The sequence below is a fragment of the Trichosurus vulpecula genome, chromosome 9 (assembly GCF_011100635.1).
Source record: "Trichosurus vulpecula isolate mTriVul1 chromosome 9, mTriVul1.pri, whole genome shotgun sequence".
Lineage (NCBI taxonomy): Eukaryota > Metazoa > Chordata > Mammalia > Diprotodontia > Phalangeridae > Trichosurus > Trichosurus vulpecula.
Genome location: NC_050581.1, coordinates 191,160,548 through 191,287,126, shown reverse-complemented (window position 1 = coordinate 191,287,126; position 126,579 = coordinate 191,160,548). Strand labels below are relative to the sequence as shown.

The 126,579-nt window shown below is 42.2% G+C and overlaps 1 protein-coding gene across 5 annotated transcripts; it reads left to right on the top strand.

The window, feature by feature from the left end:
* The first annotated feature begins 22,840 nt into the window (after nt 1-22,840).
* On the top strand, nt 22,841-125,829 carry GOLGA4 (golgin A4). 5 transcript variants are annotated; one of them, XM_036739022.1, is made up of 26 exons: nt 22,841-23,080; nt 29,270-29,359; nt 39,649-39,747; nt 43,867-43,932; nt 48,505-48,816; nt 52,024-52,071; nt 54,080-54,136; nt 62,214-62,312; nt 62,574-62,691; nt 65,707-65,903; nt 75,118-75,201; nt 77,400-77,547; nt 87,347-87,525; nt 91,617-91,748; nt 95,572-95,727; nt 96,661-100,526; nt 101,155-101,276; nt 101,896-102,026; nt 102,512-102,628; nt 105,332-105,352; nt 105,533-105,601; nt 106,999-107,074; nt 111,364-111,464; nt 115,312-115,398; nt 122,804-122,867; nt 125,071-125,829. In XM_036739022.1, the coding sequence occupies exons 1-25, from the start codon at nt 23,024-23,026 to the stop codon at nt 122,831-122,833; spliced, it is 6,462 nt and encodes a 2,153-aa protein (XP_036594917.1). In that variant the 5' UTR covers nt 22,841-23,023; the 3' UTR covers nt 122,834-122,867; nt 125,071-125,829. The 5 variants fall into 5 exon arrangements, with proteins under 5 accessions (XP_036594917.1, XP_036594916.1, XP_036594919.1 ...); XM_036739021.1 differs by having other exon boundaries at nt 111,361-111,464; XM_036739024.1 differs by lacking the exon at nt 39,649-39,747 and having other exon boundaries at nt 22,842-23,080; nt 111,361-111,464.
* The last annotated feature ends 750 nt before the right edge of the window (nt 125,830-126,579 follow it).

The following is a 126,579-nucleotide window of genomic DNA, read 5'->3' as shown; positions in this document are numbered from 1 at the left end:
AGGCTTGGCTCCTGCAACTGTAAAGAATTTGCTTATTAAAGAACTGGAATGAACTGGAATGAAGACAGGGTCCTTCTCCATAAGAAGATGCATGAATCAAAAGAGGGGTGGGAATTATAGGTTTGGAATGAGATGAGCATCCATCCTATTCTGAACTATTAGGAGGGATTTGGAGAAGTTGATGGAACTTTTTAGTTAGGACCTTAGGCTCCTAGGGCTAGCATGGGATGGGGCCTCAAGTCCCACCCAATCCAACCCTCTCATTTTAGATGAGGAACCCAAGGCTCAGAGAAAAGTGAAGTGACTTATCCCAGGTCACACAGGTAGTAGAGAGCAAAGCTAGGATTCCAATCCTGGTGTTCCGTCTCCCCACCCAGTGCTTTTCTACAGCAATATGGTGAAGGAGGGCAGAAGGGGGTTCCTCTCTCTCTCTTTCTTTTTCTTTGTCTCTGTCTCTATCTTTCTCTCCGTTCCTCTCCCTTTCTCTTTCTTCCTCTCTCTCTCTCTCTGTCTCTCCCCCCTCTTCCTCCTCTTCTTTCTCTCTCTATTCCTCTCTTTCTCACTCTCTTTATTTTTTTCTCTCCCTCTTTCTCTCTCTTCTCTCTTTCTTTTTCTCTGTCTCTGTATCTATCTTTCTCTCCCTCCCTCTCCCTTTCTATTTTTTCTCTTTCTTCCTCTCTCTTTCTTTCTCTCTGTCTCTCTCCCCCCTCTTGCTCCTCTTGTCTTTCTCTCTCTATTCCTATTTCTTCCTTTCTTTCTCTTTCTCTTTATTTTTTCTCTCCCCTTTTCTCTCCTTTCTCTCTCTCTCTTTTTCAAAAATACATATAATCTACAGATGTGTGTATGTGTACGTTTACACACACACACACACACACACACATACACACACCCTCGGGCTGTCGCTTTTAGTACTGCAACAACTGCATTTAATACCTTTTCTCCCAACAACTCTGTTAGCAGGCTGAGCACCCCAATCCCAGGACCCCCAATCACCCAGGGCTCAAGCTAATATAGAATTTTCTTTGTTGTTTGTTTGTTTTTCTGCTATAACTCAGACAAAAAGCTGACATGTCTCTTCACGTCCTTCACCCAGGAAGCAAGGCAGTGGGGCAGTCTGGTTCTCTGGAATCAGGATATTCTCTGAGGAGGAATGAAGGAAGCAGGGCAAGGACGCAGCAAGCTTAATTCTGGGCCACAGCACACAGGCAGCTGGGGAAGGGGCAGTGCTGGGCCTTCAGGTCAGTTAAGCCTTAGCACATAGGAATCCTGGGGGCTGGGGCTGTGCCCATCCAACCTGTTCTCACCTGCTCCCAGGTTGTAAATTCCTTGGCAGGGATGGAGTCACCATTATAGCACCTGACATTGTAAATGAGTATTAGCCAGAATGAAATGGACTGGGTGAGTAGACAGTATTTTTTCTGACTTCTTTGTAGGTCCACTGAGAGCTGACAAGCAGCTTGAAGCCTTGCGGGTTTGGGCAGGAGCACGGGCTCTAAGCTGGGGCTCTCTGGGATAAACATCATGACAATAGGTCACATAAAAGAAGAACTTTAGAGAGGATCAAGGAGGCCCTTTACTCACAACAACCCTGTCAGATAGGCGATGCCAGTTGTTTGCTGATGAGTAAACTGAGTCAGGGAGGTGAAGAGATTTGCTCCAAGGACATGTAGGGAGTACATAGTAAAAGCCAAGCCAAGCCCAGATTGGCTCTGCTCCACTATGAAGAGGGTTCATTCCTGTGGGCCACTCACGGTGCAGGTGGCCTGATGGTCCAACTGCCACTCCTCAGTGAGTGGGAAAGCATGGCAATGCCCCACTTGACTATTTCAGGGATGGCTTGTTTGCTCATGGGATTTACCTGCCTCTCTATGAGCTGTAGTGGGCAATTTCTCTTATTTTGGTGTTCCTGAAGGCAGGGAGAGCTAAGAGTCTGTTTAAACCACAGGGTCCTGAGTATAACAATAATTAAGAGCCCCCTTCCCTAACACCTACCCCATATGGATACACACACACACACACACACACACACACACACATACACATTCTAGCACCCTGGTTCTATGTTCCTTCATCCCCTCCACATTAGGGTTCTCTTTCCCTGCTCCACATTATTCCCCTCCACACACTCAACAGGGCCACCATACTGGTATGGCTGCTCTTTGCACACAATACTCCATCACTGCCTCTGTGCTGTGCACTGGCTGTGTCCCTCATTTCTGGAATATTCTTCCTCTTATTCCCCCCGACCCCCACCCCACGTAGAACCCTTGCCTTCTTTGAAGATCTGGCTAAAATGCTCCATCCTTCAGAAGATACTTCTCATTCCCTTCCCCCACCAGAAACAGCTCCCTCTCAGGTTCCCTTCGTCTGTTCTAGTTGCATCTTATAGGATCCTATGTATCTACCTGTTGTCTCCCTCATTAGAATGTAAATTCTTTGAAGGCAGGAGCTATTTTTGATTTTTGCTTTGCGTCCCCAGCACTTAGTACAGTGCCTGGCACATAGTAGGTGCTTAATGAATGCTTGATGTTGCTTGATTGACTGCAAGGTAGGAAAGCACCAGCTCCACCAGGCCCATGCTGCAGCTGCTCTTCAGGTGCACAGGGGCTACAGATGGCCTTCGTAGGGAGACTGGAATAGTACAGGGCTGGGAGGAGGGAGGGAGAGACAAGGGTGCCATCGGCCACAGACCAGAATCAGTTACAGAATGTCTGTGTGGTTCTGTCATCGGCCAAGCACTCTGTGTGTGCTGAGAAGAGGGCCCCTCCACCTCTCACCCTCACTGGAGCATCTGCAGAGGAGAGTGGGTGAGACTAATTCTGTGTGATGTTTTGGGCTGGTGTCTGTGGTCCATGGTCCTAGTCTGGGTCCCCTGAGCCCTGGGGGCGCGGGTGGAAGAGGAGGTGGGGGTTACATTGGGCAGGAAGACGGAGCATGAGGAAGGACAGTGCATGGTGGTCCTTGGCTTGGTGCTGCTCTATGACAGTGCGTGCTAGTGCTGAGTCATGCTTGATTTGGATAAGCCTTAGGCCTCAGCTGCTAGAACTTGTACATACTAACAAAGCAAGAAACAACTTTAGTTAGAAAAGCAGATTCTGTTGAGGACATGGCAGCTGAGTCATAGGCAGAGCTCAGCTAGCCTAGGCTTTCTCTTCCCATTTGGGGGGGTGGGGCGGTCTGGTCACTGGACAAGCAGACAGTTACACCATTGCTACTTAGGGGCAATTTCCCACCCCCTCAATTTGGCTGGTGGCAGGATGTTGGGGAGGGCCCTACTCTAATGCCTCCCTGAGGTGTGGAGGTGGCCCTGGGTTCCTGCAGGCTGGGCCAGTGAATCTTGAGCTCTGACAAGTGTTCCCCAACAATGGGCATTAGTTGATGGCTCACCCTGTGGGTACTGTGTTAAGCACTGGAGATAGGAAGACAAAACAAAAACCCGAAACTAGTCCCTTCTTCCAAGGAGTTCCCATTTTTTCAGAGGAGACAATATTTATGTAAATAATATATATCAAAAATAATGAAAAAAGGGAATTTTGGGGAAGAGAGCTCTAGCAGTTGGGGGAGGGGTAGGAATCAGGGAAGGCTTCATGGAGAAGGAGGTGCCTGAGCTGAGTTTTGAAGGAGACCAGAGAATCCAAGAGGTAGAGGGAAGGTGGGAGTGTGCTCCAGGCATGGGGAACATGGGGGAGAGTGGGGAGTGAGCAGTCATTTGGGAGGGGTAGCAAGCAAGCCAGTTTGGCACATAGAAATGGGAGGAACAGATGTACTAAGACTGAAAAGGCCAGCTAAGGCCAGGCCCAAAGAGTTCCGGACATGGGGCAAAGGTTCTAAAGTTTGTCCTGGAACAGACGACATTTTGTTCTCTTAGCTGAGTTTGGAGAGGCCCTGCGTCAATGATGAACAATGCTGGCGAACACAGCCGCTGATGAACTCCTTTGCCATGGCAACCGACGAAGTAAAGAACATGAAATGGCCCTTGGACCAATGTGCGCTCCTGTTTCCATGGTGATCCTGGCAGGGAGACAGAACAGAGGGGCAGAGGATGCTGAGAATCAGAGCTCTAATGCGTCAATAGGTATTAACGTGAAAGCATCGATTTGATTATAAATAGCTTCTGACGTTCGTTCCTATCTCATATGGCGTGATTTTGAGGGGCGATCTGTTAGAGGAGGGGGTATTTGGAGTCAGGAAGAACTAACTTCAGACCCCCCCTACCTGAATAACTTCTACTCAGATACCCCTACCCAGATACCTCCTACTCAGATCCCCCACCCAGATATCTCCTACCCAGATACCTCCTACCCAGATACCCCTACCCAGACATCTCCTACCCAGATACCTCCTACTCAGATACTTCCTACTCAGATCACCCTACCCAGATACCTCCTACTCAGATCCCCCTACCCAGATACCTCCTATCCAGATACCCCTACTCAGATACCTCTTACTCAGATCCCCCTACCCAGATCCTCCTACTCAGATCACCCTACCCAGATACCTCCTACTCAGATCCCCCTACCCAGATACCTCCTATCCAGATACCCCTACTCAGATACCTCTTACTCAGATCCCCCTACCCAGATCCCCCTACCCAGATACCTCCTATCCAGATACCCCTACTCAGATACCTCTTACTCAGATCCCCCTACCCAGATCCTCCTACCCAGATACCTCCAACTCAGATCCCCCTATCCAGATCCTCCTACTCAGATACCTCTTACTCAGATCCCCTGCCCAGATACCTCTTACTCAGATCCCCTTACCCGGATCCTCCTACTCAGATACCTCCAACTCAGATCCCCCTACCCAGACATCTCCTACTCAGATACTTCCTACTCAGATCACCCTACCCAGATACCTCTACCCAGATACCTCCTACCCAGATACCTCTTACTCAGATCCCCTACCCAGATATCTCCTACCTAGATACCTCCTACTCAGATCCCTCCTACTCAGATACCCCTACCCAGATACCTCCTACTCAGATACCTCTTACTCAGATCCCCTGCCCAGATACCTCTTACTCAGATCCCCCTACCCAGATCCTCCTACTCAGATACCTCCTACTCAGATACCTCCCACTCAGATACCTCCCACTCAGATAGATATCTCCTACTCAGATACCCTTACCCAGATACCTCCTAATCAGATCTCCCTATCCAGATACTGACTACTCAGATGCCCCTACTCAGATACCTCCTACCCAAGTGACTCTGGACCAGCCACTTAACTTTTCTTGTCTCAGTTTCCTCCTCTGCAAAATGAAGGGGTCATATTGATGGCCTCCAAAACCCCTTTGGATTCTGAGCCTGTGACCTTCTACATGGGCCCTTCTCATGAGATCCTTGTCCAGTGACCTATGAACAGACACACTACTGCAGAGAGTGAACCATGTTGACTATGAAAATCTTGCTGTAATGGAACCAGGAGACAGAAGGAAGTTTCAGCTAAATGAAGTGACCCATTGGTCCTCCTTGGGAAGGTAAACAAAGGAGTTGGTAGAGTAGGTTTTATTGGACTTCAAATTAGATGAGTCATACATGAGCAGGACCACACAGCAAACAAAAATTAGTCTGTTATTTGTCTGCCTTCAGAAAGGTATTAAGTTCGAAACAGAGGAGGCTCTAATTCTTTGTTCTACTCAAATCACACCTGGAAATACAGCATTCCCTTCTGAGCATCTCATTTAAAAATATTAAATACATCTTGCATTTAACTACTTTTTATATATGTGTTTATTCTGTATATGTTTATGTATATGTGCAGACATATAGCAAGTACTATGACCTCACTTTCCCAGAGCGAGGCCCTAGGGATGCCTGTCAGGGGTTGAGGGTATCCTTCTCTAATGCTATGGGTTCAAGCCTCTATTCTGACGTGATTCCCCTGCTGTTTACCTCCAGTGTCTAGGGCCTTAGTTCCATGTAACCAACTAATATGAATTAGTTTTTAAAAGGCATATTTATGTCTGAGATATAGCAAGAAGAGGGGTCCCAGCATTTCCCCCAAGTGCTGTGGGGGAATACTCTCCCTGATACTGCCTTGGTCTCTGGGAGGCCTGGGTCCAGACACTGTAGGTTCTCCATAGCATTGGTCCCACCAAGTTCACACCAAATGTCACATCACTGCTAGATCAGCCTTTGTTTCAGTTTCTGCTGGATGAGGCCCTCAAGGTCACTCCTTACTCTGAGGGGCTTCAGGCTGGCTACAAACTCTGGACCTCTGGGTGGCTTGCTCTCCTTACCTTCTGAAACTCATTTGGTCATGGTCTTCAATCTTCTCCACCTAAAGGAAAGAATTAATGCTGAGGCAAAGAAAGGAGGCTCCCATTCATGTTGGATTCAGGTGGGGAGGGCCCAAGGCCTCTCCCTTTACAGCGTTGTCTCTTCTTTCTCCAGAACACCTCTAGCTAGGCAGCAGCCCCCTAAAAGAGAAGGGGTGAGATCTAGATGATTCAGGTTCCCTAACTCCAGTTATACAATCACAGGAGTCCTCTCCACCTTCACTGTATTGTTAGCAGATCAGAACCCCTTATAGAAGGTCTACACGTAAGCCAAGGACTCTGCCTAGTCTTATAAGAACTGGGGTCACTGGCCAGTCCCCTGTTACAGTACAGTTTTCACTTCTACATCACAGGGGTTAGGGGTGTGGCACTTCAGTGATCTGGAAAAAAAAAATTTGGCCCTCCCATTGTACCAGAGAAGAAGTCTGAATTTATTCTTTTTCTTTTATGGGGCGTTTACAGTACCTTATTATAAAATTTGGGTAGATTTATGGTATTAAAAGATAAAATATGTTGAGGTTGTACATATACATGTATCACATATGAATTATACATTTGTTTTATGCATTTCTGGGTTTCTAAACATTTTCTGTGTGGTCAGCCGGCCTTCCTGTGCCGTCTGCAGCTTCCACAAAACTCCCCCCAAATTCCCATTTAATTCTTATGCCAACCTGTGAGATATTGAAGCTGTGATGGGGAAAGTCACAATGTCGAAGGGATGGCTATCCTTGTGGTCTCCTCATTACAACACAAGCTGTGGAAGAGGAGGCTGTCTTTCATTTCTTCTATCTGTATCCCCAGCATCTAGCACAATGCTTGGCCCTTTGGGTGCTTAATAAACACTTTTGGATTAATTGACAAGTGTCCACAGAAGAGAGCACACAGGGGGCCTTGAGTTCAGGGCAGGGGAGAGTTGGTGGAAGGAAAAAGTTTAGCCTGCAGAAGACGAAAGGAAACAGGTTAGTTTTCTTCAATGTTGGAAGTTCTCTCATGTGGAGCAAGGAATGAGCCTTTTTGTGCCTGGACCCCAGGTAGAAAACTAGAAGCTTTGACTGGAAATTAGGGAGAGGCAGGTTTCTTCTAGTTGTAAGGGAGATCTTCCTAATTAGAGCTTGTCAAAATTAGAGCAGGTCACTTTGGGAGATAGTGGCACCCGCCTCCCTAGTGAAAGCTAGATAACTACTTACTGGAAAGTGTAGATGGGATTCTTGTTTGGGTACAAGTTGGGGCTGACAGCCTCTGAGGTCCTTTCCATCTCTGAGACTACGATTGTGTGATTGGGTGAGGAAGGGGATGGGCCCCTAGTCACACACCAGAGTTCTGATCTGGTACACACGGGGGTTGGGTTTCCTGGAATATGCAGTATGGGGGCATACCACAGCCTGGGCTTTCTTGCTGGACCCATTTTAGTGGTCTGGGTGCAGAAAGGAAACTAAGAACCTGGGGGTGCAGAGGCCAAAGAAATTTCCAGGGGTCAGCTAGCAGCTTCACTTTCCGAGGGCATCCTTGGAAAGGGCATCCACCTGGGCCCGTGTTTTTCTGTGGGGAAGCAGGTTACCTGGACTGAGGGTACAGACAGCATTTCCCTGGCCTGATTGGGAAATCGGGGCACCGCTTACCTGTCAGACAAGGCTCAAAAGGATGAGTTAGAGATTTTCCCCATGATTTCACATAACCTTAGGTACATTATTGCAGAATTACCAGAGGGGCAACCACTTCTGAGGTATCTTAGAATAGGGTGTATGGCTGTTCAGAGAAGACTAGCACCTCTGATTTGAGGGCTGCCAAGCCCTTTTCAGGTCTGCTCTTTCACCTGTCACCTAAGTCACACCTGTGGCTCCCAGAAGCTGTGGCATGTGCAGCAGCCACACCCCTTGGCAGACAGGCTAAACCAGGCTGAGAGCAATTGACAGGCCTCAAACTCACAGGTGAGTTAGAAGGGTGTCTACCCCAAGTATGCAAAGACGTTCCCCAGCACAGTGGGTGGATGACTTGTTCCGATGGCCATGAAGGCCGCTGAGCAGGCTCTGCAGAGCGCTCAGAGCTTGGTGAGACATCAGAGATGCTAGGGCTATCTACTGCATCCAGGGCCGTGGCCAGTCGTCTTGACTTTGTCCTGCACTAGACTTGGGTGACTCAGGAAGAGAGAGTGTGGCTCTGCCTCACTTAAACGACAGTCAACTCGTTTTACCAATTATTTTCTCCTCTTTTTGGATAATTCTTTTATACAACTATTTAACACATCTTAGATTAAGCTTTGGATTAGGCAAAGTATATCCTTTAAGCATCTGTCAGAGAACTTCGAAAGGTAAATATTTATCTAGTGGAAGGAAATCTGTAGTTTGGAAGCTACGTGACAAAAAGGAAGGAAGTCTCTCAAGGAAAGAGAGACTTTTTGAATCTTAGAGCTCTACCTCAGGTAAATCGACTTCAGGAGATGAAAAAAGAGAGATCACAGGTGTGGCCCTTCAGCACCACTCAATCCTCTAAGAAAAGCTGAGTGAGGCAACAAGCATTTATTAAGCACTTATTGTATACCAGGCACTGTGAGGAGGGCCTCTGTAGAGAAGGCCGGGAGATGGCTGCAGGGGCCCTCCTCATTGGAGCTAAGCCATCAGAGCCTTGTTCTGTGCTGACTCTTCAGTCCAACATAAGACAGCAGAGATATTGCTGTCTGCTTGCCTAGGCAGGGAGGGATCCCGGAAAGTGCAAAAGCAGGTCTCTCTCTGGGGCATATGGAAAGGCAAATATGTTGCTCAGTCTCCCCAAGGAGAAGGGTCAGACAAACATTGGAAATGGGTTCCTGTTAGGATACTGGGATGTTGTGGAGCTGAGGGGCAGAGAAGACATAGGTGCTGCCATCTTGCCAGGTAGATTGTCTCCCTATCTCATCCCCATTGGAGGGGAACAGAAATCTAGGCGCTTGAATGGGGTACTGAGGGATGTTGGGAAGGAGTCAGAGCCCCGGTGAATGTGAAAGGCAGGAGGGGATTTGCAGCAGCTTGGGTGCAGAGAAGAAATGGTTGTGGAACATGTGCCTTTGGGCTGGAGGACAAGGAGTGAGTGAGCAGAGTCCCTCAAGGCTGTCCTGTGCCCTGGGTCAGTTCTCCACTCCTGCAGTGGCGAGTTCCAGGCCTGCTGTATTTCTTTCCTCTCCTGGCCCAGCTGGCTTTTGACTCTTTGGCCTTTACCATCACACTTTCCCCACTTTGGTATGGTGTCTTACCTCCTTAGACTGTAAGCTCTGTGAAGGCACGGCTAGCTTTCCTTTTGCTCATATTCATGTCACCAGTACTTAGCAGCCCAGTATCTGGCACACAGTAGGCTCATGATAAACGCTCTTCCCTTAGCCTGGTGTGCTGTTATGCTCTTTCAGAAAAGGCAGACAGCTCTAGCCTAGGGCTGGTAGGAGCCTTTCCATGTCTTCTGGTGCAGGACCCCCACTTCCCAGGTGAGAGAGGCCAAACCTCTCTGGCTTCAGAGCTGGAACTCTTCTGAGGGACCTCTCTCTAATTCACGGAACAATTCCCCTATTCCCATTGGGTCCTGTGCAAATGGTAGGCAGGAAACCCTGATTCAGAAAGTCTCTGTCCAGTTCATTGTCTCTCCACTGGTCTTTTCATGCCCAACTGAATTACAGAAAGCCTCAGAAGCCACAGGAGGTCGTAGAAAGCTCCATTTCCATATCCAAGGGCATCTCCCTTACGTTTACTGTCTCAGTCTTTGCCCCTAATAACCTTCACCTTTGCTGAGATCTAAATGGGGCCCACCTTTCCAGCTAGAGGAGGGGGCTGAGCCTCGGGGAGGTTAAGTGATTGGCCCCAGATCACATATAAGTGAGTGTCTGAGGAAGGATTGGAACCCAGGTCTTCTGATTTTGAGCTCTGAGCTTCTGGTCATCAGTCTGAGCCGAGGTGCCTATGGGGTGACTGGCTTGGTTGCTAGAACCCTGTACACAGTCAATACAGCTCAGAAGCTGTTTCCTGAAAGATGCCTTTCCTGGTCTCCATCTCCAAAAAACTACTTTGCTTTTATTCTGCATGTATTTCCTATGTGCTTATCTGTCTCAGTGATTTTGCCTTCAATGTTGTGGAAGCTCTGTAGGGCACAGGCTGCTTTATTTTTGTCTTTGTTTTCCCTGTGGCTAGGATAGTGCCTGGCAATCGGTCCAGTAAGCATTCATTAAGCACTATCTACCTGGACCAAAGTCCTCAGGATACAAAACAAATTACAAATAGGCCCTGGCTTCAAGGAACTTACATTTTAATGGGGGAGACAGCTTGGTCCATAAAAGATACAAGCAGAGTAAAGTGGAGAAGGCCCATCCCTCACCCTACAGTTGAGGAAACGGAGGACCAGAAAGAATGGATTGCCCCAAATCACCGTTTATAATTAGAAGAGCTGAGATTTGAACTCAAGTTCTGGGACTCCAAATCCAGTGTTCTTTCTAATGTGCCTGGATCCGCTTCAGTAAGTAGGAGGAGGTGAGGGTCAGTGACTTATCCAGAATCACACGGCTAATTACTGTCAGGAGTAGGATTTGAACCCAGGATGTCTTCACTCCTTCAAGTCCTGCACTCATTCTGTCCACTCTTGAGGATACTAGCGATCACTCACATTTATATAGCTTTTAATAGAGTAATTTCACATGCATTATTCAAGGAGGGAGCTTATGAGGACCCAATAAAACCCAGCCCCAGGACAACTCTGGTTTCAAATTCCTGACTCAGAAAAGACACTAATCCACAGTTTTGAAATTTATTATCTGGCCTTACTAAGAAGGTACCGAGTGGCTGGCGCCAGGAAACAGAGGTTGCATGAGGGTGAGCCGACTGTAGAAGGCCCACGCTGAGGCTCCATCTTGTTGTCTTTGGTGGCCTAACTTGCTTGAACCTGCCCCTCCTCCCTCCTGGACAGGGGTTCTTCACCAGGACTATTTTGGCAATCTGGTGAAGCCAAGGCCCCTTCTCAGAATGTTAGGAGGGTGGGGCAGGGTTTGGTGAGAAATTTGGTTCTGATTTATTGATATCATGAGAATATTTCACAAGCTGAAGCCTAAACAGCCTTAGCCACAGACTTTGTACTCAGCACAGCTTAAAGCTTTTATTCAGTAGCTTACAGCAAGATTGCATCTCCCGTATGTATCTTCCCCTTCTAATTTACGGCTGTGATTTTGTGTTAGTTCATTTTTTTTTTTGGCCAACATACTGGTCAAGGATTAAACAAAAAATAAATTTCATCTAATACAAATCAGAAGAAAATGCTTAATTCAAATATCCACTGAGACAATCGATATTTATTGAATTAGACAAGAACCACCAGACAATAATTTTTAATTCAGGTACTGGCTCATTGTATTATTTTTCTTCTTATTTGGTATGGGTTTAGGAATGAGGGAAAAAATGGGGTCTCAGGAAATACAAAATGTAATTAATGTAATGAGCTGAGCAAAAGGAAATACGTGGTAGGTCTATGTAAACATGATGACTCTGGGATGAGAATTGCCCTCTTCCCCCCCGCCCCACCAAAAAAAGAAACCCCAACTATTTTCCAAGATATGAATGCCTGGAAAAGGAAGCATAATGTGAATAAGAATCAATATATAGACAAAATGTATTGTCAAGGTACTGAAGAGCTTGGGAGCAAAGGTTCTAGTAAGTCCGCATTTATGTTAAGAGATGTATGCAAAAGCTTGAAGGGGCTGGGTTCCACCTTTGCGGGCAGAATGTTTTTAAATACATATAATAGAGCGTACACGTTTAGAAGGGAAACTGATTATATAAAAACACAGTTCTCATGCGGCATGGTGGGCACGGCTGTAATCCCTGTTACCAAGGAGGCAGAGGCTGAGGCTGGTGCATCGCTTGAGCTCAGGACTTTGGCGTAGACATGACTACCTCCTGCTGGTAGGTTCCTTTGTTCTGTGACATGGGTGGTCAAAGCAAACAGGCAGGAATCCGCAATGCGGCATGAAGATGCGGCAAAACATGCTCTTTTCTAGTAAGTTTTTGTGAAACGGAGCAAAATTTCACACAAGGTTGGAAAAGAATGTGGTTTATGTAACACAAGATGTTAGCGTGGCTAGGTTTTCCTAGGTAATGATGATACCCATCTTGATTGTAGGGATGTGTATTTGAAATGTATGGTTCCCTGAGAAGGGATATGAGGATCCTTGATGAGTAGGAAGAAATTTGGCCAGGATGTTCCCAATGGTGCGGCCATCCCAGGGGTGGAATTGTGAGGAGTTATGGAGGTCAGGTCTTTGTGCACACTTGTGGTCCTTGCCTTTGGGGAAGCTGAGGCTAGCGTTCTGAGCAGCTGAGCACTAAGTCAGTCAGGTGTTCTCACTAAGTCAGGCACCAACAGAGAGAACCTGCATGAATATGAGGCCACCATGTTAGAAACAAAGCTTCAGCCGAACAGTAAGAGTAATCTCTAGCCAAGAATGGCCTGGATAAGATAGGGAGCCCTAATCACAAATAAATAAAAATAAAATAACAAAACAAAAAATACAGTTATTCAATTTTATTTAAAAAAAAAAACCCAAATTCACAGCCCCCAGGCCAATAACCCCTGCTCTCGGAGTTCAGAGCCCTTCCATGTACAATGAATACAAAACAGAGAAACTTGGGAGAAATGCATTTGTTCTGAAAATCTGATGGATATAAATCTCTAAGCAGTGAGCCATGTCTGCCTTGGCCATGTTTTTGAGCCCTGGACTGAGGTTTTTGTGGTAAACAACTAGAATTACATAAGTGGCTTCTCTGCCACTGCCATCTGGCGGCCTTTAGCAGTAATTACGCCAACAGCTCCTGAAGTTTGGAGAATCTTCTAGAAAGTCTCCCTCTCAAAGCCGTTTCTTGGTCGTGTCTGACTCTTCATGACCCCATTTAGGGTTTCCATGGCAGAGACACCAGAGCAGTTTGCCCTTTCCTTCTCCAGTTCGCTAAAAATGGCTGGACAGCAATAAAATTTCGTTTTTAGTTCTCCAGATGAGCACCTTTAGAAAGGGAGGGTCAGGAGGCCCCCACCCAGTACCTAAGTGTGCCCCCTCCCCGCTTCCTCCACCTTCATCATTGTAATGAATGATTCCTTAGGGACACCAATCCTTGATCAGTCATCCTTAATAACCTAAAGCAGCTCCTTTGCCCTAACCCTGACTCATTTACTCTTTAAACAGGATTGTACTGTGTGGTCACCTCTCCGGTGCAATACAGTCCAGCCAAGTTTAAATTCTATGACCAGCTGCCCAGACGAGGTGTTCATTGTAATCCCAGTGACAGTCATGACTTGGGACTGGATGGCCATTGGGAAGTGATAGAGGCGCTTAAGGAAGAAAGGCCATTCTCAGCCAGCTGTAGAGGCTATGGGCAGATGGGAGGAGAGAACCCAGCACGTTCCCGGGGACAAAGTCTGTCTTTCCTGCAAACCAACGCCTCTCTTTAGTTGTTTGTCAGAGATGCCGCAGAGAAAGCAAACCTGCCAGGCAGGACACCTGGGGTGTTGTGGAGAGATTCCACAATGGAAACAGAGATAAATACAGTCAGGTCTGCCTGGAGAACAACAGCTTCTTTCAGTCCCAGCCCATTCGTAACCAGGCTGGGTTGAGCGGTCTGTCAAACCCCATTGCATTAATAATAATAGCTGATATTTAAATAGAGCTTACTATGTGCCAGGAACTGTGCTAAGCACTTTACAATTATCATCTCATTCGACCCTCACAACAACCCTGGGAAGCAGGCGCTGTCAGATGTGGAAACTGAGGCCAACAGGGTCACACAGCTGCTCTTTCTTCGTGCAGACTTCCAGCAGCAGGAAAAGCAGTCCTGAAGATTGGGAATAGGTTTCTTCCATGGAATCAGTCGATCAATCGACAGGCACTTAAGGACTGAGTTTGTTCCAGGCAATGCTAAAAATAGCATTCAGGAACTAGGGGGTTCTGGGACAGCTGAAGATGGGCAGTTTGCCTGGGTACACACTGCAAAGCTCTCTCTTGCCTACCTTCAGTTGGCATGGTTTATATCCTATACCTATCTAGTTATTGGGGCAGCAGGTGGATGGACTGCTGGGTCTGGAGTCAGGAAGACCTGAGTTCAAATCCAGCTTCAGACACTTCCTAGCTGTGTAACTCTGAGCAAGTCACTTAAGCCTTTGCCTCAGTTTCCTCATCTGTAAAATGAGCTGGAGAAGGAAATGGCAAACCACTCCAGCCAAGAGAATTGGACAGGACTGAAATTACTGAACAACAACAAAAAACCCTAGGTATTTACATATTATCTCCACGGTGCTTAATAAATGTTTATTGAAAAAAATGGACTGTTTATTGACTGATTGAGTGGACATTACTTTTGTGGACGGGACTCAGATTGGCTCAGAAGCTGCTTCCACCGAGTCAGTAAACAGAGGAGGGCTGGGGCTCAGGCCATGCAGGCTGGTCTAAAATAGTGCCTCTGAACACATCTCTTGGCCCTCCCTGAGGCTTCCTCGTTGTAGATGAGCAAAAGACTGTAAAGTTAAATTTAGAGTCTTAGTCCTGATGAATAGAATGTACCAGCCTTCTCCATGAAGCCTTTGGGAATCTCCTCCCCACTGAAAGGGTTCTCTTCTCCTGGAGTACTTTGTCAGGATTTCTCCAGAAAGATATTTTCCAAACATGTTTCCCTCCCTTCTCTCTGTATCCATAACTAATTAATGGAGGCAGGTTGTGCCTCGGAGCCACTACCCAAAAGTCAGCGTATGGATGGTGGGAACTTGTACTTCCTGTGGGATTTAGTTACTGCCCTGGGATATTATTGTATTGTGGGTTTTGAGGGAGCCTGAACTCTGATTTCACCAGCAAGGAAATTCCTGATGAGGAACCCCTTTCCTTCCCAATGTAAATCAGCAGTAATTCTGCAATTTATAGTCAAAGAGTTCCCCGGGGCACTGAGAGGTTGATAGACTTTCCCAGCCTTAAGTGTCAAAGGCAGGTCTTCCTGCCTTCCAGCCCTCTATCTGATGATCCAACACCTTCGTGGCCATTATTGTATTGTCAAGTTTAACTCTGTCCAGGAGCAGTGATGAGGACCTGGAAGAACCTGGAGGGAGGGTCTCGAAGGGACATTGATCCCTTTCCTCCTCCTATGTGCTGCTAAGATTGTCTTGTGCAGGTGAGGGATGGCCAGGTCATGCTCCTAGGGCTGATTGTCCAACGTAACTAATAGCTCTTCAGTGTGTGCCCTGGACCCCGTACCCTATTCTTCATGCCCCTGGGGGTCTCGGGTTAGGACTCCCATCTTCTCTTGAAATGAAAAATACCTCAAAGCAAAGCCTACTGCATTTAACAGTATAGCCAGCTTGTTTCTTCTGTGGAAATTTCCACTTCCCCAAAGAAGCTGTACCAGCCTAGAACAGTGATTTACATTCAATCTTCCTAGCCAGACCAGAATCTCTGATGATTGCAGTCAAAATGAAGAGTAATAAAGGCTTGAGAGGCAGTGGGGTGTGGTGACAGGGTGCCTAGCCTGGGTTCAAGCCTTGCCTCTGACACCTAGAGTCAGGGATTCATTTTTATGACTAGGAGTATTTAATCCATGCTCCAGAGGGAGTGTGATAAAGCCAATCATAGAGCCGAGCTTTGGGTTCAATGCCTCCCTCTTACACCTAATGGCTGGGTGACTGGGAAAGTCATAACCTCTGAGGGCTCCGGGCAATTGTCTAAAACTGGGGAGCAGACAGAGTGCTGAAGTGCATTGGTAGAAGGACTTTTCTCTCCTGGGAGTTCTCTAGATCAATGCTCCCTATCCCTACAGATACGGACATATTTTCTACCTCCCTCCTCCAACAGTGTTTTTGTATCCTCCTTGCTAGCACAGCGCGTGGCACACAGTAGGCACTTCATGCCTTTAGGGACTGACTGACTAAGGGAGGAGGGTGGCTGCCGGAGAAACAGGGGTAAGTCAAGGCCTGAGTGCAGAGCTGGAAGCTTGGAACACAAAAGTTCTAAATGTGAATGCATTATTGCTTTGGTACACTAAATGGCTCTTTAATGGATAAAGAGAGTGGTTTTTCTCTCCCCAAGAGCCCAATTAGGGAGTGATCAGGACCAAGCAAGGCCAATGACCTGAGGCCAAACTGGGGAGAAGCCAAGCTGCTCTTTGGCACCCTTTTCCCTCCCTCTTTAGTGGTTCTCCCCAGTGCCTGGTGGCATCAGAGCCTAATGGAGATTTCTTCAAAAAGCCCCGTTAAAGGTTAAATCTGTGTTTCAGTCTCCACTTCAGACTGTTGCCATGGCATCAGGAAGGCGATGTCAGGACTTGCAAGTAAATTGGATTTAAATGAGACAGGCTTGTGCAGAGTCACTAACATGGCTCTCTCCTCCTGAGCCATCTGGGTCCAAGGGTGAGATATAGATCAGGACCACTGGAGCTGGACCTGGATGCAGCGGGGAGATGGTGGCCTTTGTAAGCTAAGGTCCCTGGTCTCAGTTTGTCTGAGGCAACACCCACTCAGTGACTAAGGCTAGGCAAGAAATGAGGCAAACAAAATGGCCTCTTCTACGCAGTTAAAAAAAAAATCAATCTGGGAGATTTACACTCCAACTTCCTAGCCAGGCCAGAATCTCTGATAAACTGCATAGTCGAAATGAAGAGTAACAAAGGCTTGAGAGGCAGTGGGGTGTGGTGACAGGGAGCCCAGCCTGGGTTTGAGCCTTGCCTCGCACACCTAGAGTTAGGGATTCATTTTATGACTAGGAGTATTTAACACATGCTCCAGAGGTAAAGTCATCATTTACATTCACTCTGAGCCAAACAATGAGCAAGGCAGGCTTGGGCTGGGACCTATGGTGAGAGTTAGTGATTTAGGTTTAAGGTATGATCCTTGAGAAAGAAATCCAGCCTATAAAACCCAACATACCTACTAAGGTTTCAATCAAAATTTATATTCCTTTGGGCAGAGTATCTGCAGGTAAGGGTACGATTTCTTATGTGGACAGAGGGAGAGGAGGGAGGGAGGGAAGGAAGGGAGGAAGGAAGAAAGGAAGGAAGGAAAGAAGGAAGGGAGGGAGGAAGGAAAGAAGGAAGGGAGGAAGAAAGGAGGAAGGAAGGGAGGAAGAAAGGAGGAAGGAAGGAAGGAAGGGAGGAAGAAAGGAGGAAGGAAGGAAGGGAGGGAGGGAGGAAGAAAGGAGGAAGGGAGGAAGGAAGGAAGGAAGAAGAAGGAAGGAAGGGAAGGAGGGAGGGAGTAAGAAAGGAGGAAGGGAGGAAGGAAGGAAGGAACAAAGGAAGGAAGAAGGGAGGAAGGAAGGGAGGAAGGAAGGAGGAAGGAAGGAAGGGAGGGAGGGAGGAAGAAAGGAAGAAGGAAGGAAGGAAGGAAAGAAGGAAGGGAGGGAGGGAGGAAGAAAGGAGGAAGGGAGGAAGGAAGGAAAGAAGGAAGGGAGGGAGGGAGGAAGAAAGGAGGAAGGGAGGAAGGAAGGAAGAAGAAGGAAGGAAGGGAAGGAGGGAGGGAGTAAGAAAGGAGGAAGGGAGGAAGGAAGGAAGGAACAAAAGAAGGAAGAAGGGAGGAAGGAAGGGAGGAAGGAAGGAGGAAGGAAGGAAGGGAGGGAGGAAGAAAGGAAGAAGGAAGGAAGGAAGGAAAGAAGGAAGGGAGGGAGGGAGGAAGAAAGGAGGAAGGAAGGGAGGAAGGAAGGAAAGGAGGGAGGGAGTAAGAAAGGAGGAAGGGAGGAAGGAAGGAAGGAACAAGAAGGAAGGAAGAAGAGAGGAAGGAAGGAAGGAAGAAAGGAAGGAAGGAAAGAAGGAAGGGAGGGAGGGAGAAAGAAAGGAAGGAAGGGAGGAAGGAAGGAAGAAAGGAAGGAAAGGAGGGAGGGAGTAAGAAAGGAGGAAGGAAGGAAAGAACAAGAAGGAAGGAAAGGAAGGAGGGAGGGAGTAAGAAAGGAGGAAGGGAGGAAGGGAGGAAGGAAGGGAGGAAGGAAGGAAGGAAAGAAGAAGGAAGGAAGGAAGGAAAGAAGGAAGGGAGGAAGGAAGGAAGGAACAGAGAAAGGAAGGAAGGAAGGAAGGAAGGAAGGAAGGAGGAAGGAAGGAAGGAAGGAAGGAAGGAAGGAAGGAAGGAAGGAAGGAAGGAAGGAAGGAAGGAAGGAAGGAGGGGGCCCAAGGAGGTTAGGTTGCCAGTTGGGTCCCCAGTGGGGCAGCTACTCTTACTTAGGGGTCTTTGTTTGTCTCTGCATTCTCTTTTTTCCACTCCAGATCACACTTTTCATGGAGTAGCACTGAGTGAGTCACTGACTCTGGAAACATGTAAACAAGCCATGCAGCAGTGGATGCCGCAGAGTGTCGCAGTGCGTCGGTGCCTGTCAGGGAGGAAGGGAGGGAGGGAAGTGTTAACTATATTGTAGACAGACAAGGACTAGAGAGGAAAGAGGCCTGGGGTGAGTTCTCAACTCTGTTGCTGACCTTATAGGACACAGGCAAGCCACTGGTTGCTCTCCATGGATCTGATTTACGAGCAAGGGAAGATAAAGATGTTTTGGTTAGTCTGGGAAGATGACAAGGGACCCTCCAGTCCCTGTCCCCCCCCCCCCGCCCCCATACGTCAACTGGCCTGGTATGGGAACAGAATAACAAAGACAGATGTAAAGCAAAAGCCCCCAGTGCCAGGGAGTGTAAAGTCAGCTCAGCTAGAGGATGAGTCACACCCCAAGAAAAGTGTGATTCCTAGACCTTGAGGTCAGAGACTCTTAAGGCCTTTGAAGCTTGAACTCCTCATGCCCAAGGGGTGGGGTGAGTAGTGATGAGAAATGTGACTGGTGTATCAGTGCTCTGAAGTTCTTGGCTGGAAGCAGCATATTCCTAACACTATTACAGAGGGTCCATGTGGGACAACCCCTCATCTTACAGATGAGGGACCAGAAGCTGAAGTTAAGTTAAGCTAAAGTTGCATAAGGTCACGTAGCTAGTAAATGACAGAAGTTGGATTTGAACTCAGATCCTTTAATTCCCAAGAACTATCCCAAATAGGGGGCATTAAGATGGCATCATAGTACATAGAGCACCAGGGTCTGGAGTCATCTTCCTGAGTTCAAATCTGCCCTCAGACACTTCCCAGCTGTGTGACCCTGGGCAGGTCACTTCACCCTGCTTGCCTCAGTTCCCTCATCTGTAAAATGAGCTGGAGAAGGAAATGGCAAACCCCTCCAGTGTCTCTGCCAAGAAAACCCCAAATGGGGTCACAGAGAGTTGAGCAAGACTGAACAACGTCTCAAATAAGGCCTAAAACTCCCCAGATTTTATTCCCTTCCCCCCACCCACTAACCAAGACTAGGGTTCATAGCTTCCTACTGTGTATAGTATAAAATGGAATGGACTTGTTCCCAGCCAATAAACAGCTTAGCCGGTTTGTGGTTATTGGGGAGCTGGTAAAATTGGGGCACTCCAGCTCCCCACCAGCCCACCTCGGTCCCTTCTAAGGGCTGTGGTTTGTGGTTATCAAACACACTTTTGTTACTCATTGAGTTAGTCACTCTCACCATCTGGTACCAACCTACCTTTTCCAGGTGATTATTTCTCTTGCCTCCTCCCCTGGACACTCTAGGAAAGCCTCCCTCATGTTTGTTCTGCCTTGGTCCGGTCCATTTCCTATTTCTTTGGCTGGGGTTCTGTCTCCCCTTCAAAACTCAGCCCAGGTAGCCCTTCTGAAGCGACAGAGGCCTTCCTGATCTCTCCACTTGGTGTTCCTCCAGCCCCACTGAGTATGGGTTGGTATTCCTAAGTATAAGGCGAGCTCCCTGAGGCCAGGTTCACTCCTATCCTATCCTTAGCACCTGGTACAGGCTCGTTGATTGAATGATTATTCTCCGGTAGAAGGTATAGCTGTAAGGGTCCATAGGAATCACGAGTCCAAACTGGCTTTTTACAGAGAAGGAAACAGATCTAGAGGTAGTAAACAGTAGAGTCAGATCCTTAGACTCTAAATAAATCAGAGATTCGATCTTCTGAAGTGAGGAATAAAAGGAAGCAAGAGAGGGGTAAAGGGAAGAGAAAGAAGAGCATGGTGGCCCAGAAGACTGTAGCAAAGGCTTCCCCTTCCCAAAGCCTCCCTCTGCCATTAGGGGGATGGATGGAAGGTGCCTGGAGGCAAGGACAGTGGCAGTGGGTGGTGCTAATGTTGAAGGGCTGGTGTTATGACCACTTCCATCTGTAGTCCATAGGTTCCTTCCAGGGGGCCAGACAGAACCTGTGGGAAAAATATGACTTGTATTCCAAAGATTAATATGTAACATAAAATTACATAACAAAATGAAAGCATCAGCCTGAGCACTGAACCCCTTTTTCCTGCTAGACTGGGAGGAGGAAAAGTCCAATACTGAGTCATTCTTAGACCATAGTGGTGGGGAGGCCCTGGCAGCTGCCCACTGGGTCATGGTCTGTCAGGAACCCCTGAGTTTGCTTATCTTTGGGGTGCCCCCAAAATAGGAGGCATAGAGAACCACCCACAGTAATACTAGGTCAAAAGAAGATTTATGGTTCTCCTAGAGTGTTTACAAACCCAAGCTTCACCTACAGGAAGACTCCAGGGAGCCTTTCTACCAAATGAGGAATTCTGCTAGAGAGGAATATCTCTTCCCCTACCAGACCTTAGACTTCCTGGGTGGAGGGAACTTTGAAGGGGACCAGCCTCTTACTGAGGCAAATCAGAGAAGGTTTGGCAATCAATGGTTTTAGAAAATTGCCTGGGGGCACCACCCACCTCGCCATTCTGCCTCTCCTAATTTTGACTCCTTTATTTACATCAAGTTCTATGAACTGGGCTATGTCTATGATGGAGCCAAGCAGGCTTTTGGAGAGGTGGAAGAGCCGTGATTGGTGCCTGTGCCTGGCGTGTCCCTGGAACCACTGGCCCCCAGTCTAAGCCTTGGAAAGGAACTGGAGGCCATCTGGTCCAGCTGGTATCTGATAGTTGTGGCCCTTTCTCTGGGCTGGACTGAAAATCCATCTCATTGGGTGACCCCTTAGCTTATATCTCTTCATCTAGTCAATGAAAAATTGTTCAACACAGTCAATAAACATTTATTAAGCCCCTACTATGTGCCAGGCAGCAGGCTAAGTGCTGGGGATACAAAAAGAGGACAAAGATAACCCTTGACCTCAAGGAGCTCACAATCTAAGCCAACAATTATGTACAAACAGGATCAAAAGGGAATAATTAACTGAAGGAAGGCACTGGAGAATTCTCCTGCTAAAACAGGAATCAGGCTTAGTTGGTAAGTAGAAACTCCAGATTTCCTCTTATGGTTTTGGGGACTCTCCCCAACTCCTATGGCCCACTCTTAGGTAGAAGCCGCAGGTGCGGTCTTCAGTCACAACTGGGTGGCTGAGGATTTCTTAAGGACTTTGGGTGTCAAAGGGCAGGAGACTCCCCAAGAGCCCAGTCCAGCTGGTCCAGTTCTGCTTTGTGTGAACACAATGAGCGTATTAGTTCAATTTCAGGGGAAGTTATAAAACAAAAATCCCTAAATTTGATCAGTTTTATCAATCAATACACCAGAAGAGGTGAGCTGAGACAGGTACAGCACAGCACAAGGTGGGCCAATCAATTCAGGGATTCTGATGGGGGTCTGGAAGGGAGCTGGTTGGAGCTGAGGAGCGGGAGCATTCCAAGCCGCCGGTACTGCCTGGGCCAAAGGCACGGAGGTTGGAGTTGGGGCCTTGGCATGCCCAGAGTAAGGAACATCCAGTCTGTTTGGACCACCCGGGCAGTACCTGAAGGAGAGTAGCCTGCAATAGGGATGTCTTCCCCAATCCCTCTTAATTCCAGCGTATTCTCCTTTTAATTGTTTCCTATTATTTATCCCCCACATAGCTTGCTCTGTACATATTTGTTTGCACTTTGTCTCCCTGTTAGATTGTAAGCTCTTCGAGGTCAGGGACTGTCTTTTGTCTTCTGCACACAGTAGGCGCCTAATAAATGTTATCGGTTCATTGATCAAAGATTGGTTGGAGCCCGGTCATGCTGCAGGGGCAATAAGCACTACCGTGGGGCCCTTTGGGGCCGGGGAGCTACACTCAGAACTACGGACTGAGGGTCATTTTGGGGAGGATTCCTGGGATTTCCTCGGTGTGGGGCCACCCCCATCGCTGACCAATGCCCCTCGGAGAACGCTCTGGCTGCAGGGGGCAGGTGTCACTGTCCTCGTGTTAGAGGGAGGGGGCTCAGCCGGACACGGGACTCGAACCGACGACCCCAGACGGCCTTCTCTAACGCTCAGAAAAGGAGGGGGCCCAGGGCCTCCGTAACCATGGTAACCGTGTGAGTGCAGAGACGTGGCCTCAGCCTCTCCCTCCGCCTTCTCGGTCTCTTCCCAGGGCTCCGCGCGGCTGCCGACTGCGCACGTGCGGACCCGGCGGACCCGCTCCTCTTCCCCCGCCCCCTGGACGCTGTTGTTTGGGCCCCGCCAGTCTCCGTAGAGGCCGGTCCGCGAGCTCCACGTTGGCTGCGCAGGCGCACTGGAAGCGTCGCGCTCCTGCCGGGCCTCCGCCGCTGTCGCCGCCGCCGCCGCCGCGGCTGGATGGATGGGGGCGCGGGGGGCGGGCCGAGGCCAGGCGGGGAGGGTGGGGAGCGGAGCCCGAGCCGGTGCCGGAGTCGGGAGCAGCAGCAGCGGCCGCGGCTACGGGGGACGCGGCCCGAGACTGAGGGGAGCGAAGCCGCCGCCGCGTCCGTGAGGCCTCCGTGGGGCCCGGCCTGAGGCCAGAGGCCCGAGGACACCGCACCATGTTCAAGAAGCTGAAGCAGAAGATCAGCGAGGAGCAGCAGCAGGCGGCGGCCCAGGTATCTGGGGGGAAACTGAGGCACGGGGGAGGGGCAGGCGAGCCAGGCTGTCCGAGGCCCCCGTGTGATTGGGGAGGTCCCGAGGGGGTGTCGGCTGTGTGCCTCAGTCTCCTCTGTAAGCCGGGCCGGATATCAGCCCCGCCCCTTTCCTGCAGGGTCCCTCGGCCCCTCCCCGGGCGAGGGGGGCGGGGCTCGCCCGGTTCGAGCCCCTGGACTGTGGGTGGGTGGGGGGCTGGAGCCCAGACCTTTGACCCCCCAGCCTCGCTCTTCTCGTCTGAAGTCGGGGACCCCCGGCCCAGCGGGGAACTCGGCCTCAGGGTCTCCCCTGCTTTAGCCCAAGGCAGGAGGCGCCAGGGCTGAGTGTCCAGAGCGTCCCAGGACAGCCTGGACCGGGCTGGCCTGTGGGGCTCAGATTGACACCGGCTTCTGAACAGGCGGCCCTGCCCGAGTTATGCCCAAGTTCGGCTTGTGAATATTCTGCCCGTGACACGGAGCCGATAGTTAAAGAATTGGGGCATCTAACAATAGGCTCCAAAGTCCTTCCTTCGGAAACATTTACCGTGGCCAGCCAGCGCCCTGCACGGAGCCAGGCTCCCCCCCTCCTTAGGGGGTTCTTGGGCAGGTGCCCCTGTTACTTCCTCAGATGAAGCACCTGCTCAGGAGCGTCGGAGACGGGATTTGAACTCAGGTCTTCCCAACTCCAGGCCCAGTACTCTATCCACTGGGCCAATATAAAACTCATAATTCATTGTCGTTCAGTCATTTTCAGTCCTGTCTGACTCATCGTGACCCAGTTTGGGGTTTTCTTGGCAGAGATACTGGAGTGGTTTGCCATTTCCTTCTCCAACTCATTTTACAGATAAGGAAACTGAGGCAAAGGGGGTAAGTGACTTGCCCAGGGTCGCACAGCCAGGAAGTGTCTGAGGCCATATTTGAACTGAGGTCTTCCTGACTCCAGGTTTGGCACCCCGTCCACTGGGCCACCTGGCTGCTCCCAAAGTCATAAATAGCTGACGTTTATTTGGGGCCTTGAGGTCTGCATATTGCTTTGTAGACATTCCCTCTTTTGGTCCTCCCTCCAGCTCTGTTACCCTCCATCAGAGATGGGACTACTGAGGCTCAGAGTGGTTCAGATGCTAGCAGGCTTTGGTTCACACAGCCAGGAAGCGTCTGAAGCAGGATTGGATGAAGGTCTTCCCGACTTTGTGCCTGCTCTTCATTTACCCCACTAGGAAGCTGAGCCAGTCATCCAGTGCCGACTCGGTGGCAGTCAGGGTGCTAAGTTCTGTGGGTACAGAAATGATGGTTGCCCTGCCAGGATGCGCCGGTAGATTGGAGAGGACTTTCTCTTATCCTTGGATAGGGCCAGCCTCGACTGCCCGTGCACTATTGGGGATAACGCTGTTTGTTCCCATGTTTTCAGATAATCTGCCACATCTGGGTCTCAGCTTTCTCAGCAGATTTGTAATGTAGAGTTTCTAAAATCAGGGGATTGCTGTGCATCCTTCACCCTGGAAGAGGACCAGTGACGGCACTAGGGTGATGTCTTGACTTTCCGGTGGGTTGGATTTAAGTGAGGCTGCTGTGCAAAGTTGTCCGCCTCATTATCTTTGTCTAACCCTAACCCAGAATCTTAGATGTCCAGAGGCAAGACCAGAGTCGGGTGACCTTGGACTTTCTAAATGAAGGTCTTTCCCAGCCTGGTTTGTCTGAGGCCTCCCATGGGGGTGACCATGTAACCGATTTACTTTTTGGTTATTTAGAGATTGATGTGTGGAGAGCTCTCAGAGCTCTGTGCCAGGTTATGCTCTGCCGCCTCTTTTTTTGGGTCTTGGTGAGGATCCAGGGAGACAACAAAACTTAGAGCCCCTCTCCATAAGGGCTTCCTGGTCTTGTGATTATTCCTGTGGAGGTGGCTCTGGCCAGGGGAGCACTGCTCAGGCAGATTCTCCTGCCTCGGAAAGGCTGGGGCCCTGGTGGACCAACCCACTGTCCAAGAGCAGTCTGCCTGAAGTATCTCCAGAGGGGGCTGAGTTTTTTGTCATGGTGATTGTCCAAGACTATCAGGTTATCGAGCGCATTTAATGTGCTGGAGTGGAAGAAGCGCCTTCCCTGAAGAAATTACAGGTCTTTAAGTCAACTACAACATGTATTAGACATGAAGGCTACAAAAGGGGAAAAATAAACTGACACCTGTCCCCAAGAGGATTAGAAACCAGCAGAGGAATGGGGACATGTGGGGGCATAACTAAAGTTAGGTAACGTGAGAGAAGCTCCCAGACACCCCTCAGAGCTGGGGAAGATCCGATGTGGCCCTTTTTGCAAAATAAAGCATTTCTCTGGCCTGTATTCCCAGGAGTAGGATTACTGGGTCAGAAGTTCTGATCAGTTTAATGACTCTAGCTTAGAGCCAGATTGCTTTTCAAAATGATCCCACACCATGACTTTTGTGATCACCTACACTACACAGTCACTTTGTCTTTGCTAATGAATGATTGTGAGGTGGTGATTCATAGTTGTTTTAAATTTGTGTGTTTATTTACTGTGAGTTTCTTTTTGGGATTGTTCCTATCATGATTTCATTGGTCCCCTAGAGATTGGATACTTAATTTGTGTCAGGGCAATGCTAGCAGAGACTCAGGTCTTATACTCCTAGGAGGCGTGTACACATTTTTGTTTATTTTTTGGTGGTGGTTGTTCAGACCTGGGATTTTATTGGGATGGAGAATTCCATGTTTGGAAACTTGTACTAACGCACACCAGCAGTTCTTCTTCAGGTTTTAGTCTTTTTTTTTTTTTCCTGAGGTAATTGGGATTAAGTGACTTGCCCAGGGTCACACAGCTCTGAGTTGGAGGCTGGATTTGAACTCAGGTCCTTCTGACTTCAGGGCCAGTACTCTACCCACTGTGCCACCTAGCTGCTTCTAGCTTATAGTCTTTTTTTTTTTTTTTTTTTTTTAGCTTATAGTCTTAAGAGTTGCCTGGGGTATGAGAGATTGGGGTACCTTGTTCTGGGGTATACAGCTAGTATGTGTCAGACTCAGGATTTGAGCCTGATTCTTTCTGACTCAGAGGACTTATCTTTGTCCCCTGTGCCCCATTGCCTACGTGGTGTGACCTACTGAAATAATACTGGCCTCGTAGCATGGGGAAATGAGTCAGTCAGCAAGCATTTATTAGGCATTTACAGTGTTTGAGGCACTGTGCTAACAGCTCAAGGAGCTCACAGTCTAAGGGGAGTGAGACAACTTGAAAATAGCAGGAATTGTTAAAGATGTCTAGGGAGCAGGTGGAATGCAGTCTCGTAGGAGAAGGCACTAATACCCTGGGGTGGGGTGGATGGTGATCTGAGTCTTCAAGGAGCCCAAGGCACAGGGGAGGAGGGAGAGCATTCCAAGCACGGAGGACAGCTGGTGAAAAAGCACAGAATCAGGAGATGGGAATAGGCTGCCACCCTGTGTAGCTGGATTCTGGGGTACACTTATGATGAGACTGGCAAGGTAGAAGGGACGAGGTTCTGAAGCGCATTAACTGCTGCATGAAGGGCATTCCGTGGGCTCCTGGAGGTAGTAGGCAGCCGTAGGAGTTGATGGAGTAGGGAGGGATCATACGGTCACTCCTGTGCTTTAGGAAAACCACTCTGGAAACCCAGTGGAGGATGGGGTCTAGTAGGGTGACATCGGAGCCAGATGGCTTCTGCAGTTGTCCAGGCATAAGGCAATAAGCACCCCAAATAGGCTTGTGGCTGTTTGAGCAGAGACAGGGATGTGCGACCCAGAAGCCAAGAAGGTCATGATAAGATCAGGCAGCAGCAGGGCGGTGTCAGTGTCAGAGGAGAGAAAAGGGACACATGAGAGATGTTATCAAGGTAAAATAGGCCTTAGCAGCAGATTGGATATGGGGTTGGTGGTGAGAGAGTGAAGTGCTGAGGACTTCCTAGATTGTGAGCCTGGGTGACAGGGAGAATGGCAGCATCCTTAATAGTAATGAGGACTGGAAGGTTTTTGGACATGTTGAGTTTTAAGATGTCTGTGGAGCCTCCATTTCCAAGTGTCCAACAGGTAGTTACAGAGTTGAGCCTGGAGGGTCAGCAGAGAAGTTAGGGCTGCGTAAGTAGATTTGAGAATCATTAGCTTAGAGATGACAGTTTGAATCTGTGGGACCTGATGAGATCACCAGGTGAAGAGGGCCCAGGACAGAGCTTGGACCATGCTCATAGTTACCGGTGACCTGAAGAAAGCAGTCAGATGGGTGGGAGGAGAACCAGGAGACCAGGAGGGCTGTGAATTCTGGAGAGAAGAGAGTATCAGAGAGGTCAGGAAGCAGGAGGTCTGAGAAAAGCCAGTGAAGAGACCTTCAGTTCCTTTGGAGAGGTCTGAGCCAAATTGTAGAAAGTGAAGAAGAGAGTGGGAGGGGAGGCTGTGGGAGTCCCCATGGTAGATGTAGGTCATGCTAGCCAGTGGGCGTAGATAGATCAGGTGAAGTTTCTTGGAAGGTGGGGGAGATACGGACACATCTGTAGGCAGTGAGGAAGAAGCCAGTGGACCGGGTAGATGGAAGATAAGTGAGAGAGTGAGGATGATAGAGGGAGCGGTCTATTGGAGAAGATGGAATGGGGTCAAGCAATAAGCATTTATTAAGCACCTACCATGTGCCTGGAGTTGTTTAGTTGTTTCTGACTCTTTGTGACCTCCACTGGGTTTTTCTTGGCAGAGACCCTGCAGGGGTTTGCCATTTCCTTCTCCAGCGGATTAAGGCAAACAGAGGTTAAATGACTTAGGGTCACACAACTAGTGAGTGTCTGAGGCTGGATTTGAACTTGGGTCTTCCTGACTTTAGGCCCGGACCTCTGTCCACTGAGCCACCTAGATGCCTCCATTATCCGAATGATGTCTGTCATGTGCCTAGTACTGTGCTAAATGTTGGTGATGCAGAAAGAGGTAAAAGCCCCTTCCCTCGAGGAGTTTGCAGTCTAGTAGGGGAGGTAGCAAACTGTAGGTAGGATCAAGAGGAGATGATCAGCAGAGGGAAGGCCCCAGGATGAAGAGGGGTGGGGGAAGGCTCCCAGAAACTTGAGGAATGCTTTCTTTAGGCATTTCCCTTACATATGGAGGATTTGCCTTGGCAAGGAGAAGGGGTGCCCCATTTGGTGAGGAGATGGTGGCAGAGGCGTCCTGATGCCGTGGAATGAGGAGTGGAGTGGAGTGAAGAACTTCATTTCTTTTTTTTTTTTTTTTCCAGGAGAATATGAAGCAAGTTTCTCAGCTGAGATGATGGGAGAAAGGGGACTGGGGGGGGGGTTGAAAACACTTGGAAGGGCCTCTGTGGTGGTGCCCATAGTTACACGGCTAGCAGGTATCTGAGGCGGGATTTGAACTTGGGTCTTCCTGATGCCACACTGTGTCACTACCTCACGTGTACATGGGGCAAGTGAGTAGGAGGAAATGAGGATGACACCAAGGTTGGGACCTGGTTCATGACAAGGATGGTGGTGCCCTTTGTAGTAATAGTGTCGTTCAGAAGAGAGGTGGGTTTGGGGGAGATGATGAATTCTGCTTTGGATTTGTGGAATTTGTGATGTCTGTGGGATGTCCAGTTTGAAATCTTCAGAAGGCCGTTGTTGGTGGGGTTTGGAGCTCAAGAGAGAGACTAGAGCTGGATATGCTGATCTGGGAATCTTAAGTGTAGAGATGGTAATTGAACCCTTGGGAATTGATGAGAATGCCAAGATAGAGAGAGGAAAGAGGGCAAGGACAGAGCCTTGGGGCACACTCCCAGGTGGCGGGCATGACGTGGATGTGGATGAAGCTTTAGCATCTGATAAGAGAGTAAAACAAGAAAAGCCAGAGAGGAGAAAATTCCTGAAGGAGAAGGGGGTCCAGAGGTCAGGAAGGAGGAGCATTGAGGAAAGGCCTTCGAATTTGGCACTTCAGAAATTATTGGTAACTGGAGAGAGCAGGGCTGGGAAGGCCTCCAGAGCAGAAGGGGAGAGGAGGGTGGGGGCTGGAGAGAGACTTTACTTCTGCTGAGAGCCTGTTGAGGGGCTTGTCTCCTCTGACTCCTGGGTGTGGGGCCCTTTCTACAACCTCACACGGACTGTCTTTCCTTTTGGTGGTGTCTGGGAGGATTCAGCACGGCCTCTAACACAGACCACGTGGCGCTCCTGATTTTTATGATTTTCTTCCTTAGGTCCCTTCCAGTTCACCTGCCCCAGCAGGGACCAGGAGCCGGACATCTTCTCTTACAGAACAGCATGATGATGGTACGCCCAACAGAGAGGTCAGTGCGGAGTTCATTTTCTTACTATTTCTCAAAGGAGGTGCGTCAAATAGGCAGGGCTGCTGTTGTGACTTAGGCGGCCAAGGGGTTAAGTGTGAAGGTTTCGTTAATGGGTGTTATTTGGAAATAGTCACGCAGCCCATATTATCTCTGCCAGTAGGGAAGGATAGGGAGGCTGGGCCTGTGAAGTCACTGTCTGGGGGACTGTGACATCAGAATACTTGTGCCAGTGTAAATCAGTGCCGTCTCTGCAGACGTGCATTGCCTAGAACATGGCGAGAGCATTGGCTTTACAAGTAATCGTCATGAACCATTGCTCTGAGAAAACTGGCGTTCTTTGAGCATTTTTCCTTTATAGAAGAATAACGTCTCTTATGTGGTGTTTAAGTTGAATACCGGTTCATAAGACCATCGAATTAGAACTGATCGTGACTTTCGAAGTTGCTTAGATCAAATAGTTATCTATTTATTAGTTTCAATTATTTATGAGGAATCGAGGTCAGAGAGGTAGAGAGTACCATGCTCATGGCTGGGATTTGAACCCTAGTTCTATGATCCCAGATGTGGCGCCTTTGATCTCTACAACAGCTGTAGGGGAGGGAGAGAAAACGCATTTTAGGAGTGAGGAAGCTTAGATTAGACGGGCTGATTCTCTGTAACCATGGTTCAAGCACCTAGATTGAGAACTGTGGGTAGACAATCATAGACCTTTCTAGAAGTCTTTAAGGTTTACAAAGGACTTCCCATGTGTTTTCGTGGGACCCTCAGAACAATCCCCGTAGGTGGGGGTACAGCCATTCTGTACTCCAGGTTACATGTAAGTCCAAGTAAATCCAGGCCTCCCTGCTACTAAATCCATACTCTGTCTCCTCAACGTCAGGCTTAGGGTCTCTCAGTCATTCTAATGATGGCTTCACACACACACATACACATGCACGCGCACACACACACTATTTCTTTTTATAATAATATGTAGTATAGAATACCGTTTGATATTATCTCCATCTTACAGATGAGGAAACTGAGTCATAAAAATTCTGCGTAGCGTTTGTTTTTATGCATTATGCCATATCTTTAAATGTGTCAGTTGCTTGTAATTTTGAAAGTGACATGGGGGTTTTCTTTGAATTCTTAACTCACACAGTAAACTCATATTTGTAAAGCTTTGTTTTCAGGGTGAATGTTGTGTTCTTCTTTTGGTGTTTATTCACAGATTTAACTGATTAAAAGGAAAGTGGAATGACCGCCACCAAAGCTTCTGTAACAGTTTAAAGACTTTGCCGCAGGATTGCTTTTTAAATGAATTTTAAGAACTATTTTAAGTGTTTCTAAAGTCAACATATTCAAATTGTTCTTTTCCATGTAGGTGGGAAAGCACATCTCCTTGAGGCAAGGCTTTGTAGTGACCTGAGACTTGCTGTCTGACTGCCCCAAGAAGCTCCTTTTTTCTTTGGCCTTTCCCCCCATGACAGGTTTCCTTTCATTGCTCAGTGACCTTGTACTTCACTGGGCCCATTCAAAAGCTTCTGCACAGGGTAATTCATTGTTCTATGAGATGGCACCATATCTGCCTGCTGAGCATTTTTCCTACTACTAGAGAATTCTTGATAATGAACTAGTTCTTAAATTTGAATGAAATTTTCAATCCTAGGCCTGGGATTTTATTTGCTACTACATTTTCGTAGGGAGAATCTACGTAGCTATTTCTTCCTGGATTTTTACTTTTGATATATGAGTCCTATCTTGTCAGAGATACTGATTTTTTGAGTCTCAGAATGCTATTGTCTTCCTCCTTTAAAGCAGAAATTGATTTATTTGATGCATAAAATTTGTTGTCTTTCAGTCAGAATATATAGGCATGATATAGTTCAGTTTTACAAACATCAAGCATCTTCCATGGACAGAACTCAATGTGAATGCTTGGTGACCCACAGAATTTAGAAAAAAATATGATTCTTGCCCTTTTGGAGATTACAGTCTTTTGGGGGTATGGCATACACAGATAACAATAATACAAAATAATCTAATTGCACAATAAAGGTGTGAGCAAAGTGCTAAGTGAGGTCTTGTTTGCCCATGTTGGGAGTTGTGGGAAACATCATGGAGATTTTTGGCTTTAAAGAATTGCCTAGCTGGAGAAGAAGCTATTCCAGGTTAGGTTTAAGCAAAGACGCACAGTAGGATAGTATGGGATGTGTCTGGAGAGTGACAGAGTCCACTTAGCTATACTTTTGAGTTTGTGGAGGAGAGGAGTATTAGAAATGCATCTTTGGTGCACTGACTTAGCTAGATCAGAGGGTATTATGCACAGTTTTATAGCTTTTTTGGCATAGTTCCAGATTGTTCTGTAGAATGGTTGGTCCAATTCACTATTCCACCGACAATTAGTTAATATACCTACTTTCCCTCTTCCCCTTCAGCATTTGTCATTTCTGATAGGTGGGAGGTGGTACCTCAGAGTTTTATTTTGCTTTTCTCTAATCAATAGGGATTTAGACCATTTTTTCATACGGCTATGGATAGCTTTGATTTCTTCTTCTGAAAAGTGGCTGTTCATATCCCTTGACCATTTATCAATTGAGGAATGACTTTTATTTTTATAAATTTGACTCAGTTCCCTATATATTTGAGAAATGAGGCCTTGATTATCAGAGAAACTTGCTGTAAAATTTTTTGACATTACTTCATTGTCTATGGTACCTTTTAGTAAAGTGTAATTTCCCTGATTATCTCTTTTAATTAGATCTGTTTTTGGTTTTGCTTTGTCTGAGATTATGATTGCTCCCCCTGCCTTTTTTTTTTTAACTTCAGTTAACGCATGATTGATTCTTCTCCAGCCCTTTATTCTAACCCTATGTGAGTCTTTCTGCTTCACTTGTGTCTCTTGTATATATAGCATGTTATTGGATTTTGGCTTCTAATCCATTCTGCTGTTGGCTTGTTTTATGAGTTAGTTTATGCCATTCACAGTTATGATTACTAACTCTGTATTTCCCTCCTTTATATTTTCTTCTACTTGTCCTCTCTTTTTATCCTGTTCCTCCTCAAAAGTAAGTATGTATGTATGCATGTATGTATGTAGGTTTGTGTGTATGTGTGCACGTACATGTGTACACATATAAACAAACATGGATTCCAGGCTATCTGCCATCCTTTTTGCTTTCCTCTGGAATTAATAGAACTTGATGCTGAATTTGAGGAATATGGGAGAGGGAGAAGTAAGAATAATGATAGTAAGTCTTAAATGTTAACTGAGATCCTTGGGGAATTGAGTGCTGTGGAGAAGTTAGTCTTTTTAACCGAAGATTATTCTGAAATCTTTGTTCCAGCCCTCCTTGAAAATCTTGGTAAAATGGAGTTCAGTTTCCTGCCTCAGGAAATATATTATGATGAAGAAAACTGGATCTTTTCAGTGATTACTGTCCTTTGGGTTATTAGAGACAGGAATGTGCATTACAGAGAATTGTACATTGGGAAGGTAAATGAGAGGGAGGGAATACTGGTCCCTGGAAGTTCATTAGGAGGAAGATTCTCTATCTGCAGGGGAGTCTGCAGTCAGCATTATTCCTAGTGTTAATCAGGCTTGAAAGATGATGTTGTATGCCTCTTCTCTTCCACTCCCTCATCATTTTTATCTGGAAGAAATACGGTTAAAATATATACCAATAGAACTTTTAAAGGGGAAAACAAGTCAGCAAAAGGAGCAGTCTTAGCAGATTGGCCTTGGGAATGAGGGGAGGAGTTATGTAAGTGCCTGAAGTCCATCTTCCCACAGATCTCTCCCTGACTATATTGGCACCTCACATCTGCTCTCATTTCTGGCCCCCCCCCCCATTTTTTTCTCTTAAATTCCTGATAACAGTATTTATGTCATTTACCATTTTTCTTCTACAAGTAGATTGCGGCAAAAATTCCAGTTAATTCTTAGGCTTTATTATAATGAAATACTACATTTTATAGATTAACTTTCTTTTAAAAAATTATTGACATCTTGTTAAAAAATAAGTTTTTATTGTTGTCTTTTGTTTTTTAAATCATCATAGTTTTCCTCAGTATCTCTACCCTTCCCCATCCCAGAGTCATGTTATATAATAAATAATATGTTTTTAAAGACAAAAAAAAGAAAAAGTGGAAAAAAATCAGCACAACCTCTCAATACATTGAAAAAAATCTGAAAATAGATGCAGTGTGTAAGGTTGGCGTTCCCAACTCCATGAGAGGATGGGTTAGGAACTGTGTACTACGTTGCTTCTTTCTCTTACCTCTGCTTGAGCTTGATGATTTTGCAACGTTCACTTTTGATTTTTGTGCGTTGTTGTTCTGTTTGCATTGTCATAGTCACTGTATAGCTGTTCCTTGTCTCTACTCACTTCGCTCTGTATCAGTTCATAGAAATCTTTATAGACTTCTCTGGATTCATCGCGTGCATAGTAATACTGTATCACATTCCTGTACCACAGTGTGTTTAACCATTCCCCAATTGATGAGCATCTGTGTTGTTTCTAATTCTTTGCCGTCACAAAAAGTGCTGCCATATCAATTTGGTGTATATAAGAATTTTCTTCCTGTTAGTGGCTTCCTTGGAGGTGTAGTCTAAGCCCAGTAATGGAATCTCTGGGTCAAAAAGGATATGGACATTTTAGTCACTTAATTTGCATATTTCCAAATTGCTTTCCAAAATGGTTGTACCACTTCCCAGCTCCATCAACAGTGCATCATTGTACCTGCCATCCCACAACCCCTCCCACATTGACCGTTGCCATTTTTGGTCATTTTTGACGATTTGCAGCATGGGAGGTGAAACCTCAGGGTTGTTTTGTTTTGCATTTCTCTTATTACTGGTCATTTGGTGCATTCTTTTTATTTTTTTAAACTTTCTTTTGTTGAGGGTGGAAGGCAGGGCAGTTGGGGTTAAGTGACTTGCCCAAAGTCACACAGCTAGTAAATTTGTCAAATGTCTGAGGTTGGATTTGAACTCAGGTCCTCCTGACTCCAGGGCCAGTGCTCTACTCACTGTGCCACCTAGCTGCCCCTGATTGGTGCATTCTTTCATGTAGTTGTTAATACTTTGCAATTCTTCTTTTGAGAACTATTTTCTTCTTATCTTTTGACTAATCTATTGGGGAAGATAGCTTCTTTTTTTTTAAACATTATTTTCATTTACCAATATATCCCTCACTCTTCCTCACCCAAAAAGCCATTCCTTATAACAAAGAATAAGAAAGAGAGGGGAAAAAGCATTTCAGCAAAACATCCGCCATGCCCAACAGAGCCCCTCACCTCTGCGTCCTCATATCTCTGGGTCCAGGTGGGAAGGATGATTCCTTTCCTATTGATACGTAATATATATACATGTATCAGGATAAATTGCATTGCTCTTGCCTTTATGTTTTTTTTACAGTGAGAGGGACTTTTTGGGGGAACATTTTTTACTAAAGTAAATAATAAATAAATTCAATGGCAGTTGCTTGACTAGGAGCCTGTTTCCTAGAGAACATTATTTATATGCAAAGGTTCTAAATTTTGACTTCTGATAGAAAGTATGATGCAGTGGATTTAGGGAAGAGGAGCAGGGAATCAAATGACAGATTAATCAGTGACTCCAGGGTGTTTAATTGATTGCAGCTTAAGAATGTGTTTGCCAGCGCTAAGACACTGGTCATGTTGCTTCATCTGTGATGTCTTTTAAAAATGTAAGGTACAATGTGCAGTAATTTCTGTTGTCTATATTGTTTCCAAGTAGATTAGTTTATCTTATGATGTGAGAGTCTGAGATAAATTCTTGGCATCCTCAGACCTTGATATATATACTTGGATGTTCTGGATTGTTCATAGTATATGTGAGCCAGACAGCAGGTGTTTTTGAGATGCTTAGAACTGTACTGAAAATGTTTGATGTTTGGAAAGCATTTTGGGTGTCTTGCCCTTTGCTGGATTGACTTTAAATGTTTCTTAGCTATAACTTTGCCATTTTGAAGGAATGTTAGTTTTACAGCTGGCACCTTTGACCATTAGTCATGACATTTTCTGTTTTTGGGTGCTGGACTCTGTGTAGTTTTGCTCCATTGGCACGGTGCTAAGTGTTGAGGATGCAAAGAAAGGCAAAAGACAGTCCCTGGCCTCAAGGAGCTCCAGTCCAGTGGAGGAGACAACTTTGGATTCTCCAGTGTCCTTGCCACCAGAGCACAAACCCCAAGCAAGTCCTACCAACCTGGAAAAGCAGTAAGTCTATACTTAGTCACTAGCTAAGTATAGAGAGGTTTGATGACAGAAGGCTGGCAGCTGGTACTCTCCCCCACCCCTGAGCTAAAAGCCTGAAAATTCCTCTCCCATTTTCTTCTGAGAGGTGAGGGCTGCCTCCCTCCACAGTTAGAGGTTACGTGTGAAAGACATATCCCCACAGTAGGCTGGGTTTCCCCTTACTCTTCACTGTTGCCTGGAATTCAGAGGTGGCAGTTGGGAGTGTGGAAAGAGCTGAGGTCTTTGAGTCAGAAGACCTGGCCACAGGCCCAGCTCCAAAGCGTTCTGTGTGACCTTGGCCAAGCAGGTCGTCTCTTAGGGACTCAGTTACAAAGTAAAAGAGATTGGACGGCTGACTTCAGAGGGCCTTCGAGCTTTCCAGAGTGAATTCTTGCACTCTGCCTGAGTTATTGATTTACCAGAAGTGCTTTATGCTAATAGTCTTTTCACAGAGCTTTCAGTATTTACAATTGGACGAAATTACGAATGAGATGAGTTCGTTGTGTGCTTGTGTGTGCGCACTTTCCATCACATGATGAATTGTTTAATATTTGGTATTTTTTTTTAAAGGGCAACTTTCTTGGCTACTTAAGTTGCAGAGAACCTGACAGCCTGCATTGTGAGAGGGAATTTCCTCATCTGAGAGACCCCCCCCACCAATAACATTAGAGGTCTAGCCCCTCTCTCCTGTTTAAAAAAAAAAACCCAACCAAACTGGTTGATATTTTAGAAGGTTCATGTTGCTCTTTGTAAATAAATTTATTTTTGCATGTATAATAATATTTCATTATCTTATAGATTTTTTTCCAGCATAACTAGAGTATCAAAAAGGGATAGAAATATTCAGAACCTGGAGCAATAGCAAGCAGGATCTGAATAGAATGTGGGCTTAATGTTTGTAGTTCGTAATTATTCAAAAGTAATTGGATTTTTTTTTTAAAGCTTGAAGCCAGAAGGCTTTATAAATCTGTTTGGGGAAGTCCTGGTGTCAGATCTCCTTTAGCCAGTTCAGCTGTCACTGTGCTTCGGGACAGAAGCTCCTGGGGGGGCGGGGGTGGAGGGCGATGACTTACCCAGTGTCCTGCACTGATTCAGCCTTGACAGGGTTTCCTGATTACAAACCGAGCACTTATCCACAATGCCATGTCAAGTCAAATGATGTCAATAAGCATTTATTAAGCACTTACTGTATGCAGGACACTGCCCTAACTTCTGGGGATAAAAATCCAAGCTGAAAGAAAGGGATCCCCTGTCCTCTGTGAGCTGGCATTTGAATGGGGCGGGGGGACCACACAACCAAGGAACTGAAAAGGCTGAGGGGAAGTTGAAGACACTTGCTGTGGGAGCGTAGTAGAGAAATCCCTAAAGAGTTGGGAATGTAACCCAGCCTTGAGAGGAAGGAAGACCTGATGACCTGGGGGGTCTCTTTCAAAATGGAGACTCTGGAAGTCCAGCCAGTCAATCGCAGGGTGAAGCTGCAGCAATGGCAGAAGGTACTCCCAAATGCAAGGGACTGACCTTGCAGGGTATAGCGGGCCAGAACAAGTCATATGGTCAGGAAGGCTGCTGCCTTGAAGGTATTTAGGCAAAATACCTTACTGCGTTTGAATACACATGAGTGAATGGGCAGAGGTATTTTGTGTGTGTGTGTGCAGGCATTTTACCTCTCTAATACTTGTCGATATATATAAAAATGAACGATTCACCACTTTTTAGTGTTCCTGTGGCATATTTACCTTTGTGGGTGTGGGTTCTTACATGAAAGTGTTTAATACGTTACTTGTGTGCTACTTGGATGATGCCTTTATAGATTTTAATGAATATACCATTTAAAATTGTATAGTAGAAAAGCTATGAGATCTGACTCCTCCCTGTCTTCCCTTCCTTATTGCTTCAGTATTACTGATTAAACAAAGTGGATTCGTTATTGCTCGTCAGTCCTTAGTCCCTTCTAAACTACTTTTTCACTCACTGCTAGACTAAAACTCTGCCTGTTGGCTTCCTCCTCCCTCACTCTAATATTGGTTCCTTCATTCCTTTTCCTCCTTCTTCCACCACATATTTGGTGCTGTCCTCGTTTTCCTTTGGCTTTTGTGACTCTGCAGATGTGCGTCTCCTCTCTCTTAGACTTTTCCTTCTTTGTTTCCTTGCCCTTCATTCTCCTTCTGCCTCTTATATGTGAATCTCTCTAGGTTCTTTTTCTCCCTTTATAATCTTATCTCCTCCTGTGAGTTTCATTATCTTCTCTTTGCAAATCACTCTCAGAATCTGTGCTTCACCTCCATTGTGTCTTCCAAGCTCATTCATTCGTGTAACAAGCATTCATTAAGCCCTCGTGTGCAAAGTACTGTACTAAACAGTGGAGGATAGCCAAAATATAGCAAGACAACAATCCTTGTCCTCTTGAGGCTTCTGGTCTAATAGAGGGGTAAGGCCCAAATACAGTTAACCATAGTGCAGAACATTACATGGTAAATATGTTAGTGAGGTACAAAACAAAGTGCAGTGGCAGGCTGAGGGACCAAATTGACTAGCACTGGGCCTGGGGAGGATTAGGGATGGAGGTGGCCTTTGAAAGGAAGGGAGCATTGTTACAGGCATATGAAGCGCAGCAGAATTGGGGGATTCCTTAGGGGATAGGCTTGCCTCATGCATAGAGGGCCTAATGGCCGTGTGAAAAGAAGTCTGGAAGGGCAAATGGTGTCAGCTTATGGAGGGCCTTGAATGCTGCCTGAGACCTTTGAACTTTAACCAAGAGGCAATAGGGAGCAATTGTAGATTTTTGAGCTGAATTGGGGCTAGATCTTTCTGCTTAATAATGATTATTCTGTCAGGGTGATTGATGGATTGGCTGGTGGTTAGAGTGAAGGCAAGAAGACCTGCTAGTAGATCAGGTTTTCGGTGGTTCCTCGAGGCCAGGGATGGCTTTGTGCTTATCTTGGAATCCCCAGTGCCTCCCAAAGTGACTGACTCGAAGGAGAAGTTGACTGAATCATCCTCCCCTGAGCTGGCCCTCTCAGTCCTCCTCTTCTTCACATTCTCTGTTTCTCTCCATGCTGCCATCTTTCCAGCCACAGAGACTTGGAGTCCTCCTTGCTTACTTCTTCTTCCATCCACACAGCCAATTTCCAAGTCTTGTTGTTTCTACCATGAAATATTTGTTTTAATATGTTCTCTCTCGCTGCAACTACCATTTAAAATGTCTATTTCTTTTCTGCTGGTTTCTTAGAATGCCTGGGTAGCTGGGTGTCTTGCTTCCAACTGCTTCTTTTTTTGTTTCATTCTTCAGTTGTTGCAGAGCAGATCTGCACAACCTGCGGGCCCGCACACCTGCCAGAGAATTTTGGGTAGCCCATGGAAATTGTAGAGGACGCAGCTCAAAATCCTTTGGTGGGCCGCAGGTTGTGCAGGCCTGTGATAGAGTATCCTTTCTAGTATAATCCTCTGATCATGTAACTTCTCTGTCTGCAAGCCTTCAATGGGTTTCTTTTGCTTCCTGAATAAACTAGCAACTCCCAGTGCTGGCATTCAAGGCTTTCCATAGTATGGTTCTTTTAAACCTTTTGGCTGAGCTGGACTGTTCTCCATCCCCTGTTTGTGTTTCTTCTTCTCTTGTCTCTGTGCCCTTGCTTATGCTATCCCTAAGCAATCTTTCCCATTCCCTTTCCAATCTCTGTGAGTTGAAATTTCTCTCTCCCTTTAGGTTCTTTGTCCTTTGTGTGAAGCCTTCCTAGACTGAAAATGACTTCTTTCTCCTCCTCAAATTTCTCATGCCTCTTTTCCCTGCACCCTTCTGTCATATTTTCTCACCCTCTTGTATTAATATTTGTATGTATACGTGTCTTCCCCTGATTAGATTTCAGTTTTCTTGAGAGCAGGATCTCGGTGGTCTTAGAGGGCACAGTAGGTGCACAACAATGTTTGTTGAATTGATTAAGAACATTATTCTTAATGAAAATTGAGAACATCTGTGCATCATGCTTTTATGATTTGTTTTTTCATTATGTGTTTTGTTTTCATATTTTTATTTATTGCACTGAATGAAACAGCTTCTAGCTGGGATTTTAGCAGAGCCTGCTTTTCTCTCTGAGTACACTATCTTTGCTTTGGATTCCTCCAAACAACCCAAACCACAGATTGCCTGTGTGGTGAGTCCTGCCACCCCTTTCAGCACTTCCTTTTGGGGAGAAGAAAAGTGTGGTAATAATAGAAGGCGAACCTAACGAATGCTGCTTGTCATTTAGCGCCTCTTTGAGGTGTCTTCAGTTACTGGTTGCTAATCATGCACTAAAGATCAGAGAGTAATAAATAGCTGAATGCTTATGGCTCATGGGCTGTGTGGTGTCTTTTAACATTGAAAAATAACATTGCTTTTATTTTCTAGACTAGAATTCAGTTGTCTTGACCTCTAAATCATCTTCCATATATAATGTTAGTTCATTACCTGAAATTAATATGCACTGCTTGAAATCTATGTGTTTTTGATGTAGATGTTCAAGGATGCTTCCTGAAGTGATCTATGTCTTAAGGAAAAAGTGAAATACTAAGTATGAATTGGTAATGTATCATAGAGTCAGAGAATTTGAAATTTGGGAGGGACTTCAGCAGTCATTCAGTGCAACCCCTCCATAACATCTGGGCCAGGTGATCTTCAGGTTCTTTTTGGAGAACTCTAGGGAGGAGGAGCCCACTACTTCTCAGTATCTAGATTAGATAACACCAGACAACATTGGAATAATTCAGCTCCCCTCTTTGGAAGAGTAGTCACTTTCTGGGTTTAAAATAATATCATAATTCTTAAATTTCTTTTTATTATTGTTTCTGTGTGATGGTTCATTAGCATTTTAAAGTTCATGTTATATTTTTCTCTAGGGAAAGAGGGATTTTCTTTTAGACATTTTCATAATTATCTGGCATATTCTGAAATTTACCAGAAAAGCAAAATTTAGGGAAGATGTTTAATGTTTCTGTTTGATTGGCAGTGACTAAAAACATTTTCTTTGTTTGCTTTTAAAGGGAGAATAGAGAATTGAGCTCTTCTCCATTGAAGAGTGAACAGACAAAAACACTTAGCACTGATGGCTTAAAATCGTGGAATCTTGTTCTAAAGTTGGAGATTTGATATTAATTGCTAGTACTTCTGATACTAGGACATTCCTATACCAATATCACTTTATTCAACCAAGACTTGGTCTAGCACATGGGACCAGCATCCTGATTATTTCCTGATTTGCTTAGAGATGGAGTGGCTTAGAATGAAATTTCTCTTGACTGATTGATAAAGTTCTTTTCACTTGGGGGCATTGCTATAAAACAAAATTTAATATTCATCATTTGTGGAAGGAAGACCAGAGAAATATTACAAACTATTTTAAAGACGAGAACACTCATGCTCATATCCCCCCAGCCCCGCTACAGAGCTTTATTATTTTTAGGCACATCTAGAGACAGTAAACTGTAACTGCTAAACAGAAGTCTTGACCTGCCATAATCAGTAGGTTAGAATTTGTCATGAACTCATTTTAAAATACAAGTGATACTGTTAAGGTGATATGGAAAACATGAAAACTGCTTATTATGGGGACTCAGCCTTACTATCGTGTTGCTTGAATCATTGATTTCTCCAGAAAATTCTTTCCCCACAGAGAACAGAAAGGAGAAGCTTTGGCTTAAGCTTATGTCTGTCTCTAAAGTATTAGAAAATCCAGACAGAGCCAGTTGTGAAATAAAATGGGTTTGGCCCAATTCTTCCTTCTCATCTGCCCAACTCCTGCTAGTGTTCACTGTCTGGCTACCTTTTCTGATTTCGAGAATTAATGGGAAAGCCTCCAACAATTTCTTCCTGTAAAGTCTAAAAAAACTCAAGCACAGACAAAATATATAAATATAGAACTTTGTCTTTATTAGGCAGCAGGGCTTGCAAAATGTTTATAATTTGGAAAAGAACTCTTCTATAAACTTGGGTTTGTAAGATTGTCTATGTACAGAGATCAGTGTACTCATTTATAGATGCTAACCATCAGAACATTTTAGCCAACCAGATTGTATTGTTAATGAGAAAACCAGTAGCAGGTTAGTAAATAGTTGCTCCTTTTCTTCTAATATATTGTTTAAAAAAATGAAAGAGGAAACTGAATTTGTACTTTTTTTTCAAATTTATAATTAGAGTCACAACAGTGATGAAAAATGGTCGACTGCATTCTTCCTTTTTAGCTAGAAACAAACTCACATATAAGATGTATTTGAAAGAGACCTTGCTTAGTGTTATCTGATCCAGGTCCCTCATCTTGCAGGTGAAGTGGCTCACCCAAGGTCAGACAGGTAGCTTGTAATGGAGCCAAGATTCAGACTTGGGTTTTCGTGATCCAGCTTGAAGGGAACAAGCTGTCCTTCGGTTCACATTTGGATGTCATAGGAAGTATTATCATGTGGTTTACAAAGCAGTATTTTGGAAATTCTTTTGTAGGTTTTTTTTTTGTATTTACTGAACAACTGAACATATAATATCATCCTTAGAGATCAAGCAGTCTAATTTTGCTAAGGAAGTTGAGTTTCAGAGAAGATAATGGCCTGAGCAGGGCCATACATGTGCTTGAGAGAAGAATTGGAACGGGGCCCCGACCCCTGATTCCTAATCTTACTGTTGCTATGCTGCATGGTCTGTTTTGATGTCATGCTTTGTATTAAACATAAGATTTCTTTATTTCTTTATTTTTTCATATGAAACATCTCCCTTCAATATTAGTTACATGATCTAATCATGTTAAAAGAAGCCTTTTCTTAATATGACAGATAATTTTCTTTTTTTTGAGTTAAATTACCCACCCAACTTAATTTTAAGAGTCTGAGTATCCAGTGAGTGGGAGATTTACTGGTGTATGAGGCATTTTGAATTCGTGGGGATACATAGTGTAGCATATTAGTGTATGGAAAATGCTACTGTGGCAAATAGGAGTAGGTGTTCCCCATATAATATAGTTGTCTGTTTTGTCTGTCTTTTTTTCGTGGGTAATGGGGTAGGTAGACCAAGGGAAGATATAGATTTATTCATGTGATACTCTCTGCCTTCCAAATTTCTTTACTAGCTACTTTCTGAAGGAGGCATCTGAGTTAAATTCTGTGATGCTTTGTATGGTGCTCAGCCCCTTTTGGCATTCCCCCCGCCCTCCCATCAACCTCTCACAAGTGAGCTCTGGAAAATTATTTGGTAAAATGTTGAAACTTTGCAGTCCACGTTCATTACCCACCATATCCAAGGCCGAGTACCACTGTGCTATGTGGCTTTTGTTTTCATGATCAGTCCTAGTGTGGAGCTTAGGCAAAATTATGTTTAGTTTAAATATACATGTATATGTGTCATATCTAGAATTGGAACACAATGAGCAAAATCAAAATACAGTTTAGTGAAAAAAGTTTTCTTTTTTCATAAGAGAACAAGGTTACATAGTACAAGAAATATAGCTCTTTCATTTAGTAACTGTACCATTTTATATTTGATTTAGACTCAATGCCCAATATTTGAGGTGCTTAAAATTTTTTTTTTTTAAAGATCCCTTTAGACATTTGCCAATATGATGCAATTACTAAAGTCTTATTTGATCTTGAGGCAGATCATTTACTAGTTAAATTTCAGTCATACGAACTATAAAATCTTCTAGACACAGACAAGGCTTTTTTTCATGAGTTAGTGGAAATATTTCACATGCATACAGGTTTTTTTTCCCCGTAAGTAATTTCTATTTCTTGTACGCTGTCAGTTTCAAACTTATTTGCATAAATATTTTTCCTTTTTACTCTCTTTCTGTGTGTGGACTTAACAGCTCAAGGAAAGGTAATTTGGACTATGTATTATGATAGGTAAATGTTGACATTACCAGTATTTTCTGTCGTATGTGTTTATCCTTTATAGTGTTCTATCAAAATGATTTTTTTTTTTTTGCAACTTGAAGTTCTTCTTTTGGGAGAACAGCCTTAATAAAGGGATGAGGATGTCCATTGTGTGATAATGTGAATGTGGAAGTTGCTATACTAATCCCTTTAGTTTTATATAATCTATACTAAGAGCTGAGTTTTCTAGTACTTACCATACTAGCTTTGGCTTGCATGAAAGCATCATAATTAATAATAATTAAAACAATTTCTTTTTTTTTTCACTAAATATGTGTGTTGTGCTGTAGAATTTGGATGTTGTTGCTTTTAACAGGATGGAAATTATTTTTATTCTTTTCCTGTTTTTCTTAGCTTTCCATTTTCCTGTCTTTTTCTAGACTGCATCTAGTTACATGCCTCAGAAACCAGCTGACTGCATTAATGGAAATGAACCAGCTCCTCAGGTTTGTTCCCTTACCCTGCCTTTTGAACAGTATCATGCAGAGGCAGAACACTGTTGGTTTTTTCCAAGGTTGATTTTGTAGAGATAAAAGGTGGTCAGATAATGGACTCCGCATGTACTTTGAGACACATTAGGCTTCTGACGGATAGAAAAGAAAAAGCTCCAATCATCTATGATTATGAGCATCTGCAGTGGTTACCAAGGCTACCAGGAGAGCCAGCAACAGCTCACGTGGAATTGAATGTGAGGTTGGAGGAGGAGGTGGCATCAACATGTTTTCTTGGAGACAGCTATTAGAACAATGGGATTTCTCTTAAAAGACATTTTCAAAAAAGACATTTTAGTGAGGATATATTTTAAAATCAAAGGAAATGATTATTTCTTTTCTTTTGATAAAAAAAAATTAGAAAGTTTACTTTAGCCATTTTCAGCCCATTTCTTTTTGTTCTTTTCTCCCTCTCCTTGCCAGAGGCTGCTCCTCTCTTCTCCAGTATTCTGATTCCTGATGTTTTTTTTTCCAAAAAGGCCTAAGGTTTTTGGCAGTTGTTTTCTTTGGGTGATAACCTACCTAGCCTTGGTTGTTTCGCCCTTCATATGTTCACCCTAATATGGACTTGGGAGGCTAATTGTGAACTGGCTTTTGAGGGGAAGTGTTAGTAAATGTAGAAGAACATTTCTGAGGTATCCATTTACCTGAATTCATTTAGTTGGAGAAGACTGGGTGACCTCACAGTTTGCCTGGCACATAGTAGGTACTTGATATTTAATGATTGATTGTCCTGTGGATAAAGTGACATGATAGAAAAGAACATGAACAATAAGATTCAGAAGATCTTGAATAATAATTAGCCCCAAATGAATACAAGACAGTGCCAACCAGTAATATTGTGCTTGTTTAGAAGAGATTTAGTTTTCCAGAAATCAGCTGTTCCTGAGTACCCCAGATCTCTGTCACAAAGTCTCTACAGTAGACTTGGGTACTTTATTGTTATTGATGGGAAAACCCTTTAGGACCTTACCCAGTGCCTGTGGTATAACAGATAAAATATAATAGATTAAAAGCTACAGATGAGAGTTGAGAAAGCATTTTCCATAGGCAGGCAGAAATAATATTGAGAAGTGATTGTTGACAGATAATCAAGAGATGAAACTGCAAAAATACTCATGAGAAATAGTTTTAAAAGTCCAGTAATCTCATATTTGTGTAAGGGGCAGACGGCCTGCCAGCCTTCAGTCAGCCCTGCCTGTCTGCTCTGAGGGCATCACTGCTGCATCTCCCAGGGTAGTGGTGATGGCTTTGTAGTGCGTTGATCTGCAGTGAGCAGAAAAAGGCTAAATTATGTTCGGTAGCTTTTTGGATAAAACAAAACCAGAAAAACCCAAACTTTTTTATTGATCTCTTTTGTTTTTATATCACCTATATTTCCTAGTACCTTCCTCCTTTCTCCCCTTCCCAGAGAGCCACGCCTTTTTAACAGAGAATAAAAAGGGAAAAAAAGTTCACCCAAGCTAACCACATTGTGTGTGGTTTTTCCTACGCCCTGTAAAGAAGAGGGGGTCAGGATGGCAAGGGGGAGATACTTTGTCATTTCTGCTTTGGGGCCGGTCTTGGTTATTCTGTTGATGTGGTTTTAGTGATTATGTATATTGTATTTCCTGATTCTCTTTGCTTCAGTTTGCATCAGTTCATATCCATTTCTCCATGTTTCCATTTTTCATGTTAATAATTTCTTGTTACACAGGAATACTGCATTACCTGCATGTTCTACAACTTGTTAACCCTTTTACAATTGATAGAGATCTACTTTGTTTGCATTTTTTGCTGTTATTACAGAAGTGCTGTGTGCAGCAGCTTTTAAAGCTGCGGGGAAATGTGGATGAAAAGTTTCCATAAAAATGTTTAAAATAAAGACAAATTACAACAAAAAAGAAGACACTTTGCAGGGCTTCTTAAACTGTGGGTTGCAAATGGAAAAAGTTGACAAAGCCCTACTTTAGGGGATAAGCTCTTTGGGAAAAACTGGACTCCTCAGCGTGGTTGATTCTTTAAGAGGCTCTGATAGTTGAAGTTACTGTTACACATAGAACTTGGAAGAACTCAGATGTTTGAAAATGGCTTGCTTCTGCTGGCTTGTGAATGTCCATATATTAAACTTAATTCAGTCTTTGCAAAGTAGGAGAAAATTACCTGGCGAGAACCAGGGACATTAGAATAAGATGTTGAAGATTTTTCAGGATCGTTATAAAGAAAGTACTTTAAATACGTTAATGCACTGTTCAGTCTTAATTATTATTAACTGGCCTCTACAACTCCAGGATCTTTTCTCTTTGAGTGTAGCAAGTTAGTTGCCCAGGCTGCAAATTGTAATTTTTATATTAAGTCTAAAACACCAAGTTAAAAGCAGAAAATTGTTAAAGTTTCTTTCTTTTACCAGTTAGCTTCAGTGGAATGGTTACATTTGCTTTTCATCCAGATAAAAAACTTGATGTGGATACACAGTGCTCCTTTCCCCCGGCAAGAGAAATGTTTTCATTTGCCGTCTTTCTTCTTTTGGACTAATGGGAAGACCTGTATTCTAGTGCTACTGGTATCTGCTGTTTCAGATCTACACTCTGTGATCTCCAGTGAGCCTGTTGGCCACTTAGTGAGGATGTGGTAGAGGGGAATACCTGTTCAGGTAGGAGTTGGCTGGGCGAACCTGTCTGTGTCACCTTTCTGTGCAGCTGCTGCAGAGGCTGAGGCCAGAATGCTGTCCAGTGATTCTTTTCCACTGGGCTCTCAGAGTGAGTTTGTAGTGTGTATTCTACAATGATTCTTAAAAGAACTTATTTGTCCTGTTCTTGTGTCACATTTTTATGGATAAAGTGGCCAGTTGCTTAATTTAGACTTTTTATGTTCTTTTTTTTTGGGGGGGGGGGTGGTGGTAAAAGCAACCTAACTCCCAAACTTAGCATTTAGGACAGTATGGATTTGTCATTCTGCCCGTAGAGGCTGTTCAGAAATGACCACTAGGTTTGAGTGGACCTTCTTCTGGTAGGTTATTCACAATGATAGTTAAACACCCAGTACTTAGAGGATTCCAGAAAGCTTGGCCAGAGCTGTCCTTGCACCTCTATGAGATGACAACTTTGAGCACTGTTATCTGTACTTTACTGATGAAGGAACAAAGGCTCAGAGAGGGTCAGGATTAGGGGTGGGCTTGAACCTGGCTTCCTCATGCCTCATCCAGTCCTCTCTCTGCTTGGCCTCGATGTTTGTTTTATTGTCATACCCAGTGAGCTCATCGCTGCTGCTTTCTGAACCAGGAATGCGTGGTAGGCAGACTGTGGGCTCTTGTCAGTGCTTCAAACCCTTCTGTGCATTCCTGATGGCGATGCCATGTGTGTTCACTGCTTTTCATGGTTAGGCTTGGAAATTTGTGGTACACTGACCTGGCGCTGATCCATTTTTAAGGAATTTCTTACTCTTCCTCCCTGACTTGTTCCATTCCATTATTCAGTCTCTACAATCCATTCATAAAAGCTTTATTTTAAAAATTTTATCTTCAGCAAATCTCTTTGTTTTCCTGTCATACTTGACTTCAGCCTCTGCTGAGCTCTTCCCTCAAGATTTCTGTGAGATTTCACAAGTGATGCTGTTGTAGCACTAAGAATGAATTTCTAGGTAATCATCTTGATTAAATATAGCTGTGTGCCCCAGTGGCTAGAGGCCTAGGCCTACGGAAAGAAGACTTATCTTTCTGAGCTCAAATCTTGCCTCAGACATTTACTAGCTGGGTGACCCTGGTCAAGCCATTTCACCCTGTTTGCCTCTGTTTCCTCATCTGTAAAATGAGTTGGAGAAGGAAGTGGCAAACCACTCTAGTAGCTTTGCAAGAAAACCCCAAAGGGGGTCATGCAGAGTCAGACTCGACTGAAATGATAAAAAAGCAACAGTAAGTCAAACACAGAGTTCTGTGACCTTTTTTGGGGGAAAATACCTAAAACTTGTTAGAGAAGTTGGGAGGATGATATTCTTTCATTACTTCTCCATTGTTAGGTTTATTCCAGTTAATTTTTATTATATCTAAGACATTTTATCTGTGTTAAATTCCTGGACTGTTGGCTTCAGTTTATAATTACAGCCCCATAGACAGCACAGTGAAGTGGGGAGGAAGCATTGGCCACAACGATGGATCAGCTCAGTTGCCTCCAACTTAGGACGTGTTTTATGCTTTACAAAGCCCTTTCATACACATCTAGGCTTGCTGCAGTAACTGTGAGGTGGGCAGGGTAGCTTCTCCCCTCCCCACCTCTCTCTTTTTGGTTGAGAGATGAGGAAGCCAAAGCTCCTGGAAGTCCAGTGATTTGCTTAAGGTCCCAAAGCTAGTAAGTGGTAGAGTCAGAACTCACACTTGGGTCTTTTGACTTGGAGTTCCGTGTTCTTTCTACTACTTGTAACATGGCTGCCTCACATTGTTTGGTAATAGTATGTTTTATAAAGTATTAAGAACGTGAGTTCTAGAGTTGACAGTGTTACAACTGAATAAAAGTGGACGTGTACATATGAAAATGTTTTATTTTGGCCCTGCAGTTGGGTGAGACGCAGTCTTTTGCACAGAAGCTCCAGCTCCGGGTTCCATCAATGGAGTCTTTATTTCGAAGTCCAATCAAGGAATCTTTGTTCCGTTCTTCTTCAAAAGAATCTCTGGTACGAAGTTCCTCTAGAGAATCCCTGAATCGCCTTGATCTTGACTCGTCCACGACGTTGGATCCCCCATCTGACGTTGAAAGCGAGGCTGAGGAGGCTGTGGGAAATGCGGACAGCCTCAGTAAAGAGCAGCTCTGTCAGCGGCTACGGAGGATGGAGCGAAGCTTAAATAGCTACAGAGGCAAATACTCAGAGGTACCGGTCACAGCAGTGGTTTCAGTTATGCTGATTTTCATTGTAGAGACTTCCTTCTTGAGGATGTGACTTTAGTTTTTGTTTTGGTGTTTCCAGCTCTGAGCAAAATACTTTGTCTATAGTAGGTGCTTAATAAGCATGTGTCGTTTGATCCTGTTTCATATTCCTATGGCACACTAGGTATCTATCCCCTTTCGTGGCAGTGGAACATAAACCAGAGCCCTAGGTGAACTTGGAAAGTTGGTCAAGTTTCTTTTCATCTTCCCCCACTTTGCTTTCTGCCACTTAGAAGCCTGTTCCCTAGGGACTCTGCTTGTGTCCTGCTTCCCATTGTGGCATCCCACCCAGAGCTGCTCTCCCTTAGGTACCTCATACTCCAAAATGACATCTTTTTTCTCCCTGTTCCCTTGCCCCAATCAAAACTCCAGTTTTTATAGCTCTCAATTAAGGTTGTATTTTTAAAAAACCTGTTGAAACACATTCTGTTAGTTAAATACAATAGAGACATACCATTTCTGGTGTATAAGATAACTTAGCCTCTCATCTTCTTTACTGACCACTTATCCCATATGAGCCACCTAGCCATAATCTCTCTTCTTTCCTTTATCTTCAGTTTGTCATACCTACCTAAACAAAGAGCCCATTTCTGGGGACCTTCCATGTAGAAGCTTTTCAGATACAGTCAGGTAACTTGAAGGGGCAGAGGAGCCTCTTAGTCCTCATTACGATGGGATGTTCATTTCCTAGAATTAGGGAGCTCACTGAAACCCCTCTCCTCTCTCTTTTCTTGTTCCTCTGGATTCTCAAGAGCAAAATAGTGATAGCATAAAGAGGTATGGGGTTCATCTTTCTCATGGCTACCATTTATTTTCCAAAGAAAGAGTTGCTTTCCTGTCTTTCAGATGCAGGGAAGGGAAGGAAGGTATTGGCTCTAGGCACATTTACAGAGGCCCTGGAAATTCATCTGTATTGACTTCCTACATCCCTTTCTTTATTCCTTTCCTCCCTCTTGGCATGTTCCTCGGACTCTCCTGCCATCTAGTGGAGATTTTATAAAGCAAAGACTGGAAATTTTCCTAAAACCCTGCCAAGAGAAATTGGAATCTGTTTCTTCAAGCCTCAGTTTGCCTCTTCAGAGACTTCTCCTACCCCTGGATAAAAGCCAGATGACCATCTGATAAATACTTTGCCTCCTCTGTCATCCCCACTCTATCATTTATTTTCAATCTTTCCCTGTCTGCTGCCTCATTTCCTACTGCCTACATGCCCATGCTGAAAAGACTCCCACTTAATCCTTCCATTTCCACTCTCATCCTTGGATCTCTTCTGCTCATTGTGGCTCAAATTCTAGAAAAGGCTGTCTATACTTGGTGCCTCCACCTGATCTCCTCACAGTCTCTTCTTAACCAGCCCCTTACAATTTGGCTTCTCATCTTTACGTTTCACTAACTAACGATTTCTTAATTCCCAGATTCAGTGACCTCTTTTTAATCTTCATTGTACTTGACACCTCTCTTCTCTCTGGATTTTCTCGACACCTCTCTCTCCTGGTTCTCCTCCCATCTCTCTGTCCTCTACGACTTTGTCTCCTTTGCTGGATCCTTCTCCAGATCATCCCCTCTCACTGTAGGAGTCTCTCAGGGTTCTCTCCTGGGCCCTATTTTCTTCTCACTCTAGACTGTTTCACTTGGTAAGCTTATCAGCTCTCTTGGATTTAATTACCGTTACTATGCCGATGATTCTCAAGTCTTCCTTTCCTGCCTCAACTTCTCTGCTGGCCTCCAATCTCACATCTCCAACTTGCCTTTCAGAAGTCTCAACCTGGATGTCCAGTAGACATCTTCAGCTCAATATGCCCAAAATGGAACACAGACACAGACAGAGACACACACGTGTGCGTGTGTACGCATGCATGCTCTTCCCCCTACCCCCCCAACACCCTGCCTTTGTGGAGGGCATCACTGTTCTCCCAGGCCCTGAGGCTTACAACCTAGGAGTCATCTTGGACTGCTTCCTCCCTTTCACCCTCCTTAGATCCAATCTGTGGCCAAGACCCTCCATTTCACTTACACAATGTCTCTTGTCCATTTCAGCTTTGCAGCATCTCTTGAATATGCCCCTATTCTCTCCTCTGACACTGCCCCCACCCTGGTATAGGCCCTCATGGCCTCACCTCTCATCTGGATGATTGCTGTTGCTGCTGGTCAGTTTGCCTTCCTTGAGTCTCTCCTCAATTCAGTTTGATAACATCACAACTCCCAAAGGGCCCTCCCCATCCCCTACCCCCTTTACTTAATAAATGCCAGTGGCTCCTTATTGCTTCCAGGATCAAATATACAATCCTTTGTTTAACTTTCAAAACCCTTCATGACCTACTCACTCCCTCCTCCTTTTCCAGTCTTCTTAACACCTTCCTCCCTGCCACATACTCTTCAGTTCAGTGACACTGGCCTCCTGGATGTTCTAAGAACAAGACACTCTGACTCTGAGTTCTGGGCATTTTCTCTGCTCTCCCTCCTCCTTTTTGCCTGCAGGCTTCCCTGAAGTCCCAGTGAACAGCCCACGTAATATAGGAAGCCTTTCCCAACTCCTCTCAATTCGATTGCCTTCCCTCTGTTAATGATTTCCTCTTTATCTTGTATTAGCTTGTGGTTGTATGTTTGTTTCCTGTCTCTTCCATTAGATGGAAAACTCCTTGAGGGCTGGCTGGGACTGTCTTTTTCCTCTTTTTTTTCTATTTGTTGCTTAGCACAGTGCCTGGTACATGGTAAGTGCTTATTACATGTTTAATGTTTGATTGAAATGGAATATGGTTTTCAAATCTTATTTGCAAGTCCTAATTCCTAGGTTTTTCGTAGAATCTTGGTCATAGATCATAGAACTGAAAAAGGACATCAGGAGCTCACTTGACATAGCCCCATTCTGCGGACAGATCAGATCTTAACCCTACTTGATAAGTGATCTTTTTAGAGATGAAAGAACTTGCCCCTGTGTGCAGTGATTCCCCTGTCTTGGTTTCAGGGTCTCTACTGTTCAGCTTAATTAGTGTTTGACAGCATTGCTTGGGTCTGTTAGAAACAAACTTTCTTTAATGTATAGACCACTTTTGATCAACCTAGAACTTTGAAAATGTTTTAGGAAAGCTAGTATTCTTTAAGAAAAGTTTATTTATTGCCAGGTAAGTGATTGTTTCTTTGCATATTTCAGCTCGTTACTGCCTATCAGACTGTACAGAGAGAAAAGAAGAAGCTACAGGTAAGTTATTTCTTAGCTATAATGCAGTCATAGAATTAGTTTTATAGTTGACATATTGTGCCTAGAGATAACCTGGGGATTTTCTAATTTTTATATACATAAACTCCCAACAAAGCTGAAATTTCCCTCACTTTTCTAAGACAGGTTTTGTTGGTTAAAATACCAAAGCCAAAGGCTCATAGTTCAAACACCTAAATTGAAGAGTTGGAGACAGTGGGTTTGGGCTTCACTTCCTGGGGGATTCTGTAATTCACCGACCTGAATGCAATTTGAGGCCTGAGGAATGTCGCTCTGTATATAGCTCATATAATGTCAGGAAAGGGTAGAAAATCGTCATCATCCATTGCGTATGTTTTATGCCACACAGCAGCTCTGAGGGAATATTTAGTCTACACAGAGATTTACCTTTGATATTTGTGGAGTGGACACACTAGTTGTCCTAGGTACTAAGTGTCCCAGGTGCAGTTATGGCCTACTCTTCATTTATATCCTCTCTGCATTATAGGACCTGTTCCCCTGAGGTTTCTGCTTGCGAAACTGACCTTTGTGTGCAGCAGTGCTTCTGATAGCTATGATAAGATCAGCAGGGCCGGTGTGGTTTGACACGTGTTCCACTTTCCCTGCCAGGCCTGGGAGAAGATGTTCAGTGCAACTTAATCCTAGGGAGACCTAGTCTAGTTCAAAAGTGAATAAGCTGCTGATTTTGGATGCTATTAGGAAGTTTGGATTTGTTCTATAAAGTAAAAGAAGTTTAACTTTAGCAGAATTTTTTTTTTAGCTAAAAGAGATTTATATGAACTGGTTATAAGTCTTTGGCTGGTTATGTAGTGATAGGTAGGGATGGCCAGTAGTGCCCATGGGCTGCATTAATATCCATGTCATTTCAGGAAGTAGAGAGGAAAGCCTTCATCCAGCACAAGAGTTTTGGGGGGACCCCCTCCCACTGGGGGTGGGGAAGAGAATTTATAGGAGGACACAGAGGAGTAGCGCAGGGTCATAAGGTCATCTGTCCATGATGGACACAGGCTGGAAATTGGAAACAGGTTCATATAGGTTATTTACTTTATCCAAAGTCATTGTGGGCAGCAGGATTTCTAATCCCTCTGGCTCCAGCTCCAGAGCTCTTTCCCCTGTGCTGTACTCTGGTCCATGAGGAGGCAAATGATGGGTTACAATCTATACTGTTGGAGGGAATATGTACATTTAGAGATCACAGATCCATAGAATCTGTGCTATTTAAATAGACATTTTCCTGAAAAAGTTGTTTGTTAAATGCATTTTGGAAAAATACTTTTCTCATTTATGTGAATTACCATTTTATGTATACATCTAAGGCTCATGTCAGCTGACCAAGGCATCCTTTTTTCCTCCAGCCTGAACTAGTCACTATTATTCTGATGTCATCTGTCCTGAAAATGTTTTGGTTTAAGCAACCAAGAGTACATTTTTTGACAGGAAGCAAAATTGGTTGTGTTTGCAATATTTTCCCTAAAAATGCATTTTAAATTGTTTTTAAAATTAGTGGGAAAATAGGATTCAGTTTTATAACTATATTAGAAATGCAGTGATTTCATTAATTGTGAGAAAAATTAAGTCTTTTTTCAGAAAAGTTCTTGAGAGTAATCATGTATTTTCCTAATATTGCTTCCCGTTTGCAGCATATTCATTTTTATTTCACATGCAGTCTTTGACTTTTTTATTTGAATAAAAATGTAGAATCAAAAGTTTTGTGCATTTATAAATTGTACATTTATAAATTCACTTCAATATATTTAACTGGTAAAATAAGTCACAAGACATCAGAGGTGGGTTGTACTGTGTCATAGTGGAAGAAGAGACTTAGTTTGGAGTTTGCTTTAGTGTGAAACTGATTTTCACAATGATCACATCTTGACTTTTGTTGTTTTGTCTCCACAGCTATTTAGGGAGTAGTCAAAATTACCTTTTGGGTTGAGTTGTTTTGCATTGACATATTATGCCAATTTTTGAACCAACTATTTTTTTTAAGGGTCTTTTGAGCCAGAGTCAAGATAAAGCCCTTAGGAGAATTGGAGAACTGCGAGAGGTGAGTTTAGTAACTTTAATATTTTGAAAAGAATAATTAAAATAACCATAATATCAGGTCAGAACGAATGTTAGTGCTCAGGTGGTTTTATATGCATATTCCTTAACTCTTCTGAAAAATAGCTACCCTAGGCCAAGGCTTCTTACACTTTTTCCGCTTGCAACCCCTTCAGGATTTCTCAGACTGTGAGTCATGACCATCACAGCATACAAGTTAAAAAGTGCTGCTGGCCTAGGCCACAGAACATTTATTGGGACCTATTTTTTCCTCTTAAAAAAAAAAACAGTGCCAGATTCTCCAAGAAAATTCAGTGTTATAAAACTGAATAGATAATAGTAATAGCTTACTCTGATAAGTTCTTTATGGTTTGTGATGTACCTAGCTTCAAATAACTCCGAAGATAGGCAGTACAAACATTATCCTTTTATAAGTGAGAAATTGAGGGTCAGATTGATTAGGTGATTTATTTATTATATCCCCAGCTAAGTAAGGGCTTGTTATTAGTTTGTTTTTGAAAAAACATATTTTTATTTATTTCATTAAATTCCAATTAACATGTAAAAAATTTTTTCAGCAATCATTTTTAAAAATTTTGAGCTCCAAATTCTCTCCCTTCCTCCTGCCCCTCCCTCTCCTTGAGAAGGCAAGCAATTTGACATCGATTGTGCATGTAAAGTCACACAAAACATATTTCCATGTTAGCCATATTTCAAAAGAAAATACAGACAAAAATAAAGCAAGGAAGATAAAGGAAAACAAGTCTGCTTCGATCTGCATTCAGAGGTCATCAGTTCTCTCTCTGGAGGCAGAGAGCATTTTTCATCATGGGTCCTTTGGAATTGTCTTGATCAGAGCAGCTAAGTCTTTCACAGTTGATCATCTTGACAGTATCGCTGTTACTGCGTACAGTGTTCCCTTGGTTCTATTCACTTCACATCAGTTCATATGAGTCTTTGCAGGTTTTTCTGAAACCATCCTGCTTATCATTTCTTATAGCACAATAGTATTTCATCTCAATCATATACCACAACTTGTTCAGCTGTTCTCAGATGCTGAACTGTTAGAATAGCCAATTTCTTTTCCATAGATGAGATCGAAGGTCACTTGAATTGTCTTATTCTCTAAAGGACCTTTGAGACTAGTGGTGGCCCAAAGCTGGTTTGTACCTTCCTTGTTTCTCTGTAGTAGATCTTTTAGGTCTATTCTGGTCTAGTCTCGCAAACTCCAGGACTGGGCATACACTAGATTGGCCTTTGGGCATGAAGGGAGAGAGATCCATTTAGGTTTGGCTGGGTTTATATCAGGCGCCATATATATATGTCTTTCCCCTTAGAGGAATAACAACAGTGTGCTGGTCTTTGTAAAGAGGGCACCAGAGAATACTTTGTCAGTTTGATAGGTGCTTTGGGCTGTTTTTAAGGGGTGGGATTTTAAGTGAACTCTTCACACGTCTTGCCTAATGTTCTTTTTTTTAAAAAATTTTATTTTATACTCAAGGGCCAGAACAGAAATACATAATAGAGAAAAGAAACAAAACATATCATAAACTTAAATATTGAAACTTAAATACAAAGTAAGAAAGAAAAAAAGCCATGTCATGTGCATAGCAGGATGTGAGAGATTCAAAATATATGACAAATAAATTTTCATTTCAAGAAAGCCTGTATGATAAATAATACACGTTGTGTTGAGAATTGTCCGTCTTTTCTTTGCTTCCTTGTGAGTTTTCTTTTGTTCTTTGCTGTGTACTTTTTTAATTTATTCTTTTTTTCCCTCCTCCCTCTTCCCCCCAGGCAGCTACAATAAAGTTTAGGTATGTTTCTCTATAGCTATAGATATCTACATGCACATATACATATGTACATACTTATATAGACATATACTTTCTACTTCTGATCTTTGTTTTTATGTTTGTGCATATCTCTTGTTTCCTATCCCTCCTGACTCCTCTACTTTATTTCTACCGACTACCTTGCCCTCCTATTATTTGCCTGCCCCCCCCCCCCCCCAAGGATCCCTCCCCTAGCCTCCCAATCCCATAGGTCTAAACACCCTTCTATATCCTCCTTTTACCTATTCCCTCATTCTCCCCTCTAAAAATCCCTCCCTTGTCCTCTCCCCCCTCCCTGTGCCCCTGCCATTTTATTTCTTCTAAATTTAGAAGACTTTTATACTCTTCTAAGTTTATATGTATTATTCCCTCTTAAATCCATTCCCGATGAAAGTAGGTTACCAGAACTACCAGCCCTCCTCCCCCATCTAATTCCTCTGTATCCATTCTTCCTCTTGTACTTCATTTGTAGAAAATAATTACTTTTTTTTAGCTGTTTCAAAATAGTTTTACTTTTTAAGTTCATATCATGGTCAGGTTTACCCCAGTCTTTCTTATGAGCTCACCAATCTTAAACATTTTACATACATAAAAAGTAAACAGCCTGTCCTTATGAATCCCTTATAATCAGTCTTTGGTATATACCTTCTATTTCTCTTGGTTCTCGTATGTTGAATCTTCTATTAAGTTCAGGATTTTTTTTTTAACAAAGTCTTGAAAGTCTGAGAGTTTATCAAATGTCCATTTTTTTCTTTCAGGATCACACTTTGCAGGGTGTGATGTTTTCAGCTGGAGCCCCAGGTCTTTTGCTCTCCAGTCTGTTGTGTTCCAAGGCCTGCAGTCCTTTCATGTCTCTGCTGCTAGGTCTTGTGTAACTCTAATTGTGGCACCATCATATTTAAATTGTTTCAATCTTGATGCCTTTAATATTTTGTCCTTGAGCTGGGGGTTCTGGAATTTGACTGTGATATTCCTAGGAGTTTTCCTCACAGGATCTCTTTTAAGTGGTGTGCGATGGATTTTCTCTATTTCTACTTCCCTGCCTTGTTCTGATGTTTCAGGACAGTTTTCTGTAATTATTTCTTGTGTTATTTTATCAAGATTCTGTTTTTGATCATGACTTTCAGTTACTCTGATTATTTTTATATTTTCTCATGATCTATTCTCCTAATCTGTTGTTTTTCTTAGAAGATGTTTCACTTTCTCTTCTATTTTTTCATTATTCAAATTTTAATTATTTCTTGACCTCTTATAATTTCACTGGCTTCACTTTGCCCAATTCTAATTTTCAAGGTGTCATTTTCCTCCTTAAGATAATGGATCTCTTTTTCTAATTGGTTGACCCTGATGTTCTTTTTGACAAAAGACATGAATCTATAAGATTGCTGGTTAGTATTAAGAGTGCAGTTTGTGTCCATGGTACAGGGTGAAACTAATTGACCCATCTAGAGACTGAAGGTCATCAGTATCACACTTTATAGCAGTCATTTACATTTTCTTCATTCAGCACCTTTACTGTTGAAGTGTATGTTTCCTGCTTGTTATTTTTTTTTATCTTAGAATCATGTGCTCTATTGTAGTACATTCAGGAATTCAGGATTTGTTTTATTTTGGAATAAATACATTTCTAGGAAGGTAGAAACAACCAGAAGTTACAGTAATGTAGATCATTAAAAGAATTACTAATATCTTTATACTAGAATAGTTTTTAGGGAATAACGGGAATATACATAATTATGCATGTTTTTAAAGAAGACTTCAAAATGATAGTATCATAGACTGTAATTCTGCAGATAACTTTAGAAATTGTCAATTACAACACTTACATCCCAATTGGATAAACTTCTCACTTGCAGTTTTGCTTACAAGGAAAAATGTTTCCATTGTTTTGAATCGAGTTTATAAGTGATCCCACCATGGAACAGGTTTGATTATTCTGCATGATAGTACAGAAACATGCTCCATAGAATCATGGTAGTAATGTCACTTTTTACTCTCAGAACTCCCCTTTCCCAAGGAACCCACATTCTTTTGAAATTGATACAGAAGTGACACATGCTCGTCTCCCCAAGAAGGTTGTCGTAGTCCTGGAATAGAACCAAGATAGCCAAACCTTAGCACTACCGGTGTACTTCAAAAGGCCCCCCAATAACTGCTCATAGATCCTTTTTCTTTTTAACTTTATTCAGGTAGTGAATTTATTTCCTTCTTATCATACCTTGTCCCCCCACCATTTCCATTTGTTTGAGCACTGCTTCTACTCTGTATAATTCCATACATACTTAAAGGAAGCAAAGGATGGAGTTAGACTTTTGAAAACTGTTTGCACAAAACATTCTTGATATGGACGACATTTATCTGATGTCGTAGGGAAAGTTCTTAGTACAAAGGGCAGCCAGATAGCAACTGTTCCAGGAATAAGAAGGAAAATTTGAACAAAGACATTCAAGATATTTCTTCCACAGGCAGAGTTTCCCTAGTCTCCTGATGAGACTTTCAGAAGCAATTCTCTATGAAGTTGATGACCACTCTGCTTCAAAAAATGTGTGCCTACATTTTTATTTGATATTTTCTATAGAACTGGGTCCTTGGGAGTCTAGTCCTACCTTTTCCTTTTTGAAAGACTCTTGACCTTTTGTATGGTTTTGAATCTTTTCCATTCTGGTTTGGTTTTTGTTCATTTTTTCCCCCTTTTTGCTGCATTATCACCTTTTCATTTTCTCATCTTCAGAGTTATCATCATCGTCTTAAATTTTCATCCTCACTTTTACCTTTTTTCTGTAGAACCTTCCTATAAACTCCAGGAACAGATCATTTGCCAGACATATTTAAGAGTTTCATATCATCTTCCTTTTCATTATCGGATTCTTCACCTTCCTCTAGTGCTTTTAGGTGCTGACTGCTAATACGTGTAGGCTCAAATCACACTTTTCAACCATCAACTCCTGGCATAAAAGCCACCTAGAGAAGCTGTATGGCTGCTCAGACATTTTCAGAGATGCCACTGTGACTATAATTGGTTTTTCTTCATAGTTAATTGCTTCTACTTCAACAATATGCACTTTATCCTTTGCACCAGATCCTAAACTCACAATTCTCAATGATATCTGGTCATCATTTTTGTTATCTGCCTTAAAATGGCAATTATTATCTGCTTTTTATTCACATTTGAAAAGGAAGCTCTGAGGACAGAGGGGGCTCTTGCCCATTTCCATTAAGGCCTGCATTTGGGCAGTGATACTGAGGAGAGCAGAGCACAGAGAAAGTGAGATGCGGTCAATGGTGGCTAGGCTCTGGCCCCTGTGGGAGGCTCTATTTAGGATGGGAACCACTGGAGTTCGAGTACAGGAGTAATATGGTCCATCCTGTGCTTCAGGATAATCACTAGACAGCTGAATGGAGAATGGACTGGAGTGGGGCAGCAGGCAACTGTAGTTGTCTAGTGGTGAGGGTGGTGGCATTCTCAGAGTGGAGAATGAGGCATATTGGAGATGTTGCAGAGGTAAAAGCTGTAGGACTTGGCATCATTTTAGAGATGACGAGTGAGAGATAGTGAGGAATTAAGGACAACACTTAGTTTGTGAACTTGGGGGCCTGGGAGGATGGTGTTGCCCTCTATTGCAATAGGCAACTTAGAAATGGGGGCAGAATTTATGGGAAAAGATAATAAGTTTTGTTATTGATATATCGAGTTTAAATGTCTATTGGACATCTAGTTCGGCATGTCTAGCAGGCAGTTAAATATAAAAGACTGGAAATCAACAGAGAAGTTAGGGATGCATAAAAAGACTTGAGAACCCAGCTTGGAAATGATAATTGAATTCATGGGTGCTGTTCAGATCACTGAGTAAAGCAGTATAGAAGGAGAAGAGAGATAAAGACAGAGTCTCATGGGACACCTGTATTTAGTGGGTGTGACCTGGTGGATGATCCATTTAAGGAGACAGAGAAGGAGCAGTCAGAGAGGTGGGGAGGAGAATCAGGAGAGAATAGTTTCCTGAAAACCTAAAGAAAAAGAGTGTCAGGGAGGAGAGAGTGATTGATGGTGTCTGTGATTTTAGAGAGGTAAAGGAGAATGAGGATTGTGAAAAGTCCATGGATTTGGCAATAAGAATATCATTAGTTATTTTGGAGAGTGCAGTTTCGGTGGGATGAGGAAGGTGGAAGCTGGTTTGTAGGGAATTAAGAGAGTAAGAAGGAAGCCAAGGCAGCTATTATAGACAGACTTCTCAAAGAGATTATGGCAGAAGAGATGTAGTGCTGTAGTTAGGAGGAATGGAGGGATGAAGAGAGAGTTTTTTTGAAGACAGGAGACATGAGTATGCTTTTAGGCAGCAGGAAAGGAGCCAGTATCCAGGGAGAGACTGAAGATGGGTGATAGAATGGGGATGACAAGAGGGGCAATGCGTTGGAGGAGATGGGATGGAATAGGATCACTTGAGTAGACAGAGGAGTTGGCCTTGGTAAGGCAACCTCATCATGTGAGGCAGGGGAAGAGGAGGTAGTGGTAGAAGGTGTCATAGTGATATTGGATAAGGAAGAGGGGAGAAGAGGGAACTCGCGGTGAATGGCCGCAGTTTTTTCTGTAAAATATGAGCCAAGGTTCTCAGGTGAGAGAGTTTGAGGAGGGATGCAAAGGTTTGGGAAGAGCCACTATGGAGAGAGGGATAGCGAATTGATGAGGGAGGAATAGAAGGATTGCCCTGCAGCAGTGAGGGACCAGCTGAGGTTGTGTAACATAAAATTATAGTGAACCTATTCAGAACAGTTGCATGATTGTTTCCACCTTTGTTCAGTAGCACTTGTGTAGGAATGAAGATATTCCAAGCTTAAATGTGGCAGGTACAATTGGTGAGATGTTAAGGGAGTCAGAGACCCAAGAGAAGAGGACAGTCTAGAGTTGAACTGGTTCACCAAAGGGTCAAGATGGGGAAAAAATGGAGAGAGTGGCTAATGCCGGAGTGATGGCCTGGGAGATAATCAAGGGACTGAAGGTGTGGAAATCATGGTGTGGACAAAGAGTGGTGTTTGGTAAAGGAAGGCACAGGGAGAGTTGGAAAGGTAATAGATTGTGGTCAGATAAGGAAATGTCCAAGTTCTTGAACACAGAGGTGATAGATTTGTGTATAACGGCAAGATCAAGGATACAACCATCTTTGTGGCCAAGGTGAGGTAGAGGAGTAGGTCATGGGAAGTGAATAGATTAAGGAACTGAGCAGTTATGATGTTTGAAGGAATGTTGGTATGGATGTCGATGTCCCCTAAGATGAGGGCAAGAGATGGGGAGGAGAGAAAGATTGTGAGCTCTGTAGCAGACTTGTTGAGGGTGGAAGGGAGAATGTCCTGGAACTCTGTAGACAATGTAGTGCTAACAGGATTTTGATTGGGTTGGTTAAAAATGTCAATCTTATGAACCCAAAGGTAGAAAGGTTATTGAGCGATGGTAGTAGGGAGAAAATCTGGAATTAGCAATGGAGAGCAAGGAGTATTCTAACTCTCCCTCCTTGATCAGAGAAAGAGCTTTAAGATGAAGACAGGTTATTCCCCATGAAATAGGCATTCCAGGGGGCACAGTGTAAAGAATGGGTAATGTTTGGTTAGGATTTGGGGGTCAGAGGGTTGAGAGGGATGGGAATAAGGAATTGGGTAGTGGGGGATGGGGAATGGGGTTTGTAGGATGACCTACAGGGATTCAGAGTTACTGAACTATGTAGGGTATGACCAAATATGAGAGACAATTAGTGTGATTTCTGCTTTTTAAAAATTCATGATTTGTTACTTATGATTCTTTATAATTTTAAACATGTCTTTTTCAAAACTCATTTCTAGATATCCTTGATTTCATCCACATGGGTACTCCCTCATCTGATCCAGATTGCAGTTTCCTTACACCCTATTAAACAACCTCCGTGTCTTGCCATACAACAAAAATTTATTGTGTGGCATTTGGTTTTGTGATCATGAGCTTTGCTGCTCCTTTGGTGACAGACTGTTCCAGAAGATTGTCGCTGGGTCTCACCTTTGAAGTCTTCTGTAGCCTGTTGGTGGCTTGCCAAAGGTTGCTTTCTGTGGTTGTAGCCTTCTAGAACCCAAAGTCTCTTGTGTAAACAGAAGATTCATTCAGAAGTTGACTTGCAGAAAAATGCTAATCTAGTATGTCTTAGGATTTATGAACATCTTTAGGTTCCAGGTTGGAACTGTTTTTATTTTATCCTGAATACACCTGTAAAGGCCTCTCTTCTTTAGGAGCTTCAGATGGACCAACAGGCTAAGAAACATCTCCAAGAAGAGTTTGATGCTTCACTAGAGGAGAAGGACCAGTATATCAGTGTTCTGCAGACTCAGGTAAATACTTCACCATTTTTGAGTGAAGAACAAAAGAAGAAATGTAGTCTTGAATAGTTTTCCAATTATTTGATTCCTTGTTGTCCTCTTACATTGTATTGAAGGCTATTTGGCTGTCTGTCTATATATAGGAAAAGTTGTTCTGGAGGTTTGCTTGTTGGTAGGATATTTTTCTCCCTTAACAAGGTAATGTTAATTTTATCCAAACCCTCTGAATAAGTCCTTACTCCTTAGTTGTTCTAATGAGAACATTTTATTTAGGTTTCACTGCTGAAGCATCGCTTGCAAAGCGGCCAGATGACTGTGGAGTTATCTAAACCCGAAAGCCTCCCCAAAGAAACTAATGAAGAGAATGCACAGAATGATCTGGACCATGGAGGTAAGGTAGCTCTTGCCAAGTCTTTTTTAATTCAATTATTCCAAGTGGCCAGTAAGAGAGAGAGATTGAGAAGAATGGGTATTAGTTGGCCCAGCTGAGGTAGTCGGTGTAGTGACCCAGTCTTGAAGTCTTCAGAATATCCTACTTATTAGACCTTTTGTTGGGGTGTTAAAAATTACTTTTCTGGGAGGTGACTTTACTGATGTGGGTTGGTCCATTAGTGTCATATGTCTTGGAGTAAACATGATTTCAATGCATTTTTCCTAGTTAGGCTTTTATATTTCTTGCTTAAAAAGCATATTTGCTTTGGGAGACTAGCTTTTGAGATTTGTATCTTGTCTTTATCAGTAGTGGCATTTTTTTATTGCATCCTTGAAATTATTACTTTTATACTGCTTAAGTATCGTAAATAGCTAAATTTGTTATCAAATGGAAAATTTTATTCAGGGTTATTAAATACACTGTGTTCAGGTTTCCTAAATTTCATGTGTGTTTGATACTTTACAACCTAAGTATTTTCATAATGCCTTGACCTGTTCACAAAGCAGAATTTGGTATGTGCTTCCTTTTCATTGTGGTTTTGTGTGTGTGTGTGTTTGGGATACATAGTGCTCATTCATTCTCCCACTTATTATGTCTTGATATTTGTAATGAAGAGACTTTGAGAAACTTGTATGAAATGTTCACTGCATCGCATTTTATTTTATTTTTTTAATTTATTTTTTATTTTTAGTTTACAGCACTCAGTTCCACAAGTTTTTGAGGTCCAAATTTTCTCTCCCTCCTTCCCTCCTGCCACGACAGCATGTAATCCGATATAGGTTCTACATATACCTTCGCATTAAACTTATTTACATAATAGTCAAATTGTAAAGAAGAATTCTGTCCAATGGAATGAATCATGAGAAAGAAGAAATGAAACCAAAAAAAAGGGGGAAAAAAAGAGCAAATAGTTTGCCTCAATCTGTATTCAGACTCCATAATTCTTTCTCTGGATGTGCAGAGCTTTTTCCATCATGAGTCTTTTGGAGCTGTCTTTGAACCTTGCATTGATGAGAAGAGCCAAGTCTATCAGAGTTATTCCTTACAGATATTGTGTGTCTCTAATCATATATAATGTTCTCCTGGTTCTACTCCCCTCACTCAACATCAGTTCATATAAGTGTTTCCAGGTTATAATGAAGTCCATCTGCTCCCCATTTCTTATAGCACAATAGTATTCTATTACATTCATATACCACAGTTTGTTTAGCCATTCTCCAATTAATGGGCATCCCCTTGATTTCCAATTCTTTGCCACCACATAAAGAGCTGCTATATATATTTTTGTACATACTGCTCCATTTCTCACTTGTGTGATCTCTTTGGGATATAGCCCTAGAAGTGTTACTGCTGGGTGAAAGGGTATGCACATTTTTATAGCCCTTTGAGCATAGTTCCAAATTACTGTCCAGAATGGCTGGATCAATTCACACCTCCACCAACAATGTAAAAATGTTCCATTTTTTCCCACATCCTCTCCAGAATTTTTCATTTTCCTGTTTTGTCATTTTAGCCAATCTGACAGGAGAGATGTGGTACCTAAGATTTTTTTTTTTAAATATTTTATTTGTTTTAGATTTTTTATTTTTAGTTTACAACACTCAGTTCCACAAGTTTCTGAGTTCCAAATTTTCTCCCTCTCTCTCCCTCACTGCTCCCCCCCCCCCGACAGTATGGAATCCTATATATGCCCTACATATACCTTGTCATTAAACTTATTCACACAATAGTCAATTTGTAAAGAAAAATTATGACCAATGGAATAAATCCTGAGAAAAAATAAACAAAACCAAAAAAAGAAGAGGAAAAAAAAAGAGAGGAAATAGTTTGCCTCATTCTGCATTCAGACTCCGTAGTTCTTTCTCTGGATGTAGATAGCTCTTTCCATCATGAATCCTTTGGAGCTGCCGTTGAACATTGTATGGCTGAGAAGAGCCAAGTCTATCAAAGTTAGTCATCACAGAAGCAATATGCCTGTGATTGTGTACAGTGTTCTCCTGGTTCTGCTCCCCTCACTCAGCATCATATCATGTAGGTCTTTCCAGGTTATTATAAAGTCAGTATGTTCCCCATTTCACATTGCACAGTAGCATTCCATTGCATTCATATACCACAACTTGTTTAGCCATTCCTCAGTTGATGGGCATCCCCTTGATTTCCAATTCTTTGCTGCCACAAAAAGAGCTGCTATAAATATTTTTGTACATACGGGTCTCTTTCCCACTTGTGTGATCTCTTTGGGATACAGTCCTAGAAGTGGTACTGTGTCAAAGGGTATGCACATTTTTATAGCCCTTTGGGCATAGTTTCAAATTGCTCTCCAGAATGGCTGGATCAGTTCACAACTCTACCAACACTGTAACAGTGTTACAATTTTCCTACATCCTCTCCAGCATTTATCATTTTCCTGTTTTGTCATGTTAGCCAATCTGACCAGAGAGATGTGGTACCTAAGAGTTGTTTTGATTTGCATATCTCTGATCAATACTAATCTAGAGCATTTTTTTTCATATGACTGTCTTCCTCTGAGAACTGCCTGTTCATATCCTTTGACCATTTCTCAATTGGGGAATGACTTGTATTCCTATAAATTTGGCTCAGTTCCTTGTATATTTTAGATATGAGGCCTTTATCAGAGACACTGGTTGTAAAGATTTTCTCCCAATTTTCTGCTTCCCTCCTAATCTTTGTTACATTGGCTTTGTTTATATAAAAACTTTTCAATTTAACATAATCAAAATTATCCATTTTGCATTTTGTAATCCTCTCTATCTCTTCTTGGGTCATGAATTCTTCCCTTTCCTATAAATCTGACAGGTAAACTATTCCTTGCTCTCCCAAATTACTTACAGTATCAGCCTTTATTCCTAAATCATGTACCCACTGCATCACGTTTTAGTCCCTCGTAATGAGTGCTCTTTGAGCTCTGAAAGTTCCTACCTGCCTGACTCCTCCATGGTTATTCCATTTCAGTGTCAACGGAAGGAGATGGAGATGCCGCCAAAACTTTAGAAACTCTTCAGCAGAGAGTTAAACGACAAGAGAATCTCCTCCAGCGGTGTAAAGAAATAATTAAGTCACACAAGGAACGAGCTACCCTTCTGACTAATGAGAAGGAAGCCCTTCAGGAGCAGCTCGATGAGAGGCTTCAGGAGCTGGAGAAAATGAAGGTAGGGATCAGTGCCAGGCTGCATTCTGACTGTCTGCAGCTCGGGTCTGAGTGCTCCCTGGGGAAGAGATGGCTGGAGCCTCCTGGACACAAGGCCTGGTGCTGCCCTTCTGGCTTTTGTGCCTCGATGGCTTTCAGCATTCAGCTGTCATTTCCATAGGTGTCATAGAAGGAGATCATTTAGGCATCTATTTCACAGACAAGGAAACTGGACAGAGGTAGGGAAGTGATTTGTCTAAGGTCTCCTAAGACTTTAAGTGAGTACACAAAAGGAGGCTTGAAATTTTTTAAAAACAATTTTCTTTAATTATTTCTAAAATATAACATGAGGAAGATGTTAAAACTGGGTATAATTGCTCCATAGAAAAAGTATTCCAGATTTTAGGAGGGATGAAGAGGGAAATAAATATTCAGGTATTCAGTGAAGACTTTTTGTTTTTATTTTTGTTTTCAGTACCAAATTCTCTTCCTCCACCCTTCTTCAACCCATTCATTGATAAGGCAAGAAAAATGATACCCATGATGCATATGAAACGATGCAAAACATTTCCACATTAGCTGTGTTGTGAGAAAAAAGAAACATGAAAAATGTAGACAGTGAACAACAGTCTGTTTGCAGGTACCTTCAGAGGAGTTCCGCAGTCCTTTCTCTGGAGGGGGACAGCTTGTTTCACCATGAGTCCTTTGGGTTGTCCTGGATCATTGGATTGATACAGAGGCACTGTCTCCCACAGCTGAGTGTCCTTGCAATAGTACTGTTCTTTGAACACTGTTTCTGTACAGAGCGCAGACTTTAGTAACTACGCTTCCTTCCTCCTAGCCCAGGACCCTTTCTGATTCTGCAATTTTCTTTATTTTTTCGTAAACTAGACTGAAGAGGAACATGATGGTTCAGGTACAGAGAGCAGGAGGATCATGGGTACAGAACTAGAAGGGGCCTTGGGGGCCATCTGGTCCAGATCCTCATTTTATAGAGGAGAAAGCTCAGGACCGGAGTGAAATGAGATGCTCAAGATCGTAGATGCATCAGCCATAGAACCTGAATTTGAACCCGGGTCCTGACTACCAATATCTCCTTTTCCCCTTTGCACCACACTTCCTCACAGCTTCAGTTTCATACGCTTTATTTTTAACATCCTCCTAATTGAAGTTTTATGTAGAATTAGTTCTGTTGTGTTCATGTCACATTTTTGTCACTTGAGATTAGGTAATTTGGCAAGCTCCGCTGCGCTTCACTTAGTATGGCAACCATATCCATTTGGTTATGAAGTTAGAAACAAGCCAAAAAATAATGTAGGAAGCAGACTAGCTCTCATAAATCCACTTAGTTGAATCTTTAGGGGAAGCCTGGAGCCAACCATAGGCCTTCCTCCTGATCGGGGGTGGGCCAGGAGGGGCAGCAGAGGAACATTTAACTCAGCAGCAGAGGCCAGAGGCTACAGCCGCTGGGCAGGACAGTGACAGGAGACTGGCAAAGGCAGACCTAGCAATTCGAAGAGCCCAGGTCTCTGGTGCCACTGACTACAGAAACAAGCCACATGCCTACCCCAGTGGGCAGCAGTGCAGAACAGATGTTTGTGTTGTCCCAGTCATCAAGGGAAGGATCAGTATAGAGATGTGGCAATAAAGTACATTTTAGAAAGATTCCCCTAAGTGTGATTAAAATAGAAGCTTTTGTGTTAAAAGAAAAATTAATTTCTAGGAAATTAATTTTTGTAAACTCTGGTATTTACAGAATTACAGAATTTCATAGTTTGAAAGGCCCTTTGGTGGCCATCTTGTCTGTAGCTGAAAGGAATCCTACTCCAACATCCCAGACCTCTGGTCAGTGAGCTGTCCCTTCCACTTTTGGAGAGGTCTCTTCATCAGGGAGTTCTTGACATCAAGCTGAATTTGCAGCTTCCTGTCATTGCTCTTCATTCTGCCTCTGGGACCAAACAGAGCAAGTCTAATCTCTCTTGTGCTTGATTTCCTAAAAGATGCTGTGCAGATGTGACTTTCTCTGAGATGTTTTAGCTCACATTTGTGTAACACTTGAGGTTTGCCTGTTCTGCATGCACCTGTGTAGTCCTCATGGTGACCCCTTGACAAAGGCCTCCTTTACAGATGAAGAAACTGATGCTCAGACAGGACACTTGTTTTCACCAGCATGTGTGGGCCCAGGCCTTCCTGATGACGAGTGCAGCCAGCCCTTCCTCGCCATTATTCTGCCTCTTGGTGGTGGTCTTCACTGGTGCTGAATGGTACTGCCCTAGTAGAATGCTTGAGAACGTTAGGAAGGGCCAGGGACATAATCTGGTTCAGTGCCCTCCAGTGTTAATTCTTAGCTTCATGTTCATTATTATAAAGGAGACCAAGTTCCTCCTTCTCTAACTCCACCCCCCACCCTAAAGATGGAAATGCCATTTGATTCAATTCAACAGCTGGGATTAATGAAATCCTTGGTTTGACTTTTGCAGCTCCATGTGACCTGTCTCCTCCCTACCTTGCCAGTCTGCCTCTCAGTCTCCCTCTTTCCTTTGGAAAGATGAGAATCTAGAACAACAATACACAGCCACTCTAGCTCTTTAAAGGAGATCACTCTGTACTTGGACGATTAGGAGAGAGTTTGCCTCTTTGATCATTGCCTCTGTGTCTCTTAGCAGCAATCTTTTGTTATGCACTGATGATCTATCCAGCCTTAAATAAACCTTCACTTGACTCTCCTGACTTCTCCTGTCACCATCCGAATCATCAAATCATCATCCCTCTCCTTTCTTAAATAGATTCTTAGAACTCTATGTATTTATACTCATTGCTTTCCACTTCTCAGCCACGTGCAATGTGGTAGCCCACAGCATGACTGTGTTTGCTGTCTTTAGTGTTAGCAGTGATCTCTTCGTTGCTGTGTCCAGTGGCTTTTCTGAGTCCTCATCTTCCTCACTCTCTTTGTGGCTTTAGACATTGGGAGCTGCCTTCTACTCATAGAAGTTTATCCCCTCTGTGACACAGATCTCCCCTGATTCCCTTCCTGTCTGACTGCTCTTTGGTCTCCTTATCCATCTCCTGTACCCTAACCCTGAGTGTCCTGGGGCTCCTTTTCACTCTACATTCTCAGTCTTGGTTATCTCATAACTCAATTGTCACCTCCCACATATATATAAAACCACCCCTAATCTCTCACCTAGGCAAAAGTTAATAGAGCCTTAGGCCTGGAGTCAGGAAGACCTGAGTTCAAATCTGGCCTCAGACACATAGTAGCTGTGTGACCCTGGGCAAGTCACTTGATCCTGCTTGCCTCAGATTCCTCATCTGTAAAAAGATCTGGAGAAGGAAATGGCAAACCACTCTAGTACCTGCCAAGAAACCCCAAATGGGGTCATGAAGAGTTGGAAATGACTGAAACGTCTGAATAAGAACAAACAAAAATCTTTCCCTTGAACTCTAGTTCCAGATTACTTACTGCTTGCCAGAAATCTCCACTTGGATGTCTCAAAGGAATCTAGAGCTCATTATGTCTAAAACAGAACAACTCCTTATCTTCCCCCCAAACCTTTCCTTCCTCTGAATTCCCGTATTTCTGTGTAGGGGCCACTGTTGTTTAAACCACTGAGGTTTGTATCTCAGAGCCTTTCTGGATTTTTCACACTCCTTTACCACCATTATTCCTGCCTGTTTCCTATCTTGTCATTATCAGTTTGACCTCTTGAACATCTCTTGCGTCTGTCCCCTTTTCTCCACTCTCCACAGATACCACTTCTAATCACTACTCACCTAAACTGTTTTTCATAGTCTCTTTTTAAATGTTAATTTTTTTTTAATCTGCAAAAACATCTTCTCTCCTCCCTTTCAGCCACCTCCCCACTCCATGGAAAAAGTGGAAAACAAAATCCCCCTTCAAACATGTATAGTCAGGCAGAACAAATTTCTGTGTTAGCCATGACAAAAACACAAATCTCATTCTGCAATCTCAGTCAAGAAGTATTTATTAGGCACTAGATTGTGGGCAAAAACATAACAAAGGAGTCGGAGAAAGCTCAGGATCCCAAAACCCAAAATTCTACAGGTAGGTAAAGTCAGCTTAGCACAGATGAGGAACTCTTAAATGAAATTCTCACTGTATGCTGAGAAACTCTTCCAATATGAAAGAAGAAAAGGATTTGTCTGAACAGACTGATGCAGATGCACAAAGAACTCACCACGGCTGCTGTCAGCAAAACTATCTCCCAGCTCTGGGTATTTGCACTAGTTTTCTTTCATTCCTGAATTTCTCTCCCTCCTCTCTGCCTCCTGGCTTCCTTTAGGTTGCAGCTAAAATACCACTTTCTACAGGAAGCTTTCCCCATCTCCCTGATTCCCGTTTTCTTGATTATCCCCATTTTATCCTACGTGTATCTTGTCTATGTAGTTGTTTGCCTGTCTTTTTCCTCAGTGAATTGTGAGCTCCTTGAGAGGAGGGATTGTGTTTTGGCTTTCTTTTATCTGGCACATAGTAAGCATTTAATAAATGTTCATCGACTGATGGTGATCTTTGTATGATCACGGTGATGAGAAGCACCTTGGGACTGGCAAAGGTTCCATTTCTTGATTTTCGCAAAAGAGAAGAAAATGGAGTCTTCAAAGTCTAGGCCTTTGAGTTTGACTTAAGTTCTTGCAAAATTCTACAATACATCATTCTAAGAGATGGTAGTGAATATCTGGGGCAGCTGGGTGGTGCACCGGATAGAGCGCTAGGCCTGGATTCAGGAAGACTCATTTTGTTGAGTTCAAATCTGCCCTTAGACACTTACTCTGGGTAAGTCACTTAACACCCTGTTTGCCTCAGTTTCTTCATCTGTAAAAATAAGCTGGAGAAGGAAATGGCCACTCCTGTGTATTTGCCAAGAAAACCCCAGATGGGGTCATGTGACTGAAACAACTCAACAGTGACCAAGGAAGGGTGGTGATCACAAAGAAGTAGTGTTACTTTATCAGGAACAGGTTTGATGGGTTGATTTCCTCTTTTGCCAGGGCAATTAAATTGACATAGAGATATAGTGAAGTAGCTGATAAAGTCTTTTGTACTAGTATTTTAAAAATACAGGCTATAAAACATTGCAATTAGTTGAACTTGAAACTACTTGAAGTTTGCTAACAACTTGGAAGGGGGTTTCCAGCCCTGTCCTAATTTGTATTTGTAGTAGAGACTTTGATAAAGGCCTTTCTATAGTTTTATTGACTTAAAAGTTCATCTGGTTTTTAAATGGCACATAGGCCAGTATGATCAGTTCACTGGACAAGAGTAAGGATCCCAAAAGATCTCAACATGATTGAATCTTGGGATAAAAAAGATTAGTTTCCTAAGTGTGAGAGGTATGAAGTATAATTAACAGCATTTTGCTGGCAGCTATGAACATGGTGAAACCATTTGCAGTAGGTGATAAAGGCCCGGAATAGTGTAGCTGCTGTTTGAGTAGTGAGACCTTGAGACTGACTCATGTGAGGGAAGTTATGCAGGTAGGAAAGACAAGGCTTTGTGTCTGAGGGATGGGGGAGAGGGAACAGAGTGACTAGAAGAGGAGCTGTGTTGCCAGCAATAGAAATAGGGGAGGATGAATGCGTTTTGGAGGGAAAATAGTTTTATTTTGGGTGTGTTGAATTTGAGATGCTTACAGGGAAATCCCCATGCATATTTCCAGTAGGAATAGCTGTTCATGAGGGGGATTAAGTCAGAGAGAATGAGGACTGAGAAAAGGTCAATCACTGATGATATTTGAGCAAACACTGAGTAGTTTTGGACAGTAGAGATGACAAGGGTTTTGGGCCAGTAGTTGGTGGGAATGATATGGTGGCATTGGGGGGAAAACCTTTTGGAGTTTTAGCACTGAAGTGATGGGCCTAGAATTTAAGGGAGTAGGAGGGTAGAGGAAAGGCTTTTTTTAGGGTTGGAGAGACTTGAACATTTCTTAGACAAGATGAAGCCACGGGTCAAGAGAGAGATTAAAGGTATCTGAAAGAGAAGAGATGAATGACAAAAAGAGATTGTTGATGTGAGAGAAAATAAGTTCAGATAAAGTGATTAGTTTTGGTGACTGACCTGAGAAAAGGAGGAGAGAATGGAGAAAGATTATTTAACTTCCTTGAGGGCAGCAACTATTTTGTTTTCATCTTGAAAATGTTTCATGTACCTTGAACTTTTAATAAATACTAGTTGGATTTTAACTTTTAATGAGTGGAGGGAGGAGTCTCGTGAAAGATTATGGGAGGGGTAGCTGGGGGACATGAAAGTATTTAGAAAAGCAGCATTTTTGGAATAGCCTAGAAGCAGAGTCATGGAGCCACAGGGATGGTCCACCAGAACTTCTGATAAATGGCAAACTGCCTGTCTGGCTGCACCTTTCTGGTTGTGAAGCAAATTGCTCACGGTGGGACTGTGCTCTCTCATGAGGCTCATCAAGATCTGTTTTATAGATGTGGAAACTGAGGCAGGGAGAGGTTGACTTCAGATTTTCCTGACTTCAAGTCCTGCCCCCTATTCACTGTGGTGCCACTTTGCTGCATAGGACCAGTGGGTGAAAGTTACAGGGATATTGTTTTCCATTTAGTGGAATAAAAGATTTCTTAATAGTTTCTTCTGGTCCAAGATAAAATAGGCTGTTTTAGGAGTGGTGAATTGCCCATCACTTGTTCATTAGATAGATAATAAATGACCCCTTTATTACAAGGGGTATTATTAAATATCTGGCACATAGTAGGTGCTTAATAAGTACTTTTTTAATTGTTTGATTAACTGACTGTAATAATAATGACTGCCTATATATATCACATCCACATGTTTCTGTTTTTCAAATGTATGTTCATGCTGTTATCATAAAATGAAAATTCATTTAACTGTTACTGAATTAGATTTTTATGGGAGGGTAGTTCTAGGATTTTAGCCGTAATAGTGGACTTGGAGTGTGGAAACTCACTCCATTGATATAAATTGGCACTTCATCTGTAACTTAGAGTCTTACAAAATTGCTTAGAACACCAGAATCTGAAATGATTTGCCCAGAGTCACATAGTTTTGTATAATCCTCTCTCTACTATGTCAACCTACTTCTCCTAATTGAATTAATAATAATTTTTTTTAAAAAAGAGTTATCTCTTTTCAATTTATGAAGTGATCCAACCTGTTTGGAGAGCAATTTAGAACTGTGCCCAAAGGGCTATAAAACTATGCATACCCTTTGACCCAGCAGTACCACTACTAGGTCTGTATCCCAAAGCAAAGTGATTTCCCCCACTCCCCCCAAAAAAGGAAAAGAACCTATATGTACAAAAATATTTATGGCAGGTTTTTTTTTTAGTGACTAAGTAGTGGAAATTGAATAGATGCCCATCAACTGGGGAATGGCTGAACAAGTTGTGGTATATGATTGTGATGGAATACTGTTGTCCTATAAGAAATGATGAGCAGATTTCAGAAAAAACCTGGAAAGACTTATGTAACAACAATTTGGCTAGCAGCTGCTGTAGGGGTGTGAGACCCAACACAAGACCAGTGTTAGAAACATACTTACATTGTCTAGGAATAAACAATACTCAGAAGGCCAAGAAGGTTTTAATTGTATCTTACATTTATTCCTCCTTAATAAGTGGGTACGTCGCCTTAACAGAGTAAGGGAAGTACAAGGGATTCAGAAAGATACCAGTCCTTTTATTGGTTCCTAATTCGAATCTCCCGCCTGGCTCTTCCTTGGCCAGATTTAACCACCTGAACTGCCCATATCATGCCTCCCTCAAACAGCTCCTTAAGCATGGCTCTAACCTTTAATCAGATCAGAAGCCTGGTCTCTGCTAGATTAGAGTTCTAATCAGTCACGGGACTTACATTCTGCTAAAGCTGGGGTGGGGTGGAGATACTTTCAACTCTGTGGAAACAAAACTGCTTCCCCATTTCTCACACCAGCAACAAGAGCTGCTGGCACAGGTTCTTTGATCTGCTTTTTTAAGGAAAGCAACTTTAAGGGGTTAACAATCTCAGTTTAATCAAACATACATATATCATTCACTTAGTTCAGGGGGAAAAGATCAGCCCCCTGAACTTCAAGGCAAATACAAATAGATATTACAAACAGAAAATGTCAAGACATCAATAATAATATTCAACAGACATGGCTTGTCTAATCAAAACATCACATACATAGTTACCCAAAAGAGAAGCACCAATGGGTCTGGGTTAGCAAAGCTGGGGGGCAGTTACAACAGCTTGCCCAGAGTCTCAACACTCCTTCTATGAGTGAGCCCTAAAAGTCACACACCAAGCTCTTATATACCTGTCTTAGAGAAGCAAGAACAAGAACAGTGAACAGTGAAAAGTCCCATTTAGGGTGTGGGCAAGTTAGTTAATCCCTAGTACCACCATATCCAGGGTTTTTAATCTATGACTCCCAATTGTCTTAGTGCTGAGAAACATTCCAAGATAAGATCCCATTTTACCAGTCCCATTCAAACAAAGGCCAGAATCATTAAAGACATTTAAGAGAAGAACAGCAAAAAGCCCTGCTCTGACTACCACTACAACTTAATAGGAGAGCTGATGTAAAGTAAAGTGAGCCGAACCAGGGGAACATTGTACACCCTGACAGCAATATTGTATGATAATCAGCTGTGAATAACTTGTCTATTCTCAGCAATATGAAGATCTAAGACAATTCTGAAGAACTTCTAATGAAGAATGCTACCCACCTCCAGAGAAAGAACTGAGGGAGTCTGACTGCAGATCGAAGCAGACTATTTTTTTTACCTTATTTTTTTTCCTTTTTTTTCTGGGGGGGGTGTCTAGGGTTTCCTTTCATAACATGACAAATACGGAAATGGAAATGTTTTACATGACTGCATGTCTAGCCTTCTCAATGTGGGGAGAGGGAAGGCAGAGTGAGAGAATTTGGAACAAAAATTTTTTAAAAAAGAGTGTTAAACATTGTATATGTAATTAAGAAAAAAATAAAATATTACAAGAAGGAATGACCCCTTTTCTCTCTGAGTAGATACCAATAGTGCAGATACTGTCATGGACAGTCTGAGAGAAGGGTCCTTAGGCTTAAAAAGATTGGGAACCACTGAATCAAAACTTTGGGACCTTTCCAGTGCTTTAGGTTCTGTTATTCTAAATAAGTTATAATATGGGAGAATTAGAAGTTCCTGTAGATTTGTATAAAATCCTTAAGTTCTAAATGATCATATGGAGTGGAATCCTTTTTATCTCCTAGGAACTTCATATGGCTGAGAAAACGAAATTGATTACTCAGCTTCGCGATGCAAAGAACTTGATTGAGCAGCTTGAACAAGATAAGGTAAATAAGCAAGAAGAGGTAGTCTGGCTCATAGATCTGTGTTTTGAATAGCTTAAAAGTACTCAGAATGTAAATGTCAGATCTACTAGAGTCAGATCAACTTTAGCTCTAGTGTTTTTTATGGAAATCTGATAATCAGTGATTTCTTGACCTCAAGTCAACACCGAATTGTCAGTCACATTTTTGTGAGAAGAGACGTTTGTAATAATAGCGTGTGTTTTAATATTTGTTTGAAATGTATACTTTAAATCTTTGAGGATATAGTTATTTATAAATATTTAGTACTTGAATGGGCAATACGTGTTAAGGAAATGAGGCCAGTGAGTTTGAGTTATTACTCTTTTTAGGAGTCTGGCATGGAAGGGGGAGGAAAGAGATGGTATGATGCGCTCATTGTCTCTGTGCTTAGGGAAAAAGGAAAGTAAACCGTTTTCCCTTGATCCTGGCTATGCTCTCAGTGTGATGTCATTAACTGGCTAGTGAAAAGTACCCAACAGGGACTGGTGGAGAAATGGAAGATAGGAAATGGTTAGCCTGGGGAAGGGAAGATCGAAGGGGTCACATGATCACTTTGATTTCAAGTATTTGAAGGATTGTCCAGTGGCAGGATGGATTAGATTTGTTTTTATTGGAAATAGCAGAAGAATCAGAAACCATAGGGGGCAGTTACAAAATCTCAGGGTTAGGCCTGATGGAAGGACAAACTCTAGCCATGAAAGCTCTTCCAAAGCAGAGGGACTAACTTGGGAAGTGGAGGTCTTTAGGCAGAGATTGGTTGACCACTCCTTGACAGTGATATAGAGAGGATTGTTGGTTAAGGAGGACTGGAACAGATGCTGGTCTTTGAAGTTCTTTCCAACCCTGAGATTCTGTGAAAATTCATGGGAGAAGGGATATATGATGGAGTAGGATCAGTGATGTTTGTGTACAATACAGCTGGGGTGATTACCCTGGGCATAGGTTGGGGTTGGGGCTCTCTAAAACACTGGACTGAATTTAATGAATCCTGAGGAGCACTTGGAGCTGGGGAGCCCTGGTGGTAGGAAGGACAAGGTGGAGCAAGGGTTTGGGCTCTTGAGTTTTGGGGTGCAGTGGTGGTGAGCACAGCTGTAGTGAGTATGCAGGAAGGTCCTAGTTGGGGCTGAGCTGTGAGAATGATTGTAAGGAATGCTGGTATGGCCCGATGATTGATAGAAAGATGTCTGTCATAGAGGGTTTTTGTGGATACGAAAGTAGGAGTTTAGTGATAAAGTAGCAGTAATGTTGTTTTTAAACGTCTTTGGCTGGGATGTGTATTTGCAGAAATATGCCCACGTAAAAGCCATATTTATTAAGGGAAAGTCATGGTTTGTGGTGAAGGCCATTATGGTTGAAGAGAATTGTGTGAATGCTCTTGTGTGTGTATAGCTTCCCTTTGCTAAATTCCAGACCTTACTCTTTATGAAGAGTTATCCTGAATGTGTGGTGATACCCTGTTTACATAACTGTCAGAGGTCTAGAAACTTGAAAGATGCTAAAGTAGCTGTGTTTATATCCATCGGAAGTAAGCAAAAACACACCTAAATCCTATTATATAAATAGCATTTCATTCAGTAAAGAGAATCCCATTCTTTCTCCTTAGACATTTCTCTAAAGGCTGTATCATGTAATAGTGTGTAGTGTGGTTAACTGTTTTGTTCCCCTACTTGGTGATCAGGCCCACTGAGGCAGAGACTGTGCCTTCCCTTGGCATCTTTCTCCCTTAGCACTTCACACAGTGTTCTTCTGCACATAGCAGGTGCTTAATAGAAATTAGTACAGGAACAAGATAGCCTTTCGTTATTCTGTGGACCTGAGGGCATAATAGAATGTTGGTATGTTAATTGATGTTCTGAGTCATCTTGAGTTATTTAGGAAGGGGTAATGGTTTTCAGTGTGCCTTTTAGAAAGAGTTCCATTAAAGTGGTTATCATTATACTCTGAATAGAAAAGTTTGAAAAAAACTTTTCTAGAACACATTTATTATGAACTCCTCAAGATGGTGGTAGATCACTGACTGAGGTATAGCTCTGTCCTATTTGCCCAAATACTTAGAACTACTATTCTAAGGTGCGGTGTCTTTGTTGTGTTTGATTCCTTCTGTATTGAATACCCTTCTGCCTCCCTCGTGTCCTTGATGCTGGTGTTCATATCACAAAGGCTCAAATGCTTCTCCGCAGGGAATGGTAATAGCAGAGACTAAACGTCAAATGCATGAAACACTGGAAATGAAAGAAGAAGAGATTGCTCAACTTCGTAGTCGAATCAAGCAGATGACCACCCAGGGAGAGGAGCTACGAGAACAGAAAGAGAAATGTGAAAAAGCTGGTAAGCAGTCTTGGGGGCTGTCAGTATAGTGTTGAAGCCAAAAATCATTTAATAGAGTTGTATGAAATGCCCAGCTGAGGGGACCTCATCATGCATGGACAAAAATCTCCAGATAAAGAGAATCTTCAGACGATCACGACTTGCATCTGAACTTCTGTAGCTAATCAGAACGTGTTCTTGCAGGCCCAGTGAGTGCCTGGCATTGGCAAGGTATTGTAGGGACTCAGGAGCTTATAAAACATGGGCCTTACCCCCAAGGAACTTATTGTCCAGGTAGGAAGACAAGACAGATGCCTAGGAATGCTGAGCAGGATAGCCTCCTGTACTGTAGGGAGGTGCTGTGTTCAGTAATGTGTTAGGGAGCTCTGTGTGGGGGTATAGATGTTTAAAGAGGAATTTGGGGAAGGGAGAGAGCCCCCTGCATTAGTCCTGCTGGGGACTCTGTAGGAGAGTTGGGCTTCAAAGGAGGTCTCCTCTGGGGCCACCATTACTCTCTTTCCTCCCAGTCCTTGTTAAACTTTTTTTTGAAAAGGAATCTTGGCTGCTATCCCCATTTTGCTCCAGCCACTCTCTTTTTCTCCCTTGTAGTCTGTCTTTTGCCACCAGTACTATACAGCAACTGATCTCTTAAAAGTCAGTTTAGTCTCTAAAACCTGTGGTTCTCAAGATGCTTTTCCTCTGACATTTCCGTAGCTTTCGACACTGTTGGCTGTTTTCTGCTGCTGGTTATTCTCTCCACCCTTGGCTTCGGACAGGCCAACCTCCTGCTGTTTCTCTCTTGTATCACTCCTTCTCTGTCTCCTCTCCTGTTCCTTAGCAGTTTTCTCTCATCCTCACCTGTAGGGCTCCAGGGTTGGCCTTTTTCACTTCTCTCTGTATACTTCCTCTCCTTGCAGTATCGAGTCAGATGACTCAGCTCTCTCCCTTCAGGGCTGACTTCTCTTGTACTTCAGCCTCACATCTTTGCCTCCCCGAGGACATCTCCACCTGCAGATTTCAGTCACTTGTCAAACTAAATTCTGTCTTCTCTCCTCCTCACCATGTCTTTCCTGCTTTTTGGTTTTCCTCATTCTGTCTGTGGTACTACCATTCACCCTGCCTGGCTTCCAGGGTTTTCTTGGCCTTTTCTCTGTTCCTTGCCTCTCAGATACATCAGTCTGCTCCCTTCCACCCTGGGTCTGGCCCTTGGCTTTCATTGTGCCCACCCAGATGATTATTAGAATTTCCCTAGTTGGGGGCAGGTAGGTGGCACAGTGAGTAGAGCACCGGACCTGGAGTCAGGAGGACCTGAGTTAAAATCTGGCCTCAGAAACTTGACACATTTACTAGCTGTGTGACCTTGGGCAAGTCACTTAACCCCAATTGCCTCACCTTCCCCCTTCCAAAAAAAAAAAGAATTTCCCTAGCCAGCCTTTGTTCCTGCCCTCCTTGTTACTGCTAGAATGATCCTTACATGTAGATCTGGTTGTGCTGTTTCTTTCCTCATACTTGTCTGATGCTCTGCCTTTGAGGGTCCTTTGTAGTCTATCCTACCTTCCCAGGCTTATCTCCCCTCTACTCCCATTCTAATAATCTTGAACCAAATTAGGTTGTCCCGAACATGCAGCATTTTTATGGCTACCTTGTTTTTTTTGCTCATGCTTTTTTTTAATGCCTGGAGCGCCTTCTTTCACATTTGCCTGTTGAGTTCCTGTCACATTTTATTTTTTTCCCCAATTATCAAGCATTTCTTCTCCTGCCTCTCTTCCTGCCTCTTCATTCAGAACAAAGAAAAGTGAAAAACAGCCCCTTCCCCACAGTGAGCATGGTTAAGCCAAACAGATTCCGTTACGGACTATGCCCTAGCCATTCTTTGAAACCTAGCTCAGATGCCACCTCTTTTACCGAGCCATTCTTGATCCCCTTGACTTAAAGATTTTATTTATTTCAGTGCACTTAGTATGTAACTTTAAAAAAGTTGTTTGTTTTGTCTCCTTCCTAGCTTGTAAACTCCAAGAAGGCATCTCTTTTAGCATCCTTTCTGGTCATTAATAAATGTTTATTAAATGAATGGGTGATCTGATCTTTGGATTAAAAACAGGAGAGAATGGAGTAAGGGAGGTGATGTGGGAGGTGATTGCAGTAATTCTGTGATTCTGGCATGAAATAGTGAGGGCCAAGGTGAGGATGCTGATGGGAGGAATATAGAGGGAGGGAGGGAGCCAGACTCACTGAGACTTGTTAATTGGAATAGGCAAAGGAGTCATCATGATCAGAGCTAACTCTTCAAGCTTTATGCTTGGGAGAATAAGAACACCACCAAAAAGAAAGAATGATTTTGGGAAAGGGAGCCGGTTTGAGAAGGAGGAAGGAAGAAGAGATTAGGCATTTGAGTTCGAAGTGATTATGGGGTAAGTATTAGAGCTTGTGTGAGAGGCTGGATTGGAGTTGTGTATTTGGAAGTCAGTTATGATTATGAAAGGTGATAAATACTCCAGAATTAATATAGTCATTGGTAAGTAAAAAACAAAGAACTAGCTGTCCACTGAGACCAAGATAGGGGCAAAAGACTGGAAATGAAAATGGTTCATTGGTGTTCCTGTAGATCCTCTCTGGAGGTGAGTGGTAGGGGGAGCTGTTGGCCTCTGCTGTCACAGTTTAACCCCTGAGTCTCTGGGATACAGCCCAGAGCCAGATGTTCCTTCTGGCAGGGCTAACAGACAACCTTTCTCAGGGTCATCTCTGTACGGGTCCCAGGGATGGCTTAAGGGATAGGAGAAAGGGGTAAGCATGTTTTTACTTAAAAGCACCACAAGGAAAGAAAGTGCTCATCCAGTTCCTTCTTTACCACTCTTGCCAGGCCTTTTACACAGGCTTAACACTATTACTGCTGACAGTGGTTGTAGTCAGGCACAGGAAAACTAGTATTGAGAACTGAAAATTGCATTCTTCCAAGGTGGAAAATGTGATGGCTTACGAATGCCTTAGGTTTAGAATGGCATGAGTTTTAAAAGTGGCAGGAAATGAGGTGGCGGATCAAAAAAAGGGCCACGTTGTGAAGAGGACACCGTCCCCCTTGGGGATCCCAGGTGAGTTCTAATATCAAGCAGAGTCAGCCCAGTCCATAGGCTTATCCTGCCTGATCAAAACACAAGACAGCAGCTTAGCTGTGTTTTTCTTTTAGTGATGGTTTGTATAAAATGTATTCCCATAAATATTTACTCTGTCAGATGATTTCTTCTTCTGGTAATCAAACTGTGTAAATGTGCTTTTTAAAGGAATTGGATAATGAAGCCAATGTACTCTAAGACAGAATTAGTATGCATGTTTTAAAACAGATTTGCTCACTTTTGGAAAACCTTTGTGCCACACAGCTGTAAGTGTCTTTGCATACAATTAGAAAGCTTCTCTTTTGAATTCATAATTTTCGGGGACTATTGCCTAAAAGTGGTTACTGTTGGACTAGCTGCATAGCACTTAATTTGCTCGTTGCAGAAGTTGAATTTTAAATATGCAATGATATAATGCTGCTTGCTAATTGCATTTCATCTGATCCTAGAAGATCCGTTTGGACAGAATGTTCCAAACCTAAACATGTTCTTTTGCAGTTACGCTGTATATATATGTATGTACACTGATGGAAAGATTCCATTTAAGTGCTGAGAAGAATAAGAAAACGTCAGCCAAAGTAATTCCATAAGTCTTCTGCTTGTGAACATTTGAAGAACTGGTCAAAAGAGGCAACATCTGGGTTTTGAAGACGTTGGCTACTCTGTAAAATATTTTTTGTCCTCTGATTTAAAATGCATAGACTAGCCATATAGAAAGTATACTTTTAAGGAAAGCCTTTTAAGAGTAAACATGTCATCAGGAAATCAACTCTCAAAGTATTTTCAACTGTGAAAGATTTATTTTTGCATCTGAAAAGAAACATGAGAGCAATTAATGATCATGTCCTTAGATGGTAGATGTTCACAAATAATGGCCTTTTTTTTTGTCACTGAGTCAGAACCCAAAAATTGGCTTTTGCTTGTTCCTTGCTACTTTTCATGGAAAGTAATGAAGTCTGCTAGACTTTGTATTTCTAGGTGAAGTGTTAGAAATGCCCTATGATTGAGGAGGGTAGGGACTTAAGCTTACTGTCTTTGTGAGTGGCACAGTCTCATGACATTTACCATGAACACTTGGGAATGTGGCGGCTGCGTTAGCCCTGGCAGGCCAACTTTGTATTGTCTCCTTAGGCCAATTTTCCTGATTTGGAAGAGTTTTCTCCCTCCTGGAAAATGATTAATAAGCCCTTTGAAGTAGAGCACAACCGTCATTGTTACCATATTTCTATGAGCTGCGAAAATACGGAATTGTGTAAATGGATATGTTGAGAACTCATTACTACAACTCTGAAACTGGAAAGCTGCCATATTTTTTTTTTTTTTAGTTTTTGGAATTTCATCTTTTTGATGTGGTTTGTTTAAAAGTGAATGGGTCTGCCAAGAAGTAGTAAATGTATAGGAAGGAAGCATTAAATGTGTTTTACAGGAGTACAGAGTAACATAGTAGTTGTGGCATCTGTTAATTAGCAGGCTTGTTAGGATGTTATACCCCCAAATTTGCAGCCAGCAAAGAATAATCATGTTGCCATAACTCAAGAGTTCATTCAAAACCTCAGTTATTCTTAGTGTATATATTGAAAGTTGAATCTTAGTACTTATGGTTGTTACTCTTAACTCTGATTCATTCATAGTGTGAACTTAACTATGTAATTAGTTTCCATGGGTTATGATGATTATGCAAAATTCTCCTTTTCCATGAGGAATATAACCTGGTGGAGTGAAGTTTTGCAAGGGTTCCAGGTATTTATAACATGTAACTTCTCTTCCTATATACTCCTTCCATGCTAGAAGTTGTCTGGGCTAAATTTTAAACTTTAATGTTAGCTCATTCTGTGTGGGTGCTGAAATTAAGTTTGTATCTTTATTTGATGTAAACCTTATAGAACAATAAGGGAAGTCCTGTGATATACTTTTTATGGTTTTTAGCATCAATGTATCCATGTTTGGCTTAGTAGAAGATTTAGAACTGGAGAGGGATGGACAATGGCATTTTAAATAAAAATGTGGTTTATAGTCACAGATGTTAAAGTAATGTATAGTTTTGTGCATGTGTAAATATTTGTATTTAAATTTTGTTAATTACATGATTAGCAGCCGATTTGTATTTTTGTAGTCTTAAATCTCTCCAATCATCTTATTTTTGTGCATCCAAACATGCCAATAAGTGAATCATGGTGCCTTTCCCAAGCCTTGTATGAACAGGACTGGGGTAAGGGCTAATTTTTCTTATGCTGGGTGCTTGGAATAGGCTTTATAAAGAAAATTCTGTGCTTCTCAGGCAATACAAAATATAAATTGAAGTGATATGAAAAATAACTTGTTTAAACTAAGAAATACTTATTTGTTCTAAATCTTAATGAATTTTTGCTTCAAATTTCAGTTAATACATATTTGGTCACTCCTAGCGAACAAGCTCAGACTAGCTCCCCCACATAGAGGGAGGAACTTGCAGAGTGTTTTGATAAGGTGGTTAATAGTATAGCAGTATGCAGCTTTTTTTCTAGATGAATTACATTTTATTCTCTCTCAATTGACCATATTTCATTAGTTTTGATTTGTTAGATGAATAGCCTTTAATTTAAAATTTTCAAAGCATCTAGTCAGGTATAAATATGCTTTGTTAATTTGATAATCCCCTGCCCCCCAAAAGAAAATGACAAGTTGCAAATATATTGGTGGTGACATTTTTACTGATCATTTTCACACTTAGTTTCATTTGAATGATTAATCTGCTGGGAGTAAACAGTAGTTGTAGTAAAAAAAAGTTCTGACTAAGGTTATGGCTTCAGTTTATCCCTTATCAGGTAGTCTTCTTTTTTAAAGGTCTCATTGACATTTTTCTGGGCTTTGAATTCTAGACTAATTTGCATAGGAAACCGAAGACTAGTCCATAGAAATATTATACATATGCATATTTTGAAGAATGTTTTAGGTGCAAATTTTTAATAGGAATATTCTGCCCTGGTGGTGATTTGGGAAGGAACCTTTACTGGGGGAAAAATTTCATTGTTACATCCAAATTTTCAATACCACTTTGGAGGCCCAGATTTCATTTGTGTTGCATTCTCCAGTTTCTACCCGTGGGTGGTAGCATCGCCTCATTTTCATCGAAGTCAGGTGCTTTATCCTTCATCCGAGCATTGTTACTGGGTGAATATCTGAGGATCCTTCCTTTTGGCTCACAGGCTTGTTTTAAAGATCACCTTAAATAATATATGAAAATATTTTATTAGACTGCAAAGTCCTATATGACTATATGAAGTACCATGTGTATTTCCGTTTTTTCCTCTTTACTATGATTTTGTTTAGTGCTGCTTATGTGGCATAGTTGAGGCACAGCCTCTTTGGTGTAGTCAGAGACAATATGCACGTTATCTAAAGATCACACTTTTAGCCTAGGCACCAGCATGCTTTCAAAAGTGGTGTATGGCATTTTAACCTTCATTCCTTCCTATTCTTACCAGCCTATTCCCAGATCCAGTCTGGGACTTTCAAGGAGAGTATTGCCTTGAATCCCAGGCTCCTGGTAGGTTTGGGAGAGAAACAGTGTTAGGAAGATAAGAGAGCGGGCCATAGCAACCTTCCCTGCCTTCACCAAGAGGGTTTTTGCACCCATGAAGCCTTTATCCTCCTTAATTATGAAGTCCCTTAGCAGTCCTAGGGCATAGCAGGTGGAAGTATGTTGTAAGGGTAGCAGAGACAAATTTGGGAATATTAACCCAGGACTGGCCTGACACTTAGCTTCCTCTTTTACCACAACTCCAGTAATACTAAAAGTGGTTTCTTTCCCATATGCCCCCTTTGGGTATGCGTGCTGCAGAGCTGGTTGGCAAGCTTATTTTGAGTCCTTAGAGGTTTTATTATTCCTATATTCTTTTTTTTAATAAGTTTATATATTTTTATTTTTCAACATTCACTTCCATAAGTTTTAAATTTCTTCTCCACTCCCCGGGATGGCATGCAATCTGAATTGGGCTCTACATATACATTCTTATTAAACATATTTTCACATTAGTCATGTTGTATAGGAGAACTAGGATGAATTATTATTCCTGTATTCTTAAATAAACATTACCTTAAAGAATTGTAATAAGAGGAAGATGAGGCTTTAGGAGTAATAAAAAATTCTGCATTGTATTTAACTATCTGATGACTCATTTACTTTTTCACAAGATTTATTTATTACCTAAGATACTAGTTTTCTTCTGTAATTATCTTCTTAAAGTTCTTTTAAAAACAGTGATTGCCTGACATACATAGAATTTTACTTTGAAAGAAAAAACTGCATCCTTGTGACAGTCTGCTAGTCCTATTTAGCTTCCCTGCTGTTGGTGTGCTGGGATTGGGGTCAGTCAGCTGTCCCTTCTGCATGTTGGTGGGCCAGTAGCGATGGGGGCTCATGCACTTTTCTTCTCTCCTTGCCCTGCTCTCCTCTTTTTATACCCAACAGGATAATTGTATTAAAATTCAGGGAATGCCACTTTCTAGTCAATGCTTAAATAAGCACATTTCACTAGGGATGGAAACAATTATTAAGATACCTAGATATAGAAGAGTCAAGAATTTTAGAATACTAAACATGGACTGGTTAGAAGAAAAATTACATGTATTCTATTAATCTAAGGATTTTAAAGTTTATGAGGTGAAACATTTCTTGTTAAAAAAAACTATCAGTCAATAAACATTTATTAAGCACCTACCATGTACCAGGTACTATGCTAAGCATTGAAATGAAAATTGGATCTCTAGCTTTATGTAGATATTTTCTCAGGGAAGTGACCTAATTTGGCACAGAATATAGAGTCTAAAATAAATTTTTAATGATATGTTTTTATACACACACAGAGTTCATTTTTTAAAAATGCCTCTTTGTAGTTGAACTTCTTTAAAGCAGAAGGGAGACAGAACAAAGTGAGATTCGATGAGCCAGGCTCAGATGATATAGGTTGTGTTTTGGCAGGTGTCAGACACTGCCAGTGTCTGATCAGTATCAGACATGGCCTGGAAATGGTTGATTTGGTGAGGTGGGGTTTTCTGTTCTCCTACTTAACCCTTCATCAGCATTCATTTTGTGTTTTAGAATATTGCTGGGTAAGGAGTATTGCTCAAAGAACAGAAAACCTTCATTTTAAAAGGAAAAGCTCTCATCAGTTAGCAAAGGGCATGCTATAGAGGCCTTATTTGTAAAGTAATAAATTTATGCCTAACCACAGTCTCTTTTAGCTTTAAAGTGTACATTGTCTGAGGCAGAGAGTTTAAATCTGATTGAAACCATAATATGAAAGGAAGAATCATACTTCAAGGAAATGTTGCAGTTTGCCAAGCTAGATCCTGGAGGGTACAAAGGCAAAAATGAAGCTGTCCTTTTCTTCAAGAAATTTCTGTCCCTTTTGGGTTCAAGTCGATAGAACCCCAGTTATTGAGGTGAGCTCTCTATAGGGGAGGTTCCTCAAATACAGCAAGTGCTTAATAGTCAATATTAACAGTGCACGCAGAGCATTTTCTTGTGGCAGCATTTTGCTTACAAGAGCCTAGTGAACTAGAGAGAGTAGTTACTATTTCTGCCGTTTTATAGACACGGAATATGAAGCTCAAAAGAGGCTCAGTGACATAGCCATCGTCATAGAACTAGGAGGGAGCCGAGCTGGGACTGGAATTTCCTTTCTCCAAGGCTTAGTTTAGAGCTTTCCTTCTAAACCATGTTGCCTCTCCTTCTGTGAGAAAGAGTACTTCCTGCCTAGAGAGGATTGGAAATGGAGGAAAGAGGCAACTTTTTACTTTTCAGTTGTTCTAGGATCTGAGATTTTCAGAGTGTTTGCAAGGGAAAAAATACACTTACTACTGAGGATACCTGCCTTTTCCCCAAACAAAATCAGATCATCCCAAGCTCTCATAATTTTGCTGGGTAGGCTTCCTGTGCCTCTCTCAGTCCATTTCCAGTGTGTGGCTCAGGTACTGTTGTAAAAGGTACCTCCTCATCTGTGTGGCACTTAATCCATGTTAACCAGGAGAGGGAGGGACTTCCAGACATTGCAAAGCCAGTGGTAAGTCTCTTACCCTACTTCCATTGTCTTCTTTCCTAGTTGGATCTGAGCCTTTTTTATCTTAGTCTCAGCAGCAGGCACATTTTTCCCCACACTTGTTGCTAGAGATTATTTGTGATCATGCCCAGGGGACTGTAAGCTTCTGTAGTACAGGTATGGCCCCTGTTTTTATTTGTATCTCCAGCAGTGAGCACAGTGCCCTGCACAGAGCAAGGGCCTGAGAAGTTTTTAGGGAGATGAAGAAACTGATTCCTTGTCAGCAACTGGAAGTCACAGTTGAAATGATTTGGATTCCGTTGGTTCTCTTCATCTTGGCACTGTCATTGATGATGGGAGAATAACCGAATGAAAGGAAATGGATGAGAGAAAATCTTAGGTACAAATAATGGTAGGTGAAAGGTCATAGAAGCCAATATGAATGGTTATTTCACAATCTATTCATGGAGAGCAAGAGCAAGAGAGACAAAGACAGACAGGAAGTAGTCATCATCACCTACTGGATCTTGTTTGTCCAGCTTTAAGGAGGGGGCCCAGCACCCTCAGCTGAAAACCACAACTATCGTTCCCCTGTCTTGTTGCTGCCTCTCTTTCTTCTCCATGAGGGACAGTGACACACCAGACTTCAGTGGTAGTATTTCCTGAACTATTTTCTTTTTTTCATTCTAGCTTTTGAGGAACTTGAAAAAGCTTTGAGTACAGCACAGAAAACTGAAGAAGCCCGGAAAAAAATGAAGGCTGAAATGGATGAACAGATAAAAGCAATTGAAAAAACAAGTGAGGAAGAACGCATAAATCTGCAGCAGGAGCTAAGCCGAGTAAAGCAGGAAGTTGTAGACATTATGAAGGTAAGGTGATTCCGTTAGACTTAGAAATCAAAACTGATGGTTTAAAATTTTTTATTTTGTGTTTAATCAACAATAAATGTGTAAGAGAGAAATTAATGGCAACTTGTCACTAACTATAATGTATTCTAGGTTTATGATTATGTTCAAATATTTTTATGTGGTTTTAAAAATATATCTTGTTGATATCTTTTTGCTCTTACATGTTCTAGATTCCCCCTCTATTCTTCACCATTTCTCCTTCCAGAAGGCTATTCCTTATAATTAATAAATTGAAATAAAATAGAAAAAAGGAGAGTAAGAGGAAAAAATGTCAGCAAAACTCACCAACTCGTTGGAAAAAAAATCAGATGGTATCTGTAATATTGCACCTCTGTTTAACCTGACTTCCACAAAGCAACTGGAGGAAGTTTTTTCTTACATTTCTTCTTTGGAGCCAAGCTTGTTTTTTGAATTTTGCAACATTTATTTTTAGTTGTTTTGTCTTTTTTCCCCCCATTTATGTTGTTTTAATCATCATGATCAATCAATTGATTTGTTAAGTGCCTGTTACATACCAGGCTCTGCGCTAGGCTCTGGGATTATAAAAAGAAGCAAAAGACAGTCCCTGCCTTCAGGAAGCCCACAGTCTAATTGGGGAAGACAACAGGTGAACAAACATATAGAAAGCACACTATATACCAGATAAATGGGATATCATTAAGAGAAGGAAGGCCTTCCTGTCAAGGATGGGATTTCATTTGGGACTTTAAAGGAAGCCAGGAGGCAGAGATGAGGACGGAGAGCGTTCCAGGTGTGGGGCACCACCGGAGAGAACGCCTGGAGGTGAGAGACGCAGCGCCTTGTTCATGGGTGAGCCAGAAAGCCAGTCCATCTAAGTCTTTCCAAGCTTCATCATACTCAGTGTTCCTTACAACATAGCAAAATTCATTACGTTTGTGGACCACAGTTTGTTCGGCCATTCCCTGATTGGGCATTTACTTGGTTTCTTTCACTTTTGTAAACTAGCAAGTGCTATATAAAAGTGACAGTTCTTAGTTTTGATTAAAAAGTGTTGGAGATGTTATCCATTTAGAGCTGGAAAGAGATCTTAAAGTCCCTTTCTAGTCTAACTCAGTGATTTTACAGGCGGAGAAACTAAGATTCAGAGAGCTTGGAGTAAATGGTGGGGCTGGGGAATCCAGTTCAGGTTCTGTGACTTCAGGCCAGCTGTCTTTTCATGGTGTTGTTGTCACTAGCATTGCTGTTCAGTTGTGTCTGACTCTTCGTGACCCTATTTGGCCTTTTCTTGGCAGAGATATTAAGGTAGTTTACCATTTCTTTCTCATTTTACAGATGAGGAAACTAAGGCAAACAGGGTAAAGTGACTTGCTCAGGGTTACACAGCTAGTAAGTGTCTGGGACTGGATTTGAACTCAGGAGGAGGAATCTTCCTGATTCCCAGCCCAGTGTTTTCCCATGCTGCACTCCCAGTCAAAAGACTGCAAAAATACAAGAAATTGTAAGTTGTCTCTTAGCAAAAACAACTGTCCTGGAATACAGATTGAGAAGAAAACAAATTAAGAATTATTGGGTTCCCTGAATATTGTGACCAAAAAAAAGAGCCTTGGCATATTTCAAGCAATTTTGAAAGAAAATTGCCCGGATCTTTTAGAACCAGAGGGCAAAGTGAAAATAGAATCTAGTGGTTGCCTTTTGAAAGAAACCCCCAAAATGAAAACTCCCAGGAACATTATGACCAAAATCCAGAGCATACTGCAAGTAGCCAGAAGGAATTCAAGTACCTGCAAGCCATAGCATCACAGAAAATATAGTAGCCACCAATGTGAAGGTGAGGGGACATTCCAGAAAGCAAAGGCCATAGGCTTACAGCCAAGAATAACTTACCCAGCAAAACTGAATAGAGTGGTAACCTGTTAGAAATGGATCTTTAATGACATGGAGGACTTCCCAGCATTCCTGATGGAAAGAACAGAGCTGTGGAGAAACTTTCAAGTTCCAACGTAGGAGTTAAGAGAAACATAAAAAGGTTAACACGACTGAACTACCATAAGTGACTAAACAAGGATAAACTACTTACTTTCAAATATGGGGGAACAATAAATGTTTCTTGTGCCCCATCATCATCAGGGTCATAGAGGGCTGGGAGTGGCTCTGTTGTCTTGATGATCTTAAGAGAAGAATGGAAAAGAGAGAAGACAAACACATGGGCCAGGTGAAGAGGGATGGGGAAAGGGAAAATTATGTCACGTAATTATGGTGTGCAGGTAGGAGGAGATAGGTGTAGGGGTTGGGGAAGTGGCTGATACTTTGAAACTTACTGTCATCTGAACTGGTTAGGAGGAGGAAGCGAGCACATGCGCGCGCGTGCACACACACACACACAAAATACAGAATATTTCTAGCTCTCTTTGAGGTCGCACAGAATGGAAATCTGAGGGAATGCCCATAAGCTGGGGAATGGCTGAACAAGTTAGAATATATAAATGTAATGGAATAGGATTGTTCTATAAGAAATGATGAAGCAGGCGGTTTTAGAGAAGTTTAGGAGTGCTTATATGGACTGATGCAGTGTGAAATGAACAGAACCTGGAGAACATTTTATGTTCAATGACAGTGGTAACTTTGAAAGAATTAAGAGCCACCCACGATGACAGAGGACTAGTGAAGAAAAGGCCTGCCCCGCTCCTGATAGAGAGATGCAGGATTTGTGCAGAATGGGGCACGCTCTCTCTCTCTCTCTCTCTCTCTCTCGCTTGCTCTTGCTCGCTCTCGCTCTCTTGCTTTCGCTCTCGAAGGGGAAAGAAGATTTTTGCATATTGAAAAAAATATAATTAAATATTATTTTAAAAAAGAAAATGCATAGGGTTGGGAAATCAAGTGTAGTCTGAGGAGCAGTAAGGATGCCCATGTTACTAGATTAAGGAGTACATTGGGATAGAAGGTATGTGAAGACTGGTAAGGTAGGAGAAGTCCAGGTTGTAGAGGGCTTTAAAAGACAAAAGATTTTATATTTGACCCATAGGAGTTTATAGAATGTGAGGTGTGTTGGGAGAATGACACAGTCAGACCTCTACTTTAGGAAGATCAGTTTGGCAGCTAGCAGAGGAGGAGGAGGAAGAGGAAGAGGAAGAGGAGGACACCACCAGGAAGGGGAGAGACTTCCTTTTATGTGTTATATTCCCCTTGAGGCCAGTGATTGTCTTTTTGCTTGTATTTGTATTCTGATGGCTGAGCACAGTACCTGGCACACAGTAAGTGCATAATAAATACTTGTGGACTGTGATGTGTCCCTGATTTCTTTAACCAGTTCTCGGGACAGCCTTTACCTTCTTTTGCCCTCCTTTGGACACTTTCCACCTTATCAGTGTCCTTCCAAAAATGGAGTGCCCAGAGCTGAATACAGTTCTTCAGATGTCAGTCTGAGGATTGGCAGAGAGGACAGTGGGACTGTCTTCCTTAGTTTTGAAAGCTCTGCCACTCAGTGTGGCCCAATTTTGTAGCTGCTTTTGTGACTGTCACATGACATTGTTGATTTGTATGGAGGTTGCATTGCACTTATATGATAAACTTCTTTTTAAACCAGGACTTCCCTGTCTTGTACTTGTGAAAATGTTTGGAATTCTTTCTGTGGCATCATCTTTTGCTCATGCTGTGGGTTAGAGATGTGCCGGATAGGATAGCCAGCTTTATGATAGTAGTGATTGCAGTCATGCCCTAGAAACAAGACTCATGGTTTCTAAGTCACTGCTGGAGAGAGTTTACGTGAGAGAAATGTCAAAGAATTGGAAAGTCAAGAATACTCTCGCTGTCAATTGTTAATATTTTTAAATGGATAATATCCTCTAAAAAAAAAATTACACTGTTTGCTGAGATGTAATAAAAATCGGGTTTAGTTTTTATGAGCACATGCTAAACACTGCATAGCAGATTGTAGCCACTAAGAACTTGTAAAGCAATTTATGTAGTTCTGTGACTCTGTGGGTCAGTGGGTGGAATTTGACTTTTGCCCATTTCTCATCACTGCTGTAGTTCAACACAATGAATATTGCTCTCCAGGGACGTTAACTGTGCCCATTTGACTGATTTTTCAGAAAACATCTGAAGAGAGAATTGCTCAGCTACAGAAGACTTATGCCGGGGAGCTTGCTAACAAGGAGAAGGAACTCAATGAGAAATTTCAGGCCCGGGAAGAAGAATTCCAAAGGCAGTTGAAAGCAGCTCTTGTAAGTATAATACTTTGAAATCACACTGATCCAGAAATCAGACTTTTTTTCATCCTCAGCTGGAACTGAAAGGAAATGTACAAGCCTGTGAACTCCAGGAATAACTCTCATAGAACTCTGCCCTCAGGTCTGAGGCTGTTCGTTTTACATTTTCTGGAAATTAGTCCATTATTTTATAAGTTAAATTACTTGGTTTTTTTAACTTATAATTTTTAACTTATAATGGAGAGCAGATTACCAGAAGAGCACCAGTGGACTCTCACTCCTTAGAAATGACAGCATATATCCTCAGTGATACAGTGATCCAAGACAATTCCCAAGGACTCATGATAGAGGAAAATGTTCTTGATATCCAGAGGAAGAACTAATAATGGATTCTGAATGCACATATAAGTAGACTGGGTTTTACTTTCTGTATTTTTTTGTGGGTGTTTCTTTTTTTCTTTTGGTCTGTTTTTCTTTCTTAAGATGACTAATATGAAAATATGTTTTACATAATTGTACATATACAGTTTATAGCAAATTGCTTATTGTCTTAGGGAAGGAGTAAGTGGGGGGAGGGAGAAAATTTTTAACTCAAAATTGTTAAAAAGTGAATGTTAAAAATTGACTTTACATGTAATTGGGAAAAAAGTAAAATACTATAAAAACAAAACAGAAAAAAAAAGAAATGAGTGACAGTGGACTTTGAGAGACTTAGCAACATCCCAATTTCTATCAGCAACCTGAGACTTCTTAATTTAAGGACAAATAGCCCTTCCTTCATAACCTCATTAAGATTGAATTATCAGAACAGTGTTATATTACTTTTGATGTGTTGTTTAACAAAGCCAAGAAATCTATGATGTATTTTAGAAGAATTTTAATTTTTAAAATGCTTCCATTGAGTCTTAGTAGTCCTTAGAAGGGTAAAGTTCAACAATTTATGTAGAATATTCCATTTCTTAATAATTTTAGATAAATGAGCTATTCTATATGGAGTATTCTGTATAAATTATTTAAATGTTTCGTGAGTTCGTAATAGGTCTATTTTTCCTAATTTTAAGGGAGAAAAACAAGAAATAAGATTAAAATGTTCAGTTAGCTTAACAAAATAGAATAGAATAATTTTTTACATAAGGCAGTACAAAAAATTAACACTTGTTAAAATAGATTTGAGAATTAATTAGAAGCAATTTCCATATTAGTTGGATATAGGCCATTCTTTTCTTCCCAGCCCGAATTGTAGACAAATGAAGCATTCTGTGAGAGAGGCCAGGGAGCTTGTACTTAGACCAATCTGGTCTTGACTTCTTTTTTATACAGATTTATGAGGACAGGGCGGCTCCTTGTTGCTGGATAGGGGTTTCCATGGAGTGTAGTGTCAAGTGGAGGCAGTGGAGGGGCAGGTGGTGTTGGATCATCCTGTTCAGTGGCGGGGTATCAAAGTTTTGTAATTTATTGAGGAAATGCTCCAGGGGTGAATGCCTGTCCGAATGTTTTCCATTTCTAAAACAGTATCAGTGGGTAGCCTTCTGATCATTTGTGTGTGGGAAAGAAAGTCAGGAGCCTTTTTTAGGGGCCCCAGAGAACTAAGATCTGGGCCAAGTAGTGGAAGGAGACTTTAAGACTGTGAAGGAGATGATGGAACGGTGTAGGGTAGAGAAATCCCTACCCCCTATTTCCCCACTGAGGGAGAGAGACCATGGAAAGAGGAGGACAGTGGCAGGTGCTGATAACCATTCTTTACTTAAAGACATTTCCCCATTGTACCTTCTCTTGATGTTACACGATTTTATCTTTCTTCTAGATGAGATGTTCAGGGCAGCAGGGAAGGTGGTGGAGAGAAAAATTGCAGAGCACCTGCTAATGGGACTCTTCATCTCATGTAAATGTAAAACAGTTACTTTTATTGAAAATAGCAGCTTTCTCCCAAATAGATGTGTCTTATGTGGTAATTCTGCATAATTCTTTTTGGGGAATCCCTTTCAAAGAGTTCTGATTTTCGGGGCATCTTATGTTTGTGGGCAGCCTGCAATTCAGCCACAGACTCAGAGAATTAGAGAGTTGGAAGGCCCCTCCTGCCATCTGTGCCACCCCCATCTGAAGGGAACACCCATTATGACATACTCAACTGGAGATTATCTAGCCTCTGTTTGAAAGACCTTCAGTGAAGGGGAGCCCATCACTTCTTGAGGCGGTCCATTCTGTTTCTTATAAATCTTCTTGTCAGGTGGTTGGGCCTGAGTTGGTGGTTTTGTAACTTCCTGTGGTCCTGCCTTCTTGGGCCAAGCAGAAAAAGACCAACCTCTCCTCTATGTGATAGACCATCAAACTCTTGGATTGAGCTCTCATGGCCCCCTGCAGGCTTCTCCTCTAGGCTAAATGTTCCCATTTCTTTCCATTGGTGTTCATATAGCATGGTCTCAAGGCCTTTGCCACTCCCTAGGTGCTCTCCCCAGGACACTGTCCATCATCCAGATGTGGTCAGACCAAGGCCAAGTATAACAAGACTATCCTAACTTTAATTCCTATAAGCCAGTGCTCTGCTGAGGTAGGATTTGCTTTTGGGGGGCCCATTTCACACTGCTGGCTGCTGGAGTTTGCAGTCTGCAAAAACCCTGAAATCTTTTTCAGAACAGCTGCTTTGTAAACATGCCTCTCTTATGCTACACTTGTGAACCTCCTTTAAGGCCTTCCATTTCCTCATATTTGTATCTCTGTTGTAGACGCATATGTTTTCTCTTTCTATAAAAAAGGGTCATAGAGCATAGATTCAGAGCTAAGTCAGTTGGGGATATTCTTCAGGAAGGAGGCGTGACAGGTGAAGGAGGCTGGCCCATCATGTAAATGAGGTACAGCAGAGAGATGGCCTCCTGCTTCGTTGGCACCTTGGTATTTAAGGGCAGAGGAAGCTTTTGACGAGTTTGGTGGATTCTCTGTGATGTACAGAAGAAAGGAGATGAGTCCTCTGGACCAACAAAGCATCAGTATGTTGTGGCTCCTTTTGCAAGGAGTATCTGCGTCGTGGAGCTTACATCTCCATTGAAATGTTTCTGAAAGCCATTTAATTTATTAGACAGCGACTATGTTAGCAGGAAGGATTTATGAATGAGCCATGATCTTAGGACTGTGGTGGTTGTCTTCATGTTAATAGTGATTCTGCCAGACAAAGATTAGCTAAAGCAGACTGGGAAGGTTCTGTTTCCTTGTTTTAGCAAAATAGAACATGGAAGGAAAAGTAAGTTAATTTTTCTGTTTATTGTTTATCAGAATTACCACTGGTCATCATTCTTTTTTTTCATTGTCAACAGTTATTGGGTTCTTAAAAAGTACTTGATGTATATGCCATTATCTCCCCTGTCTTAATTGGTAGTTATTTTGTTATGCTTTAAACCCTCATTGATTTGGATTTCATTAATTTGGAATCTGGAATAATTGGGACAGTGTTGGCTTAAGTTTCTGATTCCTAATGGAAAAGGGACCTTACTAAGCAAATGAAAGGTGCTTAGCGCCCCAGTTAACAGTTTGAGCAGGATCACAAGGAAGTGTCAGCCTGTTTAGGAGCATTGTTTTCCGGCACGGTAGAGGTGATGATTGATGTATAAGCAGTGCAAGTATAATTGAAAAGACCAGCCAGTGTAGTAGGCCCTGGGTGTGCGTAAGTGTTTCAGGTTATCCAGTTCTAGCTACTTTAAAGTAATTGTATTTGTTTCAAGACTGCATAATTTCTACAACTCGGCCAAATTCTTATCTTCCACAATAATGAGATTTTATTTTTTATTCTAACTCGTGATTGTCATGACCACGATGAAGTGTGGCTTGATCATGTTTTCTATCACAGGAAAATAATCAAACAGAGTATTTGAAGACGACTCAAGAAAAAGAGCAGCAGGAATCCTTAGCTCTTGAAGAAGTAGAATTGCAGAAAAAAGCTTTACTCTTAGAAAGCGAGAATAAGCTTCGGGACCTGCAGCAAGAAGCAGAGGCCTATAGAACTGTAAGTTAAAAAAAAACACTAGAGATCTCTCTTTGGGCACGTCACTTGAGTGTTTCTGGGCCTCCATTTCTTCATATGTAAAATAAGGATGTTGCTCTGAGTAAAGGCTGTGATAGGGGTTGGCACACTACAACCTGTGGGCCACATTAGGACCCCAGTGCCTATTTCGATTTTAAAAAAAATATAAAAATCATTCTTAACTTTGCAGACTATACGAGAAGAGGTTCCTTGTCCTGTGGGTCATAGTTTCTTGAAGCCTAGTCTACACTGCCTCCTACCTCTGAAATATAGTTCTAGTGCCGTGTATCCATTCATACATCGTTAAAATAGAAACAATAATTTTTTCCACTAACTTATTAGTGAATGTGTTTCATTTGATGTGAATTTGATATCACTGCTTGTTTTCAAAAGGTGATTCAATTCCATTATCTGACATGGGTGTGACTGAAAAGACCAATCCATCAATAGTTGTCTTTTCTGTCCTGTGTGTAAGTTGATGACTGCCCTTAGACACTATCTGATATGTGTCTCTGTTTAATCAGAATTGTTGCAGATTTGTTCTCATCACTACGACATTTCCTTTGTCTTTGCTTTTGTAGAAATGGCCCTAAATACATTTGTTGGTAAAAGTCAGACACATTCCTTTTAAAGTATCTATGTCTGAAAAGTTACGGTAATAGCTTTCTCCCATCTCTGATATATATTAGGAATTAAATTTAGGGTAGAAACTTTTTGCCTTTTTGTTTTATGGTTTCTTTGTAAAATTAGCAATGAAGGAGGTATAACATAGTCTTCCTATTTTGATAATTTGACATTCAAAATTGCTCTTTACTCATCAGTGTATTTTGTGAAAGCTGTTTGTAAATGTTTTGTTAGCATTAAGTCATACTAGTCAGTATGTGCCTCAGTTAAAATACATGTATTCTTTTATAGAGAATCCTGGAGTTGGAAAGCTCCCTGGTGAAGTGCTCTCAAGATAGCAAGAATCAGGTAGAAGAGATGTCCTTTCAAATGGAATCTGAGAGAACCAAGCACAATACGGAAATCGCTGTCATGGCTGAAAACCATAAAACAGAATTAGAAAGTTTGCAGAGGCAGCAGGAGCAGCTTTGGACAGAGAAGCTTCAAGTCCTAAAGCAGCATCACCAGACTGAAATTGAGAAGCTCAGAGAGAAATATGAACAAGAAGAAGAGGCCCTATTGAAAGAGAAGGAGACTGTGTTCCGTGGGCACATAGAAGAGATGAACGAGAAGACGTTAGAAAAGCTTGATGTGAAGCAGACGGAGTTAGAAGCGTTATCTTTGGAGTTGTCTGAAATATTAAGAATTCGCCAGAGTCTGGAAAAAGAGCTCTCTGTGTTAAAGGAAGAGAAGAATCAAGTAAAGTGGGAGCTTGAGGCAAAGCTGAATGAAGAGAGAGTTCAGCACCAGCAGCAAGTGGATGCTATGCTTGAGGAGCAGAAGCGATCTGTCCAGGATATTGAGAAAGTAATGAAAGATGAAATCACTCACATGGGGTTTCTGCTAAAGGAGAAGGAGCAGCATTTGGAAGAGCAGCAAGCGCTGCAGCAGAAATTAGAGGAATCTGTTAAAAGAGCTGAAGCTGAGCTCAAGCAAGCATCAGAGAAGATCGATATTTTTCAGTCACACCAGAATAACTCGAATGAGCAGGTTAAAGCCTATGAAAGGCAGCTGACTGAACTGCAACAGAAATGGGCCGATATGGAAGCAGAGAAAGAGCACCTTGAGAAACAGATAACAGAAGCTGACATACAAAAGAATCATCTCAGTGTGGAACTGGATTCTTACAAAACCCAGGTGCAAGACTTAATGCTGCAGCTGGAGAAACACAGTGATGAAATGGACCAGAAACTGTGTTCTCTGACTGATCGATATGAGCAGAGCTTGACCGAAAGGGAAAATGAAATGTTACGCATCAAAGAACTACAGAACCAGGAAATAGACGATATCAGGCAAAGACTGTTAGCCAAAGAAGAAAGCATTAAGACTTTGGAAAAAGAATATGAAAACAAATTGAAGAATCAAGAACTCAAGATGGAAAAAATCAAACAGAAAGCAAAGGAAGTGCAAGAAACCTTCAAGAAAAAATTGTCAGATCAGGAAGCTAAGCTGAAGAAAGAACTTGAAAACACACATTTAGAGTTCAGCCAGAAAGAGAAACAGTTTAATACAAAAATGTTGGAAATGGCTCAGGCTAGTTCTGCTGGAATGAATGACACAATTTCACAACTGAAGAAGAACCAACAGGAGCAAGTGGAAAGTCTCACAGCAGCACATCAACAAGAACTGAATGACATCGTGTTAACCTGGGAGAAGAAGGTCAGCCGGCAAACCGAAGAGCTGCAGGAGAAGCACGAGAGAGAGCTGCAGGAGAAGGAGCAAGAAGTAGCTGAGCTCAGGCAGGAGATCATGGCTATCAGGGCTGACAGAGAAGAGGCCGGCAGAGAAGTGGCCTCGCTGAAGGAGGCAGGCACAAAGCAGGGTGCTTGGCTAGAGCAGTTGGAGGAGCAGCTGAAGCAGAAGTCTGCGCAGATAATGACGCTGACCCAGGATGGAATGGACATGAGAGCTCAGCTTGAAACACTGCAGGCTGAAAGAGCTTCTCTTCATGAGCAGTTAACTGAGTTGAAGACACTGGAAGAAAAAGAGAAGCAGAGGTTTTTGGATGTGACAGAGAGGTTGCAAACTACTGAAGAGCAACTCCAGGCTTTGAAATCTTCGTGTGAAGGATATGAGAAGAAAGCAGAAGCCGACCATTTGCACTTTCAGAAACTGTCTGAAAATCTAGCAGCACAGCTGCACGTGTGCTGCCAGGAGGCTGAGACCTTACTGCAGACTAAAACCAGGGAACTGATTGAGAAGAGTAACAGTAAAATTGAGGCTGCTCTTTCTAGGGTTTCTTATTGCCAGCTTCAGACAGCTAAAGTGAAAGAAGCAATATTAATTCAAACTTGTAAAATCCCTGAACTAGAAGCAAAGCTTAGACAAGCAACAGAACAACATAATGTATTAAGTAATTCTTTACAACATTCAGTTCATCAATTGGAAGAAAAAGAAAATCAAATTAAGAGCATGAGAGCTGACATTGAAGGCCTCGTCACAGAAAAAGAAGCATTGCAGAAAGAAGGAGGCCATCAGCAGCAGGCTGCCTCTGAAAAGGAATCTTGTATCACTCAACTAAAGAAAGAGTTAGCCGAAAACATCAATGCTGTCACCCTGATGAAAGAGGAACTTCAAGAAAAGAAATCTGAAATCGGCAACCTTCATGAACGTGTGAGGGATCTGAATGTTCAACTTGAGAATAGTATTAGCCTAACCGAAAAAGAAGAGGCTGTGTCTCTGTTAAAGAAGCAGCACAAAGAGGCCCAACGGGAACTGCTCAGCCAAGTCCAAGATTTATCCTCGACGGTCGACACCTTGAGCAAGGAGAAAGCGTCAGCTCTTGAACAGGTAGATCACTGGATGAATAAGTTCTCTGAGTGGAAGAAGAAAGCACAGTCGAAGATTACACAGAATCAAAACGCTATTAAAGACTTACAGATGCAATTGGAGCTAAAAACAAAGGAATCTAGTGAAAAAGATGAACAGATAAACTCATTAAAAGAGAACCTTGATCAAGAAAAAGAAAGTTTTAAAAGTTGGAAGAGTGAACTCGAAGAAAGGGAGAACAAGAAGGAGAAACAGGAATGTGATTTACTAGCTGAGTTAAACCTTCGGGTGGCAAGGATTGCAGAGTTAGAGGAGCATGTTACCCAGAAAACAGCAGAAAATGCGTGCTTAGCAGAAGAACTGAAGCGACACTGTGAGAGTGAAGAGCAGCTTCGGCATGGCCAACATCGAGGGGAAGAGCAGCTGCTGCAGCTTCAGAAGCAGGTGGATTCCATGAAGTCCGACCTGGAGGCTCAGCAGAGGGAGTTGGAGCATGCCATCACTGCCAGTAGCAAAAGCAAAGAGGACGAGTTAAAGGCTCTGCGGGAACGACTGGATGCAGAAAATGCCGCAAAGTTGGCAGAATTGAAGAAGAAGGCGGAACAAAAGATTGCCACCATCAAGAAGCAGCTGCTGTCCCAAATGGAAGAAAAAGAAGAACAGCAGAAAAGAGAAGCAGACAACCGACTGATGGCAATGACCTGGCAGCTGCAGGAGCGAGAACGTGAGGTTCAGCAGCTCCATGAGCAACTCGGATCCATGGGCAGGCGGGCATTGGAGCCAGAAGGAAAGGCCATGGCTGTGGCAACCTCCTCTGCAGAACTTACGGGACAGGCAGCAGGGAGGGAGACTGGCAGTGAGGAAACGCCTCAGGCTGAAATGCAGGAGCGGCTGAGAGAGTCAGAACAGGTGGAGAAAAGGCAATGGGAGGAGCCAGACTTGGAGAGTGACATTGGAGCAATCCAGAAGATCCTCCCAGAGAAGGGTCAAACGAGCCAGATGTTAGAAGAGAGAAAGGAGAAGGAAGAAGCCAGATTGGGATTGGAGCTGCTGACGTCCAGCCCTGGCCCATTCAAGGCTTCTGAGCAGCAGCTGGAAGAGAAAGAGGAGCCCTTGGAAGTTGTAGGGGATGGTGGTGGAAGCAGCCTGGAGGCCCAAGCACTCCCTAGCATGCAGAACCAGCGGGAGGACCTGAGGTCTGAACTAGAGGAGGCTGAGCGGGACAGACAGAGGCTGCGCAAGGAAGTGAATCGCTTGCAGAGGGATTTGCGGACTCTGAGGAAGGAACATCAGCAAGAGTTGGAAATAACCAAGAAAGAATGTGAAGAAGAAATGGAAAAGAAAATGAAGTAAGTTTTGTTCATGCCTTAAAGTCAACAAACATGATCTGCCTCCTGGGTACAGAGACTCTGCTAGGCACAAGTGTCCCCAAGAGTAATGAGCAAACAGAGAGTGTAGTAGCCAGGAGGGTCCCAGGAGAGGATTGGGAAAGGGAAGTGGCCAACCCACTGAAAGGTCATTGGAACCAACTTTCGAGGTTCTTATTTTAACCTAGGAGCAGGAGGGAGCTGTTGAATGGGGAAGTGACATGGACAGACTCATGTTTGACGAACACATATTCATTTGGCCACTCTGTGGGCAGTGGAGTAGAGTAGAGACCCTGGTGGTGGTGGTGGGAGTAGCCAGAGGAGGAGGCTGCTACAAGAGTCCAGAGAAGTGATCAGGGCCTTCAGGAGCTGCAGTGGGGTTGGAGACAAGGGATCGACGACTTCAGAGAGAATCATCCAAGATGTGCTTATGGCTGTCATTTTATCGTTTGTAGTTTAAAAATGTTGTGTTAATGATGGCAAAGTAGAAAGTTAAGGACTGTCCCATGTTTAAGGGGGAAATTACATTTCTTTTTCATATAAGACAGTTATTAGTTAAGTGATTTTGTTTTTATATGAAGACATTTTATTTCAAAATTTTTCTGTATAGAATGGAACAAGAAGACAATGAGCTCAAGCATAACTCCAAGTTAAAACAACTAATGAGGGAATTTAATACCCAGCTGGCTCAGAAGGAGCGAGAACTAGAAGCAACAATCAAAGAAACCATCAGTAAGTGAAGCACAAATTCGTTACCAGAGGAGCTAGAGTCAGCCTAATCCATTTATAATTTAATCTCCAGCCTTCTACTTTACATAAGCCCAGGCCCCCTTGCCCGCTCCCCGGACACAACCCAAAACATTCTTTCCCTAGGATATAGTATGGTAGAAGTGGTATCGCCTTGGAACTGGGCTCTCTATATTTAGGAGAGAAGGATACTCCTAAAACTAGGCATCTGACAATGTCTGGGTGGGTAAAGGGCCTGAATCTTGGGTTGGAAATCTCTGATGATTAAAAGTGTGTGTGTGTGTCTGTGTGTGTGAAAATAAAATAATGAAGCTGAGTGTATTCAGAAGTTGCAACGTACTGGTTTTCAGTTTTGTGACGCAGCGCACAATGTAGCTCTCTGTTATCTTTCCTTGTAATGTTTAACAAATGAGCTGTGCTGTCAACTCAGTGTGTACGTGTGTCATGTGTGTCCTTGCACATTTATATCATTTTATACACAATGATGTATGTGTACAAGTACGGTTCCTTTCATGTGATGCTGATAAAAGGAATTTTCTTCTGAAGCTGGCCTAGAGCAATGTCTAATGCTTTTTCCTCTGCTCTTTTTTCTTGTGTTTGTCAGGTAAGGCCCAGGAAGTGGAGGCGGAGCTCTTAGAGAGCCACCAAGCAGAGACAAATCATCTGCATAAAAGAATTGCAGATAAAGAAGAAGATTTAAAAAGAACAGCCAAAAGATATGAAGAAATCCTTGATGTAACACTGTTTTTGTTTTCTTCTTTTAGCTTAAGTTTATTTCCTCCAAATCAAAGATGATGTTATAGGGTCACTTTCTTTCTAACATGAATTTGTTCCATTGACTATTTGAATGAAGACTTTTGTTCATGACAGATTCCAAAATTTTGATTGGATTCCTCCATGGCTTCAGCCTACTAAGGAGCTTGAATCAGTTGTCAAGCATTTTTCAAGCAGCTGAGCATGTGTTTTAGGCTGTGGGCCAAGCCCTGAGGCAGGGGCAGGAGTACGTGGATCAGATCAGGCCAGGCCTGAGCCTCAGTTCCCTCATTTGTTAAGTAGGAAGTAATCTTCAGACTTCTTGAACAGAATGATACTGAGTAAAGTGCTTTTTGGGTCAGCCTTATTAGCTGTCATTGGAGTTAGCACAACAGTGGTTTTATTGCTATGATTTTGCTCATATGTTATTTGATATATCTTGTTAATTAACTTTCCTTATCTCAAAGGCACGAGAAGAGGAAATGAGTGCGAAAGTAGTTGAACTACAAACACAGTTGGAACAGCTGCAGAAGGAATACCAGCATCGGCTCCATGAAGAGGAGGAGCATCCAAGCAGTGAGAAAGTGAGAAATCCCGAACTTCCTAAGTGTCTGCTCTGTGAAGGGCGCTGGGGAGGTCAGGTTGGGGTGGGCAGAGAGGCTGAATGATGTCATCCTTGCTCTCTGGGAGCTTAGAATGTGCCCGAATGTGTGGGTCAGACCACGAGGAGCGGAAGGATGTAAACGGCATCCTGGGAGAGCGGGAGGAGGGGGTTGTAGAGAAAAGAAGAGGCCTGGGCTGGTGGAAATCCGGCCGAGAATATCCTGCGTGGATGTGGAAGGGAGCCCGGCTCTCCTGGGCTGGTCCTGCCAGATCAGGCCAGGGGCAGAACGAGGCTCTCGCCTTCGACCCAAGGTCACGTTAGTTCTCTTGGCTGGCACCGTGCCACACTTTTGACTCGTATGCAGGGGTGTGGCGGGTGGAATGAACATTCACTAAATGTCTGCTTTGTGACGGGCACTGTGCTAAGTGCTTGTGATCTCACTTGAGTCTCATAAGAACCCTGAGAAGTAGGTGCTGTTCATATCCCCATTTCATAGATGGAGAAACTGAGGGAGACAGAGGTTAAGTGACGTGCCCAGGGTCATGTACCTGCTGTGCCACCAAGTGGCCTCTTTTAGCCTACTAGGTGTCTAGAACTTTTAATTTTTGTTTTGGTTTTCATGAACGATGGTCTAAGCCTACCTGATCCTGTACTGTGCAACTGATTTTTGTTTTTGACCCAGGGTGTAAGACTTTATACTCATTCCTTTAAAATTGGATTTGGCCCATTATTGTAGTCAGGGATTTGCCACCATTTTTATCAGAAGTTTTTTTTTGTTTTTTTTTATTCTATTTTATTTGATTTTCAGGTCCATATTCTCTCCCTTCCACCTTCCTTCAGTCGGTCTTTGAGAAATCGAGAAAAACAAAACCTGTTACAAACATACATACTAAAGCAAAACAAATACCCACTTTGACCATATTCAGGAAAAAAACCATGTCTCAGTCTATTCCCTGAGTCCATCACCTCTCTCTCAGGAGGTGGGTAGCATGCTTCGTCACCAGTCTTCGGGAATCATGATTGGTCATTGTGTTGATCAGAGGTCCTGAGTTGTTTAGAGTCGTTTGTCTTTCTCATACTGTGGTTATTGCATAAATGATTTTCCTGCATCTGCTTACTTGCTGTTGCATGAGTTCATACAAGTTTTCCGGAAACCACTCCCCTCGTGATTTCTTATAGCACAGTAGTATTCCATCACATTCATATGCCATGACTTATTCAGCCATCCCCCCGTTGCTGGGCAGCTGCTCAGTTTCCAACTCTTTGCCGCCACAGAGAACAGCCATAAAGTTTTGGGTGCATATGGTTCCTTTTCCTTTATGGCGGGAGAGGGGGTGTAGACCTAGTAGTGCCATCACTGGGTAAATAGCTTTTTTTTTGCTAGCTGTGAGTTCTTCACCTAAGGTCTGTGATTTTTTAAAAATATTTTGATCATTATATATCTTTATAATTGGTTTCCTTTGGATCCTATGTATTTTATTTTCACTGCTTAAAAAAATTGCTTAGAGAAGGGGTCTAGTAGTTTTCCCTAGACTGCCAAAGAGCCCATGACACAAAAAATGATTAAGAGCTGCTGTCCTAGCCCATTGTGTTCTTTTTGGATCTTGAGCATTGCCATTCTGTTAGCTTTTCCTCTCAGCTCCATGTCCGCTACAGATTGCATAAGAAGGCCATTCTGGCCTGTATTCATGTCGTGATAAAAGTGGTGAAAGCACCGGCTCAACGATGTTTCCTTGGATCTCTCTACCAAGAGACCTCTGTTCTAGTTGATTAAGACCTATTTCAATCCATTCATCCACCAGTTTTGTATTCACTTAACTGTCCTGTCTTCTAGGCCCATATTTCCTCATCTTATCCACAAGGTCAGCATTACCTCAAGCTTTCTCTTGAGGGTATGATAAATGTTGGACATTCTGGCTACCCTGAGGCTTTTCGGGGGCTTAATTTTAGATCGCAGTTCTGTTCTAGAATAAGCTGAATATTTTATTTGTAGTTTTTTCAGTCTTTTGTTGTTGTTCCGTAGTTTCAGTTTGTCTGCCTCTTCGTGACCCCATTTTGAGATTTCCTTAGCAAAGATCCTGGAGTGGTTTGCCATTTTCTTCTCTAGCTCATTTTACAGTTGAGGAAACTGAAGCAAACAGAGTTAAGTGATTAGCCCAGGGTCCCACAGCTAGGAATTGCCTGAGGCTGGATTTGAATTTAGGTCTCCCTGACCCTGGGCCTAGTCCTCTATCTACTGTGCCACCAGCTGCCTTTTTGGTCATAATCTTTGACATTTATTGTCACTTTATTTCTTTACTTTTTAGATTTATTCACCTCTAAATTTCATCTATTCTAGCTGTTGACATTTATTCATGGCCTAGTTGTATCATGATTCCAATGCAGTACATTAAAAAAAATTATTTTACTTGCTGTCATTGAGAAGTTTGAGAAGGAGTTAGAATAAGCAGAAATATTGCCTTAAAATTCTTAGAGGGCCTGAATATTTGTACAGAAGTAAGCATTTTGAAGAAAATTTAAGAAAGTTTTTTAAACATTGATCTTACATCGACTTCCTCACAAATTGAGAACTGATTGGATAACTAGAATCTTGCCTGTTAATTCTGGGCATTTTCACATCTACCATCTTTGATGTTTGTTTCAAGCAGGAACATTATCTTTTTTCCTTTTTTCCTTTTTTCAGGTAACAATAATGGATCTCCAGGTAAGCCCTGAATTTCATTGGCTTAGATTAGAGAGATTTTTCGATTAGGAGAATTTTGTGTTATAATTGAGCCAGGAAGAGGCTGTTATTAACAAGGAAAAGTTCCCCAGCACTGCGAAATGTTTCCCTGTGTTAATGAACAGTATGTTTGTTTGAAAAGTCCCTTTTTTGTTCTCTCAGACCCAGCTGGCCCAGAAAACAACTCTTGTCAATGATTCCAAGTTGAAAGAGCAGGAATTCAGAGAGCAGGTGAGGAGGGTTGGATTTGTGTAAGAGGAATTTATAGCAGGGTGTGGTTCTGCAGCCCAACACACTCACTCCCTGCTCCTGGGAAGGCAGAGGCAGGCAGCTCACTTGGCATGTCCACACTAAGCCCATACTGGTTTAGTGAGATCTAGGGAGTAGGGCTGGTGGGGGGTAGGTATGTACCCCTTTGAGCCTGGGCTCAAAGCCTCTAGCCAGATCATCAGTGGGATCAGGTCCAGGTATGGTCACTGTTCTCTTAGCTTGAGTAGGGTATGGAGACCCATCTGCAAAAAGAGGGGAAAAGATATCTATTAATGGTTCTTATTTTGAATATTGAACATCTAAACTTGGCTTTCATTTAGCTAGAATTTTAATTTTGCTGATTAACAGTTGGCCTTGAAATTTTTTTGAACTGTAGTATGAATTTTATTTTTGAATCAGAATGATTACATTTTTTAATAAAAAAATCATTTTCTGTGCTTAATGTAAATTTATTTAATGTCTTAATTTTGAGATTGGAATAATCTTTAAATGTCCTATTTGGTCCTTTAATTATATATAACAGATGAGAGCATGTTTTTAGTATTTGAAGATCATTTATCTTTGGATAAAATATTGAGCTTATGTTACTTGCTACAAGGTTCAATTCTCAGAAGAATATTTTTTTTTGGCTTATAAAGTAAAAAATAATGAATCAATTGATGTTAATTTTCCTCTTGGTGAATTAATTTTTTATACATATGTATATATACTAAGACTTAATGTGTAGCCAAAGAAAACTACAGAGTGAGCAGCTGTGCCTTAACCTTCATTCCATCAAGTCTTTTTCTGGCTTTGGAAGCATCACCTCAAGTGCATTGACTTGAGTTTTCAGCAGACAGTTGTAGAGATCTGCCCATTTCTTGCTCTCCAGTAGTTTCTTCTGTTATTGTTGGCATTAACCACTGCCTTCTCTTTGTTTTGGATTCCACACTATCTTTGGCTTCTCTAGTGACTCTGTGCCACTGAAGGTCTGTTCTGAGGAGCACTTTTGGAATACTGTTCTTCTTTTATTTTTATTTTTTTGCAGGGGGGAAGGCTGGGCAATTGGGGTTAAGTGACTTGCCCAAGGTCACACAGCTAGTAAGTGTGTCATGTGTCTGAGCCTGGATTTGAACTCAGGTCCTCCTGACTCCAGGGCTGGTGCTGTACTCGCTTCGCCACCTAGCTGCCCCATACTCTTCTCTTTTTAGTCCCTAATCCTTACACCCTTGTCCATTGTGGGTGGTTGGAATGTTAACTTTAATGGATTTCTACCTTGGCAATCTTTTTGTAATCCTGTGTATAGCCACTAGGACTTTTTAGACAGATCTCTCATTTGTCTTTATTTTTTTTTCATCTATTTTGTTGGTTATTTTTAGATTCATACATTAGAAGACCGTTTAAAGAAGTATGAGAAGAACATGTATGTTACAACAGTGGGGATGCCTTACCAAGGTGAGGATAATTACTCCTTTTTTATTAAGCATTAAATAAAAAAATAATTTCTTTTTTACTAGGTATTAAATAAAAACAGTTTTTAAAGTAATCCTTCAATTCAGTCTGCTACATTTTGGAAATAGTACTTCCTTTTGAGTTAAATCCTTACAATGCCAGGCAGAGGAGTGTAGCTGGACACTTAATCTTGTGGAGTGGTTACCTCTAGGCCCAGTAGAAGATCTTGTTGCTTTTTTAATTCCTAGACTTCGTGAAAAGTAGCTGAAAAGTTAAAAAAAGTTCAACCCTTTTTGTTTCCTCAAATTAAATTTTTTGTGACAGTTTGTGCAAAGACACGGCATTTGGAGATGGAGTTTGCCTAATAATAATAATAATGATAGCCAACATTTATCTAGTGCTTTACACATGTTATCTGATGATTATCTTCCACAACCCTGGAGGTACAGGCCATTACGCTGATTTTGCAGATGACTGAACTGAGGCAGGCAGTCCCTGCTCTCGAGGAGCTTACACTTTAACACACAGCGTAGAAGGAAGGTTTCAGCTACAAGTTAATCAGAAAAGTCCCGTGATCCTTAAGGCACAGCAGTACTTGGATGGCGCTGTCGCTATTCCTGGGGCTCTCAGGTTCAGGGTCTGAAGGGAGGTGGTGGTTGTGAGGAGGGTGGTTGTTTGATTTGGCTGGCACAAGCTGCCTCCCTCCGGTTCCTGACTGTGTCAGTGAGATTGGTGTCCTTGCCCGATGTGTGGCCCCTAGTGGGGTGGCGGATCCCTCTCCTGTAGGAATTACTTGCCTGGATTATTGTTGTGAAGGCTGGGCTGGATGCAGAGTGCTGGTGTGAGAAGCATGTCCACAATAGAATTCCCTCTTCTTCTCAACTCTTTCAAAGATGAAATTATCAGTAAGGGAAGTCAAGAAATTATTGACTGCTCTGCGTTTGGCAGAAAGAGAGCTCTGTGAGTTTGTCCATCAAACAACCTCTATGAGAAGGTGCAGCAAAATCTATTTTTATATTATAATTGCCACAGGCAGTAGAAATATGGCCCAGCATTTGATATGAAGAACACTTCATCTAATGAAGTTACTGACACCTAGCTACCTTGTCATGTTTCTTGGGCAGGTCCATGCCTCTACTAGCCTGTTAAGCCAACTCGATGAAGTGGAATTGGTAGTTGTATAGTGAGATGTCTTGAAGGTTATGCAGACGGTCATATGGGGTAATCGCGGCTTTGTTCCGATAGACTCTCCAAGTATTTTTTTTAATCTGGTCTATCTACACACTTTATGCTATTGTTATTCTTAGAGATTGTTTCTTAAATTGTTCAAATTAAAAAGAGTAAAGGAAGAAATTTTCTTCATTGCTTTTTTTAATTAAATTTTTTTCAATGAACAAAAGCCAGTTTTTTTTCTTTTATACTCTTCTCATTGGAAAAACAGACTGGAACTCTTATAACAAATATGCAGAGTGACTCAAACAAGACAAAATCCTTCATTGACCGTGTCAAAAAATATATATGTGTGTGTGTGTGTGTGTGTGTGTATGTACGCATGTGTGTCTGTATGTCTGTCTCATTTGGCACTGAGTCCATTGTAGCATACACTTCAATATCAGTCCTCTGTATTCCTGGATTGTTATTTCATTACTGCTTTCAGAGTTGCTTGGTTTAACAGTGTTGTTGTTTTGTAAATAGTTTCCGCTTCTACTCACTTTAGTTCATGCAGGTCTTCCCAAGTTTCTCTGAAATTGTCCCCTTCATCATTTTTGTGGCACAGTTGCATTCCATTCCATTCATATCATATTTGTTCAGCCACTCCCCAGATGATGGGCCTCTCCTAAGTTTCCAGTTCTTTGCTGCAGAAGAGAACTCATTACCTCTTTTCCCTACCCCCACTGCCCACATACTCTTCTTAAGAATTTCCTCCATTCATGTTGAAGCTGTCACTGTCCTCCTATTCAGCCAGGTTTACAGTGTTGGTGCTGGACCATCTCCCATTGTCTTGACCACAGGTGACACAGGATTCAGATGGCCCCGGAGGAGAGAGTGAGGCTGGTGACTTTTCTCAAATTAAATTCACTTAAATGTCATGGCATTACTTTCCTAATGTCATGGTCCTCTTCTAGAATGATGGACAAACCACACACACAATTTTGGTCTCACCTTCAAGTCTACAGCTCTCCGGACAGTTAGCATGTCCTGTCATTTCTAGCTCTCCAGCCTCTCTCCCATGTCCCCTTCTCTTTACTCTTACAATCACCACCCTAGCTTAAGCCCTTATCAAGGACCATCACAGTAATCTCCTGACAGATCTTTTTGCTTCAGTCCCTTGCCTCTAATTGGTTCTCATCTGTCATTTTCCCAAAGGGCAAGTCTGTCAGTGTCACCTTCCTACTCAGGAAACTGGTGGCTCCCAGTTAACTGTCTTGAGGATCAAATACTGAGCCCTTCTTTTTGGCATTTAACTCCTCTTAACTTGACGGGCTTTTTACCTCTTCTCAGCATCCTCTGCAGTCCAGCCACAGTGGCTAAGCTGTTCTTCCTCATGCAGTACTCTGCTCCCAGCCCTGTGCCTTTGTGTACTCACTGGCTGGCCCTCCTACCTCCAGATCTTAGGATCCCTGGAATTCTTCAAGACTTGGCTCAAACCCTGTCTTTGATAGGCCATTTGAAGCTTTTCTAGCTTCTGGTGCTTTACAATCTGAAGTTACCCCATACCTACTGAGCATGTAATTTGTACATGTTGATTTCCACATTTGAATCTTAGCTTCTTGGGCGGGGAGGGGGAAGAAGGGGAAGAGTGTTATCCCCAGCACTTAAAACAGTACCCGCCACATAGTAAATAATGACTAATGAGTAAATGATTAATGTTTGTTGACTGACTGTATAAGGAATTCTTATTCAGGCATGGATTAGATCTGAAGGCTTCCATTTTACTTCTGAAATTCTAAAATTTTATTATTTGAAGCACTGGGTGGGCTTTTCATGAATAAACACTTAAACAAGAAAAGGCTTTGTGATTTCATTAGTAGGAGGCATTATAGATCCCAACTTCTCTATGGATTTAGTAGATCTAGGGTGTTGTCTGAGCCTGAGAGTAGTTATATGACAACTAGTAATTGTTAGTGGCAAGATTTGAGCGAAGGCTTTTCTTATTTCAAGCCCAGCATTCTGTCTGTCATCGTGCTGCCTCTTGACAAAACATGGTTATTTGCATGAGTATAATTTGCACCATGGTTAATTAAAGCTAAGACCCGGAAACAAGATAGATCAATAGAGTAAGCATTTATGTCCCATCATAAGCACTTAATAAATGCTTGCTGACTTGAAACGTTACCTCATACTTTCACATACTGTAGTAAAAGAGGGATTTTAACTAGAATGTAGAATAGGACAGCATATTTGGAAAAAATTATGTAAAAGAACAGGTAGAAGTGCTTCTTTGAGAAGCATGTTTTCTAGAAACAAAATTATATTGGATACATTTCACTCAGGGCCCTGGTGGTTTCTGCAATATGAGTAGGCATTTGTGTTCCCATATAAAAGTTGATTTCTTTATTGTGTATCTGAAATATTTGTTCTTTGTATGTTTCAAATTCAGAATAGAGTTCTGATGACACAGAATCCATAAACAGTTTTCCTGTCAGCAGTCATTCAGCCTAGCCTGCAGTATTTCCCATTTGAATGAAAAAGTTTAAAATCCAAATAAAAGAGGAAAGTTCCTTTGCTGTTGGTAGTAAACTTCATTCCATCTAGCCCATATTTTGAAATGAAGTCATTGTGAACTGAAAACTATTAACTTTCACATTGTAAAAGGACAATCATTCTAGAATATTACACCAGCTAAAAGAGTCTTGATAGAATAATAAAAGATCATTCCACAACTATCCATTCATGTTGAAGCTATCACTGTCCTCCTGTTCATCCTGGTTGACAATTTTGGTGCTGGGCCATCTCCAGCTGTTAATTAAATAATTAAATAATGGGAAATGGCAGTTTGGGAGCATTACTGCTGCCTTTCTAGGCATTCTTTTTTTAAGTGAAAGTCACAGTGCTCAGGCTTTCTCTTTTCTCTGAGAATCCATGCCAGAAAATCTGGAATTTAGGAAATGTATTGATTGAGGCAGTCCAACCCTCTGGCTAGATTTTATCCACAAGATTACAACATCAGGCAAAAATTACTCTTTCATTTATTCTCTTGATTGTTTTTAGTCGCCTAATCTTTAAATGATAGGCAGTTTATTTACATGATTTTCTTTATCATTTGTATTTGATCTGTTTCTCCACAGCAGGGAATCTGTGCCATGCTGACGTCTCTCTATTCGGAGAGCCAACTGAGTTTGAGTACTTGAGAAAAGTGCTCTTTGAATACATGATGGGTCGTGAAACTAAGGTATGGAAGAAACCCTGTTTCTGGTGTTGTGTCGTGTGCCTCAGTTTAGAAGAGAGAGTGTTGCCCATGTGTCCTCACCATGGTGGTGTTTCCTTTGGTGCGTCCCTTACTGTGCTCTTCGTAGGCCGTAGATGATTATTGGATTTCATTCTTGGTGGACAAAATAAATTGGCAGATCTTGCTTAGATTCATTACATCTGTAAATTTTAATTTTATGATTGCTGTTGGTAATGGTGACTACTAGAAGTTATACTTATGTTGAATTATGCCAGGAATAATTAAATATACGAGTGATTTTTTTTCCATTTCTTTGGTTATTGCAGCAGTATTTCAAATGCTCCAGAATAAAGGATACATGTTCAGGAAAAACTGTAATCTTTTACTTTGGTTAAGGAAAAAAATCATCAGCAGTGCCCAGGAAATAGCTGGCCACCTTAAAATGGCCTAGCCCATCCGCATGTGTATACTTGTCCAGAGACTTTGCTGATGGAGGCTTCCCCTGAGAGCAGCCTCTTCTACATACACTTTCATGTCATAGGAATAGAAGAAAATGTAACATATCTGTGGCATGTGGAGAAGTACTTGAATGCTTTAAGATTCAGGTGAGTGTGCTCCTCCTACCTTGCCTGACTGTCATTCACAGAGATGCTCAGGCAAATTATGGTTTTGGTTTCTAATGAGACCTGGAAATAAAAGCAGAAGAACATGTCCTACAGGAACACTTGGAATGAAGCTTAGATGAGCACTTCAGCTAGTCAGTGCAGGGAGAATGATAGGGCTCCATGTTGCCCCGGACTCCCCTCTCTTGGCAGCTCAGCGACATAGGACATACAATCTGCCACAATTCTGTCTGGGGTCACCGATTACTCCAGGCTTAGCATGGTGACGAGCATGGACGGAGGACCCATGTTAGAAAGGTCCCGTCTCCCCTGTCCTCAGTCTTCCTGGCTTGTGGCCTTCCTGGGTCAAGGAGAGGACAGTTCCACTCCCTTAATATGTATCAAGCCTTTCTTCTGGTCTCTCATCAGACCTTGGCTTCCCCTCCCTCGGTTCTTGTTTGTGCTCTGAGGGAAGGCTGAGGTTTAATTTGGTGCTTGGGACACAGGGGTTCACCTTCATCTGGTTCTGTTCGCTAATGTGCGGAATGGATCCGGCCTCAGCCTCCCTCTGAGGGAGGGGTAGCATGGGTAGCAGGAGGATGAACAGAGAAGGTCAAAGACATCTACCATTGAGTGTTAGGTGTGTCCTCGTTTTAGCCCCTGTGGCCAGATGTAAGAATTGCATTAGCAGAGCTTTCTTCTGAAAGCTTAGTGATTCATGGTCTGCCAGAAGGTGAGGAAGAAGAAGTCTGTTTTGTTGTCCCTGGGTAAAATGATGTAGCTCCTTTATCATGCTTTTCTAGTGACTACAAGTGAGAGATGACATGATGTAGTTCTGTAATGTCCTCAAGTTGGTATTGAGAAACGGCAAACCACAGCCCTCCCCTTCTGGGGTTTGCTGGCTGCCTCTCCATGCCGACCAATGATGGCGCCCACGAGTGTCGTCCCTTTATGCCGTCACCCTCATCCCCAGCTCTGCCACATTCTGCAGGATGCACGTTTTCCTTGACCTGTGTTGCTTCATCTGCTATTGCTAGTGCTTGCGATGGCCTTCATTTTTATGGTAGGTGATTTTAAAATCACAGAGAGCGGCACCTAAAGTGCCTTCCTCCCCCTTTTTTTTATTTCTTAGGTCCTGAGTATCTAAGCTATTGTAAATAGAGAAAGTCAGCCCTTTGTCCCATTTGGGCTAAAAAAAAGCATTTCCTGCTCTCAGCTATTGTATATGACCTCTCTTTTACAGAAAAGGAGATCAGCAATAGTTTCCACCATTTAAGCTTCCCATTTCTCCCCCACTGTACTTGGAATGTGTTGTTAGAACAGTGTTCGATGGCAGTGGGCCTGGGCATCTCTGTTAAGATGGGATCTTCTTTCATTCTTGGCAAGAATTTAGGCTGCCTAACTGGGCAGTCAGCAAATTCTATAATTTTTAAAGGAACATCGTAGTGAATTCACCAACTGTACGTTAAAAAAAGTCTGACGAAGCGAATGTTCCTTTTTTCCCTGTTAACGTGGTGTCTAATAAATTGTTTAGCAAATTGACAAATGGTAGAATAGTTAATTGCATTTCATTTATTCAAACAGATTTTTGGATACACATGTGTCCAGTATGTGCCTTCCCAGCAGGTTAGCTAGCCCTTTAATGTTGCATGTTTATAAGCTGTATGTAATGTTGGAGTAGCACAAGCAGATTTTTGTGACTTTGCACAACCTATGTCCAGTGCACCAAAGATGGATCTCTGAGGTCTCTTACGAATTTTGACCTTGTGTGACTGTGCTACGAAATAAACTCTGAAATAATTAGGATGAAATATTGATTTTGGCATGTTTAAGACACCAACATGTTTGAAATTTAGACTTAGTACAGGACTGTGCTCTCCTAATTAGTAAGGTGAGAGTTGGAATAAGACTTTCTCTAAGTTGTTTTTAAAAATCTTTTGAGAACTGAATTATACTTTTTGAGTCTTATTTTTCAGCCTGTCATGGTAGTCTCGAGGGATGTGAGAATTGGAAAAATCAAAATTTATAGTTTACAATATTAGTTCCTGGTTAGTGGGACATTCTCAGTGTACCTGCACCTTATGTTGACTCTATAGTAAGTAAAAGCAGGCATTCTAATGACAAACTTTTAAATTGGGAAAGAATTATGGCATTGATTTTTGTCACATGTGACCATAAAAGTAATTAGCTCATGACAGACAATATTTCATTTCAAACATTCTCCCACCCCATATGTACATGGACACACTCAGCAAAACACACCCCCATGGAGACGTACTTATGTGTACAAAAGTCCACATTGGCAAAGGAAAGGCGCTCCCAAGGTTCTCTCCCAACTTCCTACATGATATATGAAGAGTCTCTAGCCTCCCTGACAGCTGGGCATGATTTTATATTGAAGCACTGAATTTGTTATTTTGTTTTCATAAGTGGTGTCTTCTTTCCTCTCTGTTTCCCTCAAAACTCCTCATCTTGAGAACCAAATAGGGAAAGTTTCATCCTTTGAGGAGAATTTTCCAGGAGCTTATGGGTAACAGTCTGACTTATTTGTTCAGATCTGCACAACTTAGGATCTTGTTTTGCAAGCTGCCATGTATAATGTTTTGATTCATCTGTCTTCCGCAAAGCAATCCATCCTGTGTTTATTTAAATCTAAGCTGTATTTCCAGTAGGCCAATGTGCTGCATGTCTGGGGGTTAAAAGCCCCAACCCTCCTGAGCATGTTCATGTTCACGCAGTAGCCAGTGTTTGTGAGATCTATGATGTGATAGAGTCTCAGTTGGGCTTGGGGCGACCATCCGTTTCTGATTACTTTGAGCACATCTTTTGTCATTGCATCAGTTCTCAGATAGATTGTTCCAAAGGAAAAGGCCTTACTGATTGGTGAGCCATTTATTGCAGTTTTCCTAAGTTCATCTTAACAAGATGAAAAGGGCTAAGAGTATTTGAACTTGGTAGTGCCAGGTAGCTTCTGCTCTTTGTGAAGCACCCTTTTGTCGCAAGATCAATCAAAAGACTTCCAGGATTGCTGTCTGATTGGAATAATGTGTTACTCAGTTTTGTATCTCATTTCCTTGATTGATAATCTTCACATCATACTTCATTTGTCATGGCTTTCTTTTGAGATTTCTAAAGAAGAATACTCTTAGCTTGGTTAACAGATTTCTAGCTAGTGCATATCGAATTATTGTTGTTGGGCTTCATTTTCTATGACGATCATCATTAATCCTCTTCAATTTTTCTTTTAGACAATGGCAAAAGTCATAACTACAGTCCTGAAGTTTCCTGCTGATCAGACTCAGAAAATCTTAGAACGAGAAGATGCCCGGCCACTGGTAGGCTTTGCAGATGACTTCATGAAGTTACCAATAAGCAAACTTTGCCTTAGTCCTTCTTGTTCGAAGGCCTAAAAACTGAGAAGGATTTCCTGCTGCGGAGGTGGAGCTAAGATCCTATGTCAGTGGGCATTTCAGAAGACAAAATAGATTTCCTTCCAAGAACTAGAGACTTAGTTATTTGCAAGCACAGGTAGGATAGTTAGAGGATGGATGGCATTTTTTCTGGAATAATTAGTAATCTTTTGAGCCTGATCCAATTAACGTCTTAGAGATTGTGCTTCCTGATTCAGAAGCAAATGCTTTGAAGGTTCACTAATTCTTGATCATAGAATTCAAATATTACTGAGCCTTTGTTACCCTCTACAAGGGAGAAGGATGTAGTTACTCATCATTGGACAGAGCTTTTTTATGTAAAATCAGCTGATTGGAAAAAAAAAATTCCCCCTAAGTCATGCCAAGCACAACTACCTCTCTTCGAAGGCCCCGGACACGAAAAATATCAGTATAGACATTTTCTTCATGCCTGATTAGTGAAGGCAGCAGGGTGTCTTTTAGATACAGTTGTAGGCTTCCCATTTCCCATTTGTCTTCTGCCTCTCTATCGCCTCTTTATTTTTTTTTATCTTTTCCTCCTCAAGGCCATGTGGTCCACTTTCTACCTGAATGGTAATCCCCGCTGTGACATCTCTGACAGACAGATGTTGCCTGTGCTTAGTCTTTTAGAGAATTTTAAAGGCTGACTTGTTCTTTAGCTCAGTTTTCAATAAATCTGCCAGTCCTCATTTTGAAAAGTCCATTGATAAACATTTATTATGTGCCTACTGTGTGTCAGGCTCTAGAGGAGAAATGAACAGATTGGGAAGGTCAGGCAAAAATGATCAGCCTTCACTCTTCTCCGCAGTCTTCTTATTTTAGTCTTATAGGCAAAAAGCCCAGGCACATCCTGGAGCCAGCTGCTCTCCATCGGCAGTTGATGGCTGGCTTGTGCAGTGTGCAGACAATAAAGTTTTAATGGGGCTTGCATTATTTACTGGGCAGCAATACATTCTGGAAACTTGCCTTTATGACCTTGATAATTGCATGTTTACTTTTGTGCTGTCTCATTGATGAAAAGTTTTCCATTTGTGCTTGTGAGATATTTCTCTGCTATTCTTTCCTACCCATCCCCTGTGAATGTAATCTTAGGCTTTGGAGAAATTTAATCATAATATAAAAATAATTGGTTTTTAATAAGTACTTCTGTAGCTTATCTCATTTCTGGTAGTGTATTCTAGAGCTGAAAGAGCCATTATCTGCTAAATGTAATTAAGTTAGAAAATGTTTAACACTCAGAAATTCAAAATTTCTTTTACTTGGAAAAAAAGGCTTAAGAGGGTGGTTTTAGTTCTGAAGCTTTCTTTGCTCAAGCTGCTTGTGCTCTTAGAGAAAGCTTTCCTCACCCCCTCTGCCTGTTTGCCTCCTACCCTTCCTTCGAGGTCCTGCCCCAGTCCTGACCCCTTCCAGAAGCTTCACCCCTGGCGTTTTGCTGCATGCCATCTGCAGCTTCCTGGCCCAGAGCCGGACAGCATTGTTTCTTCTTGTGTCTTTGTCCTTCTCTGATGAGACTTGGCCACAAGTCTGTGCTCTCCTTAAGGGCTCCAAGGGAAGTGGACACCAGGCAGTCACTGAGGCCAGCCTCCTCCTTTTATAGAAGAGGAGGTCAAGGTTGGAGATCCGAACTGAGCTGTCACAGGTCACGGGGTTCGTCATGGGATCTCTTGGAGGACTTGGGCGGCGTTCAAATGCTCTGACCCGATACCTGGCCAGGGAAATGGAAGTTTCTCAAGAGCAGAGATTATTCCTTGGTTGTCTTTGAACCCTCAGTGCCCAGCACTCGGCTTGGCACAGATGCTTGTCTGTTAAGTCTCAGTGGAGAATAGGACGGTCCTTTTCATTTTTTCATCTACTATGTTCAGTTCCTTGCACATAGTAGGCCTTTCCTAAATAAAACACAACCATGTGTACAGTGTAACCCCTCAACCACATTACATGCCTACTCCGGGCAAGGCATTGTTCTGGGTGCCATGGGTGTACAGACATGAAAAGGACACAGTGTCTCCCCTCAAGGAAGTTGTAATCAAGATGCTTAATCAGTGTTAGAGCAATTAGGAAGATGAGGGGGCCTTGTGGAAGAGGCAGCCTTTGAACTTGACTGAGAGAATGGATGGGATTTCCATAGAAAAGAGGCTGGGCAGCCAGGGGATGGAACTTGGCCGGTGATATGTTTCAGGCCTAGGAGCAGGTTAGACAAAGCCATGGAGGTGGGAGGAAACTCCAATATGGACGAATGTGGAGCAGAGAGAGGGTGTCATTTGACATTAGTCTGGAATTAGAAGGGCCCCATTGTGGATGGAGCACATCTCCCTAAGGTTCCCCACAGCTTTGGGGGAAGATGGACCTGCGCTGGTAGCTCTGTAGCTGACCAGCCCTGGGCCTCACGTTTCTTACTTGTTAAATTGAGGGGATGAGGTGGGTAATACCTGAGCAGCCGCAAAACAGGTTTGAAGGCAGAAGTGGAACATCATCAGACTGGGATTAAAATCCTACTGTGTTGAGAAAGTTAGTTTAGATCTATTTCACATGAAAATTGGGAATGTGGTGCACAAAAACATTCTGATCTTCTCTGTTCCTCTGTCTTCCTGTACTGGGCTGAGTGTTTTGGGGGCATTGTTTCGCTTTGGTGATGGTTGGGTCATTGAGGTCATGTTTCTGATCAGGGTATGCCAGTGATGTGCTGGTAATTGTTGAACAGCTGGCCTTCAGGGCATATTTTTAAGTTTAATTTGAAGTGTTAGCGTTTTTTCTGTCACTTTTTTAAGTCTTCAGAAACAGTAAGTTATGAACTAATTTGTAGTGTTTGCTGAATACCAAGCTGGAAATTTAGCCATCAGCAGGGGTTTGATGTGGCTGCAGCCCCACCCATGACCCTTGTTCATCACAGTGTGGCTGACCGTTGGAAGCTTCGGTGCTTTCAGCTCCTTCCTGAAGATGAGGAGATAAGGTTCTCAGAGGATGAGGATCGTGGCTGGTCACACAGCCAGTCAGCTGTCTAAGGAGGGTTCTGAACCCAGGTCTCCTCCGTCATGCCTCTTCCGTTGAGACTTACATGGTGCTTTTACCACTCTTAGCTCGTTCGGTCCCTGTGAGGTCGATAGTACAAGCATTATTCTTACCATCCTAACAAAGGAGGACCCTGAGGCTCAGAGGGAAGTCAGCTCAGACAGCCGGTGAGGGGAAGACTAGGCCTTCAATCTGCGGCTCCCCTGATGGCCGAGTGGCAGTGGCGGTCAGTCCTGCTCACCGACTTTGGCTTTAACTTACTTTGCAGACCTGGAGATCTTGGACCTGGTCAGTCTTGTGTGTCCTGGTTTGGATGTACAGTGATTATTTTAACTGATGGACCTGTCTATGTAACAAGAGTTTTTTATACTTGGGTACTGATAGGCAGCCAGGTGGTACAGCTGGTAGGGTGATTCTTGGTCCTGGTGTCAGGAAGGCTTGAATTCAGACCTGGCCTCAGATACCTGTTAGCTGTGTGACTCTGGGCAAGTCACTTCCCTGCTATCTGCCTCAGTTTCCACATCTGTAAAGTTGGGAGAATGATAGCGTCTAGCTCCGTGGGTGGTTGTAAGGATAACCAAGGTAAGAATTGTAAAGTGCTGACCTAGCACAATGCCTGGCACATAGTAGGTCCTTCATAAATGGTTATTCCCTTTCCTGACAAGCAATGTAAACAAACTATGTATACAGAAAAGAGATAGAAAGGCACTCTCTTATCCCTGTTCTTGTTGAACTGTTTTTGGAGTTTAGCACGAGGTCTGGGAGTTCTCAGCCTGGAGGCGTCCCTGACCTCTGATGAGAGGGAGCTGCCCTGGGCCTGCAGGTCCTATCTGTGTCCTTCCTAAGACCACACATCTTTGGAGTCATTGTAGAGAAGGTGTCCCCTCCCTTCTCTTGTTCCCACATCTGCCTCCGTTTTTATCACGTGCTTTCCTGACTCTCCTGCTTTGCCGCTGTTGCCATCCCAGCCTTGAGGGTCAGAGCTTACGTTTTCCTTTGCCATTGGTCAGACCAGATCAGCATGTTTTGGGGTATGCTGTCTCCCACAGAAAGGCTAAGGAGTTTCAAGAGTGGTTCTGCCTTGTTTTCCACAAAAGTTATTTCATTTTCATCTACTTTGAAAACTTCTGCTAGACCTTTTCTTTGGCTAAATTTAGTCTTGTCTTCTGCGCCCCCACCCCTCCAACCAGCAGCTGGAAGAAGTAGGTTCCCAGTGCATGTCCTACCTCTGTGGGGCAGTTGGCCTGCAGCTTGCCAGTGGCCTCACTCCTACCGTGCCATGGGGGCTCGTTCTTCCTTGGGGACCAGTGAAAATGTGTTGTAGGAAGTAACAAAATTGTTTTGTGAGATATTGTGTTAGGACGTAGCTTTGTTATGATGAAAAATACCAGTTTTCATTTATAGCCCTTTAAAGTTTTGTAATGCTTTTATACACATTAAAGCATATAAGCTTTACTAGCTCTGTATGGAATGTCCTGGCCAGGAGCCCATCAGTGCAGGGAACCAGAAAACCCCTGGCCCTGGAGGAAAGAGACGCTGCTGACAACTGGGAGTGGGGAGTGGGGGGGGGGGGCGGGGAGAGTGTGTGTGTGTGTGTGTGAGTGTGTGTGTGTATCTCCTGCTTCAGGGATCCCTTAGCTTCCCTATTCCTTATCAACTTCAATTTCCTCATGGGTGTAATGATACTCATAGCACCTGTTTTAGTGAGTTGTTAGGATAAAATGAGATAACGCTTAGAAGGTGATTGTAAGTCTTAAATGCTACATAAATGTCTATTTTTATTGTCGTCATTACCAGCATCATCCGTCCTCACTGGTCCCCAGATAGCCTTGCCCCCCCTTGGTTATGGGATTCCTTCATACTGTAATTTACCAACCTATAATCTCTAAATCCTGTCTACAGGTATAGAGCTACTTTGATCCCTCTACTGCACATTTCAGACCATAAATTTGGTTTCCAGAGGCTTATTCACAAAGGGAAAAAGTAGTATACAGAAATATTAATGGTAAAGCTGATGGGGTCTTTGCAAATGCCTGAAGATAAGAAATCTACCCTACAAAAGCTAGCTGCTTTTCACCCACTAAACTGATGTAGTCCACTAAGAATCCTTGGGCTGAATCTTTAGCCCACCATGATTTGTGTGGATCCTAGAGGTCCATTTTCAGACACCGGCCTCAGCTCTAGTCCTATATAAGAATGGCTCTTGGTCCTCAGAAGACTCTCCTATGCATGAGATTGGTATCAGCTAAGTTTTTGAACCCCAGGCCAGCCTCCCTTGGCTAGTCAGTCACTGGCATGTTGGATGCTTCACTCACCAGATGAGGGATTAGGAATTAGTTCCTAATTCACTGGGCACAGTCCCCTTCCTCTAGTCAGGGTTAAAAAAAAAAAAGGAGCAATCTATTCAAGGAATATTAAGCAGGTATACAGTTTTTCCATTGGTTTAGAACACCCATACATACACAAACAAACCTGAACCTTACCGGCTGTCATCATCAGAATTGTTCTTTACGGTCACCTTATTGGGTAGGTCCCCCTTGTAAAGATGAGTTCACTGCAGTTCAGATCTGTGAAATAATCTTTCACGTTGGGATCAGGGCCCAGACTGGAATCCATACCACATTCACTCTGTGTGTATATAAAGTCCTTTGTTAACACAGTAGCTCATAATCATAACAGCAGCTAGCATTTGTATAGAACTTTTGAAATACGATTTCATTTGATCCTCACAACAACTCTGGGAGCAGATGGCGTCAGCATCATCAGCTTACAGAGGAAGTGGAGTTAGAGGCAGAGTGGCCTGGGCTCACCCAGCTAGTAAGTGTCTGAGGATGGATTTGAACTCAGGTCTTCTGGCCTCTAGGTCCATACCTCTAGCTGCCATAAAATAGCATTTATTAAAATTCACTTTTACTTGAATTGAACTTAAATGAAAATCTGACCTCTGTCACTTTTCATTGTCCAGGTCTGTTAGGAAAGCCAAAATTAATGTCACAGAGATTTAGCTTGGTTTATAACTTCTTACTTACCTTGTTGATTGGTGTGCTTCTGTGTAGACTGTTTCTGGTTGTATACAAATAACCATCCACTTTTATTTCTAACTTTCAAACTTGTATGGCTTAAAAAATGTGACAGCTGGTCTTCCTCCTCTTTCCCCCTTTTCTCTTCTTGTACAAAAGCACCTTCCCCTTGTTTTAGTAGAACCTTCTGAATGGGGTTTTCAGGATGGTTGATTATGCCCTTTTTTGCATGGAGGGATTCCTAACGGACCAGATCAGCCTTTATTCCTGCTAGGGAGTTGAAGGCTAGGCCAATGGACTGTAGATTAGGAAAATCAGTATTCTCAGTGGAGGAAGGATCAATAATCTCTGCTACTAAATGTTACTAAATCCGAGGGGGTTTGAGAGCATGCCCAAATCTCCCATTGAATTTGAATGTAAATTGAATGAAGCTTCTGAAATTGAACTAACTCTTCAGTTCTTAGATTTGGCTTTTATTAACAGTTTATGTAGAGCCTCTTTAAACTAACTTGGAAGTGTGAAATTACACAGTACTTAGGATATTTCCCCATGAATGCACATGCATTTCATTCAGACAAGTTTGCTTTAGTACAGCGCTGAATTGTGATCTGGGCCTGGTTTTTTGACTCTAAGGGTTTAAATCAGAGAGATTCAACTGAAATTTCAATTCTAGTATCCATTTCAGACAAAACTTCATTTTGTTTTATCAGGCTTGTCTCTAAATACAAGATATTCATCCAGTAGTAATTTAAATGTGACCTGTGTGGCATTGAGATTTCAAAATATAGATGTATCTTAATTTATAAAATTGTGATCTTTCTAAAAAAGTTGCAACTAAATTGAGTTTTTGCAGTTTTATAGTTTGTAAATGAAATCATATTTTATATGCACTGGCAGAGCTATTTAAAAACTCTTAGAAAGTAATTTTTTTTTGCATAGCAAATAATCATCTAATTTGTTTTATAATTCTGAATTTTCGTATATTGGATTTGCTTAAAATGAGTTACACCACCTTCCATGGATAGACATTAATTATCAGCATTTCAAACTTTTTGTGCAATTTGTAAAGGGAATCTCAGAAATCAAGTAATGTATGTGCCTAGCGTGGGAAAGTCATAGGGAACTTTAAATCCTTTATAATTGGCCTTAACTCCTTATTGTGGGAGAAAAAGTGAAGTAGAATTTTATTTCAACTTGTTAACCTTGTATATACACATTAGCTGTGTTTTATTGTTCATTCTTAAAAAGTCGTTCAATGAGCTTTTTTCTTCCTGACTTTGTAGTTTGCTTCAGCTCGCAGTGGTATCTTCTGAATAAGCCGTCAGTCTGTGCTTAGTTAGCATGTGGGTGAGTGAAGACTACGCTGTATCTTTTACCCAGAATCGAATGGCCTGCATGAAATGATGCATAATTCCCTGAAATTCTCCTCTCTAATGAAAACCTTTCGTCATGAGCTGATCTTAAGAAAGACCTCTTCATTTTAGGCCTGCATTTTTGCATTGGTTAAATTGACACAATTTTATGAAACATCAACACTTCAGGTTCTCATTGGATGGTTTAAGGTGCTCTTGGAAATCTTTAGGACAAGAGTAAAAAGTGTCCACCACACCTCCCCTCCCTCCAGAGATGGCAGCACCAATAACCGAATTCCTGTTTTTGAAATGATAACAAGAGAGAAATGCAAAGCAAACGGCAAATGAGTATTAATGTTATAGATATCAAGTTTATAATTTGAAATTTAACATGACAAAATGTGCCCAGAGTGGTAGAAGGCAGTTCTGAATGGGAGAAAATGTTAAGAATGTTTGTTGAGAATGTTTTTCTTTTTACCTTTAATAACACTAAATATGTTTCAAAGTCTGCCCAGTCAGAGACCTCACTGAACCTATTTTAATGTTTTAATTGTTAGCTCAGTGAGTTCTGTCATATTGTCTAAAAATTCCCTTTGTAATTTTCTTCATTCTATTGAAGTCCTTGACAGGCAACCCCCTCTGAAAAGTTCAGCCTGGTCTATGTGTGAATTTTCACCAAGTCTGAATTAATGGGGGTAATCAGTGAATGAAGTTTATTTGTAGTTACAACTATTACCTTGATCCTGGTGACTTTTCATAACATTTTCATTTTCAAGCTTTTTTTGATTTAAAGATATCTATGATTATGTTTGACCCTCTTCTTGTATTTAATGTATATCATTCCTGTTTATTGAGCATTTCTTTAAAAAAGTTTTAATAGCTGTGAATAGCCCACAAATTTATCATTTTTTAAAAAATTAAATCTGTTCATTGTAGGCACTAACTTATGGCAGTCCACATTTGTAATTTTCTCATTTCAATACAGTAATTTGATAATTCAATTCGACAGTTTTTTTTCTTAGGCACCTGTCATGTAGTAGGCACATTGCTAAGCACGGGGAACACAAAGGCAAACCTAAGACAGTCCCTCTCTCCAGGAATTTCCGTTCTCCTGGGGTAGGATGTAGTACAAAGTCTACGCACATCATAAGCAAGTAACATGAAGAGCTTGAGAGGGTTTCTGTAAGGTAGTTTTAGCAGAGCACGTCAGTGGCTGTAAAAACATTCCACACTTGCTGTCCCCAAGTTTTCTCAGAGCAGTTTATATCAACAGAGAAAATAGGTCAGTATTTCTAATCTAACACCAGTTTGATCCTTAAACTAACTTCATAATGAATATTGTAATCTATAAAAGGCCAACTATTATACGTGTGAGGTATGTTTTTCATTTTGCAAATTGATTTAGAATATCAGCTCATTTCTTTTGTGATTTCACAAACTCTTTAATTATTACCTCTTCTGTTAAATTTTACATTATGTACAATGTTGGTGGGAGAGGGGGATAGACAGCTGGGACTGGTGTCTTTCCCTTTAATTTCTCTTTTTTTTTCTTATTTTTTTTTCCCTTTGATTTCTTAATCTCATTTTGTTGTTTATTTCCAATAGGTTTTTTAGCCTAGAAATTTATCTGTCTGATCCACTTCCTTGATAGTTTTAATCTGGGAAGCCTTGCAAGGGAAGTATTGGCTTCATTTATAGAGTTTTTTCTTCTCACAAGCATTTAAAAATTAGACCTCTAGTTTCAAATAAGACTTAATTTTTCAAACTCTGAAGTGTTGTAGTGCCAAGCAGTATTTAGTGGGAAAGGCCATTGTAAAGATTTGGTGGCCTCCTTTTGCTAGGGAAAATAAGGGCTTTTTCCTTGTAATAAATAGGTCCATTATTAAGCACCTTTTGGGTAGATGGAACTAGAAGAAGTAAATATTTTTGATAGCTTTTTGTTTAACAGAATTTGGTTTCAATTTTGGATCCTCCATTTTTTTCAGAAAGAGAACAGATAGTTTTGGAAGCTCATAGAATTAGAGTAAGAGAAATATTAAAAGATTCGTGGAATTTATTTTTGAAATCTTTCTGGACCGTTATGCTAATAACTAGACTTTACATCACAATTTGAATTCTACTCTTAGAAAATGTTTTGTTCTTTTTTAGTCCCAAAAGTTAACAGAAAATTTTACTTTTTGCCTTTTATCCTTTTCCAGTCATGGCTACGATTGTCATCTTGAAGAAATTGGGATGAAGAGTGTTCCTTAACTGTGCTGCTTAAAAAACTGTCCAAGTCTCTGTTTTTCTTTGAGAAAAGGCATGGTGGACTGATGACAAGCTGCTTTTCAGGTCCCTAGAGAGAGGCCTCGAGATAACACTGGATCATGAAGACCGCTAGAGCTGCCTAGAGAGGGGTGAGCTGGGGACAGCTTGTTCCTCTCTCGAGCTGCTCGGCGGCACTTCTGGAGGGGCCGATGTACGGGCTTATGAACGAATGATTCTCGGAGACGAGCCCACAAGTACTTCTTGGATCCCTTTTTTCCAACCTCCTTTAAAGATTTGAACTTGATGGTTTGGCTCTTCAATTTATTTATTTTAGGGTGATTTGGGTTTTTTTTTTTGGGAGGTGGTTCTGTTTTAGTTTAAATGACTTGTGCAATACATTTTGAGGTGGAATTTGATAGATTTTTTTTTCCTGATGAATTAAAAGAATTTGACAATATAATCCAGATTTGATTTGTTGATTTTTTTTTTTTTTTTGCTAAAGACTAGTTCTTCAAGCTTTTGCTTCTGATGAATCCAAATGGCAGTACCTCATTTGTTTACTTCGCTTTTGTACTTATATTTTCCAGGAAAAAAATACTGTAAATTGTAAATAGTTAATACATAACTGTATCATATGCTGATCTGTGACTGTTGGCAATGTCAATCTAGGATGAACAGAGAAAAAATAAAGTTTTATTTACTGTATAAAACTCAGCATTTGTGTTTCTTTTTAAAAAACTATATTCAGTACTCAAGTATTTGTTTATTTACTCCTTTTCTCTGCCCATCCCCCCTTCCCCAAAGAAAGAAAAACAAAATCCTCATAATAGATATGAATAGTCAAGCAAAACAAATTCCCACATTGACCATTTGCAAAAATATTTGTTTCATTCTGTGTATTTATTTCATTGACTCTGGCATCTTTCATCATTGATTTTCTGTGTTTCTAAGTTCAAATTCTCTTAAAAATAATTAATACCCTCTCTCAGTAAAGATATGTACTGAACATCATGTTCCTTGAAAAAATTTTATTTGCTTTTTGTACATGTCATTGGTGGAGACCTCTCCTTCCTTTCCTGCCGAGATTGAGCTTTACCTTATGACAAAGAAAAACCTTTAAGGAAAAGTGACTGATTTAATGATTACATTTGCAGCATGTGCAACATTTTGCTCGCAGAATTCCATCTCTTTGCCAAGAAGAGGGTGATAGGTTTCCTTGTTTGTTCTTCAGGACCATAAGGGAACTCTTCTTTCTTTTTTTTTTTTAATACATTTTCCTGTATACTGAGCGTATTCTTTTGGTTCTGCTGATTTCACTGTGCATTAATTCATACGCTTCTTCCCATGTTTCTTTGACTTACTCATATTTTTTGTCATTTCTTGTGGTACAATAAGGGCATCTAGGTGCCTGGAGTTGGGAAGACCTGCGATCAAACCGTACCTTAGACATAGTAGCTGGC

Coding starts and splice junctions, on each gene's coding strand:
- GOLGA4 (XM_036739021.1), top strand. CDS start 23,024: ATGTTCAAGAAGCTGAAGCAGAAGATCAGCGAGGAGCAGCAGCAGGCG. Junction 65,904..75,117: donor AGGAGCTGGAGAAAATGAAG/GTAGGGATCAGT, acceptor TTTATCTCCTAG/GAACTTCATATGGCTGAGAA. Junction 91,749..95,571: donor GGCAGTTGAAAGCAGCTCTT/GTAAGTATAATA, acceptor TTTCTATCACAG/GAAAATAATCAAACAGAGTA.